This window comes from Carassius gibelio, chromosome B22 (genome assembly GCF_023724105.1).
Source record: "Carassius gibelio isolate Cgi1373 ecotype wild population from Czech Republic chromosome B22, carGib1.2-hapl.c, whole genome shotgun sequence".
Taxonomy (NCBI): domain Eukaryota; kingdom Metazoa; phylum Chordata; class Actinopteri; order Cypriniformes; family Cyprinidae; genus Carassius; species Carassius gibelio.
This window is the reverse complement of record NC_068417.1, coordinates 36,905,266-37,049,444: the sequence shown is the minus strand read 5'-3', so window position 1 is coordinate 37,049,444 and position 144,179 is coordinate 36,905,266. Positions and strand designations below refer to the sequence as shown.

At 37.9% G+C, this 144,179-nt stretch overlaps 5 protein-coding genes across 9 annotated transcripts in view; 2 read left to right on the top strand and 3 right to left on the bottom strand.

Moving 5' to 3' along the window:
* The window catches only part of LOC127987955 (kinesin light chain 1), a 24,539-nt gene extending 21,792 nt beyond the window's left edge, over positions 1-2,747 (bottom strand). For both annotated transcript variants that reach the window (XM_052590414.1, XM_052590415.1), the window contains exon 1: positions 2,581-2,747. The gene's annotated coding sequence lies outside the window, so the exon portion shown is untranslated. The remainder of the gene's footprint in view (positions 1-2,580) is intronic.
* Positions 2,748-4,091: 1,344 nt separating this feature from the next.
* Positions 4,092-53,290, bottom strand: LOC127988104 (phosphofurin acidic cluster sorting protein 2). Of its 4 annotated transcripts, none has more exons than XM_052590646.1 (25): positions 52,896-53,290; positions 33,439-33,526; positions 30,406-30,495; positions 29,855-29,980; positions 28,668-28,830; positions 27,501-27,592; positions 27,076-27,159; positions 25,938-25,997; positions 24,270-24,418; positions 23,618-23,711; positions 22,114-22,200; positions 19,395-19,516; positions 16,982-17,120; positions 16,772-16,876; positions 15,779-15,885; positions 15,488-15,642; positions 13,287-13,397; positions 13,085-13,187; positions 12,446-12,478; positions 9,592-9,634; positions 8,367-8,409; positions 8,143-8,284; positions 7,640-7,863; positions 7,446-7,559; positions 4,092-6,082 (listed from the first exon to the last, which is right to left on the bottom strand). In XM_052590646.1, exons 1-25 carry the CDS (start codon positions 53,117-53,119, stop codon positions 5,967-5,969), a joined length of 2,814 nt encoding a protein of 937 aa, XP_052446606.1. In that variant the 5' UTR covers positions 53,120-53,290; the 3' UTR covers positions 4,092-5,966. The 4 variants fall into 4 exon arrangements, with proteins under 4 accessions (XP_052446606.1, XP_052446608.1, XP_052446609.1 ...); XM_052590648.1 differs by having other exon boundaries at positions 16,988-17,120; XM_052590649.1 differs by lacking the exon at positions 12,446-12,478 and having other exon boundaries at positions 52,896-53,289.
* A 13,179-nt stretch (positions 53,291-66,469) lies between these two features.
* On the bottom strand, positions 66,470-116,958 carry LOC127987945 (NACHT, LRR and PYD domains-containing protein 12-like). Its single transcript, XM_052590403.1, is given in 16 exon segments — positions 66,470-66,498; positions 66,501-66,646; positions 69,482-69,655; positions 79,518-79,691; positions 90,142-90,309; positions 92,816-92,827; positions 94,498-94,665; positions 96,370-96,543; positions 97,293-97,466; positions 99,292-99,465; positions 101,980-103,741; positions 103,910-104,102; positions 105,850-105,910; positions 106,026-106,133; positions 116,060-116,239; positions 116,801-116,958. Coding segments are annotated over 15 exon segments (3,576 nt in total). The 5' UTR covers positions 116,119-116,239; positions 116,801-116,958.
* Positions 116,959-124,691: 7,733 nt separating this feature from the next.
* On the top strand, positions 124,692-125,985 carry atpv0e2 (ATPase H+ transporting V0 subunit e2). The gene is made up of 4 exons (XM_052591206.1): positions 124,692-124,893; positions 125,038-125,085; positions 125,330-125,429; positions 125,510-125,985. The coding sequence occupies exons 1-3, from the start codon at positions 124,790-124,792 to the stop codon at positions 125,421-125,423; spliced, it is 246 nt and encodes an 81-aa protein (XP_052447166.1). The 5' UTR covers positions 124,692-124,789; the 3' UTR covers positions 125,424-125,429; positions 125,510-125,985.
* An 870-nt stretch (positions 125,986-126,855) lies between these two features.
* Positions 126,856-132,226, top strand: hoga1 (4-hydroxy-2-oxoglutarate aldolase 1). Its single transcript, XM_052591205.1, has 8 exons — positions 126,856-127,260; positions 127,471-127,688; positions 128,127-128,255; positions 128,336-128,463; positions 128,620-128,754; positions 129,264-129,360; positions 131,502-131,635; positions 131,948-132,226. The coding sequence occupies exons 2-8, from the start codon at positions 127,484-127,486 to the stop codon at positions 132,095-132,097; spliced, it is 978 nt and encodes a 325-aa protein (XP_052447165.1). The 5' UTR covers positions 126,856-127,260; positions 127,471-127,483; the 3' UTR covers positions 132,098-132,226.
* Positions 132,227-144,179: the final 11,953 nt, after the last annotated feature.

Genomic DNA, 144,179 nt, shown 5'->3' with positions numbered 1-144,179 from the left:
TGGATGTGCTATTAAAACTAACAGTACAGTATTAGTTCAGTATTGTGTAATTATGACTAACAGCCCTTGTTTTCTGTAAACACTGCACGCTACATTAAATAAAATGAAGATGCATTGTTTGTGACCATATTTTAATTTCACAGTCTTCATTATCATAATGCAGAAAAATAACTCCATTAGTACACTGTAAAAAATAAGTGTAATTTTAACTGTAAAATTTTGTAAAAACGCTTCGGAAAAAAACTGATAATAGGTTAACAGTAAGTTCCCGTACTATATACAGGGAAAAACTGTAAAAGATCTAACAAAGCATTTAATGTAAATTGACAGTAAAATTCTGTTAATTATACAGCTTTTAGAAGTAAAAAAAGAACAAATCAATGTATAATTTACAGTCTAAAACTGTAAACTGATATTCCCAGAATTCCCTGCGTGACACTCCACGTTTGAAAGTATTTTGTTTAAATAATCATGTTTTTAAATAGTTCTTGTTATCAGTTATGTACATTTGAGCTTTATGTTACATCTTCTGTTGCTTAATGAAAGTTTTTTGCATTATTTAAGTATCACGTGTGTTACCATGATGGTGTTTTGTGTTTCCATAAATGTGCACCTTCTATATGTTAATATATACTTCTGCTTGTGGTGAAGCTACTTGTGATGAGCTTTGATACTTCATGTGGCTTTCTCTTATACAGTACCATCTTTATTATTATGGTGGTTGTCAGTATTTTCAAGGTACAAAACAGATTTAATTTTGTGTGTTGTTGAATTTACTGGTTTATATTCACATTTTCTTGTTTGTAAATTACAGCTTTATATTGTAAAATTAACAGTTTTTGACGTAAATGTGTTTACAGTTTTCTGTATTTTTACAAAATTATTCTGGCAACCACAGCTGCCAAAAAGTTTTTGTAAAAACAACAAGAAATTTTTTACAGTGTACTCTCATTACAGTAAAGAGAAAATATCTGATAATAACCCATTATCAAAAGCTAATCTTCTGACCAGATGAGTCTTTAAACTGTTACTACACCGAGTGAAGATTTCGATCAGTGCAAGTCCCTTGATGCTGAAACCTGACACAAAGACAGCTACAGTGCATGTTCACTACAGTCGTCTTTGTGATTCACCAATCAGGATTCAATGGGAAAGAGTTTTCCTTCTTAATCTCTCAGTATTATGAATTCAATAACTGGCTAAAGCTAGATGTGATTTATAGCATCTAATGCATATTACAGGCAAGACCTTACCTGAACGCTTCAGGTCTCTGGCTCGACAGCAAATCAGGACAAATCGAATATAAAACACAAAGTAGTAGTCATATTGGTCTTTTTTTTTACTATTTTCAACAAAAGTTTAAACTTAAACTCCGAGAGTGCACATCTTATTTTTAATTCATAGATATCATTAGATTTGGGGGAGTTGCACCAGATGACATTTTATAATGTGAACTGACCTAGCCTTCTCATAAAAACACCTGTTGACCCTGACACACAGTCATAAGGGTCATGTGATATCATTTCCTGTTTTATGTTCTCTCTGTGCGCTTCTGAATGTTGGTTGCACCAAATTACAGTGAACAGGAAGAAATGATGAATGCATCAATAACCAATGCGTGTTATGTCTTAGAGTGTTTGTAATGCGCTTTTTCTTCATCGTGAAACCAGGAATGTTTAGCTTCCACAAAAAGTGCATCAAAATGAATTTTAATTTAGAAACACGTGTTGGAAAACTTGCTCATTCTACACTGAATAATGGTGTAGCATTTACTTTCCAACCATTCTGACTCAAAAATGACTAGTACATTTCACAAATAATTACCAAGAAGAGCCAAGTAGCACATTGATGAAATGTTAAACTTACATTAGAAGTAAGATTACATTTTACAAGAGTTTAATTGGAGTTCATTTTTCAAGAAACTTAATTTTAGTGTATGAATGCATGAATGGTTTTTGCCAAATTAATACAGTGTATTTGTAGTTGTTGAGTGTCTTGTCTCATTCTCTATTTACCTGCATTTGTTAATTATTTCCTGTCATAATTACTGTATTGCTGGTGTAACCGGTCCTGAGTCAGGCCATAATCTGTGAATTAAACTATAATTTAGGCTAGACGCACGGAGCTCAGTTTCTGAGAGAACAGCTCAAGCAGCAGAAATGATGTGTTTGCGTCATGATGTCACAGCGGTTACGTGATCAGGGTGTAGTCAGAGACAGTAAACGGTGTTTATCAGTGTGACAGTGTTGTTAGACAGAGCAGGCGTTAGATTATTCTAGGTGTGTGTGTGTGTGTGTGTGTGTGTGTGGGATGGGTGTTGTCCTGAATGATGCACAACTGCTGATGCATGTGAGACTCAGTCCATAGGTCACTGTACAATCATCACACAATACACTCGATATTACCAGTCCACTACCACAGAACCCCGCGGTTAAACAAAATCCCCAGAACCCCTTTCCCCTATATAAAACACCCCATTTAAATTTAAACTGAACATTACGGTATAAATGCAATGGTTACCTCGCTGTATGTATATTATAAGAGACCCTCGCTGATGCTCATTAACATATGATAACATACCTGTTAGGATCTCCGCTGCGTCCTCTGCACTATTGTCCGACGCCGTATTAAATCAAGGCCAAGCTCACAGAGAGAGAACACATCTCATATCCAGAAGCGGACAGGGAGAGGTCAGCAGCACCGAGTACCGGACCGGTGTCTGCGGCTGCGCTCGGACGATCCCACTACTCATTAATATTAATGAGCAGCGTGACGGGCTTCACAGATTGGTTGACATGCAGTAAGTGGGCGGCGCTTCGACTGATAGAGGCGGCAGAACGCTGGCAGACTCGGTTATGAATTTTAATGACACTGTGTCACTGGACACTTCCAGGAAAATTGCCGAGCAACGTCAAACGTCACATAATTAATATTCATAAATGAGGCATTGTGAGGAAAAAAAATCAGATAATTTACAGATTAAATTTAATTTACGGCAGGGGTCTCATAAACCATGCCCGCATGGAGCTGAATTTGTCTGCAATCAGCGTGTTTTGTAGACATTTTATCAGAAGAAAAATATAGATGAGATTTACCTCGCTTTCTATCGTCTTCTGCTCCAGCCAATATTACTTCACACTGCTACTCAATTATTACATCATCAAAGGTATTTAAATATTCCGTACAATAATTGTGACGGGTGACGTCAGGTCACAGTTAACATTGATCTTACCGCCATCTGTTGGCAGAACACAGAAGTGCGCGTGACCTTAAAAGCGCGTCATTTTAATTCTCGGCCATTTTTTGTTGTTGTTGATCAATTACATAACTTCAGATATTTATTTAATTATTCGAAATTGTTAAATAAGATGCAGCTGTAATAACTGTATGCATACAGATAAGATGATACATGATTCATGATAATAATCTAAGATGAGACATGATTCATGTCATTTGTATGAGTGCTTGTGTATCAAATATAACATTAAACGTGACTTTAATTAAGGAATAAAATCTAAGGATAGAAATAAAAAAAGAATAAACAATTTTTAAGATTTTGTTTTTCAAGAAAACTATTTTCTTTCACGTTTTCCCCTTTGGATCCGTTTTGTCAAAAATTTAACAAAAACTAATAAATACATATTTATAAATGTGCTATAAGAATCAGTTGTAGGCATGAACATTGGTAATCCAAACAAGGACATATTTAACGTAGAGAATGCTGAATATAAAACACCCAAGTCACTTTTTGTTGTGTTAAGGGTATTATTATTGTGTGCAAAACTCTTTGAAACTTACCAGTATCAGTGAAATTCACATAAAACTCAAGAAACAACTATGATAATTCTCATCGAAAGATGGCAGTGCTGCGTCTAACACCTTAAAGAACAGCGATGCTAACGCTAGGCTAGGATGCTACTGAATGAACGGTCGAAGTTCTCAACAATTAGCATAAAACTTACCATAGAAGGTTAAATAATGTATAAATAATCTGAACTAGATAGATTTTCTACTATTTATAAAAGAATTGAATCTAAAAAGAATTGTACTTTATCGTTTACAAAATAGTCTGTTCAAACAACACAAACATATTTTTTATTTTTTATTATGTCATTTATTTGCACAATCGTCCATTAAGTATTTATCAAATACTGAAAAGAAACTCTACAAACAGAACACACCGGTTCACTTTCTTATTTTCATTAATGTCTGAAAACAAAACAAAGCCTATAAAAGAGTTCAACTCCTTTAAAAAGGGAAATAGAAAAACAAATTGTAAATGTAAAAAAAAAAAAAAAACACAATGCAGCCATGGTTAAAATCATTTTAGTATCTGTATGACAATTCAAACCAGTATAAATGATATGAAATGGCAGTATACTGTATGTTTATGTACACACATTACAAAGAATAGAAGAAGAGAAGCTTTCCTTAGTGGTTCATTCAAATTCAATACTGTCCAACTTAAAAATACGGCTTGTGCAAATGTCTGCATTTCCTTTCGTAACAGACAGATCGAATATTAGTGTTCTCTCAGTTTTAAAGATTTAAGAAAAAGCATCTCATGTTGCCCTAAAAGTAGTGCTTAGGACCTAAATGGTTGAACAAACCCCAACAGTCCACCTCACAACACAAAACCAGTACAAAAACTTTGTTAAAACAGAATGAAAAAAAAAAAAAACAGTAACAGTTCCCTCCATTAAAGACATGATTACATCATTTTATACGCAATGTAACTATATCACAGTTGGCTGTAAAATAACGCCACAAGCCATTAAAGCAAACTCAATGAAATTAATACTGAAAAAAACACATCTTTCTCTCACACACACAGATACAACCACAGGTAAAGCGGCTCTCACCCTCCCTCAGTATTTACAAACAGGTCATTCCTGTAAAGGGACTTTTGATAAGGGGAAAGAACATAAACAGATCCACCACAGAAGTTACAAAAAGTTATCATCCTAACAATGTTTTAGTATGAGCCCTTATTAGCCGGCAGTAACTGTACCCTGTATTCAACACAAAGACACAGCCTTTCTAAAAACACTTGGTAACACGGTCACCGTGAACGATCTGAGATGGCAGGTAGAAATGTTAAAAGAGTAAAAAGTGAAAATATCTGCTCATCGCCCCACACAGAGGGAATAAAACGATTTAAAGGGCTTTTTAAAGCATTTTGAGATCTCCCTTTAGATTGAACCCACACAAACTGCCTTCTTCATTACAAAATACCAAAGCACGCTAGTGATATTCATCCAGGTAATTAAAAGATGAAAAAGTAGTGTATTAAATAACCAAAAGACACTTTTCTTAATCTAAAAGTATTCATGTTACTTAAATTTAAAGGACATGCTCTTTATGATTCACAGCTATGCTAAATCATTTAACAAACTGTAACATAAACCCCTCCCACCAGTTATGTGGCCCCTCCCTCTTGCAGCCGAACTCCTCCCACTTGTCATTTAAAGGAACACTTCACCCAAAACTGGATTTTTTTTGTCGTCATCAACTTACAGACATCAAAACGGGCACAGAATGAGATTTAAGAGCTACAGGGAACTGATCCTCACACAAATCCGTCCTATTCCTTTAACGTCTCCCATTTGTAAATATTAACACGGCATTATCAAACGTTTTGAATGCAAATTCAATCAAGCTCACTTCATAAATCCCACCCTATATAATATTGTACACAGAACAATTATCAACACTGAAAATTTCACAGAAATAATAACAAACTCTAACCCAACAAAGTGCAAACTGAAGCTGCCGTGAAATAAAAGACAGCGTTTGTTTCAAAAACACCAATGATCCTTCCACCGCCAAAGCAACAAAAATGACAAGCAACATCACAGACAACATTTCTGTTGAGGACACAGGCTTTTAAATTGACCATTTCCACAGGAAAATCCACTTTATTCCACATCTGTACGTTCGCCTCGCGCTGAAGAAGCAGCAGCAGGTCACATGGGTTTGCTGTAGCCGAAGATCCCTACAGGGAAGTGTTTCACGTGAGTCGGCCACTGCGCGGCCAGCTGGAAAAACTTCACGTCGTGCCACTCTACGCCATCGATGGACACTGCAGAGACAAAGACCACGATAAACATGACTGCTGTGAGAAGTCACTCAATAATATATCTAATAGCAAATGCAGAATATCAGTCAACCTCTACTGCACATATAACATATATTGGTAACACTTTATAATAACTGTTAATCATTAGTTAAGCATTAGGAAACAGTTAATTCATCATTTATAAAGCATTAATAGACATTTATAAGCAGTTTATAAACACAGATATAAATGCTTTATACCTGATTTAAAAGCATATCTATAATGTGTTTAATAATTGTATTTTCATACTTTATTAATGATCAATTTATCATTTCTAAATTAAGTATAGCATTATTTACACACCAGTTATTAAGGAGTTGTCAATGGTTCGTAAGATCACTTAGAAATTGTAAGTAAATGATTAATAAACTATTTAAATGTGCATTCATACATCTTTTTATTCAGACATATAGTAATAGTTACTTATAGTGTTAATGAATGGTTTATTAACATGTATTTCTACTGTAATTCAGGGTTAATTCAGGTAGTTATAAAACATATGTAGTTGTTAGTTAACTATTTTTGTGAGCTCATCTAAAGTGAGGACTATTTATGCCTTGTAAAGCTTTTACAAATGAGATTTAAAGGCTGTTAATATTTCTATGTTCTGTATCAATGTGTGGTGTTTGTTTCCATTTTTGTTTAGAAGATAACTGAGTCTTTAAATATCATTTATAAATGCTTTACAAGGCATAACTAGACTCACTTTAGATGAGCTCACATGAATAGTTAACTGACCACTACTAAATGCTTTATAACTACCTGAATTTACTACATTTCTTGTGATCTTATGAATCACTGGCAACTCCTAAATAACTGGTTTGTAAATAATGCTATACTTCATTGAGAAATGATAAATTGTTCATGAATAAAGTATGAAAATACAATTATTAAACACATTATCGATATGCTTTTAAATCAAGAATAAAGCATTTATATCTGTATTTATAAACTGCTTATTACTGTCTATTAATGCTTTATAAATTACGAATTATCTGTTTACTAATGCTTAATGATTAATAGTGTGCAGTTATTATAAAGTGTTACCTTGTTGGTAACAATTCAAGAATCTTTACTGACACTATCGTTCAATTTAATGCATTCTTAGTGAATAAAAGTACTAATTTCTTAAAAATCTCTTATTGATCCCCAACTTTTACTATTATGATAATATAAAAACTCCTTTATATCCCTCAATAAGCACACATGCAACGTTTCACAACAAATATCACATTCAGTGACCGCAGGGTGGCAGTAGAGTGCATGCATCAAATGACACTTTCACTATGTACTTGACTGTATTCTGGGGTTTGTGTGTGTGGTTTACCCTTCAGCATGGTGTGCTGGTGTTTAGCGGTGCAGATGAGTCTGCTGATGCTGTCTATCACCTGACTCTTGGAGTCCACGTCCTTCTCTTTCAGCTTCTTGCTCAGGAAGATCACTGAGAGTAGAGGGAAACCAGACGTGAAGCAAATCAACCATGTTCACAGCTCTACGAGTCGGCAGCTCATTTGAACACACCTTTCTTGTTCTTCTCCTTCATGACAACGGTCATGGCCATTCCTGGAGGAGGTGTAGGCTCCCCTCCGTTGGGGATTCGGGAGACCTGCAGCGAGCGGAAGTTGCTCTTCAGCGTGTTCTTAATTCCCACGTCTCTCTTCTCACCTTCTTTCTTCTTCTCTGCGCCCTGTAACGTCCAGTAGTCCACCTGGAGACCCATCACCTCCCCACCGGTTCCTGGAGAACTGCATACACACGTGTTTGAGACACAAGTGTGAACGAGACGGTTTCACGTTGATTCATCAATGCATCAGTTGCATTGATGAACCTCATTTCTCATTATGTTGTGTCTGTGCACTAAAGTTGGTGACACTTCATTTTTGTCTTGGAATAACTTGATGAATGGTCATGTTAGACTCATCCTCAGGCTCTTTTCCAACCTCATTTCCTTACGATATATTCCTTGGTGTTTACACTACATTTGCACTACACATTTTCACAAGTGCATGCACCATTTCTCGTACCCTGCTCCAGAGAGACTGGCAGAAACAGAGGGGGATGACGGAGGGGTGGAGGTCATGTCTTTCCCATAGGGTGTTCCCGTCTGTGCTGGAGGTGAGGAGAGCATGCTCACACTGCCCACCATCACTGCGTCATCAGAGTCCACTGTCAGACGACACACACACACACACATCAGTCATGTTTCACTGCTGTTACTGTGTCCATTCCTGTCTCAGGTAAATCCTACCTGATGTAGATAAGCTGTGCTCCACAATCCCCACTTTCACCAACTGTAAGAAAACACATCAGAATCCTAAATTACATTTTTTGTAGTATTTTCCGTATGCACAGAATACCCTCAACATACATCCAGCACTGTGACATAAATGTAGGCCACATTGCAATGCTCGACTTAACGTTTTTAACATGATGCAATTAACCGCTAGTCATAACAACTGTGATTTATTACCAAAAGTTAATCCAATTTGATACAAAATTGGTTTGAAAAACGGTATAGATGATAACTGGAGATTATTATATTAATGATATGTACACGTTATACATACGTATGCATAAAGTCATAATCATGAGAAGATGTGACAATCATGCAAAAGTGTAGCATATCTGAAGTTTGTCTTTACACAATTTTGTTTCAAATATTTAATTCTACAGTATATACAGTAACTGGTACATCATTTTCTCTACACAACTAACACATTTGGTATAAAAATAACATAAAACTCATAAATGATGGCTATCTAAAATCTTGTTTTTAAACTTACACCTGCAGAACATGTTGTTAATGCTATTAATTTGTTTATTAAAAGTGGAGAAAAAAAGCCTCAAGCATAAAAATTCAAAACAACAACAACAAAAATCTCTGAATGCAAATTTGAGAGATTTCATTATTTTCCTGTAATAAACCTTACATAAACAACATTTTATAAAACTAGATAATTTGGTGTTGCTAAACATTTTTAGGCTAAATGAGATACTAATGTATTATTTGATATTATAATAGAATTATACTATATTATATAAAGGGCTGTCAAATGATGAATTGCGATTAATCACATCCAAAATAAAAGTTTCTGAGTACATAATATATGTGTGTATAAATACACACCCATGCATGTATATATTTAAAAAAATGTTTATATATAAATATATTTAGCTATAAATTATATGAATATAAATATAAACATGTAAATACATGTGAATATTTTCAATATATATGTATTTATATATACTTAATAAATATACACAGTACACACGTTACTTAAAACTTTTGTATTTATTATTGTATATATATATATATATATATATAAATTTGTTTTTTTTTTCACTATAAGAAACATGAGATATGTGCCTTTAATGTTTTTGTAATGGGACAACCAAGTATATCTGTGGAAAGTGCAGCTGACACTTTATAACAACAGCAGAGATGAAATGAAAGAGAGAGCCTTTCTCACCCCAATGAATGGGACAAACTTCTGGCAGGAGTCTTCGTCAGGGCTGTGGGGGTCAAACAGGAGGGAGTGGTTAGCACAGGCGGACAGGACGTGTAATGTTTCGTTATCAGTGAGGGTGGATGGTCTGAGAGATGCGTGTGAAGTCGTCAGGGGGTGAAAATGGGGGTGTCAGATCAGATAAGCCCCTTTCACACTGAGATTCTGGATAATACACAGGTAATGTGTCCCGGCAAATGTTCCCGGATCGTTAGATTTTGGTTCATTCACACTGCATGTGATTACCTGGAGTATGTGCATGCGTTCACACACAACCCGTAACGACACGTGACATCAGTGCGTGACGTGTGATGTACGAGTCGAAAACGCTAGGCATGTTAACTTTCACTGAAGCTAGTGAACGATCTCAGCGTCAGCGCGGATAGTGAGGAGCTAACTGATCTCTGCTTCGTTACAGTTTGCACATATTTTTAATCGCGATCTGTCTTCAAAGCAGCCGTTAAAAGAGTCGCGCGATAATGTGGTCATCACTACGACACAGACACATTGGGTCTGGCTTTTGCTCACAATGAGTTCGTTCCAAGACTGAACCTGGCAGTGTTATTAGTTCCCCAACCTGGAATCGATCCCGGGATGTGTTTGTGTTCACACATAAGGCGATCCGGCAATTTTTCGGCCATTTCCCGGGACCAACGTGCAGTGTGAAAGGGGCTATGTGTGACACAGAGGTGCCCTCTAATGCTGTGAGGTCACAGTGAGTGTGAGGGCTCATGCCATGAGAGGATGCTGGGATAGCTTCTTACATCCTCCACCAATCAGGGGGTGTAAGGCCGCAGGCTATGGGGCGCTTCATGTTTTAACTCATTGTTATATAATCTTCCGTGACTCTTTCCAAGCATCATCTAGAGCTGACAGAAGCTGCTCTCCAACACGCAAGAAACCAGAACACAAGGAACTTCTAGATTCTGGACTTAGTCGACTGTAATTGACAAAAACAGAGCCAGCACCGAATCGTCTCATGTAGCCAAACTCAAATATAAGCATAAAGTCTGATCCACTTTGCAGCTTTTTAAGGTCAAGAATCACCTACTTAGATGGGATGTCTGACCAACACGCACAATGACCAATCACAGCTGAGAAAGCTCTCAGCTTCCAGACATCTACTTGAGTTGACTTGAATAAAACTTGCTAAATTATTTAACCTCGAACCCGCAAACTCCACCAACTGGGTTAACGTCTTTTAATGGTGCGAGCACACCAAAAGGAAAATTAATTATTCATGCAAGTAGATTAAATATAAAGTAATTTGACTTTGTTTGTAATCTACTCGCACAAATAATTATGCAAATTCATGACGCAATTGCTGTGAATGTGCAACGTACGCTCAGTCGGGTATCAGTTCACATGATGCATCGTCACGCAAGTCAATCTGCGAAGAGCTTACTGACAGGTCTGGTGCTATAAGAAAATGGAGGAGAGCATTGGGAGATGTTTTAATCTGAACTAAAAAATCCAACAAAGAATCTACAGCGATAACGCAATGCAAATTTTCTCTTTGCTTTTGGTATGCACACACCACAAGAGTTTCCCGTTTTAAAACGTGCCAGGTTCTTTGCCATTTTAAAGAAAAGTTTAAACGTAAAAATATTTCAGAACAATTTCCCTATGCATTGAATACAACTTATCACTCTAAACATGAATTATGAATTATCATTAAATATCAAATTAGTGCAATAGTCAAATTAGTCGCACCACATGACATCGTATTCAATTAATTAATAATTATTTGGTATTTTAAGAGACTTATTGACCTGAACAAAAAAATCAGTCTCTCTATAACATGATTTCCTGTTTTTTTTTTTTTTTAAATAATAAAACTAATTTCCCTGCATGTTTAGCTGGTCACACCACATGACTGACTTCAGCCAACTTTTTCAAGCCATTTTTGTTAGAAATTAAGTTTCGATTTGCTTGGCCAAGAGGAGAAAATGCGACTTCAAGCACATCTAATCAATTCTCAATGAGAGAATTCTGTCTTGCACAACATTTCGGAAATAAATTGTGCTCTGAACACAGTTTAATGTTTATTTTAGGCTCTGCTCTGATGCGTCATCTAATACGATTGTAAAATGATGGGTTGGAGTTATTGTTGATATTTTAATGTGGTCTGCTGTCCATTCTCACTTCATTCATTTCTCTTTGTTGCCTGTCTATAGGTGTTTCCTCACGTTCTGTACCCCTGGGTTTCTCTCTCTATATCCACCTTCATCTTTCTCTATTTTGATCCGCTTCAAAGTGATAATTGGTTCCTTCTCCAGACGATCACAGATTTACCTTCCAGTCAGTGTGTGCATGTGTTATTCATCCCCATTTTCGGATATTGTTTTTCACAGGAGAAATTTAGCACAGTCTGCTAGTGGTAAAACAGGATTCTCCAGTCCTTTATTCCCAAATCATTTCAAAACCTGTTCTAATAAGAACGCATTTAGCCAATGCTTTGGACACAAGCAACTAACAGGTTTTTTTTCAGCTAAAATCTAAGTTGATCACATTAATGAAACTGAGTATTCAGAAAATTGGCATTAACAAAAAGTCTTCCTTAATCAAAATAATCATAACATTTTGTATATAAACACTTGCAGGTACCTGTAATCTTTCAGTTCAGTTTCTCCAAACCTGTTACACTCAAACCAAACTAAATCAGTTAAAGACACAAAAAGACTGAATTATGAACACGAAACACACAGTGAGCAAAAACTAGTAGTGACGCAGACAGGTGTGTGTGAGATACTGAGAGCATGAGTGATTTAAACCACAGCAAACATTGAAACGTCAACCCAAACACACGATTAGGTACCTGATGTAAAAATCAAAATACAAACTTCTCTTCCTTGAAGGCAAAAAAAAAAAGACCAAAAAGCATAAATAACAGTTACTGCGCCATCCTCAACACACGTCTACGTCTCAATGACGAAATAAAACCAGATCGAACAAATGAGTGACATAATAATAAAAAAAGAAGAGAAAATACAAGTGCAACTAATTGTCTGATCTACTTTATGGACTGATTGGTGATATTGATATAATCTCATAAAACAAAAACTAAAATTTCACCCCAAAAACTAAACAAATTAGAATTTACATTATGCATTAAAACATTATTTTATTTATTGCGTATATTCCCATTCTCATTTGTTATTGTCAGCGATGAGTTTCAGAACACAGTACATTCTTTACCCTAATCAAGAATTGTTCTAAAAGAACCTTCAGTTTCTTTAACTGAAATATAATTGAATATGTCTTTATTTTGAATTTGGGGTAAAATATGGCTTGGACATGTTGGTAAATTTGGTAAGATTAACCTTCTGGGTTTATGACACACTTTATACAACTGTATTTTGGCCGGATGGTAAACAAACATACACTACATTTAAGCGTAACTGACACATGCCACATCATTTACATATTTCCATGCACACATACTACAAGACCATACCTTTTTTGTTTATAGGTGAGCATTGCTTCAGAAATGGGGAACTGGTGGGAGAGGCTGGCTCCAGCCAGATACTGTGAGACACGTCCTGCCACATCAATATTATCTGTAGAGATTAAACACCACATGCATTCAGAACCAGCATCAAATCAGACAGCAAAGGCATGAAATCATCTGAAGAGCTCATATTAACAGACTTGCTAACCTGAATTAGGAGCTTCTAACCTCCCGAACACGTCCCTCCATCCGGCGTCCATGAAGATGTTATTGAACTTGCTGTCAAATGTTGAGATGTACTTCGCCAGTGGGTGACAACCTGAGCAAAAACGAAGTACATTTAGCTCACACTGAAGAAATACCGCAGAATAAAGTAGTTGTCTTTCACATTACACCAAAGACCAAAATAAACACTAAATATGACTAAGACATAGTGTACTGCACGGATCTAATATAATGTTATAAATACAGTGTTTTTCCCCAACAGTTCCTCAAATGTGCACTTAAGACATAACAGTTTATGTTTGTGTGACTACTGTGATTCTGTATATTTGTGTATATTTATGTGGATCATGTGCCGTCTGTGTCAGTCATCTTTATGCACGTGCTATGGATGTCAATCAGTATGAGAAGAAAACTCCTCTCAGAAAATGTACAAATAAAGATACTTTTAGATGTTTAATTACTATTTGGAGCATTGGGATTGCTAGATAAGGGTCTAATGAAGTGTTGAGCGTATGCCGTAGCTAATCTACCATGTACTTTCCATGAAGAGCAGAAGTTTCAGCAAAAACTAAAAGGATTTGCAGCACTAAAAATCACTTGCAGTAGCTCTGCTACTAAATTTATTTAAAACTGGCTATCCCAGTCCAGCTATTATCATCTAGAATGAAGCTGATTGGTTGGTTCTTGTCACATGACCCGCGGTGCGCTTGCGGCATTATGAAAAAACCACATGCATTCGTGAAAACGCTGCTTCCAAAACAATCTACATTTGAAATAGACTTGAGTGCTCAAAAGATGCGTTATGTGATTGGCCCTTTATTTACAACAGCTTTGAACGTGGCTCAGCCAATCAGAATCAAGGTCCGGAACTATCCGTTCTATGATTAGTTGCACATGCCGACTCATTTTGCCAGCACAGGTCACATTTGAAAACAGCTATAAAACCTACTGTAATTAGCATATTACTCTCTCTCTCTCTCTCTCTATATATATATATATATACACTCACCGGCCACTTTATTAGATACACCTGTTCAATTGCTTGGTAAAACAAATTGCTAATCAGCCAATCACATGGCAGCAACTCAATGTATTTAGGCATCTAGATGTGGAGAAGAAGACTTACTAAAGTTCAAACCGAGCATCAGAATGGGGAAGAAAGGGGATTTAAGTGACTTTGAACATGGAATGGTTGTTAGAGCCAGACGGGCTGGTCTGAGTATTTCAGAAACTGCTGATCTACTGGGATTTTCATGCACAAGCATCTCTAGGGTTAACAGAGAATGATCTGAAAAAGAGAAAATATCCAGCGAGCGGCAGTTGTGTGGACGAAAATGGCTTGTTGATGTCAAGAGGTCAAAGGAGAATTCGCAGACTGATTAGAGATGATAGAAAGGCAACAGTAACTCAAATAATCACTCGTTACAACCAAGGTGTGCAGAAGAGCATCTCTGAACACACAACACATCAAACCCTGAACCGCTGGGCTACGCCAGCAGAAGACCTCACCGGGTGCTGCTCCTGTCAGCTAAGAACAGGAAACAGAGGCTACAATTCACACACGCTCAACTAGATTGTACAGTAGAAGATTTGGGAAAACGTTGCCTCGTCTGATATGTCTCGATATCTGCTGCAACATTCAGATGGTAGGGTCAGAATTTGGCGTAAAGAATATGAAAGCATGGATCCATCTTGGCTTGTCTCAATGGTTCAGGCTGCTTGTGGTGTAATGGATTGGGGGATATTTTCTTGCCACAATTTGGGCCCCTTAGTACCAACTGAGCATTGTTTAAACGCCACAGTCTTGAGCATTGTTTCTGACCATGTCCATCCCTTTATGACTACAGTGTGCCCATCTTCTGATGGCTACTTCCAGCAGGATAATGCACCATGTCACAATGCTCAAATCATCTCAGACTGGTTTCTTGATCATGACAATGAGTTCACATTACCCAAACGCCCTCCACAGTCACCGGATCTCAATCCAATAGAGCAGCTTTGGGATGTGGTGGAACGGGAGATTCACATCATGGGTGTGCAACTGTGTGATGCTATTACGTCAATATGGACCAAAATCTCTGAGGAATGTTTCCAACACCGGTTTACCTAATAAAGTGGCCAGTGAGTGTACATATATGAGAGAGATCATTTTGGGATGTGCTTCAGATGCTTTATTCAGCTTACCAACAGGAATGACTAGGAACCGAATGTAGGTCAACCAATCAGGCGTCTTGTTGGCGAGCTGCTCCACAAAACAGCGAAGGACCGTGCTGAGGTAACTCTGATCGCCCACCACTGCCACTTTAATGGTGGGTGGTGTTTGTGCATTGCAGTTGCAGCTGACACAATGACAAAAATGAGAGATGCAAAATATCATGCTCAAGTTCTCACCGAAATACCCACTCAATTAATTTTCTCATGTATAAGGCGTGCTAGGGTCAGTTTGTGTGTTGTTGCGTGCACAGTGAGGCTTACAATCGTTGAATCCTGGTGACGATGGTGTTGAAGGCGGCCTGAACATCTGCGGGGGAGACGGTGGATACAATAGGCTGCTTGTGCTCCTGAAGAATCTCATTCAAATACTGACACAGAAACAGAGTTCACGGCTCAAAAAGCAGCACGAGGGAATTAGTGCGAATGCTAACGAGACAGTATGAATGAAAACGAGTTATGAGGACTGCGATGTACGTAATGTCTATCCCTGTGGGACACATCAGCCTCAGGGAAGGACACATAAATCCAAACAGACAAGATGAGTGATAAAAACAGTTCATATTCCCAGGTTAATGCGTCAGTCCTGTTAACATAATAACCATCTCTTATTAAAATAATCTACTATTCAATAAATCAAGTGAACTCTGAGACAAGTAAATCAAGAACAAGTCTCCTCTCTTCTTTTCATAATTATAACTCTCTTATATCTCTGCTATTGTTTTGAAGGCATAATTGTATCCACATTGTAGAAATACTAATGCTAACACTAATCCACTAACTTACATAATAAATCATTTACTTACTTGGCTACAGAAGTTGCTAAAAAATCTTTAAACTTGATTTTACAAAAGCACACTTTTATGAAATAACTAAAATACACACAGAAAACTTTAATTTAGTTTTTTACATTAATTCATTTTCTTAATTAGCTTTTTTTCAGTTTTTCACTAAAAATATTGACAAAACATATTCACAAAACATCAACATTATATGTTTTCTTCAATGATAAAACACAATGGGAACATAATTTACCAAATGTACCAAAATGTAGCAAGGTTTACGGTTAAAACAAGAAATGATTTGCCTATATGGTAAGAAAATATTTACTTAATACAAAAGAAATTCACTAAAAAGTGTTATCCCATTGCACACTTTTGATTCTCAATTACATTTTATGTTGTTTCAGGATGTTTTAGTACTTTTATTGGAAAACTAGGCAACCACACAGTGTAAAAAGCAGTGCTGGAAACACACCTGTCCCTGCCAGTCTGTAGTGTTAATAAGAACGATATTCTCGGGCAGATGTTCGTCAGAGATTAGGATCTGGTTGAGTTGATCGTACACTGATTTCCTCGGGACCTGTGACAGAAAGGACGTCAAGTCGGAAAATGAGCACTCGTATACACAAATCAATATTGCAGTATTTCCTTATTCTTATCCCGGCAGACACAAACACACACTTACACAAACCTGTGTGATGAGCCTGGAGTCTGGCGAGGTCTCGCTCTCGATGCTGCTGGTGCGATCGCTCTGAGCTTTAGAGTTCTGTCTGTCCTTCATGGATGTGCTTCGTGGACGCCGCTGCAGCTTACTGTCGGTTTTACTGGCCACCCAACAAGGAGAAAGACATATTAGCATTGCTGGTTCTTAGTTGTTATAGTTTGGCATGCTGGAAAACCAAACTAAAACCTGCTGAAGGCAAAGGTCTGCTTTAAAACATTGTAGCTGGTTCTAGATGGAGACTGACCCGCTGGATTGGATATAAATGTACAATATTCAGCTCAGATGAAGAACACCCCAGGGTTGTTATTTCAGTCTGAACTAAGATCTGTAGCACTATAATAATAGAGTTGATCGTGGATCACAATTTGTGGCATCTTCTGCCTCCCAAGGCACCACAGAAAGAAGCTAAAAAGATGAGAGTCAGTGATGCACTGCTGCGCTCCACATTTCCTAAAGTGTCCGTGAGCCCATCGCTTGGGGACTGGGTCTTAATGAGCTCATTAGCCAATGCAAACACACACATATGCTGTTCTAGCAGAGGCCTGTGAGAACAACCAACTAGAAAACTACATGGAAGAACAGACGATTTGATGTTGTAATGGACCACTAGAGAAATATAACAGATGGGTGTTTCTTCAACTGAGCACTTTTGGTCCTCTGGAGTTTTTAGGGGAAAAAAAACTCTCTTAAAATGTACTTTTCACACTCGCTGGTTTCAAGTGGGCATGAAATAAACATTTACTTTACTTGATAAATGCATGATATTAATCTTATTGTGAATGCAACTGCACTCAATTTACAGACTTCTCTTTGGTGACATATTCCAGACTTTAGTTTCCTCGAAACCCATTCCTTTCTACAATTGACTGCAAGCTCAGATTTGGATCCATTTCAATTCAGTCATCAAAGTTTCAGGGCAAAATTGTAGTTTTATGCAACAGCACCAGCTCTGGGCATGTGACCAAAAGTGCCAGTCTTATTGGATGGTCAGAGTTTTTTTGCAAGGTGAAACTAAAATTATTTTTAAATTGTTGGCATGCAAATATTGGTGTCAGTCTATGCAGATGAATTGCCACCAGTTCATTCAAAATAAGATTTTATTAGAGCAAAATTGTTGGTTGGGGTATATATATATGTAAGAAAAAAATTGTAATCCGTAAATTTTACTGTTCAGTAAATGCCTACTGTCACCAGCATGAATGTTCAGCATAAACAGTTGGCCAGGTTTTCACTTTATGATGTGTCTGTTCAGATTAAAAAAACAAAACAAAAACAAACAAAGAATGAAAATGCAGTTTCACTCTCTGACATCTCTGGGATGCAAAACATTGCACAACTTTGTTTGACATTCACTTGTCACAGGAAGACAAGACAGAGCAAGCTTCAGATTCTATTTGGCAATAAAGTCTGTTCGTGAGCGTCAACCAAATCATAGTTTTATGCAGCCGCAGCAGCTCTGGGCTTGTAATGTTCATTTTGTCAGCCATTAATTCAGCCTTAGTCTTGATCCTGTGACCTACTTTTTTGTTACATATAGTTAATTATATTTAGTCAAATTGTTCTGTTTAAGTCTATGAAAAGTCAATGAAAAATTGTGATTATAATTTTGAGCTATGTATATATAGAGCTCAAAATTATGATCACAATGACTGTTGCAATTTGAGAAATTATTTTTTGCATTTTGAAAGAAATATTGCACTTTCACCAATAAGTGCAAATAGATGGTTTATTTGAATAATAATAATAATAAAATGTATCCTTTTAAAAGTTGATATCTGGCAACCATAAACGTGGAAGCTCATGTAGTAGAGGCGCGCACAGCAGTCCACAATATTTTTTCGACAAAACATTTTTGTGTAATGTTTTTTATTACATTTAAGTCTACATTCAAGTTTTTATCATCAATGATATTGCGTATTGAGATTGTCATATATCGTTTATTGACCTTACTGTTGTCTAATTTTTGGCATAAGAGAAAAGCTCATCAACGAACATTTTTCATCATAGACTTCGTTGACGAAATTAACATTTGAACAAAGATGCAAATCTCATTGGTTGGCCAGAGTTTCTCACAGTGCAATGGAAAAAATATGACACAATAAAACCTGTTCCATAGGGACGTGCATTACCACGAGTTCATTCACATTCAAAGTTTTCACATTCAAAGTTTTATGGCACCGTGTTTTCAGACTAAACATTTGCTCTCTGTAAATAAAGAAACACTCAGAAGTAAGAACATCTGCTAGGACTGTTATTAAATTCAAAACAAGTTAAGTTAATTAAGTTCAGACAGAAAAAAATTGGAGTTTGAGGGTGAGCGAGAGGTTGCAGCACAAAAACAGATGGAAAGGCTACACAGGAAGGCGTGTGTTACCTAGGCGAGTCAGCCTTGCAGAGTTTGCCCCCCGTTCCTGCTAGTTTCTCAGTGCTCACGTCCCAGCTCATACTGGCTTCACATGATGCCACGCCGCCACCCGCCTCGTCCTCCACCAGCTCCTGCGTGCAGACAAAAACATCAGGAGGGAACATCTATCACTCTCTTCAAGTGCTCACGCCACCGGGAAAACTGTCATGTTGCTGTGGCAACGGCCACTTAACCACGAAGCAGAATTGCGTTGTGTGGATGTGTCTGAAAGAGTGTGTGTGTGTGTGTGTGTGTGTGTGTGTGTGAGGGCTGATTAAGTGTGCGACACAGATCACAGCCTTGAATTATCTTCAGTCAGTGCACAAAAACAATAACAACAGGACGGCCCTTATGAAAGAATAAAAGAAGGACAGGGCATCTCCTACTAAAGATAAAGTTGATTTTTCTCTTGTTTGAAGAAAACATGACCGGTGATTGGTTGCATGACACCACAATGCTAGAGTGTCCTGCTTACTGGCCCAAGTCTTACAATATGATATTGCGGTCTATAGACATGAATCTGAATTCTACAAGCTAGATGCTGAAGTTTGATATTCATTAGTAGTGTTGTTATTGTTAACCGGTGGACAGCTGATTTGTACTTTCTTACCTTAAGTACATTTTTCAAGTATCTGTACTGTTATTTTTATTTTGGGAAATGTTTGCTTCTCTACATTCCAAAGCATGATATTTTCTTGAGCTATATTTCAGAAAAAAAAACCATTCCCCATTATGTTGAACTGGAGAACTCACCCCTTCCTGAGATGTAAATTCTCTCTGATTCTTTCAAATGAAGCCGATAAATTGGTTCACAGATCAAGCTAAACGATTCGTTTTTGAATCAGACTGATCTGACTGAAATTGTTCTTCGGTCAACAACTGATTTATTGGCCAAATTGAATAAAAGGCAAATGTAGGTCATGACTGTCCATTATTTGTGAAGCTTTTTGTCGTTTTACTTTTAATACTTACATTGATATTTCACCCAAAAATGAAAATTACCCAGTTATTTAATCACCCTCGAGGCATCCTGGGTGTATATGACTTTATTATTTAAGATGAATACAATCAAACTTATATTTAAATTAGAGTTGTTCCGATTCCGATACTAGTATCGGAAATATCACACCCAGGTATCGGATCAGTACTTGGTATCGGCCGATACCCTGAGCCCAGGTATCGGAATCGGTATCGGGAAGAGAAAAAGGGTATCTGAACATCTCTAATTTAAATAATGTCCTGGCTCTTCCAAGCATTATAATGCCAGTGGATGGCAGTTGAAAATTTAAAAGCCAAAAAAGTGCAAGCATCAATCATAAAAAAAAGCTCCATAGATTTCAGGGAGTTAAATAAGCCCTTCTGAAGTAAACTGACGCAGCTAAAAAATATCCATATTTAAACTTTACAAAAAGTAATATCTACAGTAGCTTTCACAAGAGAGTGCAGTTTCAGTGGATTGTAATATTGTAGCGTAAACTCTGGTGAGAGCATGCTAGTCTCGCAAGAATCAAGTTTTGTAAACAAAAAAGGAAAACCAGTCTCCTTTTGGATTATATTGAAAACCTCAGACATTCTTCTTTACAAATCCTTGATTTGTGACCGGTGTGACCATTCTGCAGAAATGGGGTGAGTTTAATGTTTGGGTGAGTTATCACTTTAAGTAAATTAAAATCAAGTACTTTTGTACTTTTACTCAAGTAAAATTGCAAATGAGTTTTAATGTTATAATGATTTTTTACTGGAGTACTACTTCATTAAGGTTAATTAATCTGTACTTTTACTCAAGTACTTGATTTGTCCACCATTGTTGTTAATTAAAACCACAACAACTAAAATATCATTTGTTAACTTACATCTGAAACTAAATAATATATTATTATTAGATGGAGCACTTAAATGAAAATGAGAAATGTTGTCTTGGCAACTAATTGAAATAAGTTTACACACTAAAATTACTAAAAGCAAAACTGAAAGAAAGCTCATTCAAAATATGATATACATATTATAATAGTATATACTCTCGATAATACTAAAATAACACTGATACTGTTGCATTTTAGAGGGATAAACATTAAGATTTCAAATTCCTAATAACCATTATTTCTGATCCACAGAAATTAGTTGAAAAAGGCTAATTAAAAGCATCTACAAATGCAATGATTTATATTAATATTGCATTTGTGTACATGGAAATTGTTTTGTTATTATGTCATTGAGCTCTAATTCTTGATAGATTTGATCAAATCTGTCCAACAGACAGCAGAATTGTTTGAAAAAGTCATTATGAAAGATGTAAATAATGACAAACGGGCCTATAATTATATCCCAGCTACACAGAATAATATAACATGTGCCCTACTGCACAACATTTTAAAGTCCAACATGGATGCAGCGTATTTGTTGGCTCTGTCGCTCTCTCCTCCCATCTCTCTAAAAGTGCCTCATTAGGGCTGTTATTGTGGTGATGCTGGGTAGTAAACACATTTAAACACTCACACACTGTTACTCTTCCCTTTAAACAGATGTGAACTGATATAGGGACAGAGAGAACCAATAGAACCAAAAAGAAAAGTAAATAAACTGCATCACCTATATATCTACACAGTTATCAATCCTCTACAGTATATCAGAGAGCCGTGTAAAAATGGCTGTATGTTACATGTATAGAAATGCAGAAATTGTCACTGACCCCAGCTGCCGAGTCCACCGCTGTAGGGTCATCCGGATTTCTGCCACCCATTACCCTGTTCTTATCCACTGTTAACACATCGCCACCCTGCAACACATGCACAGAAACAAAGCACCATAGTGAGCATGGGGTTCATGCTTTGGTTCTGCAAGTATTTTCCCATTTTCTCTAGACACTACTACTAATTTTAGAAGCAATCGATTTTAAAAGATCTTACGTGTGAACCGAATGCAATCTTTTCTGACACTTAAATGCATGTTAATTGCAATTAAATGAAAACATATTATAGCTTTAAATTAAATTAGTTGAACTTTGGAGTACTTTCTTAAGGACTTAAGAAATCTTAATATTTATATGTAATTTCTCTGTAACTTAATCTTAAATGTAATTTCATAATTGCTTCTATTGACACTGAATATAGTTATAGTGATGCTGAATGTACTGACAAACATTTACGTTAAACTAAAATATAATTTGTGTCTAAAATATACTTTGACATTCTATGCAAAATTTTGTAAAGATATTTTAATTACACATTTGTAAAAAATTTTTAAATTATGTTGTTGTTTAGTACATTTAAATTATATTAATGCTAAAATATAATATTAAACACACATTACAGTTCAAATTATAATCGTGTTTTACATGTGCTATAGCATGTTAGACAACACATCAGAATATGCTGATGTTCTTCTTTAGATAGGCAAGTGTGCTTCTTTAGATATTATTAAAACAATTATTTTTAAAGTGTACTGAAGAGTGTTAAGAAACAGTCGTTAAAAGTGTACTCTCTTGAAGTACACTCAAGTGGCTTTTTATATCATTAATATTATATGTGAAAATATATACTTTGAAGATGCACTTGTACACTTCTTTTCTATGAAGGGTAAGGGTTGCAAAAAAAATCTTTAAATAAGAGTTGCAAGAAACAACTTGCATTTTTTATGCAAAAAGTACTTGTAAATTAGAGAAGACTGTACTTTATTTTATAGGGGAGTGAATTTCTCATCCCATGGAGCACTGTGAATGACATCATGGATTCAAAAATATAACTACAACATAATAAATTGGGTATAAAATACCACATATTTGAATTTGTGTATACTTACATATTTACAAATTGAATTCATACGGACTTGTGGCTTCTACAAAAGCATATATCATCAGCTAACAACCTTGGATTCTAGGTCTATTTTTGAAAGTTTATATACATTATCATTTAAAAAATGATAATAATTTCCCTTGGAGAGACGATGAATAGGATTACCCTATTTTCTCACAAAGGCAATATGTATTTACAACATGTTTTGTCAAAACTGATTTATGATTATGATCTGTCCTGTGACAGACGAGTTTGACTTGACTTTGCTTAAATTTATAAGGAATTTTCTTTAAAAATGTATATTAAATATACAATATACAACCAACATTTGCGTGTTCTGTATTTGGCTTTGTTTAGGCAGAACAATACTGATAATACAGGCATTGAAAGTGTCAGACGTACAGTGGAGGTTGGCTCTCTCGGTTGGCTCTTCTGACTGTGCAAACTGCCGATCTCCGTCTGTGAGCTGGAGTGAGACATTCCCTCAAAGAATGGCCTTGAGTGGAAAACATGCACATGTTAAGAATATAAAACAGTTTTAGAGCTAAATGTTGGATTTCATGGTCAACGATCCAGTATCAGTTAAGTTATCCTCAGTGTTCTTTAAGAGGGTTAGGGTTAGGGTTTACACTGTCAGCGATTTGCAAAAACAAAGCAACTGGAAGTCGTTCACTTTGACTAAGAGTCAACAAGACAGTGGACGAAATAAGAGTAGAGCATCTAGAAGTAGGAACAGCCAAGGGAAAGTTGAGATAACTTATAGACCTTCACAAAGTGAAATATATTCACAAGGATATCTAGTTTGCTCTCTACTAATTGTCACCAACTAAATAAATAAAAGATTTAATTACATGAAATTTTAAACGTTGTCAAATGCACCACTTCTTCCTTAGAAGTCTTCTTTATAACAGCCAGGGAATTTTTCTTTCCCCAGTAGACTGACAAAAAGCAAGCAAATTGCTTTAAGCCAGCCAATCAGATGTGATTTTGAAAATGGCTTGCCATTTTTGTGTGTAATATGCATCAGACTAGAGCTATGACTCAGGACTCTTACTTTAATTTGGGTTTGGGAGTGCTGAGAAGGCTCTCGTTGTCCTCCATCTCTGGGCCACTGTCGCTCTGGTTATAAACCTCTAGACTGTCATACAGAAGATCCAAATCTTCAACCTCCTGCGTCTGATCAACTGGGTCTGAGTCCAAGACCTTTTCGAACCAGCAAAACATAAATCAATTTTAGATATTTATGAAATGTACGTAAATCATGATCAGCTCACATTTCAAACCAAATTGACTTCATGACAATTTAAACAAATTTGCCCACAGTAATTATCATTGCGGTAATTAATATATATATTTTTTTATTGAGGTATATGATCTACTGCCTTTAATTTATGCCAAACAAAAAATTACAGTATTTTATATCATAGGTAATGACAAATTACTATAATACCTTAATAAGATTTTTTTTTTTTTTTTTTTTTTTTTGTAAAATGGGACTTAAGAATGATTTGGCCATTTTCAAAAAGTCAACGTGCTGAAAAACCAGGCTTTCAGTGCAATCTTTTTCAGAGAGAATTCTCACAGGACAAGTACAATCACCAGTAATGACCCATTCATACAGTAAAATGCATCTCCTCAGGCAGCTGAGACTAAAAGACAGAAAGAAGTTCATTGTGTAAACGTAAACAAAAGACAGAAAGAGGATAAGAGATAAGAGAGTCTGGAAGAAAAGGGAGCATATCCTAACATCATCCTAATAATAACATTGTTGTACTTCTTTTCCAAGATAATAAAATAAACTAATTTTACTCTTTTTACGTCTTAAGTGCTGCATTGTGTTCACAGTTGGATCCATCCTTTATTAGTGGAAACTGATTAAAAATGTGTCAGCACACAAACAGACTTTGTTAGCATTGTTTTGCTCCACTATCCCTGCTTAAAAAAAGAGTAACACTAACTTGGACAGCACAGAAGACAAGCTAAACCAGCTTAAACCAGCAAAACACCAAAGAGTGATTTTACTCAGTTGTGCAGCCATCAAATTAATGTTATAGTATGTGATGTTAGCACAGACGAGAGCTGTGATTTAACTGCTGTTGGAAATTCCCAAAAGTGAAATCATTTTGTCAAATGTCACAGGTGTTTTGAAATACACTACATATTTGAGACACACCCAAAGTGAGCTATTGCATTGACAAGCCCATGTTGGCAATGCTACTCATGGGAACAGCCTGCCAATGTCATCACCCTGAATCAGGAAGTTGCTGGACTGATTGCCAAATAAATCTGGATCATTTCCTGTAGGGTTTGGATAACGGAATGTGGCAGCCAAGGCAAGCGGACGAAGAAGCCAAAGAGTCAAACAGCTATCAACTAACAAGCTTAGACTCTAACAATGAGACCACAAAGCTACTTAAATCTTGCATGCAGGCTCTAGAAACATGTGTGGCCTAAGTAATGATCCCATAAGCAGTATATTTGGTTTTAGAAGAGCTATACGTCATATCTTACACTGCAAAAAATCCTCCTCTCACATTTCAGCAACTAGATCAATCATTGCCAAGTCCCAGGGCGGTTTCTATAAAGGTTGAATTTCATGGCTGAAGTGATTTTGTGATTACAAATCACAGGACTGCAAAATAGAGAGTGTAGGGTGTAGAACTTCAGGCAAACATGTAGTTCTCTCTGTTGTAACTTATGAAAGACAAAAAAAAATCCTCACCTCATCAGATACTTTGAATCTCTTCAGGAGAGCAACAAACTTCTGCTTGAAATTGGGTTGCTATAAAGAAATTGAGAGAATGCGTCATCAAGGACTTATGAGTTGCAACTGTTCAATGCAATACATGTTATAATGACAGTACAGAAAAATAATGGTACATAAAACAGTAATATTATTGTACTTTATGGCATGCGTTTTTTGTTGAGACACTAAAATAGGTAAAAACAAAAGATTAAATAAAAAAAAATGCATAAAGCATTTCTGGTCCAACTTTTTATTTATAGGCAATATAGGCAGTTTTAACTGCTATGTATTTGCATCCAAAAATTGTTTGGTAAAACAAACTTATGATGTATTGCTGAACAATCTTGTTGCTAACAACTGCAGTTATGGGCAGGTATAGTTACTTTTAAGAGTAGTGGTAAAGTCAAAAGTGCAATGGATGTAACTTAAGAAATTAATTATAGATGTAATTAAATGCAGGTATTTTGTAAATATAAGTACAGTGTAATTTCATGTATGTACACAATTAGTGCACTGTATCATATAAGTAACTTTAAATGCAAGTACAAACAGTAGTTGTTAGACACTTTAAAATGTGCTTCAGAAAAGTGTAAGGAAATCTATATTAGTGTCGCTCTAGTTTACACATTGATCCTGGGTTAGCATTTGTGTTCCTGATGGTGAGCTTTGCTTAAGAGGATTAGAACATCACCTTCTATGACTTTCTGTGAACTAGATAACACTGAACCAAACACCACCTTTTGGACACAAAGCCAATTTATCTATGTTTCTATCAGGTAGCTGCCTGAAGTGACATGTATCAAAATACAATTAATCTATGATAACAGACAGGGTCATCTAACTGTACTGCAGTGACAACATGCCTGCATGCAGAAAGAAACAGAGAACAAGGTGCATTATATCACAGTGATATAGTATAATACAATTTAATCATATCAGCTATTGGCACTGTTATCATGTCAGTTAGCAAAACTGTATTCTCTGGTATACAAAGATATTTTACAAATGGTGTTCCCCAGGGCTCGGTTATTGGTCCTATTACTTTCTGCAAGTACTCAGATGATTGTTACTGGCCCCCCCGGGACAAATGCAGATGGAGTATATCTGTACATACCCGGGTCATAGATATGGTTCTAATCATTTTTCTCCTAGATTTTTTCGGCTTCCGCTGAACATCATCATCCTCATCATAAAGGTCCTAAAACAGAATTTCAAGAAATCTGATGCTTTTGATAGGTAGAGATCCTTTTCTAAAGAAATGGGGCAAAATATTTAATGAACCACACACTGCAAAAACTAGCTTCTTAATTACTTACAGCCCAATGGAATGGGATGGAATTCTTTTTTAGATAAATTCTCCCAATACAGCGATGTTTTAAACTTAACCCATATGCGAAAACTAACACCAATAAGACCAAAGATATTGACAGATTACACTCATAGCAGAAAACAGGTAATTGCATAAAAATTTACTTTGCATAGAAATTATATTTTTTTAGAGCAAGATATATTAAAGACATGTTGGTAAGAACTCCTGACCTGCCCTTGAACAGCATCATCACTCGCCTCTTGCTCTGAGGAGTAACTATCATCATCATCTTCAGAATAGTTATCCATATCTGGAGAACGGTCTAAAAGAGAAAGAGACACTAAATGACTCTATGGTACTTGACATTTTAATGCAGCAAAAGTCTCTGGGATGCAGTACCATCTAACATCCAACAGGAAAGCATTAAAATTATTCATTCAAAAAATGTAGCAATCTTATTGCTCCAATTTGAGAACACTTGAGCTGCTGAAGCTACTTTCCCTTTTAATGTACTGCAGCATCCGTCACTTTTTTTTGTCTGTGCTCTGAGATGATGGATTGGAGGATGTTTTGTGGTACAGAGTGTTTCCGGGGGACTTTTTATCTTTATTGCAACTTAATGCACTCAAACTGCCCATTAGCATCTTTCAAGTCAATGTAATTACAGTACAAAACAAACCCAATCACTGATGTAATATTGTGGTTTGTACAGTCATGCACTTGCAAGGACAACTGGGTAAATGGAGTGGTTTAGTGTAGTGGTTAAAGATTTTGCCAGTATGTGTTCTCCTCCTTGCCATTTAAGATGTTGTTACCTTTTGTGAAAGGCAAAAAAGTACATTGTACAAGTACTGTAACGATGTATGAAGCACAGCCTAACGTGATTCGCAATTGTGTGGATTGCTATTGAAATGACTGGACTGCCCACAGAAATTCGACCAAACAACAGTTCTGTAAAGAAAAAGTCTCTTAGAGTTTAGTATAGTAGTATACATGGCAATGTTAATGTGTTTGGTCTTGAAATAGATTTGCTGTCCTTAGTGTAATGTAGAATAATTACTGCTGTGCTGCACATATAACATATAAAATAATCCCCATATATAACATACATTAAATTATCCCATAGCAGATATATACAGGTGGAGCTGGGGGAGGCGGAGGATATCTGAAGCACACTGTGACTGCTACAGCAAGCACTAGCCGAGTATTTATATACTGAGCTGCAAGCCCATTGGCTGAAAGAAACCAGTCAGCTGTGCCACGTGAATAATGATGTGATTATATCAGATTAAGTTAGAAGCTATCTGCTTACACCATCTAGAGTTTCATGAGAGCACTTTTGCATTTAATGTGAACACACTTTTCTATTTTAATATATTGAGACATTTGTGTATCACCTGAAGCTTTGGCCTTTGTCTCTGGGTGACCACTGCCGTCCTCTGGGTCAATAGGTTGACTCGACAGTGAGTAAACACTCAGTTCTGCTGCACGCATCGGTGCTTCCTTCACATTACTATGGAGACCTAAAATCTGGCCTCCATCTGTCGGGTGCTGCATCACCTTTAAGCATAAACATGGACAAAAAAGTCAGAATTCTTCAGATGCCTTCTTGTCCTTTCAGCTTAACTCCAGGTCATGGTCTCCATCTGAAAGCCTTTTTTTTTTGTCAATTCGAGGTTGGATTCCTAATCGATCTCTTGATGAATTGTGCCCTATGTTCAGTGTTTTCTGTGTTTGAGTCTCTATTGAATATGATTATCGCTGGAATCTCAGCAGAGAGGAATATGGAATTTGCGGGGGTGAAAAGACGAGATTACTTGCAGGCATTTTCAGAAGTGAAATAGCTGAATAAAGTGCACCAGTAGGTCCACGCTCAATTAAAGGCTCTCAACATTCCTAAGAATAATTTTCTCAAAACAAGAACAAGACATAATAGTCATTAAGTGTTCTAAAATTCGAATTATTGGTAACATAAATGACCCCAAGTGGAGAAACTCTTACAAATACAAAAGAGAATGACATTTTCCCCTTCGTTTCATACTTTTAGCCAAAAATATCCACCTAATACTTCAGAAAACTTTACCATATTTGCACTCTAATGAGTTTTAGAACTGCTACTTTCTCAAACTTTGCAATCAATGCTTCGTAGTTCAATTTTTCAATTGCATTTGTAATGAAGTTGCAATTTAGTACCTTCAAAATGTGTTAACTTGAAAGTACTATTGAATAACACAATAGTTCAAATTATAATCAAGAATATATATATATATATATATATATGGCAAACCTGTGGCAACCAGAGTTGGAAGTAACACATTGCAAGGTTTGTTTGAGGGAGTAACACAATATTGTAATGCATTACTTTCCCAGACACTGGTGGCAAAAATAGCCAATCCATCACCATGAAATCAATGCATATGTCTCCTTTAATGTGTGAGGTGAGAGAACAAGTGTTGATATATTGAATTTACATGAAAGCTGTGAGTTTGATGTGCTTTGCTACTGGAGAAGGGTGAAATAAAGAGGTCACAGCAAAAGCTTCAATGAACTGGGCACCAGGGTTGTGTGACTGATATCCCCATACCTCAGCCATATTAATAACACCAACGGCCAGCGTCTTGTAGCCCAGAATAGTTCTGTTTTTATAGCGTTTCCTCCTTTGAAGCATGATCTGCAGCCGGTTGGCATCTCTCTTCAGGAAATGTGGGTACTAAAGAAAGGAAGTACCACAGAACAGTGATTTGAGCGTATTGTTGCACGAGATTTCATCATTTTTTATCAGCAACATTGTGACAATGCTAGCAAACACACTTTATTTGATGAAATCTTCCCATCATACTTCCTGTCAAAACAACTCTTAAAGTGTCCGCTATAAATGCCGGATATCTGACCCAAAACGAGGAAAAACATAGAGGGTTCTTGGAAGAAACAAAGGGGAATGAAGTAAACACTCCATGCAAAGAGTACTAAAACCCTGAAACATGAAAGCTTTCAGATTGACTTTTTTTAGGCACTAATATATTCTCACACACTTTCTCAGTTAAATACGCAACTAGATGGGCAGTAACAAAAAATATCACAATATTTAGAAATTTTGTTCAGTTAGACACATTCAGTATGAGAAGACAGATGTACCTGTAGGGAAAAGGTGAGCTCCAGGTCTGTTTCCATCAGGCCGCTGGGTGGGAGCATGTACTCATTCGACCTCAGGATGCGTTTTGACCCCTGCAGACATGGAAAGACATCTGTCTGAGCTCTGTCTCTTACAAACACATGCATTCAGCAAATATCCCAGAAGAAACTTCTGATGCACCCTGAAGAAAATCTAATCAAACGTTGAAGCACACGCCGTCTCTTGTTCTTGTAAATTGAAATGTCGTCAATTTACGTCTCTAAACTAAACACTGGCAGAGGAGCCAATAGCTACATTTAAGTGCAACATTCAAGGCTGCATTTATTTAATCAAAATTACAGATTGTTGTTTCTTTCTGTTGTTTTGGACAATAATACAGTCGAGTCCACATCAATTAAATACAAAAGATGTGCAAATGAACATATACTGGAAGTGATTTTTCAGTAGTCTCAACTGTCCAACTACTAGCATGATGTGAAGAAGCTCTCTGGAAACCATAGAATACATCCATCACGGTTTCTCTGCAAAAGCCTTCTGTTTCTAGAGCCCCAAACAAAGAGACAGAGAAAATGCTCTGCACTGAGAAGCTCTGAATGAAAGCAAATGCATGCTCTGACTGCTTGTGTCCGGCCTGCAGACTAGCTGTGAATGGTCCGGCGTTCAAAGTGGATACTTCAGTGAGCAGACGAGGAGAAATAATGAGATATCCGTCAGAGACCCATCTTCTATCCTTTTGAAGAACAGCCATGATTTGAATTGCTGAGGCGCCGCTTTTGGAGTATAACACAGCCTTTATTTTCAGTGTCTGATGAGCACACTGTAAACCTGTTTAAAACCTTCAATGGTCCATCTGGAAGAGAGGAGTGGGCGAAACAAGTGCACTTCATGTTACCTAAGAGGAAGTGTGCTAATCCTCAGAGAATGAGTGACAGAATCATTTCCTGTTGGGAATGAAATCTAAAAGTGTATGAAAATCTTTAACTATCACAGACACTCACAGACATTATTTTCATCTCAATTAAGCACATTCCCTCACTAAACTCTCATTACTGTATTGCAAGTGTTTTTTACTCTTGATTTTTATTCTCAAATGTGATTCTCATTATATTCTCATAAATGTAATTACTGTGACACAATGTAGCAATACAGTGATTTTTAACCAACTTCGTATAAATTAAAAGCAGTACAACAAATACTACCTTGAAATGTAAGTAATAGTTAAAGTTAATGTGCAAATATGTTTAATTATTATATCTTTGGACATTATAAGATCATATCCATGCTGTGAGGAAAGATCTAAATATATCATCATGCTTAACTGTGAATTAACATTTCATGACTATAATAATTTACATACTTTACAATAATATCAAAATAGAAAATGAACCTAAAAACCCTCTTAATTCTCTTGTCTGTTCAGGTTTGTTGATCTGTTTTTCTTTTATGGCAGGCATGGACATGTCACCAAAAACAAAATTTAAAGGGGTCATATGATGCTTTTTTAAAGATCATTATTTTGCGTATTTGGTGTAATAGAATATGTTGACATGCTTTAAATTTAAAAACTCATTATTTTTCAAATACTGTACATTATTGTAGATCCTCTATGCCCCGCCTCTCTCAAACATGACATTTTCTATAAAGCCCCTCCTTCTGACAAGCACAGTCTGCTCTGAATGGCCAACTGACCCAGTGCATTGTGATTGGTCGATCACCGCAAGCACTCATCGGAAATGTAACACAAGCTTTATCTTTCAAAATAAATGTAAATACAGTTAATAATGTTCTTAGTTTTACCATCAGTTCAAGCCAGAAAGGGGAACAGAGTCGCGTGACAGACACAGTGATGAAGCTCGTATGTGTTCGCCGAAATGCATTGCTGTTCTATTGTAACTAATCTCAAAGATTCCTAAATACATCTACTTTTGCAAGAACAAAATAAAGTTATTTTGCTTTCTCCTAAAGTAGATACAAACAGCATCTCTCTGACATGACTGCTTCAACACTAACTGTGTTACTGAAACCACGGCTTCTTTCTTTGTATGAACATTTGGGCTGCATTATGCAAATATTTCCACATAGTGATGTAGACATGTGGGGGCGTGTTTAAACGAGGCGTTTTAGGGGGGCGCTGCAGAGTCTTGACTTTGTTAAAGAATATCTCTTTGGATTTGAGACTTCAGTCTTTGCAACTTTACAGATCTTCTTCATGCACCAATAGCTTCAAGTAACACTTGAAGAGAAAGGAGAAATTGAAATCGCACCATATGTCCCCTTAAAAAAAAAAAAAAAATCACAATGCAATGGAAAAAGATTGGGACACCAGATTGGAAATATGTTATAGATACGGCATGCCAATGTCAGTCTGAACAGACGCATTAACAGGCGTTTATTCAAATTAAAATATCACACAGAATGCATTTTTCCATTCCAACCAACGTCTTTTCCATTGTTTTTCAATGTAAATGCACTAGATGGACATGTATGACCATGTTTTTAAGACGCTGTGCCAAAAAATATGCGTTCTGCGCTACAATTCTATGAAAAACAATTCTGAGAGTTGAATCTGGCATTTTTAGACACAAAGACACGTTCTGTTGGAACAGACTGTAAAACAATTTTTTTCTGTTTTTGCTATTTCCCTACGAAAATTAATATTTAGTAATATATATAATATGGAAGCTACAAATATTTCTCTTTTTAAACAGTTAAAGCTTTACAAAAATACCACTCACAAACCGTGTGACTAAAGCGACCTTTGTGGAATGCTAAGGGCCTCCAAGTGCTCTGAAATTACCCCGTCAGTGTATCCCACAATGCACCTCTTCAGCCTCCCCCCCACATGCCATCTTATTGCGTTCAATCCTATCTTCCCACTGAGCAAGCTGTCGTCTTGGCAACAGCTCACAGTTAGCACAGTGTCTTGTGTAAAGCTCTGAACCTGTGTGATATCAAACACTGAGCAATACTGCAATACTCCACCTTCGACAGACCAGAACATACACAGAAGGAACATAGTAACGGTGTCATTTTACCTGTAGCTTGACAGCGATAACAACAGAACTGAGCTCGCGGTCCAGCTCTTTCAGTACGATCAGCTTCTTTAGCGTCAGACTGCACAACCTTAGAGACAGACAGACAGAGAGAGAAAGGATAATTTGGTGCCATTCACAAGTCCTCATGGGTAAATTAGTCCCCAGTTATGAATTCCTGCTTCAATATGATTTTTTTGTGAGGTTGCTCACATGACCTTTTAAATGTAGATGCTCCAAAAATGTGCAAAACCAGTGTAAATAAAGAAAACAAAACAGAGGCACTGCTATCAAAGCTCATGTTCAGAGCAAGGTTATTATAGTTTTGCTTTTTTAAAATTAATATCGTTTTCAATTTTGCTTTAAATTTAAGTTAAGTTTTAGTTAGTTTCATGAATGGTTTTGTTAGTTATAGTTTAGTTTTTATTTTGCAAACACATTTCTATTTAGTTTTTATTTTATTTAGTTTCAGTTATTGTTTTAGTAATTATAGTTTAGCAGCTAACAGGACACTTCCACTGTAGACCAAAGAAAGCAAAGAAAGACCTTTATTTTCAGCTAAATGTAATGTTTGCACAGTTGATAAAAATAACAAGGGTTTGAGATGCAAAAAAGAACCAAACAAATGCACGTTAAATTTACATAATACATGATGAACATGCATATGAACAAACATACATATTAAAGATTAAATCTTTTTGAGTTTGTGTGTACGTGTTGAATGTATTATTCAGCGTAAATACAATGCATTTGCTTTTTCCTGTTTCAGAATTAAATTTGAATATATACATGCATGTGTGTGAATTTATATATATTACACATAATAATTATACACAGTACACACACATATATTAAGTAAACAAAAACTTTTATTTTGGATTTGATTAATCGCAATTAATAATTTTGACAGACTTGATCTTTTTCTTTAAGTAGTTTGTCCACAGGGTGGAAGCACTGATTTCACAATTGAAAAAAGGAATAGATGGAACAACAATAATAAAAAACAAAAATAGACGCCTGAACTGATAAGTATTTGTGCAAATTGGATTCAAAGATTCAACAACTTTATATTGCCCATAAATTCTGGAGAGAAATAGCGCAGACACTTGACAAAGATAAAACTTTCTAATTGTCTTGTATTGAGCACCTGTGTTCAAACAATCTATCAAATAAACTTTTGGAAACTACTTCGGAAGACTATATATTCAGAAACATACATTAAGCATTTGTACGAAAACTAAGTATTTGCGCCTTGTTTTTTTTGCAATAATAAGTTTGTCTACAAGGTGGCAACACATACCAAATGCCATTGTTTCACAGTTGAAAGGGAAACAGAAGAGATAAAACAGCAACAAAAATCAATTTGAGACAGCAAGAACAACAACAGATGCCCACGTTGATGAAAAAAGTTCAGAGTTTCATGCAATTCTAGTTTTAAAAAAAATTAGGTAGACATTTCTATCAGTCGTAACTTTTGGAGAGAAATAGCACAGACACTGGATAAAGATCCTGAAGAGTATGGACTCGGTGGTGCTTTCAAATCATGGCTTTATTTATATGACAGTGACATGTCCACTAGCTCAACCAATGACATGAGTTTGGGGAAAGGCTTCCTGGTTGTCTTACCAATGGTAGACCTCACTTGACCTCAAATGTGTGTTTCTAGCTAACAAACACCGTTTGGCCTCTTTGTGTGGTAGATTCAGGAGTTAAGTAGGTATGAACTCATTCTCTAATTACTCTGCCATCCAGGGTGTTTATCTGGATCAATAATGCCTAGAAAGGCTAGACAGGAAGCTGTGTGCTACACATCATCATCCCCTCAAGTAGCACAGGATGTAGTTGGTTTAGACTGAAATTAGAGTTAATCTGTTTAATTAATATCAAAATGTATTTGCATGCTACACTTCAATTTTCTATTAAATCTGAAATTAACATTTTCAGAAATGAAAATTTGTAAGGATCATATATTTGAAAGGAGCCTTTGAACTTCAAATACCAGTCAGTCGACACTTTCATCCTGGAGATTTCTTCACCTTCACGTTCCAGTAACTGAGAATGAGTCTGTCAGGAGCTCATCCTGAGGTTCACACCCATACACACACACACACACACCTCGATTTCTCTGACCTGTATGACTCACCCTCTCTGAGGACAGAAATACCTCACTCTTCATTTTTTGTTTTTCTGTCAACATCATTTTTTTCATTAACCTTTTCAATGCTCTTTGTGACCTTTTAAGTTAAAATGGGTTGTTTTTGCTACTGCACCTTTAAGACCTTTATAGGTAAATGAGCTCTGTTATGATAAAGCGGCAAAAATAACTCAGTCATTACTTGCGCAATTTCACGTCTCTCAGATAAAATGAGTTTTCTTTCACTGCCGGTTGCGATTTAATGGCTTAAGATTACTTGTTTTTACACCACAATGCTTAAAAATGTGTATAACTTTTCATGACCACGTTGCACAGCAGCTGTGAAATTTACTAGCAATTTCTCAGTGACAATTGTTTCAAAGTAAATCTTTTTTTTTTTCCCAGTGTAGATTCACCTCTGTGTAAATATCAAGAACATCTTCAAGGTTTTCCATAAAGTGACCCCTTTAACTGGATATGCAACTCTATCTGTAGTCCCATCAACCTCTCCTGCTCTTCATTCATGGCTCTGATGGAGAGCAGGCAGAGAAACGTTTATGCTGGATCAGCTCAAAACACAACCACCCGACTGAGGCTATTCAGTGCTGGCCATTGAAAGGCCCTGTGGCATGAAAAGCCCTTGGAATGGCCCAAACATTCCATGCCAGAGATCATGAGAAACAGCACAAACAGAGGCGCATTCACTGTTCTGGCTCAGTCTCTCAGGATCCAGTGTCAGTCTTACATAAGATCCTGACCGCGGCTGCTGATCCAGCATCTCCTCAGCACAACATCCCAGTCAGAACTCAGGCCAGTCACACCAGCCGCAAAAACAATGCGAGTAACCACCTCTGACCCTAAACAAGACGATAAACTATGATTGCACAACATGTCAGAGCATGTGAACTACCTGCCAAGCCACATCTCCTTCCTTCATTTCATTATCCTGATATGGCTTTTTAGAGCAAGGTCGTCCAATCCTGGTCCTGGAGGACAGACATATTGTTTCTAGTACGTCTAAAGACCTTGATTAGCTGGATTAGGTGTGTTTAATTAGGGCTGGAGCTAAACTCTGCAGGAGCAGGTTTGCATACCCCTGTTTTAGGGATAGAATAAAGTTGGAAGTGGTTTACTGTTAGCGAACAGCCCAACGCCAGCCACGATGCTGGAATTATCTAGATGAATATGTAAATATGTGCTGTGCTTTCCTCTCAATAACAAAATAAACACATGGCTAAAATAACAGTCTTAAGAAAGCATTTGTTAAGACGGCACACGATCACATTGACTTAGGTATGTTTGCACCTGCTCTACGATTTGTCACTCCAGTAAAAAATCAAGTCACGTCACATTTTTTTTAATATAGGACTTTATATATATATATATAAAAATAGTAATTTCTTTCCCCCAAAAAATTACTGACACCAAAGTTGATTGGAATTGTATTTCATGAAAGTACTTGTTTTATTGCCTTTAATTTATTATTGCGACATTTCATTATGGTATTTACTATAATATACATTTTTATTAATAGTTCAAATTAGTTTAAATCTTTATATTTTATATTTTTTGTTATAATAATATTGTTGTGTACTTATGTCATTTTTATTGGATTTAGTTTTTTATGTCTATATTATTATTATTATTAGGGAACTAGCTGTTTATTATAAGTAAATTTTTTTTCAAGTATCAAAAGTCACCTAATATAACCCTGATTAAAATACAACAAAAAATATAATCAAATCAAAATAATGGAAATTATAAAGCCATACAAATATGTTTTTGCGGCAATGGGAGCTGTGGAACCCTCTGTCCTAAAAATATGGAAATTCGTAATGGTCCTATAAACAAACTTATATATATATAGTAATTACTTTTGTTTTAATACAACTATTCAACTTCACAGTAATATCATATGGAAAATGTACAATATACACTTGGTAAAATGTGACCTGCACATGTCCTCATATACTCTGGGGTCGTGGAGGGTCAAAGCAACCCAATTTAGAGGCGCTGCAGAGCCAGTGTGAAGACGCCTTCAGCCTTCGGTTGGCCTTCATTTGCTGTGTTGGAGGATGTGCTAATCCCAGCGCAGACTCTTGGCATGAACGGAAACAGGTTGCTCCCTAATGATTCCCGACTGTAAGAAGCTTAACAGAGATGGTGTTGCCCATGGCACACAGGGCCAGACAGCACACACTGCCTTCAATCACCATCTCACACACACACAGCCACGATAGCATTATGAAATACTCTGACATATTCCCACAGCGATCAGAGGATTGTTGTGATTGTAAATCTGTCATGATAAATAGCCCGCTAAGTCTTAAAACACGGTCCGCCGACACAGACGACTGAGTATTAGTCTGTACCTGCCCTTAACAACAAAGCCCGTTTCCGGAGGGAGGAGTGTGTGTGTTTTGATCTGTCTGTCTAAGACCCTGATTATGAACGTAATCTCGGCACACCTTAAGGTCACGCATGTGAAAATACAGATTGAGTTTGCATATATGGCTACAAACAGAGATCTGTATCTGATGGCAAAACACCTTGTTCCTCTGTTTGTGCGTCTTATGCCACAGGATGTGAATAACGCAATCCTAAAGTGTGGGCTTGAAAGGTATTATTTTAAATGATGCAAAGCCTCATTTCTGAAACTTGAGAAAATTAATTTCTGTGTGAATCCTTCGTAAAACATTCTTATAAAAAACTGCCAAAGCAACCAATTGGAGGGTTAGCAAAATGCAGCCAAATGAGAAAATATCCATAAATAAGATTATTGCAACAAGATAATCGTCAAAGTATGTAATGCAGTGTGACTTCATGCCCAGAACCACTGCTTTGAAATTGGAATTATGGCTTGGTGACGTTTATGAACAGATTATTTTGCTACATCCTTAAAAATTATTAACATTTCTATATTCGGTGGTTCCGTGAGAAACCTTTTACATCCATGGAACCTTTCCATTCCAAAAAAAAAAAAAAAAAAAGATTCTTTATAGTGGAAAATGGTTCTATAGATTATAAAAATGGATCTGTTCACTAAAGAGTTCTTTGAAGAATCATTTCAGTTTCGAAGAACCATTTTAATGATCTAAAGAATCACATTTTTAACAAAGAACCAAACATTTTAAGAGTGTAAACATCAATTTATCTTTAAATGTGTGAATCTGTGGGAAAATTTGTGAATCTGTGGCTTCTCTCACCTGACCAACATGACGTCATCTAAAAAAATTTGGTTTCCAAAGTAAAATCCCATTATTTTCTCCATAGCGGAAGTAATTCTTACTGATATCGTTTAAAGACAGTATTTACATTATTATTATTATTATTCATAATTCCATAAATTGTGTTCAAGAATGGAATTCCCGGGTAGGAAAACTACATTACCCATAATTCTGAAGGGAATCTCCACAAATCAGAGCCGAAACGAGCAAATCATGCCAAAACAACACTCTATTGCCCACCCATGCACCCAATGATGTAACATTTGGCATCTTTGACTCATTAGTTTTATATTTTTCCATCAGTTTTTATGTCATTCAAAGTGATTTATGGGATTGTAGTTCATTTCATCATTAAAACCATTAAGAACACGTCCTGTACACTTGCCTCTTTTTTTGATTTTCAAATACTTGGATTGGTTTTGATTCACCTCATACTTTATTGGTTACGTTTGTTGCTTACAGCTCTTTAAAGAACATATTTTTACAATTAAAATAATAATAAAAATGGGAAATAAATGTCAGAAAAGCAATCTATGACACCAGGACTGACCTTCAAACCGCAACTCAAGGACATGTGTTTTCCCAAAATGAGTGAATGGCTGTAATTAGCAGAGATTTTTCAGTGCCACCTCAGGCTGTAACACTAAAGGGTGACCGAATTAGCAGGACAGAAGACCAACACCCGTAATAACCAGGCTAATCAATGAGCTCCATTAGAACCCGAAACTGGGACGACCTGAACCTAAATCATTCTATTCAACTAACACACTGAATGAAATATGGCATTTTGAAGTACAAAATATGTAATCCAATAGTTATCCAAACAGTAAAAAAGTAATCCAGTAATCTTTGTTTTATTGACAATTTCAAGTGTACCAGGGTAACTTCGGTATTTCTGCTTTTCTAAAGGCGCCACCTACAGGGGGTTTGCATTGTCATTCCTATCATCTGCTGTTTTTTACACAGTGATCTGTGCGTGAAATTTAACCGAATTTTCATGTGAACATTTGTGTTGGTGTGAACAGACCTTCAGTTGCCATTCACTTTCATTACATGCAAAAGAATGGCCAGGAAAATTCTGCTTTTGATTTCCACAATGGAGAAAGTCAGGAATTGCACGATGGCGAGTAAAATCTCTTCGTAGTGCAACACAAACAGCACACACAGATGCTTCTCCTGCATGGAAAGCACACTTCTGAGCACGGCCATGCCAATGATGTGCACTTTGGCATGTAAACACCTCTTCTGTTCTCCTCTTAGAGGAGGTGATCAAAGCCTTGTGTTTGTCTCGTGAGTACAGCATCTCAAGCACAATGAACAACAACCTGCAGCATTTGCATAATGAACACCCTCCCAGAAAAAACCCCGCTCTAGAGGTCAGGCTCCAACATTGTTATGAAAAACTGCAATATTTGCAAGACAAATGCAATGCTCTTCCAGCTTTTCCCTCTGTATACGATGGGAGAGTATTTCAGTAATGTTTGCTGAGATATGCAAACTCACTCTCACCAGCAGAGCACCAGAGACCCGCCGCCCTGCTCTACTTTTCTGAAACAAGTCGCTTGACTCAGAAGACAGACTATTTTGTGACACTCTGAGGGCAAGTTTATGCCCCTCTCTCCGTTGACTCACAGGCCACAGGTTTGCCACCCAGCAGACAGGATCTGAGTCAAACAGGAAATAACTTGCACTGCAAGACATTCTCTTGCCTTTGTGTGCGGTGCAGCTCTCTCTGCTCATGGGAAAAGGAACAAACACTCCATATAAACAAAACACTGCTTCCAAATATATTTCACTGACCTATAACAGAAGAAATGATAAACAAAACAGGGGCTATACAAACAATGTATGTCCGCAAGGAACATGTAAACATATATGACTTTCAGCATGAATACGGAGGTGTTCATGATGGTAGTGCATTTAAAAGGGACATCACACAAATCAGATGAAATGGCAGATTTAAAAAAAGAAAGAACATTTCATTGAACAGAACATTCTAAACATCTAAAGAGCCATTTTCCACTATAGAAACTTGTGTGTTTTTCATGGAACCATCAATAAAGAACCTTTTATTTTTAAGAATGTAGCAAAAGAGTCTGTTTATGAATGTTTACATACACACAATTGATGAAGATGAAGATGAATCAAACTCACGATTTCTGAATGTGTACTACGTCAACTTCATTATTCTTCCTTCTTCCATAACTTGAAAATACTACAGAGATTTACTAGCATGTGTTTTTTTCAGTAGCAAACGTACAATCACATTTCGAATCACACGCTTCGGTAGAATACAGCGGGTGAAATTCAATCATTCTGATAGGAATCGACCCAAATTAGATTTTTTTTCCAAGAGGTGAAAGGTTATCCATGGACAATGGACATTTTTAGCCTGTGAAATTCGAAAGAAATGTTGAAAATCTGACTGACTGGAATCATTCTTTTGAATCACTTCAAACCCTTTTTTAAGCAAATCGATTCTTAGTTGAAATTATTCAGAGACTTAAACTCTGGGATTTCATCAAAAATATCTTAATTTGTGTTCTGTAAATTAACGGAGATCTTACGGGTTTGGAACGTCGGGAGGGTGAGTGAAAAGTACACCGTTAAGGTTAGTGTGAAAGTACTTAAAGTGAAGTACTAAAATGACTTAAAACTAAAAAAAAAAAATTAAAGCTAAATAGAAATATATAAAAAAAGATGACCAATCTGTCATCTGGCATTGATTATCTTGAAGCTTATGTTGTGACCCTTAATCTGAAATAAAACAGGGTCAATAATAACTCTAATAGCACTTATGATAACAATAATCCAATACAACTTAATTGTATTTTTCTATTCCAAAACCTAAAAAATACATAGACAGCTTCTGTTTGCCAAGACAGCATTGTGTGTCTCTTTTGTGGATGACTTTTAGGAGTGTTGTTGTCATCTTAGCAACATGCTAACATCCCACTCTATTGGAAACCAGCTGATTCCCTCTGTGTTTGTTTCAGATCAGAACATCCGACCACTAAAGATGCTAAAATGAAATGACATCAGTCTTAATCTTAGTTGAAAGACACCAGATACTTAAACCGTGTCACTACGCATGGTGCAACACACTGCAGAAGACAGTCCTGTCATGTTATTTTTTTATATATTCCTCATGGTCACTAGAGGAACATCACCGATCTGCTTGAACGAACATCGGGGAGATAATGCAGTAAAAGCGTCCTGTTAATCTCCTATTGATCAGGGCATTGTGTTTAATGCACATCACTCACACTCGGCCGGCTCCGAACAATGAACGTCTGCTCTTACACACTTTATCCCAGTCGCACAGCCATACAGCTTCCTGTTTCAGCTCAGCTCAACGCTGTGTGATGGCTGTCTCTCTCTCACACACACACACACACACACACACACATGGATCTGTATGCTGTGACACAGATGGTGATGGTGACTCATGGATCTCACGGATCGGTGTGTTTCAGTGCCGTCTGATGGTATTTGGAGCATTGCTCTTTGTCTTGATCTCTCTTGCATGCAGATAAAATATAGTTCCTTCAACACACACACACACACACACACAGGTTTCCATGTTTTACATGTTCAATCCATAGGCGTAATGGCCTATGTACAAACTGTTTTAAAGACCTTACCATAAACCTACCCCTCATTCTAAACTACATGCATTTTTACATTTTCAAAACACTTGTAATTTCTCCTGTATTATTATTATACATTATTTTGTTTTCTCATTGGTAAAAACGGTCAACATTGACTCGTATTACTATATTTTTGGTGACATTTGGTGCCAAATTTAGGGAATACCAGTACACACACACACACATACACAAATATTAACAAATACTATAATATTATACAAATAATACCAAAATATTGTATTGTAATTTAAATAATTTATATTACTGTTAGTTATTATTACTATAATAACATACAATTTGAGTACAAGTTGAGTACCATCTTGATAATTTGCTGATTATGTATAATCTCAATGAGTTGTCATACTATTATTAAAAATAACAATAATAAATATTATTGTATAATAACAATAAGAATATAAACGTTGTTGTTATTTATTATTATTATTATTATTATACATCTGACTTACGCATTGGTAAATCCAAATTTCCTCCAAATTGAACATTTAAGTGCGACCTAACACCTTCATTTGATGTGTATTATTATTTACAACATTATATATATTTGTTATTATTATACATTTACATTATGCATAGTATTATTGGCATCATTATTTACTATTAAGCATTTTGAGGCTTTTATCGTCTTGCATTCAAACAATGTCCCAGTGTCAGTCGTGTGTTCTTGTGTTTTTCTCCCCAAGATCTAGTTTCTCCCTCGTGTCAGTCAATGCTCATTGATTTCAGGTGTGTCCCATCAGTTCCTTGTGTTTTAAGCCCTGTGTTTCTCCATGTCCAGTGTCTGGTATTGTTTGCTACGTGTGCTTTCCTTTGGTTTATTAAAGACTCTCCCAAGACTTCCCCTACGTCTCCTCGCTCCTTCACTGTAGCAGCAGATCGTGACACCTACTCTTTGAGTCACAGGGATCTATCTGTGAGCTCCTCGCTTGTTACTGGTGCTGTTTTCTAAAGGAAACATCATTATTCATACTCCTAAACCTGAACTCATCCAGCGATAGTTCTCTCTACTCTAATCTCAGCTCTCTGTCACGTTACTGCAGTGACTCCACTGACACTTTTAACTGTCCATGCAAAAAGCTCCTATGTTATCTATCTAATGCTCTCATGTAGCAGATCTGACTTAAGCAGAACACTTTAGCAACGTTTCTGGATTCAGTTTTTCATTGTTCAGATGTGTTGTTTTTTAACAAAATCTGTTAAGTGCTAAATCTCACACGTTTACACCACTGACTTAATTATCATGCATTGATAAATATATAAACTACGGCTGGGATGGCTTGAACAGTCACAGGAAGTGGCTACATGGAGCTCCTTCCTGAAGAGGAAACACTTCTTGTGGAAAACTGAATGCCTCTGGACTTCACACACACACACACACACACACACACACATTCTCACAACATGTCAATAATGAAGGAAGCCAGTTACAAATATTCCACAAAGTGTTAATAAAATCTGTATTCAGAGTGGGACTATGAAGAAATGTTATAATATTGTGTATTTTTAGAGGTGTTTGCTGAAGAAGCCTCATAATTCAGACTGAATCAGCTCTAATTATAAAGTATATCATTTGGGCTTGTTTTTTTTCACAGTGATCTGTAACTTTACTGCAATTTAAGTTCAGGACTCTCACGCTCGCTGAACTGCTAATTGGTCGCCGCAGCTCTCAGCGATGCCCCAGGGGCTCATGGGTAATTTTCCACTTGCGGAGGAGTAGATTCAGAGAGAAACCTGTGCTATATCTTCCTGAGTGACTCTGATAGATACAGGGAGGAAGAGAGAGGAGCAGATGAAAGGAGAGAAGGCGGGAGAGATGATCATTTCTTTCTGAAGGAAATGTCTTCCCTGATGGGAAAAATCCTGCTTTAACTCTGTTTTTGTACCTTACTAGCCCTTGTGAAAAAGAAATGCGCTTAAAGATTGAATAAGCACTTGTAGTGTGCTTCAAATCCTATATATATAAGTATATACTATATATAAGTATATTCTAAAAAAAACTGTATTTGCATATCATATTAATTAAATAAAACAGACACTTCTTACTGTTTTTTTATACACATCAAATGAAAAGTTCTACTTTCATAAATTTTGATGTGTCGACTAACAATGTATTGTGTTTTTCAATATTACTTTTAAAGTTAATACATTTTTGCAAGTGCTAAATTGTAAATTCATCATTTCAAATGTGTAATTACAAAAGTACAAGTTTCAGTGGAAATTATAAAGTATATTTCAGTTTACCATAAATGTAGTATATTTGGCATTACACTTAAACTATAATTCTACTATCATTGTCTGATATCACAATGAAGAAAAAGCTTAAATAAAATGATATTTTTTAAGAAGTTGGCATTATTTTTTATTATTATTAAAAAAATAAAAAAAATAACTGCTTCTCTGCCAAACCAAACCAAATAAATGTGGTGTGACCAACAACCAACAATATCATGTGGTCAAACCAACTTGAAGAAACATGCACAAATAAAATGTAATTAGAATAGAATATTAAATAATTTGACATTTTTGTCACTACGTTTAGACTGTTCTTGAAAATGTATATGCATAAAAAATTTGTAAAACTTTAGATTTGGGCACAGATACTTACTATTACGTTTTCCACCAATAAACTGCTCATTTGCTGGTTATTGATACTAAGTATAGCTAGTTTTTGTGGTAATTACGTTTAGTTATTATGTAAGATTAAGGGATCTAGAATATGCTCATGCAGAATAAAGCATTGATATGTCCTTTATAAGAACTAATAAGCAGCCAGTATAGTTAACTAGTGTTCCCTAATCTAAAGTGTTACCATGTTTTCAAACCCATATGAAACTCGCATGCATTCACATCTACACTACTGTTAAAAAGTTTGAGGTCGGTAACATTTTTAAACATTTCTGAAAGTCTGTCATGTTCACCAATGCTACATTTATTTCCTACTGAAAATATATAAAAAAGTCATATTTTAAAACAATATTAAATAACTGTTTTCTATGTGAATTTATAATAAAATGTCATTCATTTCTGCGCAGATTAATTTTCAGCATCATTACTCCAGTTTTAAGACATGATCTTCAGAAATCATTCTGATATGCTGATTTACTGCTCAAGAAACATTTACGATTATTATCAATGCTGAAAATAGTTGTGCCGCTGAAATTTTTTATTTTTTTTTATTTTTTTTGTGTGAAAAGCATCAACAACAAAAAAAAAAATTCAGGTGTTTCCTTTTCTTCCACCAGAACTTGTTTTATTTAACAAATTAACTCATTTGAAAAATTAACTCACATAGTTTCTTGTAAATTAAAAAACTAAAAGTGTTACTTTACTAGTTAGCTGAAAAAAGTAATCCATGCATTTTTTTTAAATTCAGGATTCTTTGATAAATAGAAAGTTTTAAATTCTTCGATGAACATTTTTTAAAACAATTTAACACATCCTTGCTGACTAAAAATATTCATTTTTATCAGAAATAAATGACAAATCTACTAAGCCCAAGCTTTTGAACAGTAGTGTACATGCATACTGTGTCTTCATGCATACAGACAGACACAGGAAGAACAAATGGAGGAAGAGAAGAAACACAGTTTATTCTCACCACATCAGCCACAATCTCTGCTGCTTGATGCATGAAAGCATGTAAACACCAGACCCTACAAAACACATATGCACAATTGCTTCCCCCAGAGACACACTGTCTCTTTTTGATTTGCTCAGTAAGTAAACATATGAAAGGACAAGGTTGTAAACCTTTCACACTTTTTTTGCACTATTTATCTAAACTTTGATGTTGTCACATCTCAGTTTCCCATAATTAGTTTGATCACCTTAGTAACAATATAAGAAAAGCCTCAAAAACACTTAGGAACAGTCTTGCTAAGTTACTGTCTCCAAATAAAACACCAGAAACTACATAGAAATGCCCAAGCAACCACTCACAGCACACTAGCATCTGCACACTAATGTATTAAAACCATCATAATCTACTTAAACAACCAAAATTGGCTTTTTAAGTTAACATGTAGGCTAACGCTAACCACCATGATAACAAAGAGCAAATTCAGAGTTCATTATAAGTGGCCTGTCCATAAAACATATCCAGTACTCACACAAAGTCATACAATTACAAAACACTATCATGGTAACACACGAAACCAAGATATCTAAATAACTCAAATAATAGCAATAAACATGAACTAAATAGCAAAAACACAACACAAATCACCCCATGTTCATTACTGGTAACAGTTATTTACATAAAATATGAAATGATATGACATGTTTTTTCACTTGAGAAAACCATTCATTTGACAGAATTGTATAGTAGAACTACAAATAATGGAAATTTAAAGCATTAAACAGGTTTTCACTATATGAAAGAGTAGGGTTGGGTATCGTTTTTTTTTTTTTTACCATACTGGTGCCAAATCGATACTTTTAAAACAGTATTAGTGCCTAAACAGTGCCTGAAAATAAATGTATACCCAAAATAGGATGGATTGTCCATTATTGAGTGCTATAAGCACATCAGGAAATCCCTTATATGGACAAAGGCATTGCTAACACTGTATATGAGTAAACAAGATATAAATGTTTTGAATGATAAAGCAAAGACAATTAACACTCGACTGCGTTAATTTATAGTTTATCTGCGTTATTCAAGCCATCTTTGGTATTTTCATCATAATTAAGTATATTTATAATTAGGGATGCACCGAAATGAAAATTCTTGGCCGAAACCGAAAACCGAAAAAGAGAAAACCAAGGCCGAAAACCGAAACCGAAACACCGAAAGAAATTATGCCAATTATTAGTACCATTGCATTTATTGCTATGACAGTGTACTAACTTTACTAAAATTAAGACATTGCAATTGCATAAATTAATATTAAAGTTTCAAAGATAATTACAATTACATAACTTATTTAAAAAAAACATTAAAAAAATGTATTACAAATGATGCAAATATTTATTAAGCACATTGCAACAATGCACAGTATAAAATAAAATTCAAACAAAAAATGTATCCCACTCATGTGTATATTTAATAATAATGTACAGGCCTTCTGGCCTGCAGAAAGGTTTTAAAATGAACAGTTCTCTCATAAAAACAAAGTGCATTTAGGTGAAGTGCATTTGAAATTTTTCTATGTAGGACTAGAAAGTGCATTACTTCTCCAGTTGGCAAGACTGTTATCACTTCTGGGGATGGGGACTTCAGACAGATAACCATCTAGCTGTTGAGCAGTTGAGCTTGTCATCTGCCTGACATTTGAGAAATATTTGAGAGAGTGTATTTAAATAGGGCCAGGGCATAAATAAACATTTTTATCAAATTAAAGCAGAAATCTAGCAGAAAATCTAGCATAAATATGGCTACAATCTGATATTATGTATGTCTGTGTGTGTGTGTGTGTATATATATATATATATATATATATATATATATATATATATATGTAGTAGCCTAAAGAACAAAATAGCCAACGTATTATTATTATTTGAGGCACTTTCTTGCAGAATTCCACTGAACATATCAGACAACGAGGGTGCATGCCACTCATCTGGTGCAAAGACGAGTCTTTTCTTCTGCGCTCTGATCTGTCTCCTGCGCATGGCGCTTCTCCGTCTCCACGCGGGTTCTCCGCATCCAGCGCGGCCTGGATCATTTCTTGTGCGCGCTGCCTTATTTCCGCATCCAAGTAATGGTCTTTAAAACGCGGATCAAGCACATTCGCGATGAAGTGCAGAGGATCCGAAAAGATCTCAGTGAGACGTGTGCTAACAGACTCTATAAGACTGTACTTTTCTTTGTTTTTACTTCGTGGTCCGTCTTAATCTCTTTGTTAGGAGACGCTTTAGTGCTGCGAATAAAGGAGTAAGAAGAGAGAGAATGTTCTCACTGATGTTAAGTGAATGTAGCGTGGAGCTCGTGGTCTGTGCTTTGCAGGTGCACGTGCAGGTCGCGGTTTCTGTTTGCGTCATCACAACATTTCGGCCGTGTTTTTTCGGTGATAAAAGTCTATCGGCCGAAAACCGAAAAGGCAATTTTCGGCCGAAAATTTTCGGTGGCCGAAATTTCGGTGCATCCCTATTCATAATCCATTGCTCATTGACATAGTCTTTTAACCATATGCTTTTTACAGAATAGCACATATTTTCTGCCTCATTTTGTGACAAGAAGCCACATCAGATCACAAAAGGAAGCAGTTGTGGAGTAAAAATGTCATTGTGTTCTCATTTGTTGGACAACAGGTTTAGAAACGCTTCTCATCGCAAGTCATTAAAAGGAAAGTTTAGCTTTAGGCATTAGCTAGCTAATGGTATCGGTACCCAATCATAGAGAAAGAAAGTACAAAACAACACAGCCAGGGTCCTGAGGCACTCCAAAATTAATTCAAATACCTCCCGTTGAGCCGACAGATACCAAAGATGACCTTTAAAAAAAAAGTACCGTAAAAAGACATCAAACAGCGGGGAAACTACAGTACGCTTAATCACAGATCCCATGCTAATCGCTTTGAAACTAATAAGTGACTAAGTTTGCGATAAACGGAGTCTGCGAAAAAAAAACTGGTAAGTAAGTAAGTATTAAAGGTAAGTATATGCAACCATTTGTGCTTGTTTTGTGCAAATCTGATTCCTATCAGTGACTAAAAATAATCTATAGCGTAATCAAAAGAAAACAATTATCATTAATAGCAGCCCAAGATAATTCATCCCAAAATTTACATTTTCTAATCATTTACCTTCATGTTCCAAACCTGTATGACTTTCTTTCTTCTGCCGAACACAAAAGAAGATGTTTATTTATTTCAGCAACTTACAGACATTCATGTATGGATGAAATAAACACAGAGACATGTCCTCTGACATTTACTGACGCCCCGAGGACCTTTCAGTGTGTATCAGTGGTTTAAACCAGAAAACGAGCCTGAAATGTGCAGCTAATTTCCCGAGGGACCCTTGCAAAACAGAAACCAGTGGTTTTCAGGAGGTACGGTGATACATTTCCACCGCATGGATCTCTGGGAAAGGACAACATCATGTACCTTGCCGACATCAGCTGGCGTTTCATCAGAAATAATGACCCTACATGGAGTCCCACACCAATTAAAGCCCAATGAACAAGCATGAATAATTGACATGCTACTGGCTGCATGAACTGATTGGAGCCACGTATAATTACTGCGGCCTGATCTATGCCTGGTTGGGTTTACACTCATTTGTCTTTGCAAGGACATGATGAAGGAGGGGAGGAATCAATAAATCACTTCCAGTGGCCCTCGTCATTTGTACACCTATACAGCAGCCGAGTGTCCTTCTAGAGACTGGGACTGATTATTTCATGATACAAGACGTGATTAGAAACACTGCACTGCAATGACGATAGCTTCGTTAACCCGATTAAATTCAACCACTTTTTAAAACAATAGTTTTTCATAAAATGTAAATATTATAATCTATATTGTATTTTTTTTTTATTGAAAACTTAAATTCTTTATTTTAATGTCACTTTTATTTTTTTATTTCCTATCATTATTAATGATAAATAATGGGTTCGATTGCCAGCGAAATTCACATTCAAGAATTGTAAAAAATGCATGCCTCCAATGCAGTGCACATTTCTTCAAATACAAACATATCTAATAAATGCATAAATATCCTTATAAAATAGTTGAGAAACTGACATGACCAAATAATTTTTCTATGTTTATTTTGGGTCAGTGCACCTGCATTCACATGTGCCGCTAATTCACAATCGCTAAAGACATTACGAACATGTCATGGTTTCTACTGTGAGGAACGAAGGAGCGTGGAGACGTAGGAGAATTCAGGAAGAACAGTCTTTATTAATCCACAGAAGGGTAACACAGGGCAGGAAGGAACACACATGTAGCACCATACCAAGACCAAGAAAGCAGAAACAGACATCACAATATACACACAAGACTAAGCAAAGATACTAGACGATTCACACCTGAACCAAATGAACACAATCAAACACATCCCACAGCACTTTAAAGTGTTTAAATATGCAGCTAATTTTACAACACTAAAGGAAAAGGTCACACAGTTTCAAGGAAAACATCCAGCTTAAGGAGTATTTTCAGATAACTCAAATTGCTTTAAGGTTAAATTTGACCCTGAACATAATGTAATTGAACTTACTTTCCCACGCAGACCCAGGAAACCTTGGTCTGAATGAAAATGCAAATTCACTGTTTTCCCCTAGGTGCTGCTTTTGGAGCGGTGAAAATATCTGTTTCCCCGGTCATGCTGTACACAAAGCAGCACTGTGCTCACAAACACTGCTTTACCAGGCATTACAGGCATGATGAAATGAAACTGAGACCAATCGGACCAACCCTAGGGTAAGGAATAGGGTTAGGGTTAGGGTTAGCTACTTGTAATTATGCATAATTTACTGTTATTACATTAGTAGCTACATATAACTGTGTCACCTTAAAATAATGTTACCATATCGCTTTTCAAAATCAGTGCATTCGTAAAAAGATGTGATGTCAACTTATTGTCTTTGTATTTAGTGTTTTTTTTCCTGTATTAACAACCCTAACCAGTACAGAGACTCAGCTGTGGTTGCTCTAGATGTCCAGCCTGCTGTATGAAGCAGAACAAATGAAGCAAACAGCTTTGGCATTTGAGCCGAATTCACATTTGCCCTTTTCTTCGAGAGGAGTCGGGGGCGTCCCGCAGCGTCAGATCTGGAGCTGTGAACCGCTGAGGGACGCCCCGAGTCTCAGGAAGCATCCTGTTCTTAATACCAAAGCCATCGAGACACATCTGGGCCGAGCTGATTAATCTGGTCCCATGAGTTCTCACGGCTCTCTGTGGAGCTTAATGTGCCACCAGGTTACTCTCCGTACTGAACCATCATCCAAAATAACAGATGAAACAACAACAGAGAGCTGGCACACATCCACACATACCACATATTTCAATAAAAAAACCTTGGGATACGTTACAAATGCACAATTATTACATAAATATTTGACACAAAGCATCATTAAGCAAATTCATTAAGCAGCTTAGACATTGAGCATTAACATGAGCTTTAAAAGTACTAATAAACAACCAATATGCTAGTCATATGCATGCTAATATAAACATCTAGTTAATAGAGAGAACTGGTGTCTTAACTAAAGTGTTAGCAGGTTTTTCAATGACCAATGTAAATGTAATGCTAAAATGAGCCTTGTGACAGAATCACTTACTAGCCTTGAATGTGTAAAGCATCTCGCCAGTCTTTTAACTTCACTGTTATGGTCGTGTTCCCTGAAGAACTGGGTCTTAAACTCATAATACAGGATGTGGTTTGGGTCATTCGGACGAAATGCATCATGAATTCATTAGGCCAAGAGGAAATGGAATAGCAGACCGATATTGTAAATACTGGGATGATGCTTTCACTTACAAACAAGTCAAGCACGCCAAAAGTGATTTTATCAAACCCTAAGAGATACGCTGGCTTTCTACATAGTCAACAACAGTTATGAACATGTAATGCAGCATTTATAACTGTTAAAAACTGATCATAGAATCATACTATAAAACTGAATGACTGAAAACTTCATTCAAAAGCCTGAATTTGCATATTTCTATAAACAAATGACACTCATGGTCATTATAACAAGCACACATTTGCATTGATTTTACTGTAATGAATACAAAAGGGCTTTTGAGACCACTGATTGCTTCAGACTTAAAAGGCTTCCGTGCAATTAACAAAGCTCTTAAAAAACATGCTCCATTATCATTTTGAAAACAAAACAGAGTTGCACTTAAATGATATTATGCACTACGATGAGACTAAATGGCATGTTGATGGCATATATCTGAAGAAAGGCACTAAAAAGCCTTCCTATAGGTTTTGAAAGTCAATTTTCAGGACATCTAAACTAAGCATGATCCAAACACACTGCCATGTCTTTGCAATGTTTTTAACTTCAGTGGGTGTGTTATATATGACACCCAGAACATGTTGTGTTTTTCTGTGTATATAAACCAAACTAAACACAAGAGAAGCACCTTTATAAACGCTTTGACACATGTCATTTTGGATCCAAATATTATGTTTTCCAGCATCACAACACTGATTTGGTGTGACCCGCTTTACAAAACGTTCACATTAATCTTTTCATCTAGCTATAGATGTTTCCTGTGTTTATATAGACGCTTGCCAACATAAATGTGTATCAAATAAACATCAATTAATGTTTGTATGTGTCAAAACACATCACCATCTCAACACTGAATGCACGAGTATTGTTTTGTCCTCTTTCAGCATAACATGTGCAAGTTAAAGCCCATGTTGAATGCACAGAAAAGCATGCAAGTAAAGAAATGCATTCGTGTCCTGAAGCTTTATTTACACACATGAACAATAGCATTAGGTTTGATGTACGTTACCTGGGAACACAGCTCGGAGATGAGCGGTCAATCTCCCACGTTGCAAATAAATTCATAGGCACAGGCATGATGGGACCCAAACCCGCCGCACCGGAGCCCGAGCCCCCAGCTCCGGCCATGGCTGATCCTCCGGGCGCAGCGGCGGCGGGTGCGGGAGCGGGTGCACCGACGCCCGGGGTCATGAAGGCGGCCCGGACCCCTCCTCTCTCCACAGCCGCGGCCATCACCGAACCGACGCTCAAGCTGGACTGCGATGGTCGAGGACCTCTCTTCTCATGCACACGGTCCGGACAGTTCACTGCTGCTGCTCATCTCTCACAGACACAGATTTGCGATGGTCACAGGCGGAGCTTCGCTTCAGAAGGAAAAAATGTGGAGCAGATGCGATCTGCGGTCGGCCGACAGGCGGCGCTGAATCACGTGCTCCGTTTCCAGTTCAGTGGGCCACTCGCTAACGAGTCGTTTTTTATGAGTAATTCAATCGAACCGATTCGCGAACCGTTCGTAAATAACTGCGCGGCCTATAAAAGAGAATAAACCTGTCACGTTTGAACTAATTACCATGAACAACGTAAGATTTCACAATATAATTTCAACACAATTAACCATAATATATATATATATATATATATATATATATATATATATATATATATATATATATATATATATATATATATTAATTTCTAATAGTTTAAACATATTGCTAAAAGTAGTTTAGTGTAACCAGATAATTATAAATATAAAAGGGTAAGACTCAAATTAATCACAAAATCGCTGAAAATTGACCAAGAACACGTGAATACAACCTCAAATTCTCACCTCATGAATATTCATTTGTGTTTTTTCTTCCTCAGGATATAAAAATTTTATTATAAGCAAAATGTTCCTAATGTTGAAGTCTTAATCATGAATGTTCTCTCTGCCTTCTCTGTGGTCTTATGGGTTCAGGATCAAACCTGGCCTTCATCTGTTGTGCTGTAGGTTCGGTTCAATTGTACTTGAGTCCCTGACAGCAAGCAGTTTCGGCTCAGATCCAGCCCACCTCTGGCCCGCATGGATTTCATGCGGGCCAGATGTGGGCCGGATCTGGGCCAACACTATGTTGCTGTCTGGGATGCAGTGTCTGGAAAAAATAACCAGAGAGGGTAATTAGCCTTTATCCTTCAATAATCGAGCAACTGTGCTTTAAAGGTGCTGTAGGGAACTTTTGTAAAAAAAAATATTTTTTACATATTTATTAAACCTGTCATTATGTCCTGACAGTAGAATATGAGACAGGTAATCTGTGAAAAAATCAAGCTCCTCTGGCTCCTCCCAGTGTCCTATTGCCATTTGCAGAAACTCCATCGCTCCCGGTAAAAAACAACCAATCAGAGCTGCGGTCCGTAACTTTGTTTGTGTTCAAAATGTAGAAAAATGTATATAATAAGCGAGTACACCATGAATCCATTTTCCAAACCGTGTTTTTAGCTTGTCCTGAATCACTAGGGTGCTGAATCACTACGATGTTCTTCCACAAGACGTAAGCAGTTCTGTTTATTAACCGCTAGAACATCAAAAGTTCCCTACCGCAGCTTTAATTTTAGAATTTAAACACTGTTATAATGTGTAAAGTGGCATAATTTATACTTGCAGCACAATGACTCATATATTTGTGCATCATGAACAAACCCTGACATGTTGCTTCCATGTTTGTGAAAAGCTGAGATGCATCACATATCGTCTAGTTCACAGAGAAAAACAATGAGTTGCAAATTATTGCTTGAGTTTTGACTTCCCAGAAGAATTACTCTTCCATTACCTGCATATTAATGCTGTTAACATTCACATACTGAAGGAACTGAAGCAGGAATGTGGGACATAGTGATATTTGTAGATATATTATATCACTAATTTTATGTATTCATCTTTTTCATACATGTGACTTTTTAAACCATACACAGTATTTATGATCATCATTGGGCAAAGTGATGGGTAAACCCAAGGCCTTCTTATAGGCCTCGTATCATGTGCATGTGTGTGTTTGTTCTGTAACAAATGTTGGGGATGTAAACAATGGGTTAAATGTAGTGTGTTTGAGCACTAACAGTGTTTGTGCACCCAAAGATCCTTAGTAGGTAAGAAAAGCGAAATGATAAATTAATTCAGCTGCAGGCGTCATCTTCTGGCGAGATGTGGTAATTCATTCGGCATGACCTTAACAGTGCATTATGGGTATTCTCTAGCCATTGAATGTACATCGGTTGTATGCTCATTATTGTGGTGCATTATGGGATTGAATGAGTGCACTCAATAACATCCACTATGATTTTCAGTAATGTTTAATAATCCCAATGCAGCCCTCTAGCTCTAACCCTAATCAAACAAACCTGAACAAGCTAATCAATGTATTTAGGATTACTTAGCAGGTCAGTTTGATCAGGGCTGGAACTAAGTGGAGCTTGAAGGCCAGAGAGCAGGGGTGTGCAGATCTGCTCCTGCAGGACCCCCTTCCAGCAAACACACCTGAACCAGTTTAACAAGGTCCTCAGGCTTACTAGAAATTAGAGCCCTGCATGGGCCTCAAATATATGCCCTAGCCTGGTGTTTTGAAATATTCGGTTTCTGAGATTTTTGGTGACGAAGGGCGGAGCATACATGAATCTTCATGAGTTTCCTGTTTTGCATTAAAGCGACTGTGAAAATATTAGTGCGTTGAAACTGAAACATAAACGATTTTCAAAAAAATATGTTTTAGCATAGAATGACATTATGCTTAGTTTATTGTTGTTTTTATTACTATTGTTAATATGCAAAATAATTTATAGATTGTGTCATGGTTAGTGATTGTAGTAGGCCTAAAGATTTACCTGAGGTAGGCTATGATCCAAATGAGCCTACAATAGTGCAGTTTTATAATATTCTTATTTGACATAAATAAGAGTCCTTAAAATGTGTAGATTAATAACTTTGCCAAAATTTAATAAAATGTATGATGATCATTCTGTGTCATTCTTAATCGTTTTCTCAATCATTCAAAAAATGTTTTTAATAACAAAGCAAAAGCTGAATTTTTTTTTAATGAATATAACATTCTTAATCTCGGTATTCATTTATTTGACCCCAAAATTAAACATTTAGTAGATAAATGCACAATATAGTTAAAAAAAATTTAAAAATGTCTTTATAAACTTTATTTTATGTATTTAATCATATACTGCATTGTGGTGCACTTGGAAATCATCTTGACTCAAATGTGTATTGGTCAATTTTTGAAATCCACAACCTTGCAGTACTTTAAAAATGTTTTGCTTATTTTCTACAAACTTATAACAATTAAAATGTTTTGTAGTTTAATAACAAATGGCTAAATCAAACCATACAGTAATTTGTATGTTCTCATTTCAAAGATAGATAGATTGCTTTTGTTGAATAAAGACTTCAACTGATTCTGTGTTAAAAGTTTAATTAACAGATGTGGTGAAGGCATTACATAAATGACATTTACTACACACCTGTATGGATATAAAATACATGGTCATGTTTTGAGGGGGAAAAAAACAGGTGAAAGCTACAGGGTTTACTTGTATATGTGTTTAGGGATAGACCTACTGATCAACACAAGCAAGCACATGTTATAAGATTTCTGTTGTAAATAAATTATTAAATACATTATTAAAGTAAATTCCTATATGAACAACAAATGGCAAACAGTGATTTAAACACCATGAACAACTCAATGAAATCAGTCTAAATGTTGGGAGAAGAAACATGCTTCCAAATCAATGGGACCAGATTGTTTATACCCATTGCAGAATAAGCCATTCAAGAATGAACCACATGTTTTTAATATTAGTAGAATATCCACCAACATGATCTTTCTTACAAAACCCTTTATCCATGAAACTTGTTTTATTAGGTTGTGCTTGGTTTGATTACCGTTGATTATCTTGATTTTTAAAAGTGTGGATTTCAGGAACAAAATGTAGTAAAACTGGTTAATAATACAACATTTGTATCAAATAGTAGGCTATACTTTTTTATTTTTCATTGGATTTGTTTAACTATTACACTGATAACGTACACACTCTGTTGGTCATCATCCACCATCCCCTGCATCAGATAAAAAATAAAATAAAAGAAAAGAAAAGGTTAATTCTGAGAACGTTTACCCATGTAAAAGGGAAGTCGTGGCCTAATGGTTAGAGGGTAGGACTCCCAATCGAAGGGTTGTGAGTTCTAGTCTCGGGCCGGACGGAATTGTGGGTGGGGATAGTGCATGTACAGCTCTCTCCCCACCTTCAATACCACGACTTAGGTGCCCTTGAGCAAGATAAAAAGGCATCAAGATATGCAAGGCATCGAACCCCCAACTGCTCCCCGGGCGCCGCAGCCGCAGCATAAATGGCTGCCCACTGCTCCGGGTGTGTGCTCACAGTGTGTGTGTGTGTTCACTGCTCTGTGTGTGTGCATTTCGGATGGGTTAAATGCAGAGCACAAATTCTGAGTATGGGTCACCATACTTGGCTGAATGTCACTTCACTTCACTTCCGTATGTGTGCAATAGTGGCTCATATATAGCTTGAGAAATAAGTCTCCCCCATTAGAGGAGCTTCTGCAAAATAGGAAAAAAATAACAGGCTAAGGTGCAAGTATCAAACTCTGCTGATTTGTAACAGATTTATTAATTGCAAACAAACAGCTTCTCCACATGAACTGTAGACTGCCATGCACTTCCATGTGACACCTTTTTTAAGGAGAAAAACAGTTAAAATGTTACTTCATAGGAGTCTTTATATTGCTCCTTATTTCTCAGTTTACAGTCTTACAATACAGTGAGTTTGTAGCAAGTTTGTGCCACCATATGCTACACACCTTCAAAAGACATACTTATCAATTATATCAAATGACCCATGCTGACCCATTTTCTTGAAGCGTTTTCTAATGATAGACTGCCTCTGGCAAATCAGTGCTGTATTTGTTGAGTAAACATTTAAAACAGCAAACAATTAATATCATTTTGTGCACAAACAAACAATTACTGTATCTTCATTCGAAGTTGAAACGTAATTAATTAGAGTCCCTTTAACGCAAATAAGGAAATTCATGAGTATTCATGTATGCTCCGCCTGGCGTCACCGAAAATCTCAGAAACAGAATATTTCAGAACAAAGGCCCTGACCTGAGATGCTCAGGCCCTAGCCCGGCCCATGTCTGACGGATCATCAGAATTCTTGGCCTGAGTCCGACCCGAGCACTCTTTTTTTTACCCACCTTCTCTCAAAACAGCTTATACAACTGCTTACAGATAAAATAGTTCCGTTTTGTATGTAATGTCAGTGATGAGGCTATATTTCATCTTTATTAAGTAAATTTAGAAAAACATTTGGAGCATTTATTTGTTTGTTAAATGTAAGTTTGTATTTATTTTTAAAGTATAACCAAGTGGCAAGAGGCAGACAGTGAGCTGATCATATGTTTGATAAATTTAAACTTCTCAAATCATCACGCCTTGCATAAAATATCATCTATAGTTATAAAACAGTTCAAGCATATCACAATGTTGGTTTAAATGTTTAACCTATAAATATGCGCTATTAGACGCAAATCTAATCATTTGTGCGGAGAGCTAAAGCACGCTTTACACGACATATAGGTGCTGGCGCCATCATTTTTGCTCATAAAGGTAAGAGTATACATCACTCGGAACTGTAAAGGGTCTACTTTTATTTGTGTGCACTCATAATATCAACAAAACTTTGTGCTTAGACCTCTATTCAACATTTCTAGTCAGGTCTGCTGGAGATACACTCCAGGAGTAGTATAGGATACCCCTGCACTAGAGGCTTCAAACTTGCATTTACTGTGCACCTTCCCTATCAGCATCCAGAATGTTATTTTGTGTCAAATAAGGGTGCGGTTTTGGTGGAATTTAAGTAATGGCAACATCTTATTCTTTTAGAGACCTAAGAATTTGGTTGTTAAGTGATGACGTAAGAAGTGCTGTTTCTGATTGCAAGCCTTAACCAGCCTGACTTAAGAATACTACCTCAGCAGACACCACAGTCTCTATGCTCACAGCGTCCCAAACACAAATAATTTTTATATTTATTTATTTATAATTTTCATTGTCTGAATATCTGGGATTTCGATATGGAGTTTGAGAAACAACCTCTCAGAGGATGCCTGCTTGATAAACCAGAGTGTTTTCCTCTCTTTTGCAGCTCACAACTCCCCATTTTGCTTATTTGTTCACCATTTGTGTTTTATCAGTGGATTTCTTTGTACAAGATGAGCCTGGTTTTCAGGCAGCTCAGATGACCCTCAAAACAAAACTTCTGAGGAGACTGGAAAGATGACCAGCTTCTCCTAAATAACTATTTCCAAGAGACCTGGAAGGACTTAACTGAATTTCTGACATTAACCAGCATCAGTAACCCACGCAACTGGTCAACCACCCAAGTCTTAGTGACATTTTGACATTTTGTACTGTCTTGTTACTGTCTGTGTACTGTTGCTTTTTTTTCTAGGTGATTGACATACACAATCCTGAAAATCTCTCTGTTCATAGGTTTCAAGTTTCAAGTACCACTATTTTAACCAATTATTTTGTCCCATTCAAATAAATTTGAAATGTTATTTTCTAAAAATTTCCAACCACATTCCCAGAGTTGGTGTCTTTGGATTAATATGACTGACTCACATTTGTAAGTAATTATTTTCATAAAGATTGTGATCTGTGATGCTTCTAAGTGGACACAAAACATGTTTGTGATTGTTTGTTTATTACGTGACAGGTGAACAGGTGAACAGGTGAAGAATAAAAAGGGAAGACATATCCCTTCAAATATTAAGTTGTCCCAAAGCAAAAACTGAATAATTAGTTTCTTATTGAATAATATACATTAGAAGAAAGCTTGGCAATTAATATCAAAAGCAAGAGGGTTCATAGCTAGATCTATTTTTATATGATTCATATTTTACACATTTAATTTAATTCAAATGCAGTATGACTGCATTTTGTTGCCTTGTACCTTACATGTGCAGTGACAATAAAGTTGAATCTAAATCTGAGGGCCCTATTTTAATGATCTAAATGCAAAGTGTAAAGCGCACGGCGCAAGTGCACTCAGGGCATGTCCAAATCCATTTTTGGTATTTTAATGACGGAAAAACAGTCCGTGCGCAGGGTCGCATTTTTGGAATGGGTTATACCTATTCTCTTAATGAGTAATGGCCGTAACGTTCAATAAACCAACCAGAGTGTCATCTCCCATTCCCTTTAAGAGCGACATGTGCTCGCGCCAAGGCGGATCGCTATTTACATGGTGGAATTTGTTGCCGGAAAAGTGAAATTAAAAATCTATTTCAACCATGCTAAATCGTTGCTGTATTGTGGGGTGTAATAGCGCAACACATAATCGCCCTTGGAAAAAATAAATAAAATGGATTAACTTTCCACCGCTTTCCTGCTTGGAGGCGGACCACGGAGACCAAGTAATGTATATCATATGAATATTAATTTATATAGCTTAAGTAAACACTGAAAATAAGGGAAATTTCCTGGGTTACTCATCAAAAATACTGGAAAATTTCAACATTCATCTTTCTGTGGCTATCCCTCTGCTGACAGCAAAAATTCGCTTCAAAAAACTGCTTCATTAACTAAGCGAGTTGTGAAGCTAGGTCTAACGTGGTACAAACAAGATAGCCGAGGATATCTGTAATGCAGAAGTGTGGCAGCAAGCCATTGTCAGTGCTCCACTCATTGTTGGGAATTTCATATGGATCCAAACTGTTTAATATTGCTGATTTTGTCCACATACTGGTCCCTGGCATCCCTATTTAGCATATCCCTGTAAATCCCACAATCTTTTCGCAATTTTAACATTTTTTTTCTGTCTCCCAACTCTGCTTCTTCTCATTGGACTTGCTGTATGTTTACATTTGTGAGGCCATCAACATGGCCGCCACATCCCAGAATGCAACGCGGTGCCCAAGCCCTATATGCTGATTTGCAAATAGGTAGCCTGTTTCTAATACATGCAATGACTATACATCATTAACATTTTTATATTTATGTAGCCTACACAATAATATTATTTTACACTGCATTCCTTTTGTTTTTTAATATTTGGCATGTTTGTGTGATGCGCATCCCTGTGTGTAATAATCAAAATCAATGAGCATTGTGGACCTGCCCAGAGGTGCATTTTCTACCAACATGCTCTTTAAATAACAAAAGCATATTGCGCCATTGTCTTTAGACTTTAGACTAGGTTTGAGTTGGTCTATGACGCAATCTATTTTCAGCTCCTTAAAATAGCTATGCACCTGCAATGAGCATGAACACACCTCTTTTTTAGACCAGCACGCCCATGGGTGCACAAATGGGCGCAAATGCATTTGCTAACTAAGCAACTTGGCGCTGGACAGGAAAATGCCAATGGCGCCTGAATGAAACTAGCAAACACACTTGTGCTGCACCTTGCGTCGCATTGCGCCGGGTGTATTATAGGGCCCTAAATCTTTGTCAAACTCTCTCCATGAGACTCTAGTGCTCTGCTAGCAAACTGTGACATCTTCTGTCATGGCTCCCTCTTGAGGCTGTATTAGGACTTAAAACTATAACACATTCTCACATACCATGTTTAGAATTACATTTAATGAATTTTCTTATCTTCAGACTTATACTAGTATTTACAATATAAAGAAAAATATGTTAAAACCAAAGAAAAAAGTGAAAAAGTGTAAGTTATGTCATGATTTCCATGTCTACTATGTGTTAACAATATACCAAACTTGAATGAAGATATAATAATAATAATAATAATAATAATAAAGCTGCAAGCAGCCTTTCTGGGGCCAAGCCCTTATTGCTCTTTGGCTTTTAAGGTTTTTTCAAGCAACTTTTTCAGCACTTTTTACAGAACAGATAGATTCAGAATTACAGATAAGGTGAAATCAGAAGGTCTGATGAGAACGAACGCAGAATGAAGTTACAAAAACACACTTATTTTTGATCCCATTTTAAGAAACTTTAGTACAGCTCTTAACCATGTAATAAAGGAATTGAAATGACAACTTTATACCCAATTTTAAACTTTTCCCATACAGGTTTCGAACCCACAACCTCACAGGTTCAGAACCAACGCCTTAGCTAAGTGCGCCACATTAGTTGACACACAATTTACACGGCACAGAAGAGAGGTCAAGGTGTGAGAATGATCTCTCACAAGCCCGAAATAGCATTTTAGCCAGATTAGCATGCTACGCTAAAAAATGCTAACATTGTCAAAGTTAACCAGATTGCTCAAGAGACCCATTAGAGTGAATAGAAAAGTGTTAGCATTTTAGTTCATTAGCATGCTAAGCTAATTAGCATAAATCAACAAGCACAGGCACGGTCAACTTTGGAGCTGTACATCTCTGGAACGGGAGTGAATATCAAAAATTTGTTGAGTCATTTCTTTCAGGCCCGGTCTGAAGTTCATCTGTTAAAATTTTGAACAAAATTGAACAAGATTTCAGGGAGGAGTAGCGAAAAAACTGTATTTCATTCCATTCAATATGGCGGACAGACGCCATGTTGGAAAATGACAATTGAGACATCATCAGAATCGGCATAACCAAAGGAATAAAATGACATAAAAATAACAAAAATTTATCAACATTTACAGTAGTTATAAGGGGTTTTGCAAGAATCGTTATATCTCTTGAACACTAGGTGGCGCTGTCTTCCAACTTCCGGGGTACTTCCGGCACATGGTGTTGATGATGCCTATCGATTTTTGTGAAGATTTGTACAGTAGTTCAAAAGTTATAGCAATTTTTGACAAATTTCAAAATGGCGGACGGGTGGTCCAGGTGGTCTTGACAAAATTGACCTCCACAGATTCAAAATGATCTACAGAAACCATAGACATCAAGATCATAATTTTCTGATGAATTGTTCAGAAGTTATAAGCAAAAAAGTGCATTTTTGGTATCTCAACACCCATAGGTGGCGCTGTTCCCAAATTTGGCATGGACCCCCAAGTTATGGTGTAGATGAAGTGAACCAAGTTTGGTATCGATTGATCAATGTTTGGCCGAGATACAGCATCTCAACCCATTTGAGGTCAACCTCAGTAAGTTCACAGCATCATAACTTTTTTTTTCACTAGTGTTCAAAAAATTCTGTTGAGTCATTTCTGTGCGGCTCAGTCCAAAGAACATCTGAGCCAAATTTCAGAAGAATTGGACTAATTTTGAAGGAGGAGTAGTGCTTAGACTGAATACTGTACTTTTCAAAATGGCCGCTACTGTAATGGGAGGAGTCTTAATGTAAGATATGGAATGGAATCTCCATGAAGAGACAAAACAGATGTACTAAGTTTTATTTTAATAGAATTAGTGGTTCAAGAGTTATTAATGTTTGAATGTTGAATTTTTGAGCTGGTGGTGGCGCTATAGAGTTTGCCCTAGAGACCCCAAAGTTGGTCAGATCACTAATAATGGTCATCTCTACAAGTGTGCCAAATTTCATCATTTTCCCTTTTTCCCTTCATAGGGCTACCATAGACTCCCATTGGACGAGAAGAAGAAGAAGAAGAAGAATAATAATAATAATAATAATTAAAGCTGCAAGCAGCCTTTCTGGGGCCAAGCCCTTATTGCTCTTTGGCTTTTAAGGTTTTTTCAAGCAACTTTTTCAGCCCTTTTTACAGAACAGATAGATTCAGAATTACAGATAAGGTGAAATCAGAAGGTCTGATGAGAACGAACGCAGAATGAAGTTACAAAAACACACTTATTTTTGATCCCATATTAAGAAACTTTAGTACAGCTCTTACCCATGTAATAAAGGAATTGAAATGACAACTTTATACCCAATTTTAAACTTTTCCCATACAGGTTTCGAACCCACAACCTCACAGGTTCAGTACCAACGCCTTAGCTAAGTGTGCCACATTAGTTGACACACAACTTACACGGCACAGAAGAGAAGTTAAGGTGTGAGAATGATCTCTCTCACAAGCCCGAAGTAGCATTTTAGCCAGATTAGCATGCTACGCTAAAAAATGCTAACATTGTCAAAGTTAACCAGATTGCTCAAGAGACCCATTAGAGTGAATAGAAAAGTGTTAGCATTTTAGTTCATTAGCATGCTAAGCTAACTAGCATAAATCAACAAGCACAGGCACGGTCAACTTTGGAGCTGTACATCTCTGGAACGGGAGTGAATATCAAAAATTTGTTGAGTCATTTCTGTCAGGCCCGGTCTGAAGTTCATCTGTTAAAATTTTGAACAAAATTGAACAAGATTTCAGGGAGGAGTAGCGAAAAAACTGTATTTCATTCCATTCAATATGGCGGACAGACGCCATGTTGGAAAATGACAATTGAGACATCATCAGAATCGGCATAACCAAAGGAATAAAATGACATAAAAATAACAAAAATTGATCAACATTTACAGTAGTTATAAGGGGTTTTGCAAGAATCGTTATATCTCTTGAACACTAGGTGGCGCTGTCTTCCAACTTCCGGGGTACTTCCGGCACATGGTGTTGATGATGCCTATCGATTTTTGTGAAGATTTGTACAGTAGTTCAAAAGTTATAGCAATTTTTGACAAATTTCAAAATGGCGGACGGGTGGTCCAGGTGGTCTTGACAAAATTGACATCCACAGATTCAAAATGATCTACAGAAACCATAGACATCAAGATCATAATTTTCTGATGAATTGTTCAGAAGTTATAAGCAAAAAAGTGCATTTTTGGTATCTCAACACCCATAGGTGGCGCTGTTCCCAAATTTGGCATGGACCCCCAAGTTATGGTGTAGATGAAGTGAACCAAGTTTGGTATCGATTGATCAATGTTTGGCCGAGATACAGCATCTCAACCCATTTGAGGTCAACCTCAGTAAGTTCACAGCATCATAACTTTTTTTTTCACTAGTGTTCAAAAAATTCTGTTGAGTCATTTCTGTGCGGCTCAGTCCAAAGAACATCTGAGCCAAATTTCAGAAGAATTGGACTAATTTTGAAGGAGGAGTAGTGCTTAGACTGAATACTGTACTTTTCAAAATGGCCGCTACTGTAATGGGAGGAGTCTTAATGTAAGATATGGAATGGAATCTCCATGAAGAGACAAAACAGATGTACTAAGTTTTATTTTAATAGAATTAGTGGTTCAAGAGTTATTAATGTTTGAATGTTGAATTTTTGAGCTGGTGGTGGCGCTATAGAGTTTGCCCTAGAGACCCCAAAGTTGGTCAGATCACTAATAATGGTCATCTCTACAAGTGTGCCAAATTTCATCATTTTCCCTTTTTCCCTTCATAGGGCTACCATAGACTCCCATTGGACGAGAAGAAGAAGAAGAAGAAGAATAATAATAATAATAATAATAATAATAATAAAACGTACAGATACAATAGGGGCTACAGCCCTCTGGGCTTGGCCCCTAATAATAAAACGTACAGATACAATAGGGGCTACAGCCCTCTGGGCTTGGCCCCTAATAATAAATTGAAATTTGTAAGTGGGGGATGTCAATATGGCCATTCTATCTATCCATCTATCTATCCATCCATCCATCCATCCATCTTCACTGTAATAAGGAATTGCCAGGAATTTACAGGATTAAAGAGTATTATTTTACAATATGTTACTGTCAGAAATTGACTCTGAAATCAAAGCATGCTGGGTAATTTTCTTACAAATGACTAAATGAACAGCAGATTGATGCTAACATAATATTAATATTTACTGCTTGTGTTTTACTGTGAATTGTCATTATAAAGTTTTCTTTAACTGTGCCACTATGAGAAATTTAGTTGTTTACTGTAATTGTTTTGAAGAATAATGGTGATTGTTGATGCCATTTGTTTGTGGTTTTTAACCTTGCATATTCATATTCAAATTCATGATCTAATAATTTCAGAAGTGTGACAAATGAAAACATGTTAAAATGATGGCAAACTAGAATATGAAATAAGTTAAAAAAAGTGAAAAGTTACGTGACATACAGCCAATTATGGTGACCCATACTCAGAATTCGTGCACTGCATTTAACCCATCCAAAGTGCATGCACACAGCAGTGAACACACACACACACACACACACACTGTGAACACACACAGTGTGTGTGTGTTAGCAGTGGGCAGCCATTTATGCCGCAGTACCCAGAGAGCAGTTGGAGGTTCGAGACTCGAACCCACAACCTTAGATACATTACATTTAGATACAAGTCTCACTGTGAAATTACTGTGAAAGTCATTAAATTTTTAACCTGCAATATACTGTAATTTCAGTGCAGTTATTATGTCCATTAGTCCATGTAGTATGTCTATTTTTTTTTTTTTTTAAAGCATGTTCCCATGAGTCTAGAAAAAACATTCTAGGCTAAATGACAATTAATAACAAAAATCCTGCTGGATCAGTATCAGCATTGGCCTGGTGAAAGTCTTGTTCCGGATGTGTTGTTTTGATTCACTTGTTTGGAGCAAGTGGAGTCCACTGTCAAATACTATAAAATACAGAGAAAGATAAAATAAACTAATATCTGCTTAAATACAAGATAATAAATGAAAGCATTAACTTACTGTAATTTCTTCAGTTTACAGTGTAGTCTTCTAGTAGAGCAGAGCGTAGCTTCACTCCTGAGTTTCCTGGTATATTACAGTCCAGATCCAGTTCGGTTATGTTTGAGGAGTTTGATCTCAGAGCTGAAATCAGAGCTGCACAGTCTTCCTCTCCAATACTGCAGTCCCTCAGCCTACAGAGAGTGAAGAACAGGAATGATCTCTGAGATTGTGATTCAGCTTTAGGGTGAGAGTGTGTTTGTATAAGCACTTCTGTTTCTATACACCAGGATCAGTGCTCTAGAGATTTTAACTTGCCAGCAGCTAAGACATTGATTAAAAGTACTTATATAATGTGATTTAAATATTTCCTTCCTCTTTGCAGTATTACAAGCTCTTGGTGCATGAAGAAGATCTGTAGAGTTGCAAAAACTAAAGTCTCAAATCTAAAGAGAAATTATTTTTCAAAGTTAAGACTCTGCCACAACCACACAAAATGGCTCATTCAAACACGCCCCCACATGTCTATGTCACTATGTGAAAATATTTGTGCAATGCCACCCAAATGTTCATGCAAAGAAAGAAGGTGTGGTTTCAGTAAATGCAGTTAGTGTTGAAGCAGTCATGTGAAGATGCTGTGTGTATCTAGGCAAAAGCTCTGTTCCCCACTCAGTCTTGAAGTGATGGTAAAAGTAAGGACATTATTAACTGTCTTTACATTTATTTTGAAAGATGAAGCTTGTGATTATGGAAAGGGGCATTACATTTCTGACGAGTGTTTGAGGTGTTTGGCCAAACACAATGCACTGGGTCAGTTGGCCAATCAGAGGACACTGCGCTTGTCGGAAGGGGGGACTTTGTTGATCTACCATGAAAAACTTTTAGCTTTTTTAAACTTTTTTTAATAGTATTTGAACATAAGAAACAAACTGTATGAGACTATTGTTGTCAGATTTGATTGGAGTTTTCAAATATGAAATTTAATTGTAAGCTTAGTGAACAGTTTTGGGGAAATTGAGGTTTCCCCATTCAAAGAGATAGGCGCTGCACTCGGATGCTCGAGAGGTGTTTCAGAGATGGCTGCAGAGTGAAATGACTTGTCGTAAAAAGACACTTTGGTGAAGATATATTGTTTTTAGGTCTACTACTTGTGTTTCTGCAAAGTTCACTTAATTTGTAAAGATTGAGTTTAACGTTTATTGTTGCTCTTTGTTTAATCTGACTCCAATTTTCAAGTGATCATTACATAGTAACTAATCAAAAATACTTGTTAGTATTAATTGAGATATTTGATTATTCTGTAAATCCATGGCATGTCTACTGCTCCATTCAACTAAGGGTTTTTTATCTGTTCTATCCTGGACACAGATTAGAGGAAACATCAGCCTCCACATGATCTATTAAACATTAATATTTCTGTAGAGTTCAGAATAAATCAATTCCTATCCAGTCAAGACAAGAAGCACAGTGTTGTGCCCCACCACGTTTTTAAGAATCAAACACTTGAGTGAATGGACAGCGGTGACTGTCCATGGATATAACGACTTCATCCTTGGATGGGAGATTGTGTATTCTGCATTTTGTCTTTCATTTGCCTTAACATTTGTCTTTCTTTGGCACTAATAAAACCTGTGCTTCATTTAAGGGAGAGGAACACCTCTTCTATAGACTGCAATAGATCATACTTTCTCATTCAATCACAGAACTTCAAACTCACCACTTGCTCATTCTTTAAGTGAACTTGTAACTGTTTGGAGGATAGATTAAAGGTTTTGTATTGAACTGAACATGGCAAAGTGCGATACGTGCGTTGCTCTAGATGCAGCGCAGGGTGATGCTTCTTGTCCGGTGTGCAACGACTTCCGAAACTGCAACAAGATAACAGCGCAACGAGAGTGATGGATATCACCACAATAAAACATAACAAAATTTAAGTCAAATAAAAAACTTCATTACAAATGCAGCATCACACAATTGGACTGTGCACAACAAATGTAATGTGTGTTTAATGTAAGCCAACACATCATGACAGCATTCACAGTAATACAAATTAGAGATAGATTTTTCATGACAAACAAGCATGATTTATAATAAACAATATTATTATATTTTTTATTTTTTTGCATTCCTACTTGCTTAAATAGCAATAGAAAAACTCCATGATAGTATTTTTGAAACTTTCAATAACAGGAAAATTGAGAAAGGCTGATAATGACAGTCTAAAGAGAGAACACATCATGACAGTCTTGCGAAAAGGATCCATTGCTTGGCCTTCTGTAATTTCACAGCTGGGACACCAATCACTAGGCAGAAAAATTAAAATTTGGAGAAAACGGACATTGTTATTAGCCCATTCACTAAATAGGCAGCTTTGAAAAATCTGTTATCTGTTGTTAATTTCCACAGAAATAATATTTGTTTTATGTAGATGATGGATGTCAAATTCTGAATTGATTAAACAAAATAATAAACAGAAATAGAAATAATGACTTCTTAGTTCATTTTTTTTTTATAATTTATTTAAAATTTTTAAATGTTGTTTTTTCAATAGTTTAGGCCCTATCTGAAGGCCTAGAGGGCCTTGACAGTTCCACACTGTTGTATCATGTATCATGCCAATTACATAATTAAACAAACAGAATCCAGTTCAGAGAGAAGGAATACATAACATCAATTGCTCAAAGATGAATCTAAGAGTGAGAGAAGCAAACCCAACAGCGTAAAAACCTTGCATTTATGAATATTGTTCCATCTGCTATAAATACTCTTCAAACAGATTAAAATGGTTTGGTATGTTGAATTTTGGTTTACTCTCATGTACTTGATTGTTCAATGGTCCATTAGTGTACAAAAAAACATATATTTGTCTTGGGCAATTTCAGTATAATCATTGTATTCGATCATTTATATTTTGATTATTAAAGGAATAGTTAACCCCCCCCCCCCCCTCAAAAAAAATAATTTACTTCCCTGTGTGACCTTCTTTCTTCTGTGAAACACAATAGTTACTGAGATATGAAGAGACTCACTGTAGTTTCTGCAGTTTACAGTTTGGATCCTCCAGTAGAGCAGAGAGCAGCTTCACTCCTGAGTCTCCTGGTTCATTACGGCTCAGATCCAGTTCTGTCAGGTGTGAGGGGTTTGATCTCAAAGCTGAAATCAGTGCAGAACAGCCTTCCTGTGTAATACCACAGCTGGAAAGACTGCAGAGAAAATACAGAAAAACTAAAGATGAGTTAAGTTCATTCACCCTTTGTCATAGACCCATGAATTAGGTGTCAAATCGACCGGCTCACTGAGGAGAGGAGGGCTCTATATTTTCTAAACGATTGGTCTGATGAGCACAAAGCATTGTATGTGTTCATTAACCTGGATGCTGGCATACTGAACATTATTTGTTTGCATGTGTCAATGTTTCTGAAAAGATTAATTGAAACAGGACAAAATTCATCAATACAAACTATATCATTATGAAGGTCTAACCCTCAAGTATCGATAACAGATAGTCTTTCAATGAAAGCATATAAGGAATGTATTTGCTAAATTTGGGTAAGCAGTACATATCAAAACATGCATACTCAAAACACAGTACATACCAGATTTGTCATTATAGATTCATAAACTCATCCACAGCTGTAAATCAATATTCTTTATTATTGTTCTTTATAAGCTTTTCATTGAAAAATAGTGATCTGTCGTTGATGCTTAAGACATATAATGATATTGTCACGGAACCACCAGTAACACCTGCCACACCATCAGAGTCCGATCACCTGACTCCTCCCATCCGCTCATTATCACCTGATTATTGAAGTCACCGCACCTGCACCTGATCACCACTACCTCTTCATAAGCCCTCAGCTCCTGTCACTCTCTGTCTGGTCTCGTCAGAGAAACAACGACTCTACTGCCTAAACCTCGCTAGCATCATCTGAATACCCACCGTCTGATCACCCAGCTTGCCTGCCACCATCTGTTCTCAGTTCCCGATCACGTAATTCCTGCCTATATCCTATTAAACCTCTACTTACCTGAATCACCTGTCGTCTCTCTCTTCTGTCCGTGACAGAAGACCAGACCAACAAAATGCAACATGGCGCTAAATTGGAAGAGAGCCCTCCACGAGTCTCTCTCCCCGAGTTGGCGCAAGCGGGCGATCCACCACGTTTTCACTCTCCTTCAATACCTGCCTCTCACAGTCCCATGGCCCGACCTGCAACATACACCGGCGAGGCAGAGGGTTGCAACGGATTTCTTCTACAGTGTTCGCTCTACTTTGAGATGCAGGTACATGCTTTCCCTACGGATCGTATTAAAATCGCCTATTTGATCTCCCTCCTCTCAGGTTCCGCCCTCCAATGGGCCCAGTCTATCTGGGAAGCGAATGGCCCCCTCACTCGTTCATGGGAAGCTTTCACCACCCATTTCAAGGAAGTCTTTGGCCTCAACACTGCCGCTCTCTCCATTCATGACCAGTTGTACCGCCTTCGTCAAGGAAAGATGACCACGAGTGAGTACGCTTTACGTTTCCGCACTCTAGCCGCCAACTGCGGATGGAATGAAACTGCGCTTATCACCTGCTTTCGTCATGGATTGAATCCTGCCATCCGCCATCAAGTGGCCGTTTATGATGTCGTCGGCTTAGAGAACCTTATTCAGCGTACCATTCGCATCTCTCAACGTCTCACCGCATGTGCTCTGGATCAATCCGCTGTGCAACCTCTGCCTCCCACACCATCCACAGACCTTCCAGTACCAGAACCCATGCAAGTAGACTCCTACCATCTCACTGCAGTAGAACGTCAACGACGCATTCACAATGGTCTCTGCCTCTACTGTGGTTCCGAAGGACATCTCCGCCTGCAGTGCCCAGTACGGCCACCACGCCCAGCGGTGAGTACAATCCAGATTCCTCCCATGATATCTCCCTTATCCCGTACCTCAGTCATGCTAGTGACCCGTTTTCACTCCGTTTCAGCGTATGCCCTCATTGACACCGGCTCCTCAGGGAACTTCATCTCCCACGAACTCCTCAGGAGGCTCAACCTCCCGAGGAGAAGGATTACGAAGAAGTTAGAGATCCATACCATCTTGGGTAAACCGCTGGGCCGTGGTCAAATCTGTCATCAATCCCCCATAGTCTCACTCCGCATTGGATGTCTTCATCGGGAGGAGATTTCATTTCTGGTGCTGGAGGGGTCCACCGTGGATATCATCCTGGGACGCCCGTGGATGTCCGAACACTCGCCGCGAGTCAACTGGACCACAGGGGAAATTACGCAATGGGGTGAATCCTGCTCCTTATCCTGTCTTCAACCCGTCATCAAGATCTGCAGTCGGAAACCTGCTCCGGATGAATCCCCTTCTTCCTCTCGTCTTCACCTTCACTCCACGTCGATCGAAAGTCCAGAATCCAACCACCTAGCAGAGGTTCCCCTTGAGTACCGGGCGTTCCAGGATGTATTCAGCAAGCAACAAGCGACACAGCTACCACCTCATCGGCCATGGGACTGTGCCATTGACCTGCTGCCTGGAGCCACCTTACCCAAGGGTCGGATCTACCCACTGTCCATCCCGGAGCAGAGGGCCATGGAGGAGTACATCAAGGAAGCCCTACAACAGCGGTTCATTCGACCATCTACTTCCCCTGCTGCATCCAGCTTCTTCTTTGTGGGTAAGAAGGACAGAGGCTTGAGGCCGTGCATTGACTACTGGGCACTCAACGAACAAACGGTCAAGTTCCGCTATCCCCTTCCTCTGGTACCGACTGCTCTGGAGCAACTTCACGGAGCCAAAATCTTCACCAAATTGGACCTCAGAAGTGCATATAATCTCATACGTATCCGAAGAGGCGATGAGTGGAAGACAGCGTTCATTACTCCATCTGGCCACTATGAATATCTTGTTATGCCGTATGGGCTGTCCAACTCCCCATCTGTTTTCCAAGCCTTCATGAATGAAGTGTTCCGTGAGTTCCTGACCAAATTCGTGATCGTTTATATTGATGACATCTTAATCTTCTCCAAGAACCTATCTGAACACCACCACCATGTCTGTCAAGTCCTGCAAAAACTCCGAGATCATCAATTGTTCCTTAAGTTGGAGAAATGTGAGTTCCACTGTACCACGGTTCACTTCCTCGGCTACATCATCAGCCCACAGGGAATCCAAATGGACCAGAGGAAGGTGGACACCATCAAAAACTGGCCGCAACCTACCACCGTCAAGGACCTCCAGAGATTCCTAGGATTCGCAAACTTCTACCGTCGTTTCATCCATCAATACAGTATTATCAGTTCACCTCTCACCTCCCTCCTTAAGGGTCGGCCCAAGTCTCTGTCCTGGAACCCAACTGCCATCCAAGCTTTCCAGAAATTGAAGAACGCCTTCTGTTCAGCTCCCATCCTGATCCTTCCCAACCCAGACCTCCCCTTCGTGGTCGAAGTGGACGCCTCATCGACTGGAGTGGGAGCAATACTATCTCAACAGCAGGGGAAGCCTCCAGTACTCCATCCATGTGCCTTCTATTCCAAGAAACTGTCCCCGGCGGAGCGTAATTATGATATCGGTAATCGGGAACTACTGGCTATAAAGATGGCTTTCGAGGAATGGAGACACTGGCTAGAGGGAGCACACCATCAAGTCGAGGTTATCACGGACCACCGTAACCTCCAATATCTTCAGGAAGCCAAACGTCTAAATCCTCGTCAAGCCCGATGGGCCCTCTTCTTCACTCGTTTCAATTTTCGAGTAACCTATCGACCAGGAGGCAAAAATCTCAAAGCAGATGCTCTCTCCCGTCTTCATGCACCTGAACCCGAATTATCACCTCCTGAAACTATACTCCCTCCAGCCGTCATTGTCAGTCCCATCGAATGGGCTATTGAAGATCGCATCCGGGAAGCCACCCGCTCGAGCCAGCTCCGCCGGGAGGTCCTGAGGTAAAAACATACATTCCATCATCACTACGCCTGTCCCTCATGGACTCAGTTCACACGTCTCCGGGCTCTGGACATCCAGGCAGCCACCGAACCCTCTCACTCCTTCGCAACCGGTTCTGGTGGCCCTCCATCGCGCAGGATGTCGCTCAGTACGTTCGTGGGTGCTCAGTCTGTGCCATCTCCAATACCCCACGACGACTCCCCGAAGGGAAGCTGAAACCACTGTCCATACCACATCGTCCCTGGTCCCATCTGGGCGTAGATTTCATGACTGATCTCCCACCTTCAGATTCTCACACCAGCATCCTAGTTGTGGTCGACCGCTTCTCCAAGGCATGTAAGCTCATCCCCTTAAAGGGTCTTCCCACTGCCTTTGAAACTGCCAACCTACTATTCCACCAAGTATTCCGTCACTTTGGTCTACCAGAAGACATCGTATCTGACAGAGGTTCCCAATTCATTTCCCGAGTCTGGCATGCTTTCTTTAGGTTACTTGGAGTCTCAGTCAGCCTATCTTCAGGGTACCATCCCCAATCCAACGGTCAGACTGAGCGCAAGATTCAAGAGATCGGAAGATACCTACGAACCTACTGCCACCAGAACCAAGGAAGCTGGAGCCGCTACCTCCCATGGGCCGAGTATGCACAGAACTCACTACGCCAAGACACCACCGGTTTAACACCATTTCAATGCATACTCGGGTACCAGCCTCCTCTCTTCCCCTGGTCGGGAGAGCCGTCAGAAGTCCCAGCGGTCAACACCTGGTTCGAAGCGAGTGAGAGGGTATGGGACTCAGCACACGTCCATCTCCAACGGGCAGTGCGAAGACACCAGAGCCAGGCCAACACCAAGAGGAGAGATACACCCCAGTACCAACCGGGTCAAAAGGTCTGGCTTTCCACCAGAGACATCCGTCTTCGCCTACCCTGTCATAAGCTGAGTCCCCGATACATAGGTCCCTTCACTATCGAGAGGCAGGTCAACGAGGTCACCTATCGTCTTCACCTTCCCTCACACTACCGGATCGCACCATCATTTCATGTCTCACTGTTGAAACCCTTCACTGACCCTCTTGTTTCTCCTTCCCCAGGACCTGATGGTGTGGACGTACCCCCTCCTCCGGAAATTGCTGTAGATGAGTCAATTCACCGTGTGCAGGATATCCTGGATTCCCGTCGGCAGGGCCGTCGCCTAGAATATCTAGTAGACTGAGGGATATGGCCCCGAAGAACGTTCTTGGGTCCCTAGGGACGACATCCTGGACCCATCCCTCCTCACCCAGTTCCACAACTCCCACCCTAACCGCCCTGCGCCGAGAGGTCGAGGCCGACCCCGTCGACGTGTAGCGCGGGCGTCAGGAGCCGCCCGTAGAGGGGGGGGGGTACTGTCACGGAACCACCAGTAACACCTGCCACACCATCAGAGTCCGATCACCTGACTCCTCCCATCCGCTCATTATCACCTGATTATTGAAGTCACCGCACCTGCACCTGATCACCACTACCTCTTCATAAGCCCTCAGCTCCTGTCACTCTCTGTCTGGTCTCGTCAGAGAAACAACGACTCTACTGCCTAAACCTCACTAGCATCATCTGAATACCCACCGTCTGATCACCCAGCTTGCCTGCCACCATCTGTTCTCAGTTCCCGATCACGTAATTCCTGCCTATATCCTATTAAACCTCTACTTACCTGAATCACCTGTTGTCTCTCTCTTCTGTCCGTGACAGATATATATTTTGTCAAGATTAAATTTGTCCAATTTGATTTAATCTATTTGTAAATACTGACAAGTGTAAACAAGGGGAGTTCAAGCACCTAAAACTGCTAAAACTTCATGCTTCCTTATGCTGACCAATTTTTTGAAGATACTGATTTCATTTTCAAGTAGGATTTGGCACCTTCCCACACTGCCAAAAGCACCAAAACTTGATTAAATGACCATGGTGTTGGTGTGCTTGACTTGCAAGACCTGAACCCCATAGATAATCTTTCAAGAAGAAAATAAGAAACAAAAAATGCAGATGAGTTGAAGGCCACTGTCAAATAGGGTTGGGCAATATATCTAATGATGTGATCATGCACATCTAGTCAGTAAATCTGGTTCCGTGATTACCGCTAAGTCGCTGTCACCTGCTTTTAAATGGAGCGGCATTTAACGGACAGAGCCGTAGATTGCTGACAAGCTACGCAATATCGCATTCATTATCAAAGGTGATTCATCTGGGGATAATGAACACAATATTGCGTAGCTTGTCAGCGATCTACGGCTCTGTCTATTAAATGCCACTCCAATTATAAGCAGGTGCTGGTGATTTAGTGGTAATCACAGAAACAGCTTTACTGATTAGTGGCGAATGATCATAATGTTAGATATATCGCCCAGCCATTCTGTTAAAGAAACCTGGGCTTCCATACCATCTCATCAGTGCCACAAACTGATCACCTCCATGCCATGCCGAATTGAGGCAGTAATTAAAGCAAAAGGAGCCCCTACCAAGTATTGAGTACATCTACAGTAAATGAACATACTTTCCAGAAGGCCAACAATTCACTAATAAAGGTATTTTTGTTTTAATTGGTCTTATGAAGTATTCTAATTTGTTGAGATAGTGAATTGGTGAATTTTTGTTAAAAGTGTGCCAAAATCAACACAATTAAAAGAACCAAAGACTTAAACTACTTCAGTTTGTTTGTATTACATTGATTTAATACAGAGTTTCACAGTTTGAGTTAAATTACTGAAATAAATGAACTTTTCCATGACATTCTAATTTATTGAGATGTACCTGTATAAATGAACATCACATAACTAGCATTTCAAAAGTGTATATTGTGTATGTGCTCTCAAATGAACTAAATGATAAACTACATTATACAAATTATTGTGATGGTCAATGATACTAGAAGGACAGTAGAAAATTTAGATGATGAATTATATTTCATAATGTTTCACTTGATTATACATGTAGTCAGGAATTATAGTTTGGAAAAAGTCTAAATAGTAAAATGTGTACACGCTATGTGAAAACTATGTAGATTAATAAAAAATAGACTTTGGGCCCTATCTTGCACCCAGCGCAATTGACTTTGTACACCGACGCATGTGTCATTCCTATTTTGCACCTGCGCAAAGCGCGCTTTTCCCTCCACAGAAGCACGTCGCTAAACTAGTGAATGAACTTGCGCTCCCTGGGCGGTTCAGCGCAAAAAAGGAGGCGTGTTCCGGCGCAAACAATCCCTGGTGCTATTTTGCTGTTCCATTAAACAATTGCGCCACTGACCAGAAAAAACCTAGTCTAAAGTCAGTGGCGCGTTGCGCATTGTTCATTCTGCTATTTTAAGGGCGCATGCTTGACCATAATGTATAGCGTGCACAACGCGCATACACTTTGCTCATGTAATCTACACAGATGCAACAGTTATTTTTGCAAATCATAAATTGTTACACTTAAAAAAATATTAACACATGAGATGACGGAAATCATTGTGGTGTGCCACGAAGATGTGAAAAAATAGGCATAAATCTAGCTTACAAATTATTCAGGCTAATTGTAGTAATTAAGGATCAGACCTGTTTGAGGTCATATATGTATATAAGGACATCTGACAAATTGGTTTGTCCGTCAAGAACCAGGAAAAAAAATCGATGAAACAATTGTGGCTATTTCCTCCCACGCCTGTTTAACCGACGCTATTTTGGGTGGGTTTCTCCCATCCCCATACAACACAACTTCTCTGTCTTTCATTGCTCTTACAAGAACATCAGTCTCCTCGGCTGTGAACCGCTCCTGGCGTGCGCCTGGTAAATACGCCATAATAATAGCAATCCATAATGGAACTTGCGCACCTGCTTTTAAAGGGAATGTTGGATGACGCTCTGATTGGTTTATTTCACGTTACGCCCAAACCACACCTATGAATAATGAAGCTACTTCAGACCAACCCATTTTAGATTTGCGCCGGGCGCAAGAGCCATTTATCCCGCCGGGAAAATAGCAACAGCACCGAGACCCGCCCACAAAGTTACTTGCGCTTCGCGCTTTGACACTTGCGTTTCAGATCGTTAAAATAGGGCCCTTAGACTAAACTCATGTTTATGATCTCTGCTGGATCAAGCCCCTTAATTCTTTTTCTGAGGTAATCCAAAACTCAAATCCTGAGGTAATCCTCAGTGCGTCATCTTGGGGTAACTTATGTCTTATTCCTCTCAGCGCAAAGCAAACAGTAAAAAAAAAATCTTGCTGCTTTGTTTGCTGTTTAAGTGTTTACACACTGTGAGCTTCACATGGACAACTATAATATCAATAACGAGCTCAATGCGTGGGCGTGGTCACATTAGATATAGTCAAGGGAGACATGATAGATGGGACATTGGGTTGTTTTCATATGGATTACTTTATCACAGAATATTTGTTTTCGGTAATACTTGCTTAGTTAAAAAGTATACATCTCAAGCTTTCTATAGATATCTCACATATCTCTTTGTTGAGTATTTGCTGAGTTACATTTTTTAATGACGTGTTTCTAAATGAAGATCACCGCAGACCAATATGGTATTATGTGTGTTAACTCTTTACAGATTCGATTGATGTAGGGGAGAGCAGGGGCGAAAGTACCATTTTTCAGAAAAACATAATTTTAAAAGATAACGTTGTAGACTGAGATATATTTCTGCTGTGGTCAGTAATTCATAAGTGTGGTCTAACAATACCAGGTGGTATTTTGTAGAAATGTAGAAAGACTTCAGTATATTTCACTTTGAACATAAGTTGCACATTGTTACTTTCGACCCCATCGGTTGGGTCAAAAGTAACAGAACAATATAAGCTAGATTTGTTTCTGTTACTCTTATTTTTATTAAGTAAACCTGACTATGGCCTTGTAAATATGTAACTGCAAACATATTTTGACCTTTATTTTTTGCAAAAAAATATTAAATTACATTTTTAGATTTTTATTTTAAATTTAAGTTTCATCAAATGTCTCAAAACCCCACTGTACAAACTTGATTTGTTTTTTCAGTGTATTTTTATTAAAAAAAATCATTTGAATTAACAATATAATAATTAAGTTATATTAGCATTATATAATTTCTAAACATAATGTAACAGTGGGCCTATTTATGTTTCCATCCAGTTGTTTTTATGCATAAATTGAAAATGTGCATTAAAACATCTGGAAACACTGCAAATTCATAGGTGGAGGTGTAAAGGCTAAGATATGGCTAAACATAACTAAGGTAAATGTGAGGTAGGAGCTGCCCAGATGTTCCTCTATGTCCAGAAACGCCCTCTCATAAACATCTGGATAAAACCATAACTATGTTTGTCGTTCGGACCCTCACTCTGACTCAAACATATTCTTTTGGTGTAATATTACATTAACATTTTAATAAATGATGCAAGACACAGAAATTCACAGAATAGCATGTACCGGAACAAAATAAATACTTCTTGTCACTGTAGCGGGACAAAAGTAACAACTGTTACTTTCGTCCCTCCAGAAACTCCTGACATTTAAACCTGATTTACTTTTATACTAAAAAACTTTGATAATGCAAACTTTAGGATGTGTTAAAGCACTAACTAACCTGTAGATTTATCATTAATGTGACACATGAAACAAGAAAAACAACACAACAAATTAAAAAATATTACCGCTTCAATAATTTACTTTTTGTTGTCGAAAACTGTTTTACGGACCTAACTGCGGGAAATGATGACGAAATCACGTGATATTTCTCAGCTCTGTGAAGGGTTGCGTGTTGAACATGCTGTCATAGCTTGGCATGCAAATGTAGTAATAGGCTCGGAGGAAATCGCTTTGTTACTTTCGTCCCACGTTACTTTCGACCCTGCTCTCCCCTACTGCTCTTATCTGTACGATCAAAGCTGAAAGTGTCATTTTAGTTATTTTCGGGGTTATAAGGAGAAGATGTGTACTCATGTTTGTCCAGAGGGTTAATTCTGTATTTTTTAAATGCATTCTGCAATGTATTATGTTAAAAAAAGTAAATTATAATATTTTATTGATTCAAGAAACCACTGCTACAGAAAACACATTTATGTAATTTTACCTTTTACTCAAAACCTTTTAGTCACTGAGATGTGAAGAGACTCACTGTAGTTTCTCCAGTTTACAGTGTGGATCCTCCAGTAGAGCAGAGAGTATCTTCACTCCTGAGTCTCCTGGTTTATTATCACTCAGATTCAATTCTGTCAGGTGTGAGGGGTTTGATCTCAGTGCTGAAATCAGAGCAGCACAGCCTTCCTCAAAAATACTGCAACCCCATAGCCTGCAGAGAGAAATAGAAAAACAGCTCAAATTAATAATAGTCAGGTGTTATAAAGGTTTGTTACTGAAACAATTCATCCCAATCTCTTCAATAAAAATGTCTGATTTGATTTGATTTTGTGTTTTCCTTTATAAAGTGATGGATATTCTATTTAAAGGGAACATATGAAGTTGCTAAAAGTACCACTATATTGTGCATTTTGTTTAATGCAATTTATTTATGTGGTTCAAGGTAAAAACACACACACTCACATATACTAAAACATTATTTTCCCCATAATGTACATTATATATAATATGACCATATTATCCTGGTTCTTTAAACATTGCAGTGGCTCCCTATCAAACATTATATAGATTTTAAAATCTTACTTATTACTTATAAGCCCTGAATGGTTTAGCACCTCAGTATTTGAACAAGATCTTATTGCACCTTAATCCAAATATTCCAAATGACCCGGTATACTTTTATTTATTTCATTCACAAACAAGATGTATCAGTTCATTCAACTCATTTACAAAAAACATGTGTACCAGTTCAGTCATTTCGTTCTTGTTCAGACTCAAACGAAACTCATTCAGTGAAGTGTATGAAGGGCATATTCGTTCACTACATTCAACAAATCACATGCTCCGTCAAATCTCATACTCAAAGGCTAATGGCTCGAGGTTGAGTAACTCTTTGACAGTATGAACCAGTTCACAGAGCTGCGCATGCGCTGCTAATAGCGCCACATTGCCATGGAGGGAGGAACTTCAGTGAACAAGAAATGGATTACATGAACGAGAAAAATTCATTCACCTAAAAGATTTGTTTAAAAAGAACAATTTGTTCATGTAACAGAAATTTCTCTTTCATGAATCATTAAAGGGAATTTGAACAGAATCACTGTTTCACAGCTGTTCACTGAGACGGCCAGCGATTCATTGAAGGAGCTGTATAATATCAAATGGACTGCAATGGATATTAATATCCAAACTATAGTGAAATCACTATTAATTTCCACACTAACAAGATCGGCAGTTTAAGAAATTAACTTGTAAGCACAAAGCACAAGATACTTCTCTTTTCAATATGAATAAGGCTTTATTAGATAAATGTAAGCACTCACACATTCACACCAGTTGCAGGAAGATAGAAAGTTATGAAAGAATGAGTTTAAGAGAATGAAAATGTGGAATCCTAAGTTTACAGCAATATGTGAAATTGTATAGACATGAACAACCATCAGTCACTTAATTGACCCTCACATTGAGTTCCTCAATGAGGTTAAAATTATATTAGATACACCAGTACAGATATGAGACTGGAGGTGTTACTTGCGTTGCCTGTGTAACGGGGTTCCCTTTTGTTGTCATTGAAAGGGGGTTTCCCAAGGTTACTGATTGGCTGGAAGTTCAGTAGTCGTTGAAGTGATGTCTTGGGAAGTCCGTGGTTGGACGTTGGCTGACAATGGAGAGTTGTGTGGGCTGGTTGAAGTTGAACGGGCACTCGAGGATGGAATCTGAGACACGGCATTACAAAACTTAACTCACAACATGAAACTTTCAACGGGAAAGAAAAGAAACTAAAGTAAAATAACAGAAGTAAAGTCTAATGAGATTAGGTGGTGTTTCTTCTCATCGTGGCTAAGTAGCAGCAGGCCTACAGGCCGTAGCACGCTGGAACCGCGCTCAAAGAACGCTAAAAGCAGCAGCTGAAAAGCAAATGGTAAAAGCAAAATTTGATGGTGTCTTGAGTATGTAAACTGGCCTTTTAGAACACAACTCAAATGTTCCTATGACAAGAATACATTACATTGATACATATGACAAATAACTGATGGTCAGAAACATTTCAAGCAACCAGATTGAAACACATTTATACAACATTAATATGAATCCTTAAGCTATTCAATAGTTATTAAAACGACATACACAATAAGTGATTAGAAACATGATAGTCAAATGTGTGTGTTTCATAAATGAAATGGAGTTAAGCAATGGACTGATACTCCTTTAGAAGTCTTTTTTGAGCAGGCGTCTAGACATGTATACTTGTCTTCTGACCACACCTCTCCGCAATCGCGGCGACAGTATTATAGTGGAGAATTTGTCTAATGCCACTGGGTATGTTAGATGAGGTCGAAGTATTCATAGGACAGTTAGGAGGCAAGGTGGGGAGTCGCAATGACACTGACAGTAGACCGAGCTATGCACACTCGGCGCATGCGCGAGGCAGATCTGGCCACGCTGCTCGTTGCAGGAGCAAAGGCGATGTGACATGGGGAATAGTTTTTGAAATAAACAGATCTTGTCTACTTGTATTTGTGTGTCATATGAATAATATATACATGGAATCAGAGTGCCTGCTGTATGTAGTTAATTGAAAATATCTACAGCAAAAGACCAACCGCTACATGTATTGGGTTTGTTTGTTTACTACTTACTATTTACCTGAGCATTCAGTATTGTGCAATATAGCACACAGAAGGTGAGGGACATTTTGGGTGCTGCATTTTATCATTTAAATGTGACTTTTCACATCATCCTTAATATTTTTATAATTGACAGAAAGTCTCTATCTTTTATCAATTTTAAGATATAGCTGTCACAGTGTCTGGTTTGTGTCCATGGGTAACCACTAGATGTCCTCCTTCCCCACGATGTCTGTCACTTCATGTACCACATTCCCCACTACCTCTGTCTAATCATTGCACTCAGCTGTCACTGGTCATAAATCATTGCCCTCAGACTATTCCCCATTAGCGTTTGTGATTCTCCTATGTATTTATACCCTGTCTGTCTTAGTATGTGGCACGGAGTCCTTGTTTGATTATTCACGTCCGTTCTAGTCTTGTTTTTGCTTTGTGTCCTTGTCTGTTTATGTCTGGATTGATCTTTGGTTATGACCCCAGGATGAACTGTTTACTCTCTGGATTACCCCCAATAAATAACATACCCGCATTTGGATCTCTCTCCGTGTCTTCCTGTATCCCGGTCGTGACAGAAGGATTCCGTCAGTGCGAGATCCAGCGGTATGTCTTCTAATGCTTCTTCCCCAGCCACCGAGCGGGAAAGAGGCGATCGTTTTGAGGGAACCCGCCTGGTCGTGTTTCGCGGGACCTGTGGAGGTCGCAGAGGAAGAAGTGGTCGAGAGGAGGCTCAGCATCGCTCTCAACCATGGCCCCCCTTCGACCCGGGGCTCGTGTCGGACGGATCAGAGCCACCGTATCACCATGGCAGACGGAGAGGGGAGAGGAATCATCATGATCATGGCTGCTGAGCCAGCGCCACAGTCCAAGATGGCCACCATCCCAGTGCCACAGCACAAGGTGGTCACCAGCCCAGCACCACAGCACAAGATGGCCGCCAGCTCAGCGTCACGATGCAAGATGGACGCCAGCCTAGCACCACAGCACAAGATGGCCGCTAGCCCAGCGCCAATGCCCAAGATGGCCACCGGTCCAGAGCCATGGCCCAAGATGGCCGCCTGTCCAGAGTCATGGCCCAAGATGGCCACTTACGCAGTGCCTCTGCACAGGATGACAGCCACAGCTGACCTTCCAGAGTCGAGTCAGGTTCCCGTTGACCCTCCAGAGTTGAGTCAGTTTCCGGTTGTCCCTCCAGAGTCGCGTCAGGTTCCAGTTGACCCTCCAGAGTCGAGTCAGGTTCCTGTTGACCTTCCAGAGTCAAGTCAGGTGCCCATTGACTTTCCAGAGTTGAGTCAGGTTCTGGTTGACCCTCCAGAGTCAAGTCAGGTGTTCGTGGACCCTCCAGGGTCGAGTCAAGTGCTCGTGGACCCTCCAGAGTCAGGGTTAGTCACCGTCGACCTTCCCGAGTCAGGGTTAGTCACCGTCGACCTTCCAGAGTCAGGGTTAGTCACCATTGACCCTCCAGAGTCAGGGCTAGTCACCGTTGACCTGCCAGAGTCAGGGCTAGTCACCATTGACCTTCCAGAGTCAGGGCTAGTCACCGTGGACCTTCCAGAGTCAAGTCACTGGTAATCTTCAAGGACAGAGTCAAGTCACTGGTGATCTTCAAGAACAGAGTCAAGTCACTGGTGATCTTCAGGGACAGAGTCAAGTAACTGGTGATCTTCAGGGACAGAGTCAAGTCACCGGTGATCTTCAAGGACAGTGTCAAGTCACCAGTGATCTTCAGGAACAAAGGCAAGTCACCATTGATCTTCAGGAACAAATGCAAGTCACCATTGATCATCATTCATCCGTCCTTCGGATGAGATGTTAAACCGAGGTCCTGACTCTCTGTGGTCATTAAAAATCCCAGGATGTCTTACGAAAAGAGTAGAGGTGTGACCTTGGCATCCTGGCTAAATTCGCCCATTGGCCTCCGACCATCATGGCCTCCTAACAATCCCCATATCCGCTGATTGACTTCATCACTCTGTCTCCTCTCCACCAGTAAGCTGGTGTGTGGTGGGCGTTCTGGCGCAATATGGCTGCCGTCGCATCATCCAGGTGGATGCTGCACACTGGTGGTGGATGAGGAGATACCCCCTGTCTATGTAAAGCGCTTTGAGTGCCTAGAAAAGCACTATATAAATGTAAGGAATTATTATTATTATTATGAACAAATGCAAGTCACCAATGATCTTCATGAACAAATGCAAGTCACCAATGATCTTCATGAACAAATACAAGTCACCGATGATCTCCATGAAATGATGCAAATCACCAATGATCTTATTAAGCAGAGTCAGACCACCAATGATCTTCAGGAGCGGAGTCGGGTCAGCATTAATCTTCTAGAGTCCAGTCTGGGCACCGTGGGATTGCCAGAGCCTCTCCATGTCTCTGCTGAACTCCCAAAGCCTCGTCACGCATTGGCTGATCTACCAGTCTTTCCTTGCTTCTGCGGGACTTCCATAGCCTTGTCACGTCTCAGTCGAACTCTCTGAGCACCCGACTGATCCTGTCGTAGCCACTGAGGCTACCCTTAACTTGTTCATGTTCTTTGTTTCAGACTTGCCCAACCAGACTTGCTCTCCTGCCAGTCCGATCCCACTGTGGTGGTCTTCTGCTCTGCCCTGGGGGGGCTTCCATCTCGACCACACGGATGTGGTGGTCTTCTGCTCCGCCCTGGGGGGCTTCCATCCCGACCACATGGTTGTGGTGGTCTTCTGCTCCGCCCTGGGGGGCTTCCATCTAGACCACACGGATGTGGTGGTCTTCTGCTCCACCTTGGGGGCCTGCCCGGTCTGCGCTATCCTGGGTTTATGAACGACCTGATCCAACCTGATCTCCTGTTTTGCTGTTGTTGTTGTTGTTGTTGTTGTTTTTTTGTTTTTTTTTGTGTTCACTTCCTGTACCTGTTCCCCTCTGTAAGCCTGGCCCTCCGTCCCTGTTTTGTGTTTGCACTTCTGGTATCTGGTTTCCCCATTTTTCCTGGCCCTCCATCCCTCCGCCTGAGCCTCCACCTGTCCACCTCCATCCTGGTCTCTGGTTTTGTCAGTCTCGTCTTGGAGCGTCTGGTAGCCGCTCCGTAGAGGGGGGGGGGGTATTGTCACAGTGTCTGGTTTGTGTCCATGGGTAACTACTAGATTTCCTCCTTCCCCACGGTGTCTGTCACTTCATGTACCACATTCCCCACTACCTCTGTCTAATCATTGCACTCAAAAAACCTCTGGTGCCTAAAGGGTTAAGGCTGTGGCTGTATGTCAGGTGTAGTTTCACTTTATTAAGTGAATATTTATTGCTATTTTTTTCAGTGATTCTGCTTGTTAAAACCTGTTAGCCTGCACCCCGACGCGGGCGTCCTCAACGCCCTTCACCTCGCACATATCAGTGTTTATCAATAGATTTCAGAATTAGAGACACGCATCCAGTTTGGTGATTTTACATCTGAGTTAGTTCTGGCTGCAGATAAATATTTAATAGTTGGTGATTTTAATATCCATATTGATAATGAAAAAGATGGATTGGGATCAGCATTTATAGACATTCTGAACTCATTGTCGAAATCATTCTCTAGATTTAATACTTTCACATGGAATTGATGTTGATAGTGTTGAAATTATGCAGCCAATTGATGATATCTCAGATCATTATTTTGTTTTGTGCAAACTTCATATAGCCAAAATTGTAAATTCTACTTGTTACAAGTATGGTAGAACCATCACTTCTACCACAAAAGACTGCTTTTTAAGTTATCTTCCTGATGTATCTGAATTCCTTAGCATAACCAAAACCTCAGAAGAACTTGATGTTGTAACAGAAACTATGGACTCCCTCTTTTCTGGCATTTTAAATACAGTTGCTCCTTTACGCTTAAGGAAGGTTAAGGAAACCAGTATGACACCATGGTATAATGAAGATAATCGCACCCTGAAGAGAGCAGCCCGAAAATGGAGCACAGCTGGAGGAAAACAAAACTAGAGGTATTTCATATTGCTTGGCGGGAAAGTAACCATCCTACAGAAAAGCATTAAAAACTGTTAGATCCGATTACTTTTTTATCTTTTACAAACATAACCCCAGGTATTTATTCAATACAGTGGCTAAATTAACGAAAAATAAAGCCTCAACAAGTGTTGACATTTCCCAACATCACAGCAGTAATGACTTTATGAACTAACTTACTTCTAAAATCGATACTATTGGAGATAAATTTGTAACCATTCAGCCGTCAGCTACAGTATTGCATCAGACAGTGCACAACAGACCCCTTGAGGAACAGTTCCACTTATTCTCTTCTATAGGAGAGGAAGAATTGTATAAACTTGTTAAATCATCTAAACCAACAACATGCATGTTAGACTCTATACCATCTAAGCTCCTAAAAGAGGTGCTTCCAGAAGTCATAGATCTTCTTCTGACTCTTATTAATTCCTCATTGTCATTAGGATATGTACCCAAAACCTTCAAACTGGCTGTTATTAAGCCTCTCATAAAAAAAACACAACTTGACCCCAAAGAACTAGTTAATTATAGACCTCGAATCTCCCTTTTCTGTCCAAGATATTAGAAATGGTGGTATCCTCAGAATTATATTCCTTCTTAGAGACAAATGGAATATGTGAGGATTTCCAGTCAGGATTTAGACCATATCACATAGTACTGAGACTGCTCTCCCTAGAGTTACAAATGACCTGCTCTTATCCTCTACGTCCGCTATGTTCTCAAAACTCAGGCAATTTGATAATACCTAGAATATCAAAATCAACTGCGGGCGGCAGATCCTTTTCCTATTTGGCGCCTAAACTCTGGAATAACCTACCTAACATTGTTCATTTAACATCGTTCAGTTTAAATCTAGATTAAAGACCCATCTCTTTAACCTGGCTTACACATAACATACAAATATGCTTTAATATCAAATTCATTAAAGGATTTTTAGGCTGCATTAATTAGATATACCGGAACCGGGAACACTTCCCATAACACCCGATGTACTTGCTACATCATTAGAAGAATGGCATCTATGCTAATATTAGTCTGTTTCTTTATTATTCAGAGGTCACCGTAGCCACCAGATCCAGTCTGTATCCAGATCAGAGGGTCACTGCAGTCACCCGGATCCAGTACGTATCCAGACATGATGGTGGATCGGCACCTAGAAAGGACTCTACATCCCTGAAAGACAGCGGAGACTAGGACAACTAGAGCCCCTGATACAGATCCCCTGTAAAGACCTTGTCTCAGATGACCACCAGGACAAGACCACAGGAAACTTCTACTTCTGCACAATCTGACTTTGCTGCAGCCTGGAATTGAACTGCTGGTTTCATCTGGTCAGAGGTGAACTGGCCCCCCAACTGAGCCTGGTTTCTCCCAAGAGTTTTGGTTCCTTGTCACTGTCGCCTCTGGCTTGCTTAGTTAGGGTCACTTCATCTACAGCGATATCATTGACTTTACTGCAAATAAATGCACAGACACTTTTTAAACTGAACAGAGATGACATCACTGAATTCAGTGATGAACTGCCTTTAACTGTCATTTTGCATTGACCCACTTTTATCCTAATGAATGTTATTCAGTTGCTTGGACGCAATGTATTTTGTTTAAATCGCTATATAAATAAAGGTGATTCATTGAAACGGGACAAATTTAATCTTGACAAACTATATATCATTATAAAGACCTAAGCCTCAAACATCGATATTGACATCGGCTTATATAGACTGTATTTGCTACATTTGTGTAAGCAGTACACATAAAAACATGAATAATGGAAATGCAGTACATACCAGATTCGTTGTAATAACGAGTCCTAAACACATCCACAGCTGTAAATCCTGGTTTAGTTAGAAAGTTAAGTGTCCACTGAACGACATCTCATGGAGCACGTTTAGTCCAACGAAGCAATAACGTTGTAATATGGATGATAATTACTTTGTTTATGTTTCAGTTTTTCAGTGACAGAACGTGTTGATTATGGAATAACTCATGCTCAGAAACTGCATCTTGGTAGTAAAAAATGGCATAGTTTTGCAGCGTACAGTGTCACAAACAGAATGAGACAATCCAGCAGAAAAAAGAATGAATGAAATATAGGCAAAAGATAGTATATTTGAATTCTGATGCTCTCTCATGACGGCTCGTGACGCGCTCTGACGCACATGTCAGCTGATAGAGGCGGAACTTATAGCAATCGCCTTTTTCTTTGTTTCATTTTTCAACAGTTTTATATATGTGAGAGTGTTTTATGTTGATTGTGAATGTATCTGCATGATTACCATCTTTTTGAGTGCAAATCAGCACAAATCAGCTCGCTATTACTGTTTGATCACGGCTATCAAAGTGAATGCGTCTATATGAATAGAAATGTGGATTATTTGTGCATTTGTGTGATTACCATCTGTACGCATCATAATTTCCCATAAGAGTCCTATAATGGGGGGTCAAGTTAACAGGTTAACCACAGCTGTTCATCAGCGTCTGAATTCACTCAGTTTTCATTCTCTCTGTCAGGTGGACTATATTAGAAAATTCATGTAGGGAATAGCAAATGAGAATGTAGGGTGTCATTTGAAATACAGTCTCTGAGGACCCGTCCACACACAGACTCGTTTCTGTGAATACACACACATTTTTTATTGGATAGGCGTTTCGTCCACACAGATCTGGCATTTTCAGAAGGAACTGCTGTTTTTCACAGAGTGGATAAATCTGAAAATGCAGTCTTTGCATTTTCGTGTGGATGGGGCCATCCGTATATTTTCTGAAATGATAATGTCATCACCCCAAATGTCGACCCTAGTCAGACACTGCTATGTCACGTAAGAGCAACAACAACAATAGTTTGTATACAGCGCACTAGGTTTATGCGTATGCTCCAAGTCTTTTTCTTAATTTTTAGTGTATCTCTGTGGCAAAATTACAGCGCCACATACTGGGAACCGGGACTTTTCAACACTAAGTTTTTGTTGTATTTTTTCTGATGTAATGCGTTTTTTATACTTGTTATAGCAAAAAAGTCCTCATAAAAGAAAAATATGGTATTGGTTATTATAGATGGATAAGAACAAACATTCTCTTATTTCTGATCCAATCCTGTGTCCCTTCTCTTATTGAATATTGATACTATAGTAAAAGAAGGAGCACTGCTGAGCCATGAAAGACTGTTAAGGAAATATCACACCTACAAAAAAAAAACCTTTGTGGAAATTTAGACAGACACATCAAGAATCAGCGTATGAATCACAAAAAGGACAATCAACAAAATAAATAAACAGATAAATTCTGAACATCACAAAACATGCTACTAAAACTTAAGACAAAAGCAAGAATACAAGCACATAGTAAAAATTTAAGAGATTTATCTTAAAGACACAGATAAACAAAACTTAATTTTCAAAAGTCAAGGGTCAGGAGTCTGACTAAAGAAAATTCTGATCTCCACAATGGTAATGTCAAACGAAACAAAACATAATCATCTAAATTGCTGTAACTCTCAATAAAATATTTTGATCTCTAATCTGACAGAAATAAAGTCAGTCTAGTTAGTAATAAGTGAAGCTGGTAAAGCTGTTTGTTGAGTTGTTAAAATTTTCAGTTGATTTCATCTAAAGCTGTGGCTGAAGTCAGTTATAGTTCTTGTGCTTGCCTTGTTTCTCTTTTCTTCAGTGATTCTGCTGGCTAACAGCAGCTGTTCATCACTGTCTGAATTCACTCATTAGTGTTCATTCGCTCTGTCAGGTGAAATATATTAGTAAACCTGTGTAGGGAATAGTGAATGAGGTTGAAGGGTGTGATTTGAAACACAGCCCCATAGTGTCGACTTTGAACACTGTTAATTTACGATATATAGCAGCCAACTACTTTCTTGAAAATGATGAATATTACCCGGAATAAACTTTTTTTTTAAAGAAAAACAGCATGTTATTGTCAAAATTTGGTCATTTTTATTACAGTGATTTTTACAACAAAACCACTGCTACAAAAAACACATTTGTGTAATTTTACTTTTTACTTAAAACCTTATAGTTACTGAGATGTGAAGAGACTCACTGTAGTTTCTGCAGTTTACATTGTGGATCCTCCAGTTGAGCAGAGAGTAGCTTCACTCCTGAGTCTCCTGGTTTATTATCACTCAGATCCAGTTCTGTCAGGTGTGAGGGGTTCGATCTCAGAGCTGAAATCAGGGCAGCACAGCCTTCCTCTTCAATACTGCAGTCCCTCAGCCTGCAGAGAGTGAGAAACACAAATGAACCCTGAGATTGTGTTTAAACTTTGGGGAGAGAGTGTGTTTGTGTTTGTATGATCTCAACTTTTTCTATACACCAGGATCGGTGCTCTAGAGATTTTAACTTGGCAGCAGGTAAGACATTAATTTAAATGCACTCTACCCACCCGACTCATGATTGTGATGTTGAACTAATTTATCATTTAAGCTCTTCAAACCATTTGTAGTATTATATAGGTGATCATGTAAAAATAGGAGTAATCATAATAGTACAACTATGACATATAAGTCATGTAAGGATCATTCATTGGCCCAATAATGGAATCTAGTGGTGTGGATGATGATCAAAGACTTTATGTATAGGAAGATTGTGCACTCTTATTACTTATGTATGGGAAAAAGTGCAACACCCAACATGGCTAATAAGCCCCACCTTCTAAAAGAAAAATCGTGGATTAGTAAAGTTATCGTTTCACTGCAGCTTACGTTTTAAGCTCCGGTTACTATAGAAACAGCCAGCATTCTCACACTCACATTCATGACTGTGCTTGCACATTGGAAGATCTAGCATGAAAAACAAGCTGTTTTAATTGTATTTGAACATAAGAAACAAACTTTATGAGACTGTTGTTGTCAAAATTCATTGGTGTTTTCAGATCCACTGTAAATTCCCAACTGTCAGTATTACATTCTGAGTGTGGACTGAAGCATTGTTGAAGTTCATGAGATAATTAGCTGATTAATTAAGTTATGATTGACCATTATTGAAGACACCTGATGTTAAAGGGTCATATAATGTGATTTAAATATTTCCTTTCTCTTTGGGGTATTACAAGCTCTTGGTGCGTAAAGAAGGTCTGTAAAGTTGCAAAAACTAAAGTATCAATTCCAAAGAGATTTAAAAAAAAAAAATTAAGAGTCAACCATGCCTACCTAAAACCAGAGGTGTAAATTCCAGGGGTCAGAAAGTAAAAGTCCTGCTATATGTTAATTCCACCCATGAACTCAGCATCTGATTTCACCAGAGAAAGAACCAAGTCATTCCTTTAAAGTCACAAAAGAGTCTTGAGTCAAATCCTAAGTCCTCAAAGAGTTAAAGATCAATTAAATTATGATTGTGCATTAGAGATGAACACCTGCTGTTATTGCGAGTTACAGAGATTAAAATTATGCCACCATCATACAGTATTCAATATAAACATATTTATGTTTATGTTGGACATTCATAGGCTCTGTTTGGAATGTGATTACATCATTACATTGTGTGTGTTCGACTTGAAGCAACGGCTACAGATGGCGATCAATGAGACTAGCCACTTGCAGTTGGGTGCGGATTTGAAAAAAGACATGTCAAGCTGGACACCACGATGTTTGCATACATTATCACAGATGAAGTAAATAAAATGCAGTATTTGTCAAATACACAGACATTTCAGAAATTTTTTCATGAGCAACAGAAACACTTTTTATATACTGCTTAACACAGTGCCATATTTTCAAGAATAAAGTTTAACATAATCACTTAGCATCACGTTAGTTCAGGCAGGCCACGTTAGTCAAGCTTGCATAAGCCGACAGTCAGCTGTTCCTGACTTGTACCAATCCAGTGTTGACACCTATCACATGCGGGCTATTTAAATTCCCATTCTTCAGCGTCTCTTCCATCGCATTGCTGCTTGCAAATCAAACTGTTGAAGTGTGTTTCAGAACATCTGAAATCCGCATCTAAGATAAGTGAATGCTCTTTTAATCCATATCGCTGTGTATATTGTGTGCATACAGAATATTTGTTTTCAGCAGAACTTGTTTAGTTTAAAAGTAGAAATGTCAGGCTTTCTATTTACAGATTCGATTGATGTATTGCTCTTATCTGTACGATTAAAACTGAAAGTGTAATTTAAGTTATTTTCAGGGTTATCAGGAGAAAATGCCTCATAACGCGTATACACGCTAATCGACTTCATAGGGGTTAACATGTTAAAGAGATTAGTTTGTGACTCTAAGCCTGATCCTCCATGTAAACTTGTGACTACGACTTTACCTGTAGCTGTAGCCGAACCTGTTGAACAAGATGGTAAAGGGCTACTAAACTCTGCTGTTTTGAAAGATCTACCTTCCTTTCTTTCTCATCTAGAACCTGAGGAAGCCAGTCAGACTATGCAACTAATGCATTGGTATTCAGCTCTGTTCTCTGATGTGCAAGGGAAAACTACAGTTCTTAAACATGACATCAATGTAGGTTTTGCTAAACTGATCAAACAGCACTCCTACAGAGTTAACCCACCTAAATGTCACATAATGAAAACTAAAGTCGAGTTCATGTTACAGCATGGTATGGCTCAGCGTAGTCAGGGCCCATGGAGCTCACCATGTCTATTAGTCCGAAAGGCAGATAGCGCATACCGATTTTCTACTGATTTTCTCAAGGTAAACGCAGTGACGAAACCTGACTCCATTCCGCTCCCCCGTATGTAGAATTGCGTAGACAATGGGATCAACCAGATTTGTAACAAAGCGTGACTTGCTAAAGGGTTATTGGCAAGTGCCACTAACCACCCGTTCTGCAGAAATCTTTGCATTTGTAACTCCAGATCACTTCCTGGAATATTCTGTCCTTGCATTCAGAATGACAAATGCTCCAGCCACCTTTCAAAGGTTGATGAAAATTGTGTTGGGTGACGTACCAAATTATGATGCATACCTTGATGACATTGTAGTCCATAATGAATCATGGGAAGACCATATTGAAACCCTGGAAATGGGCTTTGAAATGTTTAAACATGCTTCACTAACCTTGAACCTATTTGTGACATAGGAAAAGTTACAATAACCTACCCCGGAAAAAGGTAGGACATGGTTGGGTGAAACCTGTTGAAGCTAAAGTGGACGCTATACTTAAGTTCCCTAAACCCAACAACAAGCGCAAGCTTCACCAATTTCTGGGAATGTCAGGTTACTACTTTCCTCTGTAGTTAATCCTTTCACAGACCCCCTGAGCACAATGAGAATGTTTAGGTGGAGCAGGGACTGTGATCAAGCATTTGAAGCTGCTAAAGACATGTTGAGTAATGACCTGTGTTAACTTCACCTGGAAGAAATCCCGGTGTCTTATTTCTCCTGCAATTTCTCGAAGGGTCAGTTATCCTACAGCACAATCGAAAAGGAAGCTTTGGCTTTATTGTGGGCCTTACAACATTTTGACATTCATGTTGGGAGTAGTGCTCTACCTGTAATTGAGTATACAGACTTTTTTTGTCCACCATGTCTTCCTCTAACCAGTGTTTACTGCATTTTAATTTCCAGATCCAGCCTATCAAAGGCACCGACAACATTGTAGCCGATGCTCTGTCCAGATCTGTTTGGATGGCCACTTAGGTGACGTGTATGTTGGGGATGGTGAAACGGAAACCTTATCAAACCCTTGTCTGTAATCTTAGTGGTGGGGGTGTTACATCCCAGGGCCTTTTTATATAATCTGTTGTGAGAATGCTTGTGTGCCCTGTATTGCGCTCTGTTTCTCTCACTCTCTCTCACTCAGGTTAATAACCATCAGCCGAAACTCATTGGGAGCATGCCTGAGTCTGAGCCGAGGAGTATAAATGCAGCACTCAGAGTGCTGCTCCCCCAGCCTCAGACTGAAATTGTGTGTTTGTGTATTTTGGTGAGAAATTTGCCTATTCTTGAGTTGGGAGAAGACTTATACTCATTTGTTTGGTGCTAAGAAGTGATCAGGTTTTGCTTTCTAGTGTTGATTTCTCTACCTGTGGGTAATTAAAAGGTATTGTATGTAATCTTATTAGCTCTGTTCATTTTGGAATATCTGGGAAATGTAGGAATAGGGTGCCTTTTCTCCTGTTTTTGGTTAGAGAGGGAGCTCAGGAAAGTTTGTTATTTATAAAATAAAGATAACAAACAAGGTGTGCAGCATTTGTCTGCGGTCATCTTCATTTACAAAAGCGTCATTAAAATGAACTGTAACTTAGTGAATACTCAACGAAGAGACATGAGAGATATATCTATAGAAAGCCTGACATGACTACTTTTAAACTAAACAAGTGCTGCCATCAGTGTAAACAAGTGCAAACAGCATGGCATTTTGCACTGGGCCATTGAACTACAAAATGAATTTTAAATGAGCAATATCATAATTGAATGACATTTTGAAATGTTTATGTCATGAATTCTCCAGTTTACAGTGTGGATCCTCCAGTAGAGTAGAGAGTAGCTTCACGCCTGAGTCTCCTGGCTTATTATGACTCAGATTCAGTTCTGTCAGGTGTGAAGGGTTTGATCTAAGAGCTGAAATCAGAGTGGCACAGCCTTTCTGTGTGATATAACAGCAGGAAAGACTGTAAAGAAAAAACAGAAAAACTAAAGATGAGTTAAGTTCATTCACCATTTATTTCAGACCCATGAATGAGGTGTCAAATAGACCAGGAGATGAGTGCTGTATCATTTGTAAGCGATTGGACCTATAATGTTTGCCAGCAGATGAAAAATCAGGGAAAAATAGACTTTACAATGTAGAATTTTCATTAATTTGAATCTCAACTGTCACTTTCTGCAATTATATAGCACTATACATCCACAGAGTTAATTTAAAGGGGTCATATGATGCGATTTAAAATTTTCCTTTCTCTTTAGTGTTACCAGCCTCTTGGTCCATAAAGAAGATCTATAAAGTTGCAAAGACTAAAGTTTCAAACCCAAACCGATATTCTTTATAAAAGTTGAACTCATCCACAAACCTCCTAAAATGCCTTGTTTAAACACTCCCCCACATGTCTATGTCACAATGTGGGAAGATTTGCATAACGCTGCCCAAATGTTCATGCAGGGAAATAAGGTGTAACCTTTGATTCTCACTGTTTTCCAACATTCCCATGTTGTGGAGATGCTGTTCTGTTGTGAAAATACTTTATTTGGCCTGCCAAAAGAGGACACAGCTAGTTTTGAGTCTAGATTTAAAAGTGGTTAATGTTTTAGCACATGTGAGCTCTTCTGGAAACTGGTTCCAACTGCAGGTGGCATAATAACGAAAAGCATATTCCCCTTGTTTAGTAGTACCCTTGGTATTTCTAACTGATTTGATCCTAATGATCTGAGTGGTCTGTTAGGTTTATATTCAGTGAGCATATCTGCAATGTATTTCAGTCCTAGGTCATTGAGTGACTTTTAGACAAGTAAAAGTACTTTAAAATAAATTGTAAATGTAACAGGAAGCCAGTGTAAGGACCTGAGGACTGGTGTGATAAGCTCAGATTTTCTGGTTTTAGTCAGAATTCTGGCAGCAGCGTTCTGGATTAGCAGCTGTCTAATGGTCTTCTTGGTAAGGGCGGTGAGGAGACCATTACAATAATCCACCCAGCTTGTGATAAAGGCATGAATAAGTTTCTCCAAGTCTTGACTGGAAACTAAACATCTAATTTTTGCAATGCTGATTTAGTTACATCTTTAACATGACTACCAAACTAAGGTCTGTCTCCAGAATAAGACCCAGATTCCTGACTTGATTGGTTGTTTGACCCTTAGAGTATGCATTCACATTGAGAACTGTTGTAATCCATAAAAATAAAGTTAATCAGAGATTCACAGAGACTCTAAAGGAAACCAGTGAATCAAATCAAATAATGGTTTTGTTAAAACGTAATCATTATAACCTGATGACTTTCTCTATTGGTTTGTTTGGAAGTTATAACTCAGATTCAGCAGCCAAACACAAATTTAAATTAAAACATCAAGGGTCAAGCGTTCAATTATAGTAAACACTGACTACTATAATGGTGACACACAAATTGTGATTTTCTTCTTTAGGGATTCTATTTCTTAACATCAGGTATCGTCAGTAACAATGGTCAATAATCACTCAATCCCCTAATTATCTTATTTACTTTTCCACTGTTTCAGTGTTTATATGAGTCAACACTCATATAAATTATATATTTTTTGTTAAATCAAAAGGGGGGGGGGTAGCTGTGTACAGAAAAACACATTTGTCTAATTTTACTTTTTACTCCAAACTTTATAGTTACTGCAGACATGAAGAGACTCACTGTAGTTCCTGTAGTTTACAGTGTGGATCCTCCAATAGACCAGAAAGCAGCTTCACTCCTGAGTCTCCTGGATTATTAAAGCTCAGATCCAGTCCTGTCAGGTGTAAGGGGTTTGATCTCAGAGCTAAAAACAGAGTTGCACAGCCTTCCTCTCCAATACTGCAGCCCCACAGCCTGATGAGAGTAGAGAACATGAATGATCTCTAAGATTGTCTTTAAGCTTTAGGGTGAGACTACTGTTAGATATCTAAATATAAGTATGGCCAATTCTAGCAGTAACTTTAAATATATGGTAAAAAAAACAAGTCAACAGTTGTAGCTTCACCAAGGTTATTGTAGTTATCTAAAACTAAAACCATTAAAAACTTTAATTTATATAATTCAATTAGATTACTGCTAAATTAACCGTGCCTGAGTGCATTTTGCCACCAATGCCAAGTTTGTTGGACTAGTGTGATCTCTCTGTGCCACACTCGTTTCATTTAGCTGTCCCTGGCTCAGTTGGAAGAGGGGTGCTAGAGCGCTGTTCAGTTGGGGTCAGGGGTGGTACGGATGTAGTGTGAGCATTTACGGCACCGGAGTGCGGAAATTATGATGAGTTCCCTGATCTCTTCACATGCTATCTGAAAATTGCAGTCTTAGGCCCTCCCAAAATAATCTCATTGGTTGAAGTGCGTGATGACACCCATCTCAAGCCATTACTGATCAATATTACACCCCTCCTGTTACCCATGATGTGTCTGTATATGTATTCAGAGCCAGTGTGAAACTTTCATAATAGGCCTAATAAAAAAACTTTTTTGATGTGCGATAAAATAATTGTCAGTTTTAATCAATTAACATGTTAACATGATAATAATGTGTTAACTAAGTAATTTAACTTTTTACTCAAAACCTCATAGTTGAGATTTGAAGATACTCACTGTAGTTTCTGCAGTTTACAGTTTGGATCCTCCAGTAGATCAGAGAGCAGCTTCACTCCTGAGTCTCCTGGTTCATTACGGCTCAGATTTAGTTCTGTCAGATGTGAGGGGTTTGATCTCAGAGCTGAAATCAGAGCATCACAGCCTTCTTGTGTAATACTGCACCTAGAAAGACTGCAGAGAGAGTACAGAAAAACTAAAGATGAGTTAAGTTCATTCAACTTTTATCACAGACCCATGAATGAGGTGTCAAATCAACTAGCTCACTGAGAAATACAGTACTCTATCTTTTCTAAGCAATCACACCTACGTTGTTCGCACAACAGATAAAATATCAGGGGGAAAAATTATTCATGAAAAAAATTTAAGAATGTTCATGAATTTGAATCTCAACTGTCACTTTCATACACACACACACACACACACACACAAACATGGAAGTCATGGCTTAATAGTTAAAGGGTTGGACTCATAACCCAAAGATGTTACAGGTTCGAATCTCTTTCTGGCAGGGATTGTTGGTGGGGGGAGTGAATGTACAGCGCACTCACCCATCTCTATTTCCACAACTGAGGTGCCCTTGAGCAAGGCTCAGAACCCCCAACTGTTCCCTGGGTACTCCAGCATAAAATGGCTGCCCACTGCTCCGGTTGTGTGTTCACAGTGTGTGTGTGTATTCACTGCTCTCTGTGTGTGCACTTCGGATGGGTTAAATGCAGAGCACGAATTCTGAGTATGGGTCACCATACTTGGCTGAATGTCAAGTCACTTTCACTTTCACTTATATACACATTTACATTAAATATTCCACACGTATTAAAAAAGATTAAACACTGAAATAATTTTACAAACAACATAATTGCATAATTTCATTAACAATTAACCATTTTCCTGTGACATGTTATTTTTATTAAAACGAGGAGTGCTATAGTGGCAAAATAATTAATCTTAAAACGAAACAGCAGACCACATGTTATGAGACATATTTTAGCGAGAATGATCAATGATGCATACTTACTGCGATATTATGGCAGACACTGATGGATTACTGTACAACCACAGCTGCACGGAAGTGTTAATGCTGTGTAAAGTCCTCTCTGCAACATTATGAAAATTCCACTATATTTGAAGGACATAACTAAGAGAAACGGTAAGATTTGCATGTTTCCTTTTTAAAATACTTTGTCAGTGATGCGCCGAATCAGACAATACAATGCAATAAATATGCATTTATCTGTTTCCACTAAAATAGCTAAAAGATGTTTATCTTATCAGCTGCATACATTTAATTTGAAATAATCTATATTCTATTTGGCCAGTGTAAAAGAATGAGATCATCTAAAATATCTGAGAACTATTTGAAACCATTTTGTTTTTATGGATATTTTCTTGTATTTATTCTAAAACATAGCAGGGATGCTATTTCCCTACTATCTCTGTGTTAAACATGGTGTCACGTGCATGGGAATTTGCATGTAAATGATATACAGATGAGGTTATGAAGCATTTATAAAGAGATTTTTGGTGCAGGTTCTGGTATGCACATAGTTTTATAAATCTGAAAACTTTTGGGCATACGCAAAATCTAGCTTTTATGCCTACGTAAAATTTTAGGATGAAATCTACGGAGAGTTTTATAAATGAGACCCCAGGTCCCAACTTGGTCAAAATAAAAATAAAAAACTTTCAAAACTTTTAGCATGATTTAAGGTATGACCAAAAGGGGACCTGGAAAGGTACCCTACTGGTAGTGTTTAATGACACCAAGGTCCCAAGTTGGATAGGTAGACAAGTACACATGCACGCTCACACACACTCACACACACACACACACAAATACACACACACACATTCAATTATTATATGTTTTCATAATTATTTATTTTAAGGGTTTTGAACTGAGTGTGAGAGGGAAACAAACAAAACCAATTGTAACAAAGTTGTATAAATTAACTTTTTAATCTATACCTTATAGATACTGAGATTTGAAGATACTCACTGTAGTTTCTGGAGTTTACAGTGTGGATCATCAAGTATAACAGAGAGCAGCTTCACTCCTGAGTCTCCTGGTTCATTACAGCTCAGATTTAGTTCTGTCAGGTGTGAGGGGCTTGATCTCAGAACTGAACTCAGAGCAGCACAGCCTTTCTGTGTAATATCGCAACTGGAAAGACTGCAGAGAAAATACAGAATTTTTTTTCTGAGTTAAGTTCATTCACCTTTTATTACAGACCCATTAATGTGATGTCAAATCGAGCGGCTCACAGAGGAGAGGAGTGCTGTATATTTTCAAAGCGATTAGACAATATAAAGAAAATAGAAATATAGAAGTGTATCAAAAAAACCTTTAGATCTGTGTCCTAGCTTCTCTAAAATAGAGGCCATGATTTCTTACATGGTCAATTAGGGTAAGTAATTTCATTTAAAGTTTGTTTGTATCAGTGGTTTTCAACACCCCCCCACCCCACTCTGCATATTTAGCATGTTTCTCTTATCTTACACATTTGATTGAGATAACCAGCTCGTTAGAAGAGAGCTACATGAATGAACTTTGTTCTGATTGACATGATCCCTACACAGTGTTCACTGCTCGGCTAGACAGATATTGCTAGCTTAACCGATGACTATTGTTTTGAGCTTTAATTAAGTTGCAGATAGGTAACTGTAGGTGACTAAACAGAAATACTATTTAAAGAATGGTAAGCTTTGGCAACCTACTAAATAGTATTAGTCATAAATATCTGGCTAATGATGAGACTGGCAAGTTTGTGATCATGGGGCCCATGTAGATGGCCATCATAAGGCACCCAAACCTCAAAACAGACTGTGAGGGCTCAACTGCAAGAGCAGCATCAGGTGTTACACACTCAGACTGCACTGAACAGTAGCACTGATTCAGATCTGACCGTCGGAAATCAGTTTCATGTGATATTTGGAATTAAAATGACAACACATGATGATGTATGTAGTTAAAATAATTCCACATGCATGAGCATGAAACTGATCAGACCAAAATTAACTGTGGTCCTCTTTGTATTTGTTTCTGTCACAGGTTGACAACTGCAATTCATTGGATGACAGATACCAGGAATGTGCGTGGTCCCATCTGTATCAAACCAAGACAGAAGAAATGTTAGAACATAATCTGAAATGCGGGAGATGGATGCGAAGAAACTTGAAGGGGCCATTCACACCTCACAGTAGAACATTATTACACAAATATCTTCATGGCCTCCCGGATTAGAACCGGATCTAATTTTTTGCAAAACAGATTGCTATAAATTAGACTCCATTTATCTCCCAGACATGAACACAGAACACACACCTCCACCATTGCATCATCACTGTACACTGTACACTACACATCACAGAAAACGATGATGGCTTAGATTACAAAAGTGGTACAGATCTATTGTCCATCTTCACACTGACAGAAAAACATAGCCTCACCCACACAGGACAATATGATTAATCCCATAATGACAGTCTAAAGAGACACACAGCATAAATACTATTTACAACCCTCTGCAAACTCATGGAACAATCACAAAGTATGCTTCCTACGACTAGATGTTAAAATCCCTTGATAATCAGCAAGCGCTTTTGTTGGAGATGTCCTCTTGGGTGGGGTTAAATTAAGTATTTTAAGTTGTTAGGGCTTATCTGCCTCAGTGTTTAACCCTCTGGAGTCGATTAACGCGGATACGCGTTATGAGTCATTTTCTCCTGATAACCCCGAAAATAACTTAAATTACACTTTCAGTTTTAATCGTACAGATAAGAGCAATACATCAATCGAATCTGTAAAGGGTCTACTTTTTTTGGATACAGACATAATAACAACAAAACTTTGTGCATTTATAAAATAAAGATAACAAACAAGGTGTGCTGTGTGCAGCCTGGGTCTGTGGTAATCTTAATTTAGTAACGTGTCATTAAAAGGAACTGTAACTCAGTGAATACTCAACAAAGAGACATGAGGGATATATCTATAGAAAGCTTGATATGTCTAATTTTAAACTAAACAAGATCTACTGAAGACAAATATTCTGTGATAAAGAAATCCATATGGAAACCATGCAATGTCCATCTTTCACGTCTCCCTTCATTATATCTAATGCGACCACACCCATGCACTGAACAAGCTATTGAGATTATAATGATTGACTTGAAGCTTGTGGTTTGTAAACGCCCAATAAGAAAATATGAATATAATAAAACTAAAGACTTTTTGGAGATATGAAGGATGCAGTACTACTCTATAGGTACTCAAGATTAACAGGATTATTGAGTGAAAACGAGCATTTCACCCCCTCTTTAAGCAACTCATTATGAAGGCCTTTTGTCTTCTCAGGTGTAAATCACAACACAATGCACGATAGTTCACGCCCTCTCGCATAGACCCTTTCTACACAAAAAAGTGTCTTAGAAAGTGATTTAGCATTTTCAGTTTTTCTTTAACCACACATAAACATTGTTTTCCTAAAAACACAATCATGTGCATACATGCTGCTCACATAATATCATAGCATATTATCATTTCTGCTGATTACAGTGATATTAGACTTTAGTCATTTAGATGTTTATAAGCAACTGAAAAAAGCACAAATGTCAGCGCATGACAAAACTTCTCCAGGTCCCAAAAATACCCTTAGAAGGTAAAACAAAGACACCATAAAATACTCACTCAATCTTTCTAGCTGCTTTGATCACTGGCAGCAGCCTCAGAAGACATTCCTCTGAACGATCATATTTACTCAGTTTAAACTCTTCCAAATCTTCTTCTGAGTTCAACAGCACAAACACCAGAGCCGACCACTGAGCAGGAGATAGTTTGACTCTAAAAAGTCGACTGTAATCTGTTCTGCTCAGGTATGTTTGGACTTCCTGCTCTAGTGAACGATCATTTAGTTCATTCAGACAGTGGAACAGGTTGATGGATTTCTCTGGAGAGGGATTCTCCCTGATCTTCTGTTTGATGTATGCAGCTGTTTCCTGATTGATATCAGTGCTGCTTACTGTCTTTCTCAGGAGACCTTGTAAGAGAGTCTGATTAGACACTAGTGAGAGACCTAGAAGGAACCGGAGGTAAAGATCCCAGTGTCCGTTCTCACTCTGTAAGGCCTTGTCCACTTCCCTCTTCAGTAAACTGGTCAGTGGTGACCTGAACACACTCCTCAGTCCTTTGTTTTGTTCAGAAAAGCAAAGCAGCTTGAATAAAGCAGCAATAAACTCCTGAATACTCAGATGAACAAAACTGTACACCTTTCCCAGCTGCAGTCCAAACTCCTCTCTAAAGATAAGGGTACAAACTCCTGAGTACACTGACACTTCTGTGACATCAATACCACTCTCTTTCAGGTCCTCCGCATAGAAGATCGGGTTCCCCTTTTCCAGCTGTACAAAAGCCAGTTTTCCTAGAGACATAATAGTCTTTCTAGCCTGATCAGGATTGATTTCATATTTCTCATTATACATTTGTGTCTTCAGTTTGGTCTGAAAGATCAGAAAGTATGTGAACATCTGTGTGAGAGTCTTGGGAATCGTTGCACTCTCTGCTTTGACCATCATCCTCTCCAGAACAGTGGCTGAAATCCAGCAAAAGACTGGGATGTGACACATTATGAACAGGCTTCTTGATGATCGGATGTGTGTGACAATTCTATCAGCCAAAATTTGATCATTTATTCTCTTCCTGAAATATTCCTCCTTCTGAGGGTTGTTGAATCCTCGTACCTCTGTGACCTGGTGGACACACTCAGGAGGGATCTGATTGGCTGCTGCTGGGCGAGAGGTGATCCAGAGGAGAGCAGAAGGAAGTAGATTCCCCTTGATGAGGTTGGTCAGCAGCACATCCACTGAAGCTGATTCTGTCACATCAGACAAGCTCGGACTGTTTTGGAAATCTAGATGTAGTCGACACTCATCCAGACCATCAAATATGAACATTACTTTGTAGTCATCATAATCTGCTGACTTTAATTCTTTGGTTTCTGTGTGAAGGTGGTTTAGAAGTTGCTTAAGGCTTAGATTATTCTGTATCAGATTCAGTTCCCTGAATGGAAGTGGAAATATGAAATGAACATTCTGATTTGCTTTTCCTTCAGTCCAGTCCAGAATAAACTTCTGCACAGAGACTGTTTTTCCAATTCCAGCAACTCCTTTAGTCAGCACAGTTCTGATGGGCTTGTCTTGTCCAGGTGAGGGTTTAAATATGTCATTGTAGTTGATTGGTGTCTCCTGTGTCTCTGGTCTCCTGGACACTGTCTCAATCTGTCTCACCTCATGTTCATTATTGACCCCTCCACTGCCTCCCTCTGTGATGTAGAGCTCTGTGTAGATCTCATTCAGATGTGTTGAGCCTCCATGATTGGACAGTCCTTCACTGATTCTCTGATATTTATCCTGTAGTCTGGATCTAAGTTTTTGTTGATACACAGGCATCAGTTCTGAGCAAAGGAAATAGATGTTGTTATTGGCAGAGCAATATGTTAGAAATTTTTTTTAAGGTTTGAATTGTTAGATATTAGATTGTGACATTCAGGAACATTAGTGACTGAAGTCAGAAGGTTCATAATAAAAATACAGACTATAATCTGCTGATCCAGAGCTCTTACTGGTCTCTAATGTGTTAGCGAGGTCTGTCTGGTTCATCTTCCTCAGGATGAGCAGGGTGATCTTCAGAAGCCCCTCTCTGACTCTGTTATGACCCTCATCATCACAACAGTCTCTTTCAGAGCATTCTGGGTCATCTGGACTCAGTAGTCTCTTAAAGCTTTTTAACTCAGAAATTATTTTGTGCTCAAGCTCCTGAAATCATAGTGAATATTCAAACAATAAACCTTTATTCAGTCACAGAGAAGGTGAATCAAAGTTCTAAGTACAATACAAAAGAGTCAAGTCAGAATTGATTTGTACTTTGGAAAAAGCTAATGCTAATAAAAATCACTAAATTATCCCAGCTAACAGAATTTTGTTACAAGAAATTTTCAAAATATCCAGTGTTAAAAAATGTCCAGTTTTCTTGAACATTTTTAAAAGGTATGATGTTCCTCCTTTGATTTAAAATTCAACATTCTAGGAACATTTATTTGTAACATTTCAAAAACATAAATATGTCCAATTTCCTTAATGTTAGGAGAATGTTATTAAAGTTGGTATGATGTTCCTGAAACATTCAATCATTCAAACACCTGCTATGAACAAGCACGGAAAGAAAAAGAAATGAGAACAAAAACTACTTTCTTCAGCCACAGCCTTAGATGAACTGAAGATAGAAGACTTTAAATCTCTCAATATCTGATTTAACAACTCCACAGATTTAATTTATTTTTGTCACATGTCTAGAAAAGTTCTTATTGAAAATTAATAGAGGTTTAGATGTTGAGGTCTTATTGAAAATGTTTCATTTGATGTCACCATAATGGAGATCAGAGTTTGATTTATTATTTTGATTTGTTTTCAGAAAACATTTCTGTGTTGACAAAGCAGCTCAACATATCTTTAATGACAGACAAGTGGCAGGATTAAAGTGGTTTAAGTAACTCACCAAATGTGAAAAGAATGACACTATTGCTGCACTTCAGATGCTGATGTTTGGGATTGTATAAATACTATTAAATACTGCTAACTTCAGGTTTAAAACATGTTTTGGATCATTAATACAATCACATACATCAACGTTTGGCATATGAAACACAAAAATGGTGACATACGTTATACCAGCACACAAAACACATTCATGGCTCCCAGAATGAATTGCTGCAATTTTTTTTATTGTCACCATTGTTAAGGTTTGTATGATGAGTGGCAATGTCTAAGTGTGATATATTAAACATTTGAAACAGTTTTGGACAATCTTACAGAAATCCTTATAGTGTGTAAAAAATACTTATATTTTCACATTTGAGTTTATTACTTTCTTCCCATATAACATTTTAATTCCAAAAGTGAATTAACATAAAAACAGTAATCTAAACTTCTTTAAAGCAGTCATTTACTTGTTATTAAAACAGACATGTTGGTCTGCTTTATCAACAGAATTTTTTTCTAAAAAAAAAACCTGCAAAAAAAGCAACTTAGTAAGGCAAGAGTCAAGAGCCCAACTAAAGCAAACACTGATCTATGTGATGGTGACTTTAAATTAAACATTTTCAACAAGAGGTCAACATCTAATCCTCTGTTAATTATCAATAAGAACTTATATAGATGTCTAACAGAAATAACATCAAACTGGGTAGTAATAACTGAAGCTGGAGTTGTTTAATCTTGTTTAAATGTTAAAGTCTTGTATGTTTAGTTCATCTAAGGCTGTGGCTGAAGAAAGTTGTAGTTTGTGTTCTTATTTTTAAGAACATAACAAAATTAAGTTTACAGAACATTTGAGGCAAATCCTACCTTTTAAAAACTTTCCTATAACATTAAGACAACTGGACATTTTTTTTTTTTTTTTTGTTCCTAGAATCAACACTGAATATTTGGAGAACATTCTTGTAACAAAATTCTGTTAGCTTGTATATCACACCTGCTAATAACTTCACACACACACAAAACCAACCTTGAAAATGGAGTCTACGTTTTTCTTTGCTGTATGTGATTCTGGTCCTTCAAGTTTTTGACTGTAGTTGAAAAAATATTGAATATTTTTGTAAATAAGTATTAATGTATTAAATACAGATCAGTAAATGAATGAATATCATATAAATATTTATCATACTGTAAACTAAACAACACCTCAGATCAGTAGATGGGTCTCCCGTGCTGAATTTAAGTGGAGGGCTCATTGACGCGTCACTCTTCATGGACACACAGCTGGGTTCAGGAGATTTATTCTCACACAAACTGAAACACAAAAGCAATATTAAATATTAAATAAAAATGGTTTAAGTTTTCTTCAACCAGTTTATTGAATCGAACTGTTCGAAAGAACTACTGGTGATCCGAAAACCGATGCAACCGGTTATTGACTCGAGAACGATTATCTGGCTCGGCTCGGTGTTCATCTTCAGTTCTCTCTTCACAGCAGTTCAGTCAGTGTACTGTTTGAGTAAATTAATTACTCCGGGATATTGGTTTGTTTTAATCCAGAGGGAGTGTCAGCCATATTAAAAAAAAGTTAACAGCTTAAGTCATTTGTGGATGAATGCTTATTGGACACGCAAACCACTTCAAACGATTCAGTTCGATTTGGTGAAGTGGTTCAAAAAGATCTGGTTACATCGAATGATTCGTTCGCGAACCGGATATCACTACACTGCAGTGTTTTGAAATCTCACAACAGACATGGAAGAGAAGACAATGCTGAATAAAGTCGTAGTTTTTGCTATGTTTGGACCAAAATTTATTTTCGATGCTTCATCAAATTCTAACTGACCCTCTGATGTCACATGGACTACTTTGATGATGTTTTTATTACCTTTCTGGACATGGACAGTATACCATGCACACAGTTTCAATGGAGGGACTGAGAGCTCTCGGACTAAATCTAAAATATCTAAAACTGTGTTCCGAAGATGAACAGAGGTCTCACGGGTTTGGAACAACATGAGGGTGAGTTATTAATGACATAATTTTGATTTTGGGTGAACTAACCCTTTAAGTACTTATTTTTGCATTTCTTTGAATGAATTTAAGCAGGATAAATGTCAAGCCTATAAGCTTGTGCTTACATTTTCTCTAAGCTACACAGTAGTACACCATATTTTAGATTTGAAATATTTAATAGGTGTGCAGTATTATTTATATAATATGAACTATGTGTTATATTATCCTAAAGAAGTGATGGTTTACTTTGCATCAGAGCAATTAAAGTGGTATCCTATTTTAGTGAACTAGGCTACATGGATTTATATGCAAAATATTCTCACATATTATGCCTATATTTGTCACAAATAAATTTTCATTAAATTTATATTCAAAAATCCTTTAATAAAACAGCATGCACGATTTAGCTAAATCGCTGAAACTGAAATGAATGGACTGATTAATAAAATGTCCTCACGTTTAAACTCAAGTTCTCTCATTAAAATTAACAAAATGCACACGGTGTAAAAAAGATCTTCATTAATTGACAACTTCAATGATTTTACAGGGAGCCTTCTTTATTTGCTTTCATTTTATTTAAGTAAAACAAAAAAATGCAGCCGCATTTAAATGCAGTGGTGTATCATATTCCTTAAAATATCAGAGTACAAGATTTGCATGGTGTGCATGATTTATTTTTATTTATCTACATATTTTATCTTCATTGCTTGTTTGGTTTTATAATGGATAATTGCATGTAAAAAATGATTTACTTTATAATGCACATGCAAAATGTGAAACTTCCAACTTAAATGCAGTCTATAGCATTTTAAAATTATTTGTACAGTAATATTTAACTTAAAGCTGCGGTAGGGAACTTTTGACGCTCTAGCGGTTAATAAACAGAACTGCTTGCGTCTTGCGGAAGAACATTGTAGCCGGAACTACTTCTCTCTGTTTATGTCTATGAAGAATCACAAAGGTACTGGGTTACTCTGCCGCGGTACCCCCAAAGCAATCTAAAATAGTCCAAATATAAACACTTATTATAGGTGCACCCTAGTGATTCAGGACAAGCCAAAAACACGGTTTGGAAAATGGATTCATGGTGTACTCGCTTATTATATACATTTTTCTACATTTTGAACACAAACAAAGTTACGGACCGCAGATCTGATTGGTTATTTTTTACCGGGAGTGATGGAGTTTCTACAAATGGCAATAGGATCACTGGGAGGAGCCAGAGGAGCTTGATTTTTTTCACAGATTATCTGTCTCATACTCTACTGTCAGGACATAATAACAGGTTTAATAAATATGTAAAAAATATTTTTTTACAAAAGTTCCCTACAGCACCTTTAACCTGCTTTATATATCTTTATTATTTAATGCAAAACAGATTTATTAAACAAGTTTATAAGAATCATGCACCCATTTAATCTTGATCGAGAACAACTAATTTTCAACGAATTGGACCAACATAAGCCTTTTAAAACATCAAATAGCCTTCAATTTACAGGTTATAACTGTATCTGTCTCGGTTGTAAATTTGAAAAGATTATTTTTTTTAATGCAGATTTCGTACTGTAACCGAAAAGAAATGTGTGAAAATGATTAGGTATTAAATTATTAATTATTAATGCACCCTCTCGATCACTTGAATTTTTCCTGATAATGAAATAACTTAAAATTGGGGTGTCTCACATACATGAGTATTATGTAATCTATGAAGGTTGCATTTATCTTTAAAGGTTCGTATACAGTATACTGTGGAGATGAGAGTAAGCACTGTGAATTTCATTTTGCAGCCAACAAGAAAACATTTGTTTATTAATAAATAATTAAAATGTCTCCTTTTTAAAGTGAAAGTGACATGTGGTCAAGTATGTTGACCATACTCAGAATTAGTGCTCTGCATTTAACCCATCCAAAGACACACACACCCGGAGCAGTGGGAAGCCATTTATGTTGCGGTGCTCAGGGAGCAATTTGGGGTAGAGTGACTTGCTAAGGGCACCTCAAGGGCACCTCAGTCGTGGTATCGCCAGCCCGGGACTTGAACCAACAACCTTAGTTTTAGGAGTCAAAGGACAGTTTCACAATTATTAGTTTAAGGCTCATTATGGATTATAGATGTAAATTTAATATAAACGTGCGATTAGTTGCATAATGACTTAAATGGATGACTAGTAGTAACTAGAAAAATCTTACGTAAGGGGCAAACCTATTAAATACCCTCTAGACATCTCTATTAATGTTTTTAAAGCATTGTATATGCGTTTCTTAGAATTCTAAGAAGATTTTCATGAATCTGGCCCCAGGTTTTGACTGTGAATGTCATATCTGTAACGAATTGCCCATGAATGAAACTAAAAATAATTAGGCCTATATGATGTCTCGGGACAGTTTCTTATTAATGCAATATATTTTTACATTTGTATTGCCAAAATGACTGCGGCATTGCCATGAACAATTAACTGTGGAATAGTGAAAATAGTAGCTACAAAGAAAACAAATACATTAAGAACAAATGTTTTGGTCTCTTTGGCCGATGCACGTCTCTTTTGCCAGTTCTTTTGTCTCTCTCTCAGAGGTGCCTTATCTCTAATGAGAAAAAAACAAAAATTATATTGTTATATATGTAATACAAAAGCCAAACCAAGTGAGGCATTTGTCCTACTTTGCCTAAAACTGCTCTGCAAGTTTTAAACCCTCATAAGACACTTTCCATATAAAGTGCAAGATATTCACACCTTTATGTCAACCCCCACAAGCTATACAGAACTACCCCCAAATCCCAACCCCCTCCAACTGGACTGAATTTGGTTTGTGTGGTGAGTGGGGCAGGGCCAAGAGCTGTGGGAACAAGAGCGAGGCTGGTGGAGTGATTGGAAATGAGCGACACCTGCTTGACCCACCGGTCTCGAGTCCCACGGAGGAGATGGAAGGATATAAAACAGGAGCGGAGAGAGTGACGGACGAGAGAGGACCAGGCCTGGGTTTTAGTTATGTTTGGTTTTTATTTGTGTCCCCCTCACGGACGACTGACACGCTGTTTTGTCTCTCCTGTTTTATATCCTTCCATCTCCTCCGTGGGACGGCCAATTGTATTAAACAGCAAAAAAAATTAAAAAATAAATGTTATATCCTAACCTGTAAAAGTGGATAATGGCATATAATGTGCTGCACTTTCTTCAGATGCGGACAAAACACAGATCTCCTCATTCGCCGGCCAAAGACCTTGTTAACTCTATTTGAGCTTGTTTTTCATATAGCCTGATATTAATTGCAAGTGTCTGATACAACACCAAAATTGACGTTGCAGTGTTGTTTAATTATTGATTTGTTCCCCCATTCTTTCTTTTTTTCCCCTGTATTTTAGTAGAGTGTGCCATGAAACTGTTTTATTTGTCTACACCCATCAGATATCATATTGTTTGTATTTGGTTCCTTAAAATCAACAAACTACGGAAAACAACTCTTATATAATACTCACAAGTCAGCTTTATATGCACAAGCTTTGGATGTGACTGTGAGGGCACATAATCCTATATAATATATATAATATATATAATAATATCATTTTGCATTATTGAGACACTGTTTTCCAAATGAATGTTGTTCAGTGCTTTGACGCAATGTATTTTGTTTAAAGCACTATATAAATAAAGGTGATTGATTGATAATACAGCCTTTGGACCGCGTGAGTACCAAATGGCTTAGAATTCGTAAAAAGGTGTGCAAACTATTTTTGTGACAGTGCAACAATGACCCGATTAGTCAAGTGACAGTTCTGTCAGCTGTCCTGAAATGCGAGTGAGTCTTGTATCGCAGTGTGCAGGTCACTGATGCGCTGATAAGAAGCACGCTCTGAGAGAGTTCATGGATTCAAATGACTGATTTCATCTTAGACTTTGTGTGGATTTATTTTATTATTCAAATCTACAAGCTATTTTGAATAAATGCAGGAATTTCCCTCAATCTAACCTTGAAAGCTGCAAGATTTATTAAAACCATGCGACACATAGTCCTGCTAAGAAAAGTTTTTAGGCCTGGAAATTGTTGTTTTAAAATCGCATGGCATTTCCATGTAATTCATGACCTTATAGACTCTATAAAAGCAACTGATGCATGCTCTTAATCACTTAAACTGGTCCACCAATGTGGTTGCGCGAGTGCTCTGTTACCTCTCTCTTCTGTAATCGTGTGCCAGATCCGTTGCCCCGCTTTGTTCCGGTACCTCGCAATTTACAAATTAAGCACTGTACGTATTACTAGCAAACGTAACTTCACTGATAACCTACATGGTTACAATTTAATTTAACACCACTGATCTGGCTGTTGCAGGTGAAGGGCCCACATCTAGCAATCCAGGCCCCAGTGAACACAGACCACTGAGACCAGGGATACTCAGCCTGGGGGGTGCAAAACTCAATCTCGCCTAGGGCAACCAAAGGGCTAGAGCCGGCCCTACCTAGGAGGCAATGTAAGATATTATAGTCTGCCTCGACCCAGCTTCCACTTCACAATATGTTTGATCATGCTCATTTCTCAAAATGGCTTAATTATTATAGAGAAGAAGAAAGTCAAAAGTTATGCTGTTTGTAGACCATTTGGGATGATCACATCCTGAGCAAATGGGGACTGATTGTAGAATGGGAAAGGTGTGGGACACTGAGAACCACCTCAGACAAAGGGGTGTCAGAACTTAAAGAGCCAGTAAGATGAAAATTCTAAGCGCGAAGCAAACAGTAAAATAAAAAACTTGAACAGCCGCTGCTTTTTCTTCTGTGTGGGTGTATTCAAGCTGCACGCTTCAGTTTGAATCTGAATAGCGCGTTCAGCTCGGGGGCGTTACTTGTAGTCATTAGATATAATGAAGGGAGACGTGAAAGATTGGACATCACGTTGTTTTCATATGGATTACTTTATCACAGAATATCTGTTAGCAGCACAGCTTTCTATAGATATCTCTCTCATGTCTCTTCGTTGAGTATTCACGGAGTTACACTTCATTTTAATGACGTGTTTGTACATGACGATCAGCACAAACAAAGGCTGCAGACAGCACACATACTGATAAGACGCTCGGGAGAAAACAGACACATAACTTAATAATCATACTTTGCGTTGTGATTTCGGAGATGCTCGTTGTTCTAAATAAAGTTGGTAATGAACCATCTTTTATGGCCAAACGCTTTGAAAATCCCGCTGTACTCACCGAGATTAGAAAAGCATTCATCAGTGAAATGTTGTGAACACAACAAAAGGGATTTGTTGTACTGCTCTGGTATTGTGGTGAAAATTAATTTTAGCCATTGGTTCTTCTGATCTTCATTCTTTGGCAGTGAAAATAAAACACACTGTCTCCTCGACATGATGCTATCACACAAACCAGAGCGTCTGTGGGGGGGGGGGGGGGGTGAGGCAGCTCAGAGTTCCGTTTCTCCCAACACGGTAGGCAGAGATTATTATGCAAAGTGTTCCTAGTGACGTACATAGAGATGGGCAAAAGATTTGAAATCTATAACGACTCATTTCAGCGATTCAGAGTCGACTCCTTACTTTAGAAGCCAATAACTTTATAAATCGTGTACATTTTTTTGTTTAATTATTTGCACATTGTTTACAGAGATGGACAGCTACATCATACACTGTAATACAGGTAATTTTTGATTTCCCATCTGTGTGGCTCTTTAATTAATACACAGACTACAGCTGTTACAACAGGAGCAACTTCATTCACATGAAGTGTAGTAAACTGAAAATGTATAAAGGGTTTGAGCTTTGCATGTTCTGGGTTCATTCTGATTTCGATTGAACCCAAGGTAGGTATTTCATGTACTTGGTCACTGCTATGCTGCAATATACATATTCATCCAAATCTTCAATGTCCAAACCAGTTTTTCTTACAGCAGGTTCTGCGTCAGAGTGCACAAAGTGAATTTGTGCATTTAAAAGTTATTTTCAGATGCAATGGGAAAAAAAACTGGATAAAAAACATACAAGAAACTTATGAATAGTTAACAACATAGCCTAGATTAGGCCCAGACTCAGCTGCTAAGTATACTAATATAAAAATTATAGCAACACATTTTAAAGGAGTGATATAATGCCCATTTTCCACAAGTTGATATGATTCTTTAGGGTCTTAATGAAAAGTCTGTAACATAGTTTGTTTGAAATTTCACAATGTTAGTGTAAAAAAAACCCAGTTTTTTACCCTGTCAAAAACACACCTTTTTTCTCCTTTAATGCTAATGAGCTCTGCTCTCTGAGAGACTGTTTACTTTAGCCACATTCATAGTGAAACTTGCTAATTGGCACATTATTAGAAAAGGCAATTTTCAATAATTCATTTAAATACATTATACTCACTGCTGGAGGCTGGATCATGAAGGATTCATGTGAACATAAACGCATTTAAGTAGATCAAGGGTGCATCTATTTCATTTCTCCAAACGTACTTTACACTCTTGACCATAAAAGTGCGGGGGACGAATTTCCATGATAATAAAAGTGGGGGGGAAACGTCCCCCACGTAATCTATGCCCCGTCTCAGAGAGAAGATCAGAAGAATAGGGTGGAGTCAGCAGAGCTCATTAGCATTAAAGGAGAATCCCACAAACCAGCCTGTTTTGAAAAGAGGTGTTTTTTACACTAACATTGAGAAATTTTAAACAAACTATGTTACATACTTTTCATTAAGACCCTAAAGAATCATATCAACTTGTGGAAAATGGTTATTATTTGACCCCTTTAATAAGATTATTTTTCCTAAATGTGGGACCATTCTCATTTCACTCTCCATATGGAATCTGAAAGATTGCTATTGCTATCCAAAAATGAACCGAAATGAAAACATTTAGCTTTTAATCAGTATATATATATACATACATCAGAGGCCGTAAAGGCTACTTCCAAGGTTCCTCCAGTAAAACAAGTCCAGCCCCCTAGAAGGACCACCAACAAGATCCCTATCCCACCCACCCTATTAGCTAGTCCTTTTGGATCCCATAAGCCAGAACCTCCCTGGTCCACCTCAAACTATCCCCCAGGATTATTTTCCTCCCTCCCAGTCCCACCCCTTAGGTTTCCTGGCTACCCTGGAGTTCCAAGTTTTGTTCCCAACCCGCCCACCCAGTTGGTACCTCCCTGTACTGTTTTGCCCAGTGTGGACGCCTGGGGGCATCCATTAGGGGGAGGGTACTGTCAGGATCCTGCCCTGACAGCCCTGTCCATCTTGTCTCTGTTCCATGTTTCTTTGTTTATTTTGTGTCTAAGCACATAGTTCTGTCTTTGTTCGTGTCTGCCAAGTGCTCCCCTTGTCCCACCTCCTTGTTACCCCTGGTCACGCCCACTTGTTTAGCCCTTGTCTGCTTGATTGTTTTCACCTGATCCTCATGTGTACTGTCCTATATATTGGGGTTTCTTTCCTTGTGTCTCTGCTGGTTCGTTTTTGGTGTTTACCTGTTTCTTGGGCCAGAATTTATCCTTTTGATCTTGCTCAAGTTGTTTTTGATCTCTTGTCTAGTTAATCAGTATCTTCGGTTCTTTTTTGCCTTTTTAGTTCTATCTAGTTCTTGTTTTTTGATTGTGTACATCCTAATCTAGTTTTTGTTATTATCTTTTGATTTAGGGTTTCATTTACTCAGTTTGAGAGTGCAGTTCCTTTTTCGATCTTGGCTTTTTGTTTTTAAGCTCTTATTTATTTGGATAGTTTTGTTTATTTTGCCTTTTTGTTCACTCTTTGTTTTCAATTGTCTGTGTCATTGAGTCTAGTCTTGTTTTTGTGTATTGTCCTGTCTTGCCCCCACTCAGATTTCCTGGCCACTGAACCCCACTGCCTGGAAGCAGCTCACCTCTCTGACGTGTCAAGTCTCTGGTCTTGTGAGTCTCTACCTGGTGACTAGACTGGTGACATTTGAGTTTTACTTGAAGCTACAGGTTTCCTTTGTCTACCTGGCCCTTCCTCTGGAGCTGCCTACTCTGTGCTTGGGCCTGTGGTCATCTTAGACTGTCTCAGTGGTCATCCCTCCTGCCCGTATTGTTGTCTGCCCTGCCCATCTGTTTGAACTGTTACACTGCAAATTCCCCCAGCTGTTCCAGTCTACGTTTTGTTAATAAAATATCCCTGTCTGCTCATTCTGCATTTGGGTCCCATTTCTTGCAGATCCCTGACAAATAATGCAGCATGCAAAAAGAGTCTTTCTTTTAATGTGTAGCCTGTAGACATAGAGTATCCAATGTCTTAATGGGTTTTAAGGATGTTACAGTGAAATATTATAATGTTATTGTTGTTTTACTTTGTCCTTTCATCTCTGTTTACAAACCAACATTTTACAACTACAGTCAGTTTGCAATCCATCCCTTTGCACCACCTGGTGACAGTTTCATATAAATGATTTTAACTCACGACTGACTTGCAGGTAACACCACGACCCTGCGGCAGCAGTAAACATGGCGGTATTACCCATTCTGGTTATCCACCTACTGTATGTGTATTATGCTTATTTGTATATTTGTAATCTGTTGGGATTATTGTGTACTGTTGAAAAAAAAAATACAGTATTTCTTTTCCAATAAATGTTTTTGCTTATTGGCTTAATAATGTACAATATTAAGTTTGCTAAAATGCTATAGTTGACCAAAGATTTTTTAATCTGTTATTAATCTATCATAGATGTCATAATAATTTTGTTTAATTTATTGAAACACCAGCATATAGTAGATAAAGCTTTAATAAAAAATAAAAAAAATCATGTTAAATCAACATGTGGTACAGTGACAGAAGTAGCACAAAAAATATTTAAAAATCATGTTAATTTGACAAACATAAGTTAAGTAACATATAGAGATAAATTATGTTGAGAGAACATAACAAATGTGCAACCGATGTATATATTTATGTTAATCCAACTGATTTTTCTTTTTCAGTGAGGAGTTTGTTGTGACTTGAGAGTTAAAAGATTAAAGCAATACACACAAAGATACAGACAGACACAGAAACATCCAGCAGCAACAGGGACACCTGGTGAATGTCTATAACACACCACACCTGCAGTATATGACACTCATAATATCTCATCTGCGCTCAACAGAAGAGTCTTCCTCTCTGCAGAGATCTGAAAGATTATTTTTCCTCACAGACACATCCATGAGTTAAGGTAAATCGGACTCACACCCCTGAATCTGACTATTAATGAACATCTTATTGTATTATGCATTCATTTTGGAGTTCTCACCTCTTGAATGTCTTTATCTGTGTTTCGCATTCTTCAGAGGGAATCATTCTGGAGGCCATGGTTTCATCTAAAAGCAGCTCCAGATGTTGATCCAGCTCCAGATGTTGAGTCAGTTATGAATCATCTCCGCAATTCATTTTCTCAAATCCACCTCTGTCACAACAGTCAGTCCACAACAATCTGCACACATGAAAAACTATTTTATCCTAACATTTACACAGAATAAAATTCACAAACTGCATAAATTCTGACAAGCACGGAGTTAAAATGAAAGTAAAAGTGGATTCTGATTATTTACAAGCTCTGTGTTTTCTCTCCTAATATCATAAGCTAATTCTTTTAAATATCTGATACGGTTTATTGATTTACTTCACATTAAACCAGTCTGGATTGAGTTTGGCAATCAAAGATGATTGTAAAATCGTGATACTCACTATGTTTTTTGCTCTTCGGGTAGTTTACTTCCTCATGTGACAAAAGAGATCCTGCTGTAATAGTTTAACTTTCATGTGTCACTTGACCAAGAGGAGTTAGAGTTTTAATATTTAATTTCATTTTTTATTATTTAAAGTTAGAACCCTGAATGTATTTTCCTCACAGGTGTACTATGAGTGCGGTTTAACTGAATATATAAAGGCATCTTTGTAAAATAGCAAACTCATGGCTCTGTCAACTTCCTCATCACTTCTTCCCTTACAGAATACGAGTGGGACATATTAACGGTGTCAAAAATGCACTTACGCAGTAATCATGGATTTCCCAGATTCACACTTGGCCAAGTTCAGTGTAAGAGAGGCGTCGGTCAACCGCTGGCACACAATCCCCAGACTGGACATGTGACTATCCCAGTCCTCAGAGTAAACGACCACATCATTAAGATTGACGCCACAGTTTGTTACTTCCCCCTATACAAGTTGCATCAGGCGTTGGAAAGTGGCCGGAGCATTTTTCACCCCAAAGGGCATTACAGTATACTTCATAAACGCATCTTGCATAACAAAAGCTGAGATTTCTGAAGCTCGCTGGGTCAAAGGCACCTGCCAATATCCTTTTAGTAAATCTAACTTTGTAATACTTTTAGCTAGGCCAACTCTATCAATCAAGTAGTCCATGCGAAGCAGTGGAAAATAATCAGACACAGTAACTGCATTCACCTTTCTAAAATCAGTACAGAAATGAAGGGTTCCATCGGACTTGGGCGTTAGCAGACAAGTGGAGCTCCACGGACTAGAACTAGTATTTGCTATGCAGTGTTCTACCAGATAGCCAACTTCTCTCTGCATCACTTCTTAAGCATGCTGCTTAATAGGTCTGGCGTCACCCACGTCAATATCATGCTCCAGCACCGTGGTGTGGGATGGCACATTACCTAAAATGGAAGGGTGAGCACGAAGTAAATCAATCACATCCTGTCGCTGAAATTTGTGTAAGACAATTGTTTAACTAAAGTAGCCATAAATTCAGAGTTAGCCAACCTGCCACCAGGGGAGCAGGGTTTCATATTTTTTTTAAGGATCCCTGGGCACCGCCTTTTTATGTGGAGCCATAAAGTCAAGAGAGAAGCCCATAGAGAGTCCACATAATTCAACAACGTCTGTAAGATTCGGTGGGTGATTCAGATTTCTCTTGGCACAGCGATTAGAAGACTTACAGGTTGCTCATGTGACACTTACTTCAACAAGCTCAGATTGAGTCTGCGCAGTACACTCGACCCCAAGGAAGTGCGTGCTTCTATTGATTTCACTGGTCTCCGTTGAATCCTATGGGGTCGCTGTGTCCATTTCTTTTACGGTCTATGCCTGCCACACATATGGTCTTCACATGGTGTTGCTAGATCAGGCTCAGACCAGTCACTAACGAGAGCTGTAACTCCCACCACTGCCACCGTTGGAGGCTGAACTAGTTACACCGGATCTCCATCTCTAGAATGAAAATGCTTCAGCATATTTAAATGACATAAGCGTGTTTTTGTCTACAATCGGGTGTACGGATGATATAATCAGTCTCTGAAAACAACTTCTCCACATCATATGGCCCTGAAAGATTTAGAAGTGAGGGCAGACCCAGGGACCGGCAGCAAGACCAATACCTTGTCACCAGTGTTGCCACAGTTTCTTTGAAAAAGTAACTTAGTTACTATACAGATTACTTGATTTAAAAAGTAACTTAGTTACTTTACAGATTACTTGATTTTAAAAGTAACTAATTACTTTACAAGTTACTTTATTAGTTACAATCAGCAGCTGCTGACAACATAAAAATGACAACCAGTTTTGCCAACACTCACTTTATTGGAAGTGTATTTTTAACAGTAACATCCACAATCTATCTCCTGACAAAGTTAAACTTAAAAACTATTTCCTGAAAAAAATACGTTTTTACAAAAAATAAAGGCAGTCTTTCTTGATTTAACATTAATACTTGTTTTAATAAAAAATATTAGATTTCTCTCCATCACTGAATACTCCTCCATGTAAGAATAAAAAAGCTGTTCTGTGAGGCAGCGCGGCATTGACAGTGGTAGGGATCTTGTTTATTATGGCATGAAATGAAGGCGAGTCAACCATATTTAATGGCATTTCCTCCACAACAAACTGCCCGACTAACTTCTTCGACTCTCCCCCACTTACTGGTTTTGCGCCGAAGTCCAGCTTTTGTGTGTGACTTGCTCTATAAATTTGACTGTGCAGTGCTGCGAATCCAAATGATTTTTCAAATTCGATGTAGTGTTTTTGTACCTATATAACACATTGTCGCTGCCAGCACAGAGTGTACAACGGACCTTAATGTTGTCGTTTAGCTGACACAAACTCAAAATAGTGACTGTATCTCCATCTAGAAAATGCGCACCTCTCGCCTCCCTCCATTGTTTACGTTTGTGTCGCAGCGTGGCACGTACACATGACATGAACTTCATGCATGCTGAAAACGTGACTTGTCGCATAAGTGACTTCACTCCCCGAGATGCAAGAAGAAATAAATATATATTTTTATTAAGGAAAATGACAAAAAAAAAAAAAACGCACAGTGACTTGGTTAAGTAACTTTAATCTGATTACTGGTTTGGAAATAGTAATGCGTTAGATTACTCGTTACTGAAAAAAAGTGTTCAGATTAGAATAACGCGTTACCGGCATCACTGCTTGTCACCGGCATTGAACTGCCATTCAACTGCTTTTTTGTCAAACCGCCTCTTCATATGGGTGTGTGGAGGAATGTGTCTCCCTTGCCAGCTCAACAGCACGATGTACGGTTCTTTCGGACGGTTCAATTCAATAAACCAGTTGAAAAAAACGATGCAACCGGTTGTTGACTCGAGAATGAGAATCAGAACCGAAAGAAGAACCGGTTAAATCGAAAGATTCGTTCGCAAATCGGACATCATTACTGTGCATGCTGCCACGCTCTGACAACCACTAAAAACAAGACAGTGTCAGCGGTAATGGCGTTCTCGAACTGGAAGTACCGGTACTACTTCTCGTTAATTGAAGTTAAAAGGCAAGAATGTTTCTGTAACATGCACACTATGCCCAGGAAAAAATATTTTATCCACATCTGCCTCAAGCAACTCAATTCTTATGAACCACCTCACATCAACACATGCTATGTTACTGTACTGAATATTTAAGAGTTGGATAGTGTTCGGTTTATTGTGCAGTAACTTATAATAAATAATATTATAATAATATACAGTTACAGAGATTTGCACTAATGGCCAGGTTTCCCTTTGTTTCTTTTTACCCAAGTTTAAAAAAAATTTGTCTTAATTTTGCACTTGAATTTTATTTTCAATATTTGTGTTTTTATTTCTATGCATATCATATGGCAGGCTAGCCTGGTAATTCCAGACTCTGCTACTTCACTTTGCTTCGTAGACAGAGTCTGGAATGGCATAATAGAGAAGTGTTTTCTCTCTTGCTAGGGGGCGCTTGTCTGAAGTTTAAAATCATTGGTTACCCGTAAGCCAATCAGATACGTTTAGTTATGACGTATTTTATGCGCCTGTACAGCCGCATGGAAGCACAGACATCATGCTTCGAACTCAAATCTATGATTGAACTTCCACTGTAAACCTGTTGTAAACACATGATGATGCGAGCGAAATACCGGAGTGAACATGGCTGTAAACGACTTTTGCAGATTATGCGAAATTAATCTACGCATCTACGTCACGGCTCTCAGCCCGCCCTCTGTTCGTTGATTGGCCCGGCTGTTTTCAGACCGGTGGCAAACAGAAAGCTCTGACGCTGTATCACACTGAGTACAGTAGCGAAATGAAATTGAGCGGAAGTAGGAAGTCTGACGTAGTCAGGCTAATGGCAGGCTGCAATCTATTGAATTCAAATAAATACAGCATTTTCTAAAATACTTAGTGTTTTTATTTTTTAATCAGTTAATTTAAACATCTTATATATTAAAGATGTTAAAGGATGTAATAGCGTTATAGAACATAAAAATAACGTCACCGTTACTTTGCTGAGTGACTAATTGCTTTTACAATGTGGTAACGGAGCTACTAACTCAGTTACATTTTGGGAGAAGTAATTTATAACTGTAAATAATTACTTTTTTAAAGTAGGATGACCAACACTGTTAGTTTTAGGAGACACATTATACACCATCTTTTCTCTCAACATCTTTAACGGACCACGTACCTTATGGCCAAACCAAAGCTCAGCTGGACTAAAACCTAAAGACTCTTGCTTTGCATCACGAATAGCAAAAAGTACAAAAGGGACCCCTTCATCACCAGTGAGTTTAGGTAAGTTGGTGCCGTGCCAGTGGTCGTCTTGTAGGCAAGCATCAGTACCTTGAATTTGATGCGAGCAGCTACTGGTAGCCAGTGTAACCTGATGAGGAGGGGAGTAACATGAGCTTTTTTTGGCTCATTGAAGACAACCCTCGCTGCTGCATTCTGGATCATTTGCAGAGGCTTGACAGTACATGCAGGAAGGCCCGCCAGGAGAGCATTACAATAGTCCAGTCTGGAGAGAACAAGAGCTTGGACAAGAAGTTGGGTTGCTTGCTCTGACAGGAAGGGTCTAATCTTCCTAATGTTGTATAAGGCAAACCTGCAGGACCGGGTCGTTGTAGCAATGTGGTCAGTGAAGCTTAACTGATGATCCATCACAACTCCTAGGTTTCTGGCTGTCCTTGAAGGAGTTATGGTTGACGAGCCCAGCTGTATAGAGAAGTTGTGATGAATCAATGGGTTAGCTGGAATCACCAGTAGTTCAGTTTTTGTAAGGTTAAGCTGAAGGTGATGGTCATTCATCCAGCTAGAAATGTCACTCAGACAGGCTGAAATGCGAGCAGCTACCGTCGGGTCATCAGGCTGGAATGAGAAGTAGAGTTGGGTGTCATCAGCATAGCAGTGATAAGAAAAGCCATGCTTCTGAATGACAGATCCTAAAGATGTCATGTAGATGGAGAAGAGAAGTGGTCCAAGTACTGAGCCCTGAGGAACCCCAGTAGCAAGGTGGTGTGACTTTGAAACATCACCCCTCCAAGACACACTGAAGGATCTGTCAGAGAGGTAGGACTTAACCCACAGGAGAGCAGTTCCAGAGATCCCCATCTTTCTGAGGGTGGACAGGAGAATCTGGTAATTAATGGTGTCAAAAGCAGCAGACAGGTCCAGTAAGATGAGTACCGAGGATTTTGAAGCTGCTCTTGCTAGTCGCAGGGCTTCAGTAACTGAGAGCAGAGCAGTCTCAGTTGAGTGGCCACTTTTGAAGCCAGATTGGTTGCTGTCCAGGAGGTTGTTCTGTCCAAGGAACATAGAAAGCTGGTTGAACACAGCCCGCTCAAGTGTCTTTGCAATGAATGGAAGAAGGGATACCGGTCTGTAGTTTTCAAGAAGCGCTGGATTTAGAGATGGTTTCTTGAGCAGTGGGCTTACCCGAGCCTGCTTGAATGCTAAGGGAAATGTTCCAGATTGAAGAGAGGAGTTGATAATGTGAGTAAGTGAAGGTATGACTGAAGAAGAGATCGCTTGAAGGAGGTGAGTGGGGATAGGATCAAGTGGACAAGTAGTAGGATGATTGGACAGCCCCCCCCTCAACACCACCCCCTTTGGTTGTTTTTGATTTGGACCTGGCTGCGGACCCTTCCAAGCTCTACACTCGGCAATTAGATGTCCCGCCTTACGACAAAAAAAAAAGAAAAAACTCTCTCTGTCTTTTGAATGGAAGCTCCACTGGGACAACTGTCGAGGGGCTTATGAACCAGCGGTTAAGTTTTTTGAAAACCTACTCGTGAAGGAGTATCACGCTTAATGAAGGTGGCCTTATGCAGAAGTGCAAACTCGTCTGCAAATATGGCATCCTGCTGTAGGGAAACAATCGTTTGTTCACCCAGATATACAGCAGTACGTTCTGGCAAACAGTTCTTAAAATCCTCAAGCAAGATCAGCTCACGTACAGAGGCCACATCATCTGCTTTACATGACATACACAATCTATCAAAGAGGATTCCCTTTTCACGAGCAAAATCTGTAAATGTTTGATTGGGAGCTTTCCGTAGGCCAGTATGCTTCCGGCACTAACTCACAAGCTCTCATAATAGCACTCTTAACCCGCTCATAATTCAACCCGTCCTCCATAGACAGTGCTGCACACGCTTCCTGGGCCTTACCCATTAATTTACACTGAAGTAAAATGGCCCACAACTCCTTAGGCCAATGTAAAGCTCCAGCAACACGTTCAAATGCCCCAAAATAATCTTTCACTTCAGCCTCACGAAAAATAGGCAACAGAGAAATATATTTACTCACATCATACCCACTGGCAGACTGTGAGGACACAGAAGTATTGGGTCGAGCAGCGTCAGTATATATCTGGAATCCCAGTCGTCTCATTTTAAGTGTTGTATCTGCTTCCATTTTCTTTATTTCCAGCTCCCGGGCGGAGTTGAATATCTCTCTCCCTTCTCGATCTGTAACAAACTTTTAACCAATCATCCTGCTTAGAGCCAGGAGATGACTCACCTGAGGATGGCACAAATTTGGGCATTGTTACGGGCTTCTCTGTCTGTCCCCCTATTGACCAGCAGGAGTCCTATTACCAAGTTGTTTACAAAAATTTTTTGAGAGTGCAGTGAGACACAAGAGAAGTCCCACAGTGAAACTACTGTGCAGGTTAATAATGCAATTATTAATCTGGAATATACTGTCATTTCACACTAACATTTTTAACGGTGTATGTAATTTTAGAAAACAGAAGGAAAAAAAATACTGTATAAACATGCAATAATGTTTCTTTATAAAAAATGTGAATTGCTGTAATTTGTCATCAATGTTATAATACTTAAAATAACAGCTGAGCAGTTAATTTAGAGATTTAACATTGATCGTATCAACTGCAACAGAAGAAATGGCGGTAAATTAAAAGGTTACTCCACACCAAAATGAAAATGTTGTATTAATCACTTATCACCATGTCGTTCCAAACCCGTTAAAGCTTTGTTTGTCTTCGGAACACAATTTAAGATATTAAACCTAACCCTAACCCTAAGATATTAAATTGCATGTCCAGCAATTAATCTCTGGTGAAACTGACTGTAGGGATATATCTAAAGACATGACAAACTAGCAAAAACATAAAAACAACTGCGGACGATGCCACGGAGGCTGCCATGAGCGGTGTATACAAGATGAGATATATACTGTATATACTACTCAGATATTTTCATGACCATTCAGTAGGGTCATCCGGTGTCAGATCGTAAACAAACAAACCAAAAAGTATTATAAGGCTGTAAAAGCTTTGGACTGGTCGCATGTGAATTAGGCCTAGCACACTGTTATACTGTTAAAGATTTCTTAATCTGGAAAGCATTTTCTGTGTACATACCTGACAGATGTCAGTTTTACATACATTCTAAATCATAAACATCTTAAAGACATCTAATAGACGTCTATTTGACAAATGTCATGTCAATAAAATTTATTTTGTATGATCCCTCTAATTCTGGTAAAACTATTAACATTTTGCAGGTTCTGGAAGGTGTATGTTAACTTTTGAATTCAACTGTATGTAATGAGGAGCAGGAACATTTCCTAAAGTAATTAGCACAACTTCTGCATTTTTGTAATTTTATATAAATATATGTTATGTTATTTTGGGGGAAATTAACGGTTTGATGAATTGCCCAGTAGATGGCTGCTGTGCTCTACACATCTGCTCTATAGACCAGATGATCGCATACAGAGTGCCCAAAACCAATTACATGTTCAACTCATAATAAAATAACGTTAAAATAAATATATAATAAAGGAAAGATAAATTAGTTAAATGAACAAAACAGGATAAATACACTTAAAAAGATATTAGCCCTAATAATGCTCTTAACAGGTGTTTTTTATTTTTTATTTTTATCAGCTTTCTGGAATCACAAAATGAATCAGTAAATCGGTTTAAAACATACTGCTTTAACATAATGACAGCAGAATTGATAGTGGATGTATATTATCAACATCCAAGTCAAAACACAGACTTATATAGTGGCTGCAGTTTAAAATATAATAGACGGATGATGGCGTCAATGTAACGGGGATTGGCTCGGTTTGAGTGACAACTCCATTCAACCAATAGAATAGGGACTCAGAACAGCAACGGTCCAATCAGGAGCAGGTGGGCGGAGCGAAGGATTCGTGACAGATCGTACTGTACTGAACTGGACGCTGATATCTTCTGATTATATTATCTAGAATAACGCACAAGTGTCGCGATGGTGTCGCACTCGCTGACTTTACCGATGATCTGTTTCACCACGCTGTGGGGTCTGGTCGGGATTGTGGCCCCGTTTCTGGTACCGAAAGGACCAAACCGAGGGTGAGGACTGATGCTGGATTAAAGGCCGTTCATCCATCTTTAATCGCATTCCTTGTGCACCACAGCCTCCCTCGTTTAAATGTTATTGCAATGTTATTCCGTATTGCATTAGCGTTGATTTATGATTTAACTGTTTAATTACAGGGTGATCATAACCAGTTTGGTGCTGACCGCCGTTTGCTGCTATCTATTGTGAGTATAATTAAACATTTTGAGTAAATACTGCCACTTATGTTGAAAAACACTCTATTTTGTTATTAATGTTTTGGGTAACTGGTATAAAAAATAAACCATGCATGCTAATACAGGCATTCACCTTTACAAATTCGCTGTTTACAATGTTTACAGTGCATTTTTGCTATTATTAGGTGCTATAAACTACTTAAATGTATGTAGTATACATTAATATTCTCTACTGTATTCACGTCCATCACAGCTGGTTAATAGCGATACTGGCTCAAGTAAATCCTCTGTTTGGACCCCAGCTGAAAAACGAGACCATATGGTATCTGCGCTACTTCTGGGAGTAGATGGAGGTAAACTGGTGTTCATATCAGATATTTAATGAAAACTGGGTTTAAGCGGATACATTATGATTCATTCTCATGTCCTGCAGGTGTCGAAGATCCTCAATCTCATCAGGCTTTTTTCTTTTAAATGTCACTATTATAATCACTAATAACCACACAATAGTGAAGGATCGTGAAGAATACAGCATACTGAAGAGAAGATTTGGAAATAGGATACAGAATAGTATTGTAAAAATGTACAAAGAAATGTTCTAGTGATATTCTTGTGATCTTTGAAGAACCATAAGAACATGAGTGTGTGTGCTTTGGATAAGTTGAGTATATGAGTAAATGTTTTTGTTTTGTTTTGCATCAAGGAACAGTTTGTCTATTATAGTCTGTTTAATATTATCCCGTCCTCAGTTGCATGTGACACTGTATCCATGTTTACCTGATGAAATAATTGTTATATTTATTATTGTTTTTATTTGTACATGTGATTGATATTCTGTTGATGTTTTATGTAATCATGTGACGATTTTAAAGATGTGTCATACAAAATAAAACACGTGAATCTTCTGTATTTCTGTGCCATCTATGATGACTAGCTTTAAAACCGTCTGTATATAACCTCCTGCACTTTCACAGATACAATACAGGAGTTAGTGGGCAAAATCTGATTTATGAATTCATATCAGGCCCCAGGATTATATAAATGGGGACACATACAACCAGAAGCAAAAGTGCATGGCTAATGACAGCAAGGTGGAAAGGTTTGCAAGGGTTGACTACAAAATAATTAGTTAATAATACATCGTCAGAAAGACAACAAGCAAAAAAGGCCTTCACAACTGCTGATTCCTCTGTATTTTGTGTGTAAGGTTGATTATTTGCGATCTGTTTGGAAGAACTTAAAAACATGCAGTTGATATACAACCCCTATGGGTACTCTTAATATAAATATATTAGGGTTTATGAATTACTGAGACGATTAGTCAACAGAGCACAACTGTGCTGATCTATTTAAATAGAAATAGAAATATTTCTCCTAGTAATTAAGTGTTCATGTTCAGTTATAAGCCTGGCATGAAGGTGAACCACACCATCACATACTTTCATATGAAGCAAAAAAGTATTTTAAAATCATACAAGTAATAAGTAATATCTTAGATGGAATGGACTATAATCCCATAAACATTGCATAAACAGTAAAATAAAATTGACTTTAAGAGTTGGCGGAGCACAGCAGAGCTCCGATTCTATGATTGGTCGATATTTCTCTGTGGGATTATGGGTAGTGTAGTACTTCACCAGTAATCGCGCTGTTAAATAAAAAATTTTTAAAAACACCGCGTGGCATCTTCAACTAAACTGTGTAAAACATTCAAGAATAACCTCAAAACGTATGGTGCATCCGTCTTTACTTAAAGCTTATATACAGTCGTTCAAAATGAAAGGGATTTTTACTTCCGGGAGCACACGCTGTCAGGCGAGCTCTGTTGTTGACATATCTAAAAAATAAAAGTTATTTACAATAAACGATAGGACGTTTCAAGAAGGTTTCCAAGCAATGTCAGAACCATATTGTTAATATTTAAAGCTAAACTCGAGAGTCATGGAGTTGCATGTGGACTTTAGTCAGTGACGCTAAAAAAAAACACCTTTCTTATGCAGGAGAAAGTGAGCTGTTACCATAGACTGTTACACAAACAGGTTTCTCTTCTTCAGATACAATAGAATAACAATAAACTCTAATAACTACATTGTGTCGAGACACTAGTGGTGAAGTTTTCTGACTGAGTAAATAAGGACAGCTTCTGCGAGACCGTTTGAACATCTGCAGCAACAACAACAACAGGTATGCGAAACAAAGTTGTCTCAGATACATTTCAAACGCGTTATATCACAAAAATATCTTATTTATCAAGCCACTTCACTTGAGATTTTGCCTAAATCCTAAGTGAAGCTAATCCACAGGTTGTCAGTATTTCTAGTTGATAAGTGTGTTGATTATTAACTGCATGGAGTTCACATTTTCCTTTAACCACATCTGTTTTCTCCTCTACAGACGGATCACGAGCATGTTTGCGACACGAAGCTTCAGTCTTCTGTGCAGGAGATCAGCTGTTTCAGCATGGAGAAACACAAGTCAGAGTGCTGCGAAGAAGAGGCTGGATATAAGTGGGATTTATCCTCCCATTGCCACCCCATTCACCCAGAGTGAAGACGTGGATTACCAACGACTGGATGACAATCTCAAGAAGTACAGCAACTTACCTTTCAGAGGTGGGCTGATTCATTCTTTGACAAACACACAATACAATACATCACCCAGAGAGCACAAGCATGTCTGCAAGATGTCTGTTTCACATACATTGTAAATCATAAACATCTTAAAGACATCTAATAGATGTCTATTTGACATCTGATAGGAAACATCCTGCTGAAGAGCAAACACAAATAGACGTCTCTGTGATGTTCATGTGCAGCAGAAACCACAAAGACATGTTATGATCAATGTAAACATGTAATATGTGCTATGCATTGTCGTATAGATTTAGTGTGACCCAGCTGTATGCTGACAGATGTCCGCCAGACGATAAACCTCGTGCCGTTAAGGTTAAAGTCCACTTCTCTCCTAGTGGACGTATTGAAAATGCCATCTCGGTAGTTTTCCTCCTGCTGAGATGTGTTAGTAGGACTGTGTGTTTATTGCGTGGGCAGGTCTGGTAGTGCAGGGCTCTAATGGGGAGTATCCATACCTGACGCCGGAGGAGAGGGTCCAGGTGGTGAAGAGAGTCAAGCAGACGCTGCCTGAAGACCAGTTACTCATGGCTGGGTCTGGCTGTGAATGTACGTCTCTCTCGGGTGTTTCTTTATATATGCCAGATGACGTTTACACACTAGATCACTTTGCTTTCTTTGTCTTTTAGCCACCAGAGCCACGATCCAGATGAGCCAGCGAATGGCAGACGCCGGTGCTGACTGTTTGTTAGTGGTAACACCGTGCTTTTACCGCGGTCGAATGGATAGCAGAGCTCTAATAAACCACTACACTAAGGTGGTGTTGAGTAATTGTATTTTTGCATTTTAATTCTCTCCACTGTGTTCAAATGGGATATATGCGTACCGTAGCGCTCATTTGCATTTTACTTAGTTCAGTTGTGGTTCGCACATTGTCTTATTGAGATGCATCGTTGCGTTCTTCAATCCCAAGGTGGCAGATTCCAGTCCGGTGCCAGTTGTGTTGTACAGTGTGCCAGCAAACACGGGACTCGACCTGCCTGTGGATGCAATAATTCAACTTTCCCAGCATCCAAATATCGTCGGCCTCAAAGACAGCGGTGGAGATGTAAGAGCTGCCGTAATACATATGTAATGTAGTGATTTATATATACATATACATACATGTATACACACGCACACAGGTGCTTTTCAATAAATTAGAAGGTTGAGGAAAAGTTCATTGATTTCAGGAATTCAACTCAAATTGTGAAACTCGTGTATTAGATAAATTCAATGCACACAGACTGAAGTAGTTTAAGTCTTTGGTTCTTTTAATTGTGCTTTTCATTTGAAATGCTTTTAGACACACAAGTGAGCGGAAACAAAATAGATGTATTCCTCTTTTACAGTCACTTGAAGTATCATTAATTCCTATGGACATTGTTCATTTCTGTTAAAAAGTAACCGCTGTATTCAAAGTTAAAGGCTTTGTGCTATTATAAACTGCCTACTTCCCAAAAATAAGTGTCAAAATAATGCATTTTTTTTCCTGTTTACAGTCTCTGTTATATTTCTGTCTCTTTTTCCCCCTCCCTTTTATCATCTTAAAACACGTCAATATTTGATAACTGACAGATCAGCAGAATAGCTCTGGTTGTGCAGAAGACCAGATCGCAGGGTTTCCAGGTTCTGGCAGGATCTGCCGGTTTCCTCATGGCTGCATACGCTGTCGGTGAGATATTATATTCATGCACACCCTGCCATACAATATTTACTTACCGTTTCAAATGACTAAACAATCAGTATTACAGCTACTTTAAAAATGTACCTCACTTTTTCTTTCTCTTTTTGGGGTTTTACAGTAGGCGACAGAGTTGTGGGAGTTTTGATGTAGGTAATGTCACAATGCAAAAATATTTAAATGGCCCTATAAATAGGCCTCATTTTGACTTGAGGTTAATTATGACCTACGCTGGAGACACCGCGGTTGATTTATTCTGTGTGTCTGTACAAACCGTTTCACATTCCTCATAAAATACTGAAGGTACATTAAGAGTAATCGTCCAAACGTGACAAGTTGAACATGTCAGACAATTTGACCATAATAAAAAACAAATCATTCTAATTGTTGGCGTTCACTTTGAAGGGCAACTGATTAAAGTACACTGACAGAAATAAGAGTAGAAAGATGGTCCCTAATACAAACATGTCAGTCCTAATACAACATCCACCTCATTTTTCTCATAGCATGAATTTTGATAACTCACCGGGAGACAAAACTACAGTTAATCAGATGCCAGCTTGTGGGAGAGCGTCTAGGAAGCCTGTCGATTAATCAAGACAATCAAAGTCGCCTTAATATCTGTCAGGAAGACTGGGGGTGGCAGGTCGCCAGGCCATTATCAGGAGCAGAGGTGGTGTCTGGCTGGCTGTCAATCAAACTCTTGTTTATGTGGGAGGAGTCTGCAGCTTGTCAATCACATAGTGAATGAAAGAAAGCAGTACTGAATTTCTGAAGGTTTTTAAATGCTTAATTTGGACTATTGGTTGCATGCATATCATATTGGTGTGACAATAATGGAATTGTTCACATATAAATAAAAATTAGCTGAAAAGGTGCTTATGCTCAGGACATCCAAGATGTAGAGGAGTTAAGTTTCTTCATCAGATTTGGAGAAATGTAGCATTACATCACTTGCTCAGAAATGGATGTGAATGGGTGCCGTCAGAATGAGAGTCCAAACAGCTGATAAAAACATCACAATAATTCACAGCACTCCAGTCCACCAGTTAATGTCTTGTGAACCGAACAGCTGTGTGTTTGTGAGAAACTAATCCATCAAGACTTTTTAATTTTAAACTGATGCAAAATTCAAGTCAATAATCCATAATAGAGCTTTCTCCAGTGAAAAGGTAATCTGAATCAGAAATATGCACAGATCAGAATCAGAATCAGAAACAAGCACTTGTTTGAGAGTTTTAGTGCCATGTTGAACAATAAAAAATGATCTCTCAAAGATTAAAGTCATATTTTAACTTTATTCCTGTAGTTTTACCTTGTTTTTCTCAAAACATTCAGACTTTAATCTCATAATCTTTATTTTTTTTCTTTTGTAATGTGGCACTAAAACGCTGTCGTAATCATGGATTATGGATTTACATTTTTGGTAAAAAGTCTTAATGATGGATTTGTTTCTTACAAATATGCAGCTTTTGGCCTCAAACCATTGCTTTTAGCTGAAAAACAGTGGTCTAGTCTGAATCAGGAGCGAAATCGTTAACAAGTGAAAACAGTCCAGAACAGTTCTAAACGAACATGTGGGTGGATATTGGTGTGAGAGACAACCGGAGATTGACTTTTTCACCGGAAGAAGCCTTATCATGGATTATAGACAGTTTAACCCTTTGATGCACATCATGGGTCTAAAGTGGCCCGACTGTGTTTATATTTTCTATATCTTCGCAAGAAATTAAATTTCATCATTTAGAATTTTAGGAAATGCTCAATTAACTTGTTTTTGATCATCAGAAATTCATATTTTATTCTTTCTTTCTTTCTTTTTAAATAAAAATTATTTTTTGTGTCACTACCCCTCTAATACACAACACGGGTCCAAAATGACCCGTATGTGTTCCCTATGATATTTAGGATATGGATGAGTGTTTCTTTGCTGAATCTCTAAAATAAATCTTTATCTATTATTTATTTTATTATTATGGACCGTTTAAAGTTCAAAACGTCTTAAAGGTGGGTTTGTTTCTGACAAACATGCAGCGTTTCACTTGGATGACTTCAGGGTTAGGATGTTTTCAGCCATTTTTTCTGTGAACTTCTCCTTTAAGCCCCAGGTTGTTTCTCTGTGTTTGTTATAGGGGCCGTGGGAGGTGTGTGCGCCCTCGCAAATGTCCTGGGTCAGCAAGTGTGTGATCTAGCGCAGCTGTGTGTTTCAGGACGCTGGGACGAGGCCAGAGAGCTCCAGTATCGCCTCATCGAACCCAACACAGCAGTGAGCATCACATCACCATGGAAACAGCACACAGTTATACCACAGATACATTAACTGCTATATAGGCATGATAAACATTGGAAGCAGCCCTCCCCCCAAGAGCTGCTGAACACGAGCTGGGCTTCAAAGGCCATGAGAAAGATTTACAATATGGTGTAAATAAGCTTTGGAAAAAAGATAAACATAACTGGCTGATCCTAAAAGGTTTGATCAGAGTCTAAACGATGCCTTTGACCTTGTGTAAAAGAGAATCTATGATTGATTTCGACTATATTCATTTAATTGCATTTCCCCTCCCCCACTTTTTTATAGGTAACGCGTCAGTATGGCGTTCCCGCTCTGAAGCAAGCGATGGAGTGGTTTGGATATCACGGCGGTGTGTGCCGGTCCCCGCTGCAGCCTTTATCAAAGGCAGATTTAGAGCAGCTTCAAGTCAAATTCTCCTCCAATGGCTGGCTGTAGAAGCAGGAAGACCAACGGAATCTTAAGTGTTACAGTACTGTGTTCTAAAATAGAATGTTGAATGTTCTTTCTGTGTTGTCTTTAATTCAAGCAGCAATATTTGAATAAAAGCAAATGATACGTGTTCAATTGTGATCACAGTTATTATTTGTATCCTTTTCCAATCCGCTTTTGCTCTGTAGTGTTACGGGACACTATTAATATATATATATATATATATATATATATATTTTTTTTTTTTTTTTTTTTTTTTTTTTAATTAATACGATACTTATATTTTTTAAATGACACAGGAATTTTATTTATTACATTCTTGTTAGTAAAGCAAGTCAGTATTTTAATATTTCAGGACTTTTATATGCATGAGGGTTCAATTTCATGTGCGTCCACAAGTGGGAGCTTTACACCACCAAGAAGTGTTTGAATAGTTAGCTGAGGTGCAAACCTGTGATCTCTTTTAAAACTGATAAAAAGCATTGGTATATGAGTCATGCATCTCCAAAGAGCAGACTGTTGCAGAATGAGAAAACGAGAGGAAAAAAAACAACACTGCTACATTTTCTGACTCTTGCTGGGAGCAAAATGACAAGAAACTGTAGACAGAGAGCAGTCATTATCTTCTCTCTTTACCTCAATCTCGGTCTGTTTAGAGTGATGGCGCTCTGACATTTCAGCGTTTTCTCTCTGAAGTTCTCGTCTGACTGTCCTTGTTGCCAAACCTTCACTGAACTATTTTCTTCTTCTCACATCTCCACAAGCACTTCTACAGCACGGGTGCTCACCCGAGGCAATGCGCTGACCCCGGCTGCTAGTTACTGTGTGAGACAACCCCTTACCCTCTCAGTCATTAATGCAGTGGTTCAGAAGAGATGTTTTAAAGGTATTCATATCATTCTTCCATCCCCTTGACCCTTGTTTATCTCCTGTGCTTTCAGCCCAAACCTTTGGTGCTCCTCTACTGCGTGGAGTTGCTTGATGCCCACATGATGAACTAGTGCCCTGGGCAAACTCTCTTTTCTTCTGACATCCACTAACATTTAGACACCAATTAAACTCTACAATGTATTCATTCTCTATTGCAACAGAGTTGCCAGGTTTTCAGAACAAAATCTGCCCAATTGCTTCTTAAAACTAGTCCAATCATGTTCCAGGGGTAAATATCGCATTAGTGGGGACACTTTTCACACAGAGTTGAAAAACAAGCCACGCCAACAGTGAAAAGGTAGACCAATTCACGAGAAAAACACTTGAGCAGCGTGCCGTCATGCGCAAGTAAACACGGAGGACATGAAGTGATTATGTATTTATTTATAGTGCGATCTGCTGCAAAAGCCAAACGAAACTGCACAGGCGATATGAAAAATAAAGACAAGGATGTGACAAAAGAATGTTTTGAAACTTTTATGATACGAGCCCTTATGTTTTGCTCGTACAGTATATAATGAGTTCTGACACCTCACACTTCCTCCGACTAGCTTTTGCTTCTGACTTGTACAATCTTGTGTGAAGTGTATCCTACGAGCGCAGGAATGTGGAAGAAGTTGCATGAATTCTGACTCGACCATTCACACTTTCAGGAGCATGGCAAAACTGACCTGTATGGGATTAAGTAACAGATTTGGACGTGGCACAAATCAGAATCGAAAGGATCACATTCCATGTGGTTTGTGCTATTCACACTGTCATGACAAAAATAGATACAAGTCACATATGAGCAGGAAAAAATGGATTTGGTCCACATTTGCTTGCAGTGTGAACAAACCCATGATTTTCACACCAGACCTTCATCTTGGTGCAAACAGGTCTAAATCGTCAGACTCAAATATGTGTCCCAACGAAAACATCAGCCATATTTTGAGTAACATCTAGATACAATAGGAATATATTATGATTGGAACATTTTTACAATTCAGTGATGTCTAGTGCCCTTTTTTGATATTACAGGGAGTTATAGGAAGTCGCATATATAGTAACAAGCCACCAGGGTGGTCCATGAAAACTAAATCTGTCCTCAAGTTGGATTCACATCGCTATCATTTAAGCACGCCATACAACAACAGGAGGATGGAGGATGTAGAAGTGCCTGGACTTCAGTGTTGGTCCATCTGTCACTATTTTCCATGTTTATGGAGTTGGTTCATGGAGTATGTAAACTGCGTTTACGAGGCTTTTTGAAATCAGTGGGAACCAAGAGTTTAAACATGTCATCAATTCAGCCACTCATTCACTTATTTCACTGTTAGTTCCTGTTGTACCGGGTTAGACCCTCCTGAAGGAGCCAATTTAGTCCCACCAAAAAGTGTTCCTATACCTAAAATAATTCTTGAGGTGTGCACACGCCAAAAAGCGCACACTTCCACCAACAGCTGGAAGCTGTGGAAATGTTCCTCTGGTGCCAACTCCTGCTCTTGTTATTAATTTCAGTACACAGTATTTCTGACCAATGCCTTTTCAATAGCATTTCACAAATTGCAACTTACTTTCAGACTACTAATGGTTTTAACAACAAACTAATTGTAAGAAATGAATGCAGACACTTGGGGTATTTGAATGTTATTGTGATGGAGTGCTTTTTAAGTGAGTTTGGAGCGCGAGTCTTAAAACATAACCCTTAGAAACACTCCTTGCTCAAGGCAAAACCATGCAGCTCCGCGCTCCACTCATATTCTGATCAAATCAGCTACCGGAGAACTTGAACTCAACACAGAAGGGAAAAATAATAATATAAAATGTGTATCAATCAAGAAAACGCACCATTGTTTTAATCTATTAAAATGATATCAATAAATGCCAAAATAATACTAAAGATAAAACAGGCAATACACACGTTCGGTCCCTGAACAAAGAATATATCTCATAACTATTTGAATGCCAGATAAAGGCAGAACGGTGCTGAATATTTCAATATTTTGCCATGGCAACAGACCCTATGCTTTGGAAACAGCTATACGGTTGCAGCACTTCGCATGAAGGTGATGCAAATTATGGCGACTGCAACATCCATGTGTCAACAGAGCAGGCGAGCGGGTTAAAGTCCATTTTAAACACAACCCAAAGCAAGTTTTGTGAGGATAGGAAGATGTAAAAGAGCACCAGCCTCAGAAAACACATATGAGCATCAGGCGACTTCTTAAATAAGCTACTGCTTGTGATTCACTCGCAGAAGTATATTTATCCACACCATTCAGAGACAAAACATATCATTTAAATACCATCACTTCAAATGACTTACTATTGTATTTGCTTTTGTCTTAATCTATCATACCATTTAACAAATGTCTTAAAAGGGTTAAAAATCAATCATTTTCAAAAGGAAAAGATTCATTTAATTAAAGTAAATGTTTAACATTAAAACTGCTACAGTCCCTTTAGGAAACAAAAATAACATGTCTTTAAATTGTCTAATTGAAAAGCTGGTGTACAATGGTTAATTGTTTTGGAGTTCTACATAAGTATTATAAAGCGGTTTTATTTATTTGTTTTGTCTTTTATTTAACAGTAGCCTAACGTCAGTATTTATATATTAAACCACTGTTTAAAATAATACTGTCTAATATCTTAAGTTGATCCCTATCAGGTTTAGTTACAAGCACTGTTCAGCTTTGCTATGAGGGAAGTACTTACATCAGCAAAAGCATCTAGCATCTAGTTTCTGTTTTGTGTCATTTTTAAAGTAGCAATAATTCATGTAATATAAAATAAGTGTAATTAATCTGCACAATAGACCTTTAAAGAATAATATATATATATATGAATACTGTGTTTATTATGAATAGAGCATGTTTAATATGAGGTCATGTGTTTCTCTAAAAGATGTTCTAAATAACTTCTCAGTAGACCATTTCCAGTGCACCTGCTCTTTGAAGCTATAATAAAAACATTCTTCTACAATATTTGCAATATTTACTTACTACAGCTCAAAACCACTGTGCCTTTCTTTATAAATTGCAGACAAAAAGCCAAGGAACATTATTTCTCAGAGGTCGCTCTTTCAAGAGAAGGCAAAGGGCTCAAATACATTAAGAGTCTCTCTTTTTTTGCCACAAAATGTCAGTTCTCTTAAAGATGCTTTTATTTGTGATCATGCTGCTGGTGAGACGACAGGTCATGATGATTGTGATGTTGTTTCTTGTAGATGTACAGTAGCAAAAAAAAAAAAAAAAGCTGGATGTATATTCCTGGAATGAGTATTGTTAATAGTGTTTTTTTTTTTTTTATTTAAGATAAAATAATAATAATCAAAAGTATATGTTTTTTGGTAAAGAAAGCAGAAGATAAATTATTAAAACATTTGGTTTACACTCTCACAGCCACAGAAGAACCATTTTTGGTTCCCCAAAGAAAAATTGGAAAGAACTTTTGTGTGAGAATTATTTTTTACAATATAAAGAACCTTTTCCCACTAAAACAGAACCTTCTGTTGAATGGAAAGGTTCCATGGATGATAAAGATTCTTAATGGAACTGTTGATGACAATGAATAACTTCTATTTTTTAGAGTGTATTATTGCAAACAGATATTACAAATTGTGTCTCACACACACACACACACACACACACACACACACACACACACACACACACACACGTGTACTGTATATAATATCGTTCCAGCACTGTTCATAGCAGCCGCAGCACTGCATATTTTGGATATCTCCCTATTCCCTAATCTAACACACCTGATTGAACTCATAAGCTCATTAGGCTCCATTCTCACGCACTGGAGAAGCTTTCTTGAGAGTGTATTTTCTGTTGTCAGAGGTATGGTACAGGTAGGGCTTGGGGAATCTCGTTTTTTCCAGCTCAAGGGTTACTATGACCACTGAAAGAGTGTGTCAGATAAGAGGGACAGGAAGACAGTTTTGGACGGGGCTTCTAGAGACCTAATAATTAAAAAAAATTCAATATATACACATAGAGAGAGAGAGAGAGAGAGAGAGAAGTCAATAATGCTCACATTGGCCTCATTTATTTAATCAAAAACTCAATTCCTCTGATGCAAAACTGTATTTGCAGCATCATTACTCCAGTATTCTGTGTCACATGATCCTTCAGAAATCATTCAGATATTCCAATTTGCTAAATTTTTATCAATGCAGGCAACTTCACTCTTCATAATGGGATTTTTTTTTTGTTTTGTTTTTTTTTGCCATTCAAGGTTGAAGTACTGTTTGTCTTTAGTAGGCGTTCCTACTTGACTACTGTGTACAATTATATCACTGTCTGCTCTCCAACTGATAGCCACTACATTTACATCAAGTTGAATTCTGCTCAGCTGTCACGTCTCTCATTTATTCTCAAATCACAGACTCTAAATCACATTGGTTTTTCACTGGAAATTGACGCATGCCTCCAGAATTCCACACATTCCTCAATCCAGACATGCTTCTCTCATATTTCAAACTGCTTTCTATCTAAATCGATTCAGCAGAATTTTGCAGATATTCCATGTGTAAGTTCACCAACAGCTTGAGGATCCTCAGGCCTCGGTGTGTGAGGATTGGAGTGAAGTGGAGGAAGGGAGCTATAGCTTTTTTGCCAGCTAATGGTTTACTAAATGAGGCTCCCCATCTGTCGGCTCTTACGGAGCACCTATTCTCAGGCTTTCTGAGCCAGGAGATTTTGTAGGGGAGTGGGGAAAAGGGCATAGCCTTCGGTTGTAGAAAATATTATTTGCTCTTTTTTTTTTTGTGTATAACAGATATTTTGTTTTGCAGAAACAGAGAAAATTAGAGTGGATTACTTTACATAATCAAAACAATAACATTTTGTTGTTGTACGCATTGACAAGACACTGAAAAACTAATTTTGATTAAAAGCTCTGGGTACCTAAATTTATGATTTTTCTTTTGTTTTTGTTTTTTTACGGAGAGCACAATCTATGCCGTGCTCGACATCAAGCCAATACCAAGTGACAGTTGCCAAATAATTAGGACTCATTTATAATTAGCTGAAATTGTGTGGATTTTGTGTCAGCTTTGATGTTCGGATGTGAAGAGCGGGAATTTGAGTGACCCAATTATTTTTGAGAACGCATTTTCGGGTGTAGCTTTTACTCACAGGATCTGTCATCATTGTATTCATTGGCATTGTACTTCATTCTGAGGTTATGATGGTTTCAAATAATAATTTCTACAAACTTACATATGCAAAAAATTGCTACCCAGTTGCATTCAAAAACCCCAACTATATTCAATAACGTTTTAGTTTGATTTGTCGTTAATTATTTGTTTGTTCTGTACAGCTTCTGTGTAACTTTTGTAATAAATACAAAAGCAGGCACAATTATTTCATCAAGAAAATCCAAGGAGGTTTTATTGCAGCAATTAGCCGCGCCGAGACCAAGGTCTGTTTCTTTTATTGAATTTAAGTTAATAAGTCTCCTGCTGTTCAGTTAATTACTATAACCCACACTTTTTCTTGGAATATATTAGTTCTGCAGGTACTTAAATTAATTGTTGAACATGTGTTTTTTCAAGTTTGGAAACTGAGGTTTTGTGTGTGATCAGGAGAAATGTGTCATTCTTTGTTAGACGATTTAATAAGAAAACATCGCCATGATAACTGAGGTGCAACCAAGCTATTTTTTGTGGTGAATAATATATATATACTACAGAAATAGCCCTTATTACTTTATTGAATTAACTATACACTTAACAAAAAAAAAAAAAAATTTTAAGTGCAATTTATTACAAATTAGTGTAAGATGTGAAAAAAGTGTAAGGTTTTGAATATGTGACTAATTCACTTAAAACTGAGTCAAACAATTGGTCTTTGACCAAATCACTAAGTAGCAGTGAAAAGTTTTTTTACCCCCTTTTGAAACTGGTTGCATCTACAATATATGTTTGTTTTTGTGTGAAGACCGCTCATTCACTAGTCCTCATTCATGAAACTTTTATAAATATTTGAGTAAACTGAGTAATTTATTCAGTTAAAACCGTCCAGTAGATCCAGAAAGGCACAGAAAGCCCCAGATTTAGTACATACTTAAAAGAATTTGAAATCATTTCCACTTGGTACATTTTGCAAATTAATAATAATAATAAAAATAATTCAAGTCAAGATTAAAAACAATGAATGAAAAATGAAATTTGAAGTAGGAAAGCTGAAATAGTATAGCTGTTTTTTTTTAATACGAAAGGAAGGTACTCCAATAACCTTTGAAAAATCATTTTTACGGTATAATGTTATAAAAATGCAGTGTCATCAGTTTGCCTAAAAGATAACTAAACCTCTGGACATTTTACACACAATTTGTGTCCCACACAGACTTTAATGAATCCGAACATTATGTGTTTTTACATAACCATTCATTTAATTCATTTGTTTCATGAATTAAACCTATTGTCCTAATATTATTCACTGGTACTCCATCTTTTTATGTCATATCTTATTGAATTCAGACTGCAACCTCATATCAAGAGAAATTTAATTTGTTTTGGCATCGTGCTGGAAATACAGTAACTGAATTCAGTGCAAGAAAAACTCTTTTTAGCCTAAACAAATCTATCAAGGTTTACTGAAAATGTACACACGGCTTACATTACATCAATGCCTAATCTTTCTGCATTGGTCCCTTTAACACCCATACTGCGCTCCCAATCTCCAAAGAAGCCCCTCCCCCACTCTCTGGTATCTGAACGTCAGATTATCCCTAAACGCTTTGAGCGGTATGCATGAGACGAGGCTGAGGAACGAATTAGGCAGTGAGAGAGTTAAGACACGCTGGCCTTGTGTGCAAGTTGAGCGGCGGGGTTATTTAACAGTCATTTCCTGGAGACTTAAATGTTAAATGTTCAGAAATGTGTCACCAAAGGTCATACAAGTCAATGACGCTCATTAAAACAAAAAGAAATAAATACGCAAACCATCAACAGGTCGGATTGCATTGTTGCGTGCATACAGTAAACGCAACAAAACTGATTCTGTTACGGTTTACCGGGACATTACCAAAATAGCGTATTCAGATCAGTTGTGAGTGACTGCTTTGTGTTTTGCTCTGGGACTGATGCCTTTTGTTCATACCATACTGCAAAGAAGACCTTGAGGGTACCCTGGTACATACAGCGCCTCTGTTTGTGTGTCTCTGAAGATCGAGAAGACTCTTTGTGATACGATCGTTGAGTATCAACAGAACTGTCATTGAATCCAAAAACAAATATATTTTTGTTCCAACCACTATCTTGACCCTGACTTTGAGAATGCACATTTTTCACATTTCTGTAGTTAATTGTGGTTAATCTGAATTCACTTCAAGCACTATTTAATCTCTCTCTCTCTCTTTTCGTCCAATGTCTTATTTCCATTTAATAGTCATCTATGCAGGAAAAAGTAAAGGATCTTATTGTGTGTAGCTCATTCGAAGCTGTTTCAGTTAATACGTTTTATTTTGTTCTTGCTTGTTGCATATTGGTTCTTATTTGCAGACTACTCAAGTCCAAAATCTGAGATATTTTAATTAATGTTTTTTTATTATATAAATAGTTGAGAACTGGAGCTTGGGACAAAAGTTCAGTAATCCTTATTTCAGGTAAATGGATTTGTAGATGAAGTGCTGATACAGTCTATAAATGCAATAAACTGCTTATTTATTCATTTTTATTTGAGTCAATTTGCAATAGCAATGGTAACCAAGAAGGTTTTGCAATTGCAAAACAAGTTGGAAGCAAAGCTTAACTTTGATAAACTCAGGTTTCTTAGAAAAGAAGTTACGCAGGTTTTTGGAGAGTATGGAGAGGACTACATATCAAAATATCAAAGTCATGATCTGAGAAATCAAATCTGCATGATTTGAAAGGCAAAGTGATGAAGCCTGTGCATGGGCATAAACATTTTCATAAACACACTTCCAGAGCGATGAATAGTCATCTTCAAACCATAGGCCCCGCCCACTGGCGCTCAGTCACTTAATCGCGCTGAACGTGAGTGTCGCGTCGCGATGAAAGCAAATAGAAATGACAATCACTGCTGCTATCTTCTCTGGATACAGTAGATGTGCATTCACTTTCTGACTCAGTCCACATGACATTGAGAAACGCCTATGGTGACTGTGATTTCACCAAGTGCAACATGTTCCTGGATCAACATCCTTGATAATCCTGGAACAACATTCCAATCAACCAATCAGAATGCAGGGATAACTTACCGGGAAATATCGGTTTTAGGCTTATGATCAGGGTTTGGTGCTTCTACACCATTGTTAATCGGCTCTCATTTCCCACTGATTTTAGGAATAAATTATGGGTAGGGTTAGGTCTAGGGGTAGAAATTGAGTTTATTCTATATTTTTGGACATCTTTTCTTGATCATGGAGCATGTCCTACTTGGCAAAATCACGGCGACCAGGACACATGGCATGAAAGGACGTTCGTTTTGACGTATTTAGTTTAAACAGCTCGTTCGCGTCTTTGTCCAGATATCAAGTGTAAGGAAGAAGTAGATTATATTTAATGGCATCCCGGATCATGTCAGAAGATTGGAGTGTTTTATTTTGTAAACGAGGCAGAGTGACATGGAGAGTTCACAAACTGTAAATAAATTTCATAATGCTTTGTCTGAAAATGAACGTTTCATTTTGATCATGTAAAAAACACTCAAATGTAATAGTGAGGGGGTGCTTATACCGTTTTCTGTACAATGACTTTAGTCAAACATAACAGTGGACAATTGGTGACAAGCCTTAAAGGATGAAATAGATGTAACTAACACCTTAGGGTCTTAAGAAACATTTCCACCTTTTACCCCCTCCGAATAGTCTCTTTACTGTCGAAGGCTTCTTTTAGATCTTAAAAGTGTATCGTTTCACACATTTTTCCTTCTACTGTGCTTTTACAGTTTGATATCCCTTATTCTGGCTTCTTCTGTCGTATGGAAAAGAACAACTTGGACATTCAACTAATCATCACATTCTCCCTCACACACACACACAAAAGGAAAAGGCATGCAAACGATTACATTTACACTTTTATACTGACATACCGTTTAGAGGAAAAATGCAGTTCACTGTTCTCAAGTAGCGAGGAATTTATAATCCATTTATATTTTATTCACTTGCCTTTCTTTTCCTTTGTCAAATATAACAACTGACTCAGTCGCTACCACAGTAACCCACTGAAATCACTCAAGGAAGTCTGCCAGTACAATAAAAGCAGTCAGTTACTTCATTTCCACTTAACAAAAAGCTTACCGTCAACCGTACTGTAACTTTTACATTGTCAGTGGTATTGTGAAGGAAAAGAATTCCTGGTTTATAGCAAGACTTAAAGGGTTAGTTCACCGAAAAATCTAAATTATGTATTTAATAACTTACCCTCATGTTGTTCCAAACCCGTGAGATCTCCGTTTATCTTTGGAACACAGTTTAAGATATTTTAGATTTAGTCTGAGAGCTCTCAGTCCCTCCATTGAAACTGTGTGTACGGTATACTGTCCATGTCCAGAAAGGTAAGAAAAACATCATCAAAGTAGTCCATGTGACATCAGAAAAGAACCAAAAAGACACCAAAATAAATTTCAGTCCAAAAATAGCAAAAACTACGACTTTATTAAGCATTGTCTTCTCTTCCGTGTTTGTTGTGAGAGAGTTCAAAACACAGCAGTTTGTGATATCCGGTTCACGAACGAATCATTCGTTCATCTTCAGTTCTCTCTTCACAGCAGTTCAGTCAATACTGTTTGAGTAAATGAATTACTCCGGGATGTTGGTTTGTTTGAACTCAGAGGAAGTGTCCGCCACATTAAAAAAGTTAACAGCTTAAGTCATTTGTGGATTAATGCGTATTAGAGATGCGAATCGTTTAAAACGATTCAGTTCGATTTGGTGAACTGGTTCAAAAAGATCTGGTTACATCGAATGATTCGTTCACGAAACCGGATCACAAACTGCTTTGATTTGAACTCTCTCACAACAGACACGGAAGAGAAGACAATGCTGAATAAAGTCGTAGTTTTTGCTATTTTTGGACCAAAATGTATTTTCGATTCTTCAAAATATTCTTACTTACCCTCTGATGTCACATGGACTACTTTGATGATGTTTTTCTTACCTTTCTGGACATGGACAGTAGACCGTACACACAGCTTCAATGGAGGGACTGAGAGCTCTCAGACTAAATCTATGTGTTCAGAAGATAAATGGCGGTCTCACGGGTTTGGAACGACATGAGAGTGAGTCATTAATGACATAATTTTGATTATTGGGTGAACTAACCCTTTAAGCCGAAAGTAAGCAATTCCCTCACAGAATCTTCAATCGCGTTTTTTTCAAAGTCCCACCTGATTGGCTGAGCGTTTGTCCGAGTGACACCTGATTGGCTGAGCGTTTGTCCGAGTGCCACCTGATTGGCTAAACGTTTGTCCGTTTTTCCAGGTGACGAATGATAACATAATTGACAGCCAATCAGAATCCCGCTGTAACAAGCAGACGAGCGTGCGTTTATAATAAACAGACGATATTGTTCGCCGGTTTTGGACACTAGTGTCGATATCTTTATTATATATTTCAGTGCATTTTGTAATATTTCTGTAATGGGACACAAAATTATTAATACTAGTATATTATTAAAATATTTGGAATGATTTTTTTTTTATAGATGTAGTATTATTATCATAAACACCATTATTATTACTATAATAAATAAGTTATTTAATAAAATACAAAATTATTTAAGGCATGCTCTGGTCATTATATGTGAGCCTAATTTGTAGCAATAGCTAACAATACACGGTATGGATCAAAATTATTCTTCTTTTATGCCAAAAATTATTAGGATATTAAATCAAGATCATGTTCCATGAAGATATTTTGTAAAACATTTCAAAACTTTTTTTTTATTATTATATGAAGGAATTAATTTGGATTTAAAGGCGATTTTCTCCATCTTTTCATTTATTATTTTATTATTTTGCACCCCCAGATTCCAGATCTTCAGATAGTTGTATTTTGGCTAAATATTGTCCGATCCTAATAAACCATACATCAACAGAAAGATTAAAAAAGAAATTTACCCTTATGACCCTGTTTTGTGGTCCTGGCTAGTTATCTTTATAGTTTTCATTCTTGTTGTGAACGTGGCTTTTCT

Excerpts from the sequence above, each read along its gene's own strand:
- LOC127988104 (XM_052590646.1), bottom strand. The coding sequence starts at position 53,119 with ATGGCCGCGGCTGTGGAGAGAGGAGGGGTCCGGGCCGCCTTCATGACC. Across the intron at positions 15,643-15,778 it reads GTCACCAGGATTCAACGATT|CTGCAACTGCAATGCACAAA; the intron begins GTAAGCCTCACT and ends TCATTGTGTCAG. Across the intron at positions 8,410-9,591 it reads AGTTTGTCCCATTCATTGGG|TTGGTGAAAGTGGGGATTGT; the intron begins GTGAGAAAGGCT and ends GTTTTCTTACAG.
- atpv0e2 (XM_052591206.1), top strand. The coding sequence starts at position 124,790 with ATGGTGTCGCACTCGCTGACTTTACCGATGATCTGTTTCACCACGCTG. Across the intron at positions 124,894-125,037 it reads CCGAAAGGACCAAACCGAGG|GGTGATCATAACCAGTTTGG; the intron begins GTGAGGACTGAT and ends GTTTAATTACAG. Across the intron at positions 125,086-125,329 it reads GCCGTTTGCTGCTATCTATT|CTGGTTAATAGCGATACTGG; the intron begins GTGAGTATAATT and ends CGTCCATCACAG.
- hoga1 (XM_052591205.1), top strand. The coding sequence starts at position 127,484 with ATGTTTGCGACACGAAGCTTCAGTCTTCTGTGCAGGAGATCAGCTGTT. Across the intron at positions 128,464-128,619 it reads TAATAAACCACTACACTAAG|GTGGCAGATTCCAGTCCGGT; the intron begins GTGGTGTTGAGT and ends TTCAATCCCAAG. Across the intron at positions 131,636-131,947 it reads TCATCGAACCCAACACAGCA|GTAACGCGTCAGTATGGCGT; the intron begins GTGAGCATCACA and ends ACTTTTTTATAG.